Below are 120,850 nucleotides of genomic sequence, written 5' to 3' on the forward strand. Positions count from 1 at the left end.
AAAAGTGCAATCGAGATTAATCATTCTCACAGTAGCGTCAAATGGTTCATGCGTTGGGCATAATTTTTGGCATCTAAAATTCTAAATAATTCATTTATTCATTTTTGGAGGGAGAAATCAACAACATGCTTGCTTCTGGCACTTACGCAATTCGAGTACTCAGCTACTGTAGCGTTTGGGTTTCTTTAAATACTCCAGACTGGTATATCTTATCCGTATGGCTGAGTAGCCTGTTGTATAATCCTAATGTATAAAAGCCCATGTGCGCACGTCTCTCCCTCTCCCCCCCCCCCCATCTCTCTCTCTCTCTCTGTTTTAAAACAATGAGATCAGTATCTCCAACAAAATATGGAGAACTTAATGATACGGACTTTTGTTCAAAATAATGTGTTGGATGTATCAAATGTATAAGCTAATTGTATTCAAAGACGGAAAATAAAAATAAAGACGTATTCAAATGTACAAACACAACTTTAATTATGCAACCTGAGAAGTGTTCATGGTTGTGGCAAGAACGCTGTTGAGAAACTGCGAAAAGTACACAACACTAAAGGCGTCATTGATTGTAGGATAAAAATATAATTTAAAAAATAGAATGTCGAAAATTATACACAATACTGATGATGTCAATTTGATTAGATTCGCTTAGCACATCCTCCAATTTTAAGAATATGAAGAAGTGAACTATTCCATTCAAATTTTATTTAAATCTAAACATCTGCTTTTCAAGAAGTACGCTATGAAAATACTGTATACAAAATTTCTCAGCCAAAAATAATAAAAATAAATGAGTTTAAAAATCAACAAAAAATACTTTTAAATAGCTGGGTTTTTTAACGGAATCATTTAAGTAACTTAATCAGTGTGGGCATTTAGTGTAGTGTTGTGTTGACTAATAATATATATATACATATATATATATATATATATATATATATATATATATATATATATATATATATATATATATTATATATATATATATATAATTTTTTTAATTTGGTGTTGGTAGCCTATGTTATATTAAAAGAGTAGGATTATTAGCTACTTGGTTATTTCTTTGTTTTTTCACTAATATCTTTCAACGTGTAAGTTTCTTATAAATACTATTGGTACAGGAATAACAAGACGAATTACGTAAAGCTTGTTTTTTCAACCAGCAAGAAAGACATATAGACCAATAATATGCAGTTTGCTTCTGTAATTAGCTTCTGTTAGCCTATACCACCTGCATACCCTATTTTGTCGGAATGTTGCAGAGTTCGTCAACATGTGACTTCTGAGTCACATGTGGCTTTTAATGGAGTATGGGTGTAAGAATTTCTAATTGAGAAACCAGTTACAAAAATGCAAATTTTGTAATATATTGTAATGTAGGTTCCAATATTTAAATAATTTAATGCTGCTCCCGAATGCATGATTTGTGTATAAGCGGGAACCATACAAGTTAGTATTGAGTAGAGGCGTAGCGACCCATTCCGGCGCCCGAGGTGAACGATCAACTTTGCGCCCCCCCCCCATTTATTTTCTTACACATTAGCACCCCCCCTAAATGTATAGTTGTTTATATTGGCAGAACCTCTCCCCCAGTCACTGTACCTTAACGTTTTTTTATGTTGGTGTCAAACAACTGATGAAGACAACAGTTAATTAAGTCCGTACTGTAAAGCTAATAACAGTCTATTAAAAAAATGTCTTACCACGTTCGGCGCCCCCTTAAGGTCGGCGCCGGGAGAGGCCGCCCTACCCTCCCTCCCCGGCCTTGCTATGCCCTCTGGTCTTGAGAAGGAGCCATCTATACATGTCTTAAATGACACAACACCCCTAAGCAGTTTCTTTCACGCATCTCAAGAGGTGAGAAAGTGTGACACCAAACTTTCGAAAAGAAGAAAGTCACTTTTTAAAAAATTTAAATTTAACAATTATTTTGCATAATAAAGTTTTTTTTTTTTTAATTTTGTTAATTTTAGTAAACGTTGATCAATATACGGTTTAATACCCAACCTTTTACAAGACGAAGAAGGTATGATGAGTATGACAAACAGCGGCGTAGCCAGGATCGTCTCAAGGGGGGGGGGTTCCAATTTTTACCCGGGGACAAACTGTCGATTTGCACCACCCCCCCCTCAGACTTTTGATTTGCACCCCCCGCCCTCAAACTTTCGATTTGCACCCCCCCTCAAACTTTCGATTTGCACCCCCCCTCATACTTTATATATATACCGAGGGGTCTATGGGGGGTCATAACCCCCCTACCCCCCCCCCCCCCCCCCCCCTGCCTACGCCACTGTGACAATAAGTGTTTTGGGAATAAGTGATAAATTATATTATCTTATAGATCTAATAAAAAATACAATTAGGTCTAGGGTTAGAAAAGCAGCTGTATGGTTTTTACTTTTTAGATTCTAGGCATAGAAAGATCTATATATCTAGATCTACATACATTTTAAGTAGCCTACGTTTGTTTAGGATATAAACCTCATAAATCGTATTGTTTCGCTAAAATCATTTTACAAGAGAAAAAGTTTTAAAATATTTCTCAGACTGACAAGTTTATACTTCCGTTTCAGGCCCAGCAACCAGGTTAGACCCATAAGGCAAAAAAAATTGCAAGTTCGAACTTCGTTTTGAAAAAGTTGAAATTTTCACCAAATGGCGCCGGTAATCGAAGGTTACTGGGGTAAACAAACATCTACCCTTGACTGGTGTGAAGAAAATTATGTGGTCAACTATTATGTGGCGGAATTCTGTAAGAATATTTCATTTTTAAATTTGATTATTTTGAATTTGTGGTAATCTATGATAGGTAATCTATCGTTTTAGGTACGTAAAATCGCCCGCGACTAGTAATGTGAAAAACAGGTGACTCCTTACATTTTAATAATTATTTCACATTTTGAGGAGGATTTATGTTTGAAAAATACAAAAATGTTTCCTTGTTTCATTTATGTACCTGTTTCTAAACGATTGAATTAAAACTTTTCATTAATAAATGAACACCAGCGATGTTTCCAACAGATGCAACCATGCTCATTTACTATAGCAGCCATCTTGTTAAAGTTTTATTTTTATAGACTTATAGCGCAAGATTCAGGCGGAAGTCACTCTATTTTACAAATGGCTGCTGTTTATATAGCAAATCTTGCTTGCAGACACTGCTGTTTAAAGTTAATTTCGGGCCTATATTGATATATTTAGCCATTGATTTAGGTTTATTATTCATTTATCTATAATATTTGACACAAACATATCACAATATACTTCTATTACAGCCTTGACAATGAGGTAACGTTTTCGTACATTAATAGCCGCGGGCGATTTTACGTACCCAAAACGATAGATTACCCTATGATAATCTATCGTTTTGGGTACGTAAAATTAGAGATACTCACTAATTTTAAATTTCGTTATTTTTCGATTTAAACATTACCAATGGAAACTAGAGATCTATCTCTAATCAATCAAATACTTAATTTGTTGAAAATAAACTCATTTGGAGCTTAATTACTGATTTTTATTAATTGGCCACTCCAAGCATTGCAAGCCAAATAATCCGTGACAACCAGATCGCCATTACTTTTCTGAAGAGACGAACTCTGCAGGGTTGACCTTGCAGCTGATTTGATTTTAGCAGAATATGCACAGTACATTTGATTTTATTACCACATTTCTATTCGTATGGACACTGTCTTCGTCAGAATAAAAAATCACATAATGGAATTAGATCTAGAATTTTTAAATATTTTTGTTTAATTTTTTTTTAAATGGAAGGGTGTTTAAAAAGGAAAACTAAATTCAAATTAATGAACAACATGTTCAAGAATATATAGTATAGATCTAATCTTTTTAAAGATATTCAATCCCATGCATGTTTTATTAACTAGTGTAAGTGTTTTAGCAATGCTTAATTAGGGCAATTCATAAAATATAGCGATGTCATTGTAAAATTAATCTAACCCTCTTCTCTCACTTCACTTGGGACAGGTGTGTTATTTACAAAGTTTTGTCTATGCTCAGTTTAAAATGTAAAGATTTGTAAGTATTTGATTTATTTTAAAAAACACTGCAATAGCATTCAAATTCATCAAGTTAGCGAGAAATACATTCTAAACAGCGTCACGGGCAGTGCGCGTGACAGACATCTCGCTCGCTTAGTTTTGTCAACCAGAAAAGTTAGCCTATCAAATACAATTAATTAGGCCTATAAAATAAAAAGAGGCCAATCGCATTAAAATGATCGCCTGTAAGCGAAGATATATGCAAATTACAAACATCGCTAGCCCGCCTGCGTTATTTTGTCAACCAGCGAGAGAAAACTCACAGCACAGTGTGCGCATGCGCTAAATCTAGTCCAAGTACTTTGTTATCCCAAGTTATAGGCCCTAATTAGTATTATAGGTCTAGATTAATATAAAGTTCAAATTAAATGTATTTAATTAAGATGTGTGTCTATTTGATTTTTCAAATGTCAGCGCATAAAAATTAATCACCCGAGAGCGAGAATTAGGCCTATGCCTATGCATTCCAAACATCGACACAGGCCAAGTGTGACACACGACTCGCTCGCTCGCGCTGGTTTGTCAGCGCGAGAGGCATCGCCCGCCACAACGCCGCCGGCACAGCACACACATGTCCTAGTCCATGCGTACTTGGTTTACTAAGTACTAATTAGTAATGTAAACCTAGACGCTAAAATCATTTAATTTATCAGGCCTCTAAAATCTTAATAATATATAATAAAATATATAAATATCAGTGGCGTAGCGAGGTCGGGTGTCACCCGGTGCCGCACTTAATGGTGTCACCCCCCCCCCCCAGAGGCGTAGCGACCCTTCCCGGGGAAAAAATTTCGATTAGCACCCCCCCCTCAAACTTTCGATTTGCATCCCCCCTCAAGTTTTTCTCTATATATTTTGTTTTTTTTTGCCTTGGTGTCACCCCCCCCCCCCCCCCTAAATGGTGTCACCCGGTTCGGTCCGCACCCCCGCCCCCTCGCTACGCCCCTGATAAATATATTTATATAATATAAACATTACTAAGCCTAATAAATGTATCAACGAAGACCAGTGAAAATAATATTATAATTAACCTAATTAAAATTTATGAAATCAATAAGAATTAAGACAAATTAATTAAGCTATAACAAATTTGAAAACAAATAATTAGGCCTAAATAAGCACACAAAGACCAACGCTCACTACAAATTCCAGGGATCAACACAAAATTAAAAAAAAAAACAGATCGTTGTGGTTTAAGGCTAAGGGCTTTTAGAGTCTTAGTATAATCCAAAAGCCAGGTGAAATATCCATAATTAGGCTTAATTAGTATAATTACGCTAGCAAAATAAGCTGAAAAAGAGTGTCAAGTGAAAAGAATACAATTATATAATATATAAGCAGCGAGAGGATACTACTGTACAGCTTCCGTAACAATAGCGATGACGTCACAATAAAAAATTACGTGCTTTCAGTGACCTTTTTTGGCTGCCGATTTCTAAAATGGATTCAAAATAATTACAATATTTTTTCACTAAACGATCAATCTAATAATACTCTACCTTACAGTGCCATTTAGACACGTAACAGTCCTTTATTTAAAGTTTTTAAACAACTCAAACTATACCCATGTTTCCGCTTGACCTCCATGGTCGGAAGCAAATTTAAAAAAAAAAAATCTGCCAAAAATAGCTTTGTCATCTTCAGATAGCTTAAAATACGCGAAAAAAACGCCATTTTTCGCGTGATAATTATTTTTAAACTTAATGTTAAGGTGGTCTCTCGAACAAAGCAGTAAAAATTGCCCAATCGTAGGCCCAGGTGAGGTAGCCATGTTCTGGTTAGCAACCAAGGACGCTTTAAAGTTAGTGAGCCTCGCTAGTAAAATCGCCCGCGGCTATTAATGTACGAAAACGTTACCTCATTGTCAAGGCTGTAATAGAAGTATATTGTGATATGTTTGTGTCAAATATTATAGATAAATGAATAATAAACCTAAATCAATGGCTAAATATATCAATATAGGCCAGAAATTAACTTTAACTTTAAACAGCTGTGTCTGCAAGCAAGATTTGCTATATAAACAGCAGCCATTTGTAAAATAGAGTGACTTCCGCCTGAATCTCGCGCTATGTCTATAAAAATAAAACTTAAACAAGATGGCTGCTATAGTAAATGAGCGTGGTTGCATCTGTTGGAAACATCACTGGTGTTCATTTATTACTGAAAAGTTTTAATTCAATTGTTTAAAAACAGGTACATAAATGAAACAAGGAAACATTTTTGTATTTTTCAAAACATAAATCTTCATCAAAATGTGAAATAATTATTAAAATGTAAGGAGTCACCTGTTTTTCACATTACTAGTTGCGGCCGATTTTACGTACCTAAAACGATAGATTACCGAATTTGTTGCCTGTTTCAAATGACTGTCTAAGGTCTTAGTAATTTAATTTATTTTTAACGAGCCGACCCGCGGCATATCATACGCCGCTATTTAGTTGTTTTATTTTCTACTTTTCAGTCATTCATAATTTGTGAATTCGACAGTACCAATGCTGCCACTGAAAATATATTTGCTTTAAAACACCATCAGTGTATCAGTAGGTCATTAAGGAGATACTACCCCCCACTCTCCTTTCCCCCTACCCTACACCCCCCCCCCTTGAAAGCAGCCTCCTCTTAGTTACCCTTCCCTAAGTTTAAAATCGTTTCAAACTAAATTATCTGCCCCTAGAGGGTGTGGGGAAATTGCGAGACGCGAAAAGCGAAATGGCGAGGCGGGAAAATGCGAGAAGGGCGCGAAAACGGTCGGTCACGTGACTTTTTTGTCTCGCATTTTACCACAAGCCGATACGTACGCTGGATGGTGTTGAAATGCGAAGATTTCTGCAAAAAATTTACCGCACCCGATTTTCCGTGGTATTTGGTCCAGACTTCAAAGACGTTTCGTTTACATTGTTAAAACTTCCGATTTTTCCGCCGCTAGACATACTGATGATTTGTCAACTCCCCCCATCTTTTGTGTCGACTTAGAATACCACCTTGTTCGAAACCGACGGAAATACCGCCGACAATAGATCAACTTCTGTCTTTTGTGTGGAACGCCGAGGCCGCCTGATTTACCGTCTTTGAAGATTGCCGTGCCCGGATCCGCTGCCGCCGCAAACATATTTTCTATTGTTGCATAGAAATTTTGTATTATAGCCGCCGCCTACGATTTTTTTTTCTAGCTTTTTTTACCATATAAATCTAAGCACAAGGAAATGCCTAAATCATTTGGATACAACAAAATAAAGTGACGTCACCGATATTATCAGTTGCTCGTGCTATATCGTAAGCTATGGGCCTACTTCAAATATTTTTAAAACCAAGTTGAACTTATCTGAATTTTTTGGTTTTTGTGGTGGTGTTATTTGGGGTTTTCCATAAATGACGTCACACTCGTATGACGATGTGTGATGAGGCGGAGTAGGGGAGGGTTAGATGTGAAGTCACACTATAAAAAAGCAATGTTAGAAAAAGAATTTTAGACGTTTTTTCGCGTTTTAGAAAACTGTTTTAATACATTGTAATAGGAATTGATTAAAATACTCTATTTTGACCAAAATTAGACAAGATTTTGGGAAAATATCGATGTTTTAAAAAAACTCAACTGCTGGTGACAACAATGAGCAAGACATTGCCAAAATTACAGAAATGATAAAAAATACAAATTATAAAAAACGGAAAACAGATGTTGAGCGTGCGGATGATGATGATGAGAACATGGGTGCCAGTGTTGTTTGTGGGATGAACGAGGAGGTCAACTGTGATGAGAATGTGAAATGTTGTGAATGTGGATTGGAAGAAGTAGCAAAAGAAAAATGTATAAATGGGAGTCTAATGAACTGGGTTGGGTGTACTATGTGTGAAAGATGGTGTCACGAGGTGTGTTTGAGGACTGTTTCAGAAGATTTTGTTTGTAAATTTAAATAAAAAAAGATGGAAAAAAAAAAGAAAAAAACTTTTTTCGCAAAAAGTGTCTCGCTATTTACCCTTAATTCCGCAGGTATGTCTCGCATTACCTTCTTGCATTTTCCCGCCTCGCCATTTCGCTTTTCGCGTCTCGCAGTTTCCCCACACCCGCCCCTAGAAGCCGTCACTAAACCCGGCTCTACGATTGTAAACATTTAGCGTGAACCAAAGCTCACCAGACCATGTAGGGGTGGGGTGGTAGGGAGCGCGCTTACAGCTTGTTTTCTAGCGTCTCCAAGAAGAGAATTATATATATAGATAATAGGTATCTATACTTCTATGCTTATATATTATATATCATATAGTATTATATATAGGCCTAATATATAACACCACATACAATTCTTAAAATCCTTTTTTTACACCATTTGAAAAAATTCAAGACTATTCATAGTGTTCAATGTTTATGTTTATATGTTAGGCTACTCTTGGCTAAAGAATTCGGTTGTATGTATGACAATAACTTTCGTGTAGGCTATACTATACCAGTGTTTCTTCTAGACTTTTTTCGGGGGGGGGGACGGACACTGTTAAAAGTAGGCCTATATATTTTCTATATAAATTTCATTTTGTTCGGGGGGGGGGGGGGGGCAGAACTCCTCCCCCCCTGAATAGATGCCTGGAAGAAACTGTTCTATACTAATCTATAGGCCTACTCTTTATATATTAATATTTAATATATATGCCTAAGTTAATATGCAAGGTGCGTGTTAAATTAGTGTCGGATAATGCCAAAACAATATATACTCTACTTTTAAAAAAATGACTTTTAAATTACTGACTTAATACTGAAGTCAATACTATTATGATCTGCGATTGTCAATGCTAATTCTCTCTGTAACTGAGCCCTACCATCGCCATAACCCTAATTTCTGACCATAAATTAAAACAAACCTGAGATTACAATACTATTTTCAACCTAAAACCTTTTTTGGACATCTGTAATAACATTTCACCAGTTATACTTTATGGCCTATGAACTATTCCATAATTTTCAGGGAATACACTCTCAAACTGTGTTATGATATTTGCTCCATTGTTGATGGTGTTAGTTGGATACAAGGAAAAACATGAAAAGCGTTTTATTTACAGCTTTTTGGCTTTAACTGGTGAGTGATATGGGTAGGTTTTGTTTAAATTGACTAATGTTTACTAAAGATTAGTGTAAGCATAAAACTGGTACTTTGAACAGCTGTATATAGTCTAAAGTCTTTAAGCTGTTCCTGAATTAGGGAACTTGTAGATAGATGTCTTTAGTGTGATGTACTATTCTAATTGAATTCTAATTTAAATCATTCAACCCTTATAGTGGATTTAAATCTTATAATCAGCTTGTAGCATATTAGGATAAAAGATTACTAATTTGTTTGTTTACATCATTGATCAATATGTTGTTTGATATCTACAGTGGTGGGCATCGGCTCTTGGTTGTTTCACATGACATTAAAGTACAGCATGCAGGTATGTGAACCAGCTATTGTCTGATATGGATGAGTTTCCTCTTTTAGTAGTTGTTCTGATATCAAAGGAAAGATTGTATTAACTTAACACATTGCGAGTTTCTATGTACAGAATCTGGCAGATCGTTTGCTTAATGATGTTGATATTTCTATTTATGTTAACAGCTGATGGATGAAGTACCTATGATATGGGGGAGCAGTTTTCTTATTTACTCATCGTTAGTATAATTTCTGTATACTTTTAAATATAAAAAATACCAACACTCAATTTATAATGTGTATGTATGTGAGTAAAAGTATATGCATTCATACTTTTTTCCTCAGATTGATGTTTGTATTTCAGGTATATGATGGATAGCAAGCCCAATAAAGAAAACTTCATGTTGAGCTGTGTTCTGGTTTTGTATTGTGTAATTGTTACCTTAGTAAGTACCTTCACTTGTTTCATGAAGAGTAATTTATTTCTTAATAAGGTCAACATTTGTTCTTGATTTGGAAGCCACCAACAGTAAAGCTTTAATTTTTTAAAGACTTTAAATTATTTGTATTAATCCATTTAAAAAAATTCTTTAATTTGATTTTTTATTGGAACTTTTAGAACTCCATATACAAACTTCTACTAATGTATCATAAGGGGTCATCCATTTATGACGTCCACACACGGAGGGGGGGGGGGGTCCGAAAAAAACTGACTTTTGTGGACGTATATGGTCTTGTATATGGAAAAAAGGTGGATTTTTTTTGTGGGGGGGGGGGGGGGGGTCCAAAATAAAAAAAAATTGTGGACGTCATAAATGGATGACCCCTAAGCTTTATTGAAATGATAAACTTTATTGTACATAATGGATTGATGTAGTTAAACAAGTGTAGCACTTTGTTACACCTCTAGGTCAAGTAGTTCACAGTGTAATATCACTAGATGTAGGGCCTGGTTTTTGTGTGTGCTCAATACTGAGTATTATAACTTTATCTCTAAAAATACAAACTTGAGATAAGCTACTTATCAGGCTAAAAATCAGTTCTAAATTTATTTTCCTCTAATGTTTTTGGTTTAATATTTCCAGGTCTACATCTTGATAAATGCACCAATATTCCACCAAGTGTCCTATGGTATCATGGTGTTTTGTATTGTTATACTGTCCACAAAAACTGCCTTGTAAGTGCAACTGGCAAAAATGATGATTGAATAAACCTTGAGATTGGTTAACATAACATTGACAACAGTTAAAGCAAACTGTAATGTGATCTTAGCTTATTAACTTGATCAGATCCTTATACACTGACATAAACAGACCAATGTATGTTGACTTAGACCCTTGTCTTCAGATAAACTGAAGTAAACATATGGCATAATGTTCAAACATGTCAAACTAAAAGTACCCTCCATACAAAGCATTGGAAAAATATCTAGACTGACTTAATATAGATTTTTTTATTTTAAAAATTAATTTGTGCCTAATGTAATTCCCTTAACTTGATTCAACTGGATAAAATTACAGTAAATCCATTTTACATTAAATTTTTACGTTTTCCTTAAATAAACTCATCACCTATCTCTTTGCTGTTCTTTAACTAAAAGCATCAGATTTTTAAAATTTTGTTATATTATGGCGGTTTTTTATTTCAGTACCATGAAATGTAAGAGGAAAATGCATTTGCTTGGAATAGGTTTTTATGCTCTCGGCTTTTTTCTATGGAATGTAGACAATATTTACTGCTCCCACTTAAGGTGAGTCGAGCAGAAGACATTTTTTCCTTTTATCTGTTAAATAGATTAGCAGTTTTTATTTAACTGTATTATTATTTAACTGTACCAATGTAAGTTAGTAGCTGTTTTCTATCTGTCAGAACATAGTTTAACAATCCTGAATGTGTAACTGAAGTCTTTAATTTGTTGCGTTGTCGTAGTATTTTGATTTGATGGTTTGCTAAAACATGAGTTGTACTGTCTACAGGTCTATACGAGAACACCCAGTAGGAAAAGTGTCAGGCATGCTGTTTGAATGTCACGCATGGTGGCATGTGTTTGCAGGTCTGGGCACTTACACTGGCCTGCTGTTTGGGTGAGTCTGCTAGAATTTGTGAACCCTTAAGTTTGGGTTGGGTTTGTCAAACTACCGCATTACACTTAGCTCTCATGGATACATGACTGCCACATCCTCAATATCAAATGGGTACCTGACTGTTCCAATCCACTTAGCTCTGGGTACCTCACTGTCCCAATCCATTTAGCTCTGGGTACCTCACTGTCCCAATCCTTTTAGCTCTGGGTACCTCACTGTCCCAATCCACTTAACTCTGGGTACCTCACTGTCCCAATCCATTTAGCTCTGGGTACCTGACTGTTCCAATCCACTTAGCTCTGGGTACCCCACTGTTCCAATCCACTTAACTCTGGGTACCTCACTGTCCCAATCCATTTAGCTCTGGGTACCTCACTGTCCCAATCCATATAGCTCTGATGGTTACCTGACAACTAATCAAGCAAAACACAGCTTGAATTTTTAAAATTTAGTCAGCTTATTAATGAGTGTATTGTGATCTAATTGTTTAGATTGAATTTCTACAGCATGAGGCAAATGTTGATGTGTTTCAACATTGTGACAAAACATCCTTAATTTTTTTTTATAGCAGCTGGTTGTTTTAAACTGCGAATTGTTTGAACCAAATATTGAGTTACAAACCTAATATCATGAACTTCTACTGTACCCACTTCCACCTAGTAAAACTTTTTCTTCAACTTTTCAGTGTTCACACACGATTACTTTTTCTAAAACAGAATCCAAAGATTAAGGTACAGTGTACTTTTTAAGTTTTTTGTGTGTGTATACATTTGTTTAAATTAAGTACCATTGTAGTTTTCCTAATTTTAGATTGAATTTTATTTCACTAAATAATTTGGCATGAGCTAAACTCCTGTTGAATGTTTAATTATCTGTCAGTTAGGTAATGATAATTATTTAGCTAAAAAGGTTCATTTGAATAGGGATTCAGAAGTTGTGGTTTAGTGGGGTCTTGGATAAATGTGGTATTGAGGACATAATTGTGTATGCATATATTTTTAGTAACTGATCCCTAAACAGCATTCATGACCCTGTTTTATTTTTAGTGAGATATCATTTTAGTTTTATTTTACTGAAGATGTTTCACTTTAGTAACTTACCAGGGGCTGAGACTGTATAATCATTCAAACACCTTTGACAATTACATACTGTGGCTATAATTTTTGGGTCACTGGCCATTTTATCACTCAGCCACTGACCTCATGTAACTGAATCTCTAAAATGTTGTGCAAAGATTTTAAACTGTCCTTTGTTTTCATTGCAGTATATTCTATGCTTTTGGCCATATGTTTCTGCGGACACCAAATCTAAGTAGAAAAACATCTTCAACATAACAACGTATTTCAGAAATAAATTGCTACTTAAGGTCAACCGTGGTGCCTTTTGAAATATGAATTCATTAACTGTGCATCGTAAAGAAGGCCATTAATTTATTCTCTTGTATTCTGGTGTGCTTCTCTATCTTAATTTTAAAAGATTATTTTATTATTTTCTAATATCCCAGTCTGTTTGGGTATGTAATGTTAAAATAGTATTTTTTTTTATAACAAAAACTATAAAAACGTTTTCTGGCTTTAAGCTTCTTTTTTTATACATATTGTTAATTGTTTACTCTGCAATTTATTTTTGCTATAATACTTCTGTGATTGCTCAAGATTAATTCTAAAAAAATAAAATGCAACTGTTGTAAGATAAGCTAAACACATTGCCACACCTCCAGATATTTTTAAGCTTGATATTTAAAGTTTTGGCTATAATCAGTAGAACATTTTTTGCTTATTCTAATGTTGTACTAGAACTGAGTCAAGTAGTTAGTCATATGTTATTTCTAATAGTTTTGTGCCTTATTCTGTGGCCGATAAGATAGTTTATTTAAAAAAAAAAAAAAATTTCCCAGCGTACTCAAATTACTTTTACTTGTCTAAAATGAATGTCAATGTAACCTCCCAGGATTATCCCCCTTCTGTTTAGCCTTAGTTACATAAGCTAGTTGCAAACTAAACTACATACATTCCTAGTTTTGCAACCTAAAAAATAATTTTTTGAAGACAGTTTGTTTTGTTGCCAGTGTACTTAAAAATGTCTTCTAAGCATAATATTTACATTTTAAAAACATGTAGTTATAATTTTAAAATGCCCTACCATTTACTTGTCATTGATAATTCCTTTAGTGAAATTAATTCCATGTTACTAATTAACTTTAAGAAACAATCGGTGTTACTTTCTTATTTTTTTAATTGAGTTTTTTAATACTTTTCAATCCAGTTTCATTTAGGTTATTTTTCCAAACATTTAATGTCTGATTGTTACATTTAGTAAATTAGTTAGACATGTAAAAAGAATCAAAATGGAGGATTTCATTGTTAAAACATATAATGGAATGTTGTTCAAAGTGAGCTCAATTTATTACAAAAACTGCCATTCATAATGTGATTTATATATTTTTTTAAATATTATTTTTTAATTAAAAAAAATACCAGTGTCTTAATTGTGAAACATCAGTAACAAATTTCATTGTTTTTTTGTGTTGTAATTATTGATTTTTAACCCAAAATAAATGTCCAATTAGGTGTTACAATATTGAACACACAATCAGTATCAGATATTAGTTTATCACATTTCTCATAACAATAAAAACTTAACTTCTGATTTCTGGTTGTGAATAAATCTACTAGTAGCCATAATAACTTTATGACATTCAAATTTATTATTTTTGCCTCATCTGTTATGGTAACTCAGGGACCTAAACAATGTTTACTTGTATCAAACAGAATTTTTTTACACTGCACAGCTGCTTGTCAAAAAATTTAATTACTTTCATTCCTTCTGTCAATGTTTACTCTTGTTGGACACATCCTTCCAAATCCAATTATATCTTATTATATTTAGAAATACAGCTAGGCAAAGATGTCTTCTAATAATCCTGGTGAACTATTATTGTTTTCTTAATTCTATAGATGTGTGCTTTTCTAGATTTGGTATATTATACATATTGATGTAAAGTGTATACACTTGCTGAAACCAGTTTTTATATAAATTTGCATTAATAACTGTAACTTTGAAAGTTAATTGTGTGAAGTATTCATTAAAAAGATTTGCATTATTAAAAAAAATTTCTGGTTAATTTTTTTAGATTCAATAATTTTACGGTAATTGGCTAAAAGTAAGGGGACGGCGTGGTCGAGTCGGTAAAGCTCATGGTTGCTAAACCGAAAAGTCTTGAGTTCGAACCCTCGGGAAGATGAGGCTCGTTAGCTGGGGACAGCCACTCTTCTAGGATAGACAACTCCAAAATCAAACAACTGCTGCCTTGTAGTTTGTTCTTGGTTGGACAAAGGCTATGGAAGCAAATCCAAAAAGATAAGCAGGCTGAAATCGGAGTCAATGGTCTCAATGGCGCATAACCAGTTGACACGTAATCCTTAATAATTGTAATGGAAGCATAGTCGAGTCGGCAAAGCTCATGGTTGATAAATTTGAAAAAAGGCTCGAGTTCAAACCTTCTGGCAGATAAGGCTCGATCCCTCCCAACACTAAAAATTAAGAACGAAGAAGAAGGCTAAAAGTACCACTTTGTTCCTAGAATGGTGTTTTTTGTAACAACACACAACCTGCTATTTATAGACAGCAAATGTGGTCAGTAGATTAGTCCTAAAACAGTAAACTTGACAACCCTATCAACATAAATATATTTTACAGCAGATGATTTTTTTCTAAAAAAAAAAACTGTATGTAACTTGCAAAAAATATTCTTTATTACTTATGCAAGTATTTAACAGCTGTGCAAATTTGTAAGTCCCAGAAAACATTTTAACATTCAAAACAAATGGTCCACACAGTCAACAGCCCACACATAGTGAGTAAAAAAATACTGAATACAAAAATGAAAGCACATATTGTGTATCGAACATTGAGCTAGAGTATTAAAAACCATATACAAATACTTCAACTAGTGATTTGCATCCTTGTTAATATTTACTTTTTATACAGATTTACACATAGTTAACTTACAGTGTCAAAACATCAATTATAACTTAAAGTTAAAAAAAAACAACATAAATTTAGTGTTAAACCCTATATCCATCTATCATCTATACCAACATTCATTGCAATACACATTTATGAACATGATTAACATTTTCACACTGACATTCATCCTATTTTAAATATTAACATAAAAAAACTATTACTGTTTAAGAAAACTTGGCATATAGGGTTAAACACTGTAATACCGGCCATCAATACAAATTATTAGCACCAATAGCTATTTCCCTTGTATCAAGAGAAATACAGCTAATAGTTTAAATGTATTGTTTGTCATCTCCTTTGCTACAAGGGAAATAATTAACTTTGGGGAAAAAACAGGATACATATAAAAACGTTAAACATTTCTCCAAGAAAATTTAAAAATTTTGATTAAATAGCCCTGAGAACGGACATACCAAAAAAAGAGATCCATCCAAAAGATTATCAACATATTACCATCTATTTCTCTCTCCCATACATTTTAAGCACACTGAAAGACAATATCTGGCCATTTAAGGTGGAGATATATAAAACATTTGTTTTAGAGAAATTTTACCTAAACCCCTTAAGAAATTTATTTTCTAATCTATTTTTAAAAAGCATATTTTTTTCTGCAAAATTGCCAATACATGAGATATTTTTATCAATATTGTAATACTATTTTGGGTGCGGAACACATGTAACATAAGTGCAGCACAACATTTGGACGGCTATTTTGAGAGAATCACATTATAGTCTGAGAGTTGTTAATCTACGTTGTTCCTTGCTTGGACAGCAATGTCTGAATTTGCAGTAATTTACTGAAGGTCTGGTTGGGCATTTTTCCTTTGTTGTTGTCCTTCCATTTTTTTAAGAGCTCCAGACATCTTTCAGGGTTTTGAGGTGTTATCTCAAGCAAAGTGTCTATGTATGAAGTTTCAACATTCATCAGTGCTACAAAGAAAAAGTTAAACATCATTACAAATACTACACTTTTTAAAAATATTCTAGAAGACAAATTGCCAGGGTGATACCACATTCGCTCTGGTCATTTTTCATTTGTTAGTGAGACTTCCCGCCCTATGTAGTGTACACCTTCACACATGCTGACGTCTGTAGCATCTATACCAATTTAAGACCAAAGGGACCAAGGAATAAAGGAAGGAATACCACAATACCAGGTGTCTAGATCTCCCAGTTTTGTTTATGTTGCATTGCTCTGATGAACACCCGCAGTTTTTCTAAACTTTTTTTTTAGGAATCAAAGAGTAAGTTTCCCTTAAGTGTTTAGACCAAGAGACTACCCTCCTGGTGGAATTCCTGCTTTTACAAATGCAGATACTGCCAAGGAGCTTATAACAATGAGTGAATGACTACCAATGGAGTAGTCCCACACAGCCTCCATCATAACCAATCTCAACTATTTCTCAACACACAAAAAATGGTGCATTGCTTTACTCCAATTAATATCTATACTCATTTTCCTGGGACTGGATTATGAATCACTTAATGTGTTTCCATGGGTCTCTGAGTATAGAGCCTCTAATTAAATTCAGCACAAATTATCAACCAGCTATAACAAAAAAGTCTGGACGTCTATAATAATGTCCGTATATTACTGAGGCATGAAGAAAAACACCAAATACCAACTCAAAAGCCCACACAATTGACCATTGTAGAATGTGGTGTGACAGTGACAAAATAAGTGAGTCATCATATTAAAACTCAGCAGAACTACAACGGCAAATTTATATTAAGTTAAAATAATGACAAGAGTCAAATGGTTTTAAAAGCGTTTAAATGTCATTATTTAAATCTTCATTTAGTTAATAGAAAAGTGCTTTCGTAAGTTATTGATAGATATAAAAAATAATTCTCTGTTAGGTTTAAATAGAATAAATAAAATAAGTGTTGGTTAAAACAACAACATTGAAAAAATTCAAATACCTGAGTTTCTGGTTATGAATTTGGCAAAAACCTGGCTTAAAACCACTCCCAGTCCATTACTTGTAAGTGGATGTATTGCCACCACGGATCCTGCAAATGCAAATTTATTCTTTCAGTCTAACATATTTGAAATTAGCTAATTAAAGTATGCTTAGTTCTAACAATAATCATTTTTGTATATTTGACTTCATAGTGTGCTGAAAAAACATTATAGACACATAGCAATCTTTTAAATGATTTTATCATGGAAATGATGCTAGGTGACCCAACTTATACACACAAGTGCTTTCATACTGAGTGAGAACAAAACTTACGGAACAATCTAAACAAACAAATGACTAATTGAGGGGTGGGTCCATTGTCTTCCCCTCCTCTGTGGAGCCACTTGCTGGCTACAGAAACAAGCAAGCGCTTGCAGAAGTGTTCCTCTGTCCAGGCTGCTCCCTGGTGTGCCAACAGCAGTTCCATTGCTTTCATCAGTTCAAATGATAAATCTGGGGAAAAAAATATGGCAAATTTATATCAAGCTGCAGAAAAAAGGAAACATTTCACACACACAAATATTTATTTTTGACTTCCATTATTAAGCTGCATAGCTTATACAACAAACAGAAGCACCTCTTATTAGGTAGTTGTGAATAAATCTTTTTGTTATTTCTTTAGTTAAATACATGCACTTTTTAAAATTTTAATCAGAAACTATGGCATTTAATCTATGATATGACATTTATAAAAATAATAAGTTATTTTTAAAAAGTTGCAGTTTAAAAAACTCTTGAATTACTCAATTGGTAGGATAGTCAACTTCTTAGGTAACATCATATTTAGCTTACCATCTTTTCTCTTGGATGAGCTTTTAAGAAGTTCATCCAATTGTTTGTGTAAATACTTCAGAAGTTCTTCAGGTGTATACTTCTTTTTTTGAATATCCCAGTGACAAATCCTTTGAAGTACATGACTGACCTATTGAAAGAAATATATCATACATCAGCTAATAGTTGTATAACAGTGTGTAGTGAAATGTGTCTCCTTCAGGGTGTGAGTGCTAAACAGAGTGGGTATTTAAGAATGTTTTCTTTTGTTTTGCCACTGAGATGGAATTCTCCTGGAAAGACAAAAGAGGGGAAGCCATTGGGAATGTGGAGGAGCGAGATGGAAGAAGAAGAGCTGACCACAGGCATAACCTATTTGTTGCTGCCTTTTTCTCCACAGCGAGTCAAGAGGATTAAGTTAATTCAAGAATTTAAATTAAATATGTGTGGCCATAATTTAACTACCTTTAGATATGTTTCATTATCATCTTTGTATACCACACTCAGCAAATATTCAAACACAAAGATGACAGAGGACTTTTTTTTGTGGCCAGTTGTAGACATGACATCAGGCCAAACCCCCACAATGGCCAGCAGCAGGGTAGGGGTGTCAAGGTAGCCACACCAGGCAATGTTGTACATAAGTACACGCACCTGCTCTATATCACCTGAAAACATCAGACAAATTTATGACAACATTCAGGGACGCTTTCATAGAAGTAACTTCCTTCGTTTTAAGTATTTTATAAGAAAGATAGTTACTTTTACTTGATTATTTTTTATTTATTAAAACCCAGTTGGTTTTTTGCCAATATAATTGGCGAACAAAGAAAAAGCCATATGGTACCAAATAAAAGGTAAAATAAATATTGGATTATGTGTTTAGATTAAATGTCTCTACTTAAAAAAAACCTTGTTATTTTGCTAAATTCAAGGAAACATATTTTTATCCAACTAATAAAACTTAAGCAAATCATTCTTACCTTGTGTTTTACAGAGACTAGTAAAAAGACGACTGAAAAAGACCATATGAAATTATTAATTTAAAAAATATATGAAGAAAAATCAATTAATTTAAATAATATATGAAGATAAATCAATTAATTTAAATAATAGAAGAAGAAAAATCAATTTTAGAGTGACCAAATACCACAAACTTACTGAGTTAATTTCAATAACACAAAACATTGGAATTTTTACACCATTAATCAAATCAAACATGAACAGTTGTGTAAGTATACAACACTGCCTACCTGAGAGACTGTTTGGCTGCCTGGCTTGTTAATTCTTTGTTGAATATGGCCGTCCACACAACCCCCATGAGTCCACTCTTGTCTGTATCCTAGGATATAATGGTGACATCAATTCAATGATACAATCTAGATGGCACACCCAGTTCTTGCTTTTATCATGGTTATACCAACATTTAAGCTTATAATAACTATGTAGACTAAAGCCCCTTCTGTATTTTTAAAAAAAAATACTTCTGATAAAAGGTCAGCTATGAGGAAATAGTGAGAGACATCTAACACACAGAACTGTTTGATATACATTACGTCAAAATTTTAGAAGATAAACCAACAATCGTTTACAAAAAAAAAACAACGAATTCATCATAAGATGACCTACCTGATACAATTTGATAAACTCTGAGAGAAAGTCTAAAAGCTTAGACTCAGCCTGACTGATAAAAACTGTCTTAATAATTCCTTTCTTCTGGCAGGCTGCAAACAGTTCTTCTAGGACATTCTCTTCTTTTGTTGACAGATACTGAAAGTTAATGATAGCAACGTTAATTATATTAAATTGGCCTATAAGATGATCCTTCAACTTTGGTCACACTAAGTGTGTAGTGAAAGCCCCCCCCCCCCCCCCCCTTCTCAACAGGCTTTTAACACACCTAAAGAAACCTAAAGTTTAGTCAACAGTGTCCAGTTATATTGGCTGGAGATTGTGCTGGTCACACATCATGGCCACAGAAAAAGAAAAAATTATTTCACCTACTCCACCGACACTTATGTCCAAAACTTTAAGTTAATGCAGTCAGAGTTTCTTCTATGCTAATCCTAATGCTATCAGAATTTTTTTCTTTTTATAAGCCACATAACACAATGAAAGAATTATCTTCGACCTACCCTGACCACAGTATGGGGCAAGACCTTCCACATAGCCTTGCTGTCACTGCCATCAACCCTACTGAGCATGGTCTCAATGGTCAGCTTGACATCCACTTGGTCTGTGTCCAGGAAAACTTGCAGGTCATGGTAGATAGCATCAGAAGGTGAGGGGAAGCTACTCAGGTTGGCTAATTTCTGTCACCATGGGAACAAAAGTAACAATAATTATTTGTCGAGCGAAGATTGTCTAACTTATGTTACTGTGAGGACAAAGTTAAATTAAAATTAGTAGAATAAAAAGAAAAAAAAATTAAATGCTAACAGATAGTTTAAGTTGCTACAAATTATGTTTAAGTTTATACTACAATAGAATCTTCAGTACAAATAAAGGCTTGTTACCTGTCTTTTGGTGGCAGGCTGTGCATGGCTCCTACTTTGTTGGACTGTGGCTCCACCTGTACTTGGAGAAGCCTGACCGACTATTTCTGCTTTTCTCTTTCTGTCAAGTGCTGCCTGGATTTTACTGTGAAGGTTTTAAATATTTTTATGAAGTTTGAACACTAGGCAGAAATGTATGAAAATACAAGATAATCGTGTCTAACTATTAGTTAAATGTTGTAATGATTTTTTATTTATCACATCAAAAATTTTCTTTTTTTTTTGAAAATTTAAAAAGTTAATTTAATTTGCAACTAAAACTGTCTTCGATGTTTCTGTTTATCATTTTAAATAGCCAAGTCAGCATTACATCCTATAATACCCAAGTGTAGACTAAATCTTAAGCTGTCATGTAAAATATGAAAAGATTACAGTACTACAGTGACCTACTTCATAGAAATTGCAGATTTTTTGGCCAGCAACAGCCTGGCCTCAGCCATGTGATGAGAGAGACTTTTATTAGCCTTGGTGGGTTTGCCCAATGGATGAACTTTAATGATATCAGCAGATGACGTAGAGGAGCCAAAGTTGACCGGTGCACCATCAGGACATTCAACAAATACAGGTGAAGGTGGCAGTGGTGACAGCAGACGTGGAATTTTGAAAAAGTGGAAAATTTCTGAGAGTAATGTTTCATTTGAGTTTCTTGAAGATGGGCTGGATGAAGCTGAGGTATTTAATTTCCTTTTCCTTACTACTGGATTAAATTGGGGTTGTGCTGGTTTTGTTGCTGATTGGTTGATCAGTGACCTCACTTGAGGGTGGGTCAGCGGTATAACTGGAGGGTCAGTCGATGGTAACACTGGAGGGTTGGTCAATGTTGTGACTGGGGGGTTGGTCAATGATACCACTGGGGGGTTAGTCAATGTTGTGGCTGGGGGGTTGGTCAATGATACCACTGGGGGGTTAGTCATTGATGTGACTAAGGGGTTAGTCAATGACACAACTGGAGTGTTGGTAAATGTGATTGGAGGGTTGCTCCATGTTGTGACAGGGGGTTTGGTCAGTGACACCACTGGGGGATTGGTCAATGTGGTAACTGGAGGGTTGGTTAATGTTGTGACTGGGGGGTTAGTCAAGGATACCACTGGGGGGTTGGACAATGACACAACTGGAGGGTTGGTCAATGTTGTGACAGGGGGTTTAGTCAATGACACCATTGGTGTGTTGGTCAATGACACCACTGAAGGGTTGGTCAAAGACAACACTGGTGAGTTGGCTGATAATGTAACTGGAGGATTGGCCAAAGACACCACTGAAGGGTTGGTCAAAGACAACACTGGTGAGTTGGATGATAATGTAACTGGAGGATTGGCCAAAGACACCACTGAAGGGTTGGTCAAAGACAACACTGGTGAGTTGGATGATAATGTAACTGGAGGATTGGCCAAAGACACCACTGAAGGGTTGGTCAAAGACATCACTGGAGGGTTGGTCAAAGACATCACTGGAGGGTTGGTTGATGATGTAACTGGAGGAATGATTGATGGCACCAAAATAGAGTTGGTCAAAGGCGTGACTGGAGGGTTGCTCAATGTCACTGGAGGGTTGCTCAATGTCACTGGAGGGTTGCTCAATGTCACTGCCGGGTTGCTCAATGTCACTGGAGGGTTGCTCAATGTCACTGTAGGGTTGCTCAATGTCACTGCAGGGTTGCTCAATGTTACTGAAGTGTTGCTCAATGTCACTGCAGGGTTGTTCAATGTCACTGCAGGGTTGTTCAAAGTTACTGGAGGGTTGCTCAATGTCACTGCAGGGTTGTTCAATGTCACTGCAGGGTTGTTCAAAGTTACTGGAGGGTTGCTCAATGTCACTGCAGGGTTGTTCAATGTCACTGCAGGGTTGTTCAATGTCACTGCAGGGTTGCTCAATGTCACTGCAGGGTTGTTCAATGTCACTGCAGGGTTGTTCAATGTCACTGCAGGGTTGCTCAATGTCACTGCAGGGTTGTTCAATGTCACTGCAGGGTTGCTCAATGTCACTGCAGGGTTATTCAATGTCACTGCAGGGTTGTTCAATGTCACTGCAGGGTTGCTCAATGTCACTGCCGGGTTGCTCAATGTCACTGGAGGGTTGCTCAATGTCACTGCAGGGTTGTTCAATGTCACTGGAGGGTTGCTCAATGTCACTGCAGGGTTGTTCAATGTCACTGGAGGGTTGCTCAATGTCACTGCCGGGTTGCTCAATGTCACTGGAGGGTTGCTCAATGTCACTGCAGGGTTGTTCAATGTTACTGGAGGGTTGCTCAATGTTGTTACTGAGTGGTTCAAAAATGAAGTGACCGGAGGGTTAATTGGTTGGAAGTTGGAAGTATCAAACTTTGACTGACTGTCTAATTGAGCCAAACTGGGAACAGAGCTTCTCCTAGGTTCAGAGCTTACAAAAGAAATACATTTGGCAGCTTTTGAATTTTTGATGGCATGAAACTTAGCAGGGGGTGGCTGCTCTTCATCAGCATGTGCAATGTCTTTGTTAACACAAGCTACAGATGGCTGAAGAAGATGGGATACTTCTTTGGCTGGTTGACTGGATTGATGGGCTGGAGGCAATAAAGAAACAGGTTTGGTCTGTGTGAGGGTGGTGTCTGGACCCGGAGCAACTCTTGTAGCAAGGTGCTGGGCTGGGTGAGCTAGGGCTGGACCTTTGGGGCCCTTGACAGCTTTGAATGCTGAATCTGGAGACATTATGAAAGCTGAGGAAAACCTGGGAACAACGGTGCTGTCAGCATTGGCTGGCCTAGGAGGTTCATTTGATGGAGGCGCTAAGCTGTCAGGCAGTGTTGTATCTGAGGCATTGTTAAAGGTTACTTTGTTAGATACAGTGTTGTCTGACAAATAATGGATGGATGCAGTGGTGTCTGACAAAGAGTTGGATGCTGTAGTGTCCGATGATGTATTGCCTGATATTTCGTTGTTGGTCACCACATTGACCGATACTTCGTTGTCAGTATCATCACTGCCTGCTGCTTCGCTGTCAGTTATCACACTGCCTGATGTTTTATTGTTAGACACATTTTCTGATGCTGTGTTGTCTGATGCTGTGTTGTCTGATGCTGCTTTGTCAGTTGAAGTATGGCCTGATGTTGGGTTGTGAGACATCACATTGCCTGAGGTTGGGTTGTGAGACATCACATTGCCTGAGGTTGGGTTGTGAGACATCACATTGCCTGATGTTGGGTTGTGCAATACTTTATGTTTGGGATGTCTATTGTGAGATTCTGGGAAGGAAAGAAATGATTTCTGCGTTGAGATTTTTTTTTCTTGAGCAAACATACAGAATTTAACAAGCTTAATTAAGTAAGTGAAAATTACAAATATAATGAAAGTTACAATAACTTTCACAATATAAATCAAGCTTTTTTTAACTTTCTTTAAAATTAAAATTAATTTACTTGAGCTGTTGTACAAAAAACATCAGTGGCTATCAAAAAGATTATTTGAGGCATATGAAAGGAGACCTAAGCAGTTATATAGACACTAGGCTATTTCACATAGCTGAGGCATTAGTGCCATGGTATCAACTACTACAATGCTCAATGGTAACGGATTTAAACTTTAAAAAACAATTAAATGAATAAAAACAAGCTCACAACCCCAACTCATCAATGTTAGGATTGTAAATCGAATACTCTTTATAATGCATTTTATTTTAGTGCTACATTCATTTATTCATCACTTAAAACAAACACCCCGGGTACCCAATTATCCATCTTTAGTTTACAGCACAAAGACTGAAAAAAAAACCCACTTAACCACAACATCTTACGACTCACCATAAGTCTTGTGATTCCTCAACTTTGCAGGTAACACCCGCTTGTTTCTTGTCACCACTTTGTCTGGTTCCTCATCAGAATCAAATGACAAACTGCTGGTGTCAAGGTCACTGGTGTTTACATCGTCAGATTTCTCAGCCTCTTCAACTTGCTTAGCCCCTATCTGACATGGTTTTTTGTTGGGGGCTGTCTTAGGCTGAGACTTGTCCCTGCCTTTGTTTCTTGTTGCTCCACTTTTACCCTTGTACCTGCTTGTGTTCCCTGCCTCCATCCCTGAATGGTTCAAAGACGGCTCACAATCTGAATCACTGCTCAAGCACTCCTCACTCAATTTAGCTTTTCCACTTCTAGATTTGCTTACAGATTCTTTCTTAGTTGTGGATGCTTTCTTAGTTGTGGGTGGTTTCTTAGTTGTGTTCTCCTTTCTTACAAGCTTTGATGCGTCTTGTGTCCTCTTATTTGATTTAGCTCTGCTCAGCATCTGGGAGATTTTGAATGCAGCATACTCCATCTGGGTTCTCTTCTTCAGGGGCAAGTCTGTGTTTTGTGGTAAAGTGCTTGCTTTACTGTGAGGCAGGTCTGTGTTTTGTGGTAAGGTGCTTGCTTTATTGTGAGGCAAGACTGTGTTTTGTGGTAAAGTGCTTGCTTTACTGTGAGGCAAGACTGTGTTTTGTGGTAAAGTGCTTGCTTTACTGTGAGGCAAGTCTGTGTTTTGTGGTAAGGTGCTTGCTTTATTGTGAGGCAAGATTGTGTTTTGTGGTAAAGTGCTTGCTTTATTGTAAGGCAAGACTGTGTTTTGTGGTAAAGTGCTTGCTTTATTGTAAGGCAAGACTGTGTTTTGTGATAAAGTGCTTGCTTTACTGCGAGGCAGGTCTGTGTTTTGTGGTAAAGTGCTTGCTTTATTGTGAGGCAAGACTGTGTTTTGTGGCAAAGTGTTTGCTTTACTTTCATCCTCTGATGATAAGCCAGGTTTGATATCATCTGTTTTGTTACTGGCTGTTACAGAGTTTTTCTTGCTTGGTCTACCTCTGGGTGTTGTAACCTTACAGGTGATGTCATCATGGCCCAAAGAGCCCCCCTTGTCTGAAGCTTTGGGAGATTTGTCAAATATTTGATTGGCAGGTCTTTGATGGGTTGAGACAGGACTAGCACCCTCAGTGTTAGGTGGGAGAGGTGTCTTTGATGGAAGTTGCTCACTGTCACTCTCATCACTGCTGAGGTCACTCATGTCTCCCATGATGTCCTGAATGTAGTCTGTGAGAGAGATGGAGGCAGCTGTTGGAGCTGGGGGACTGGATAGGGGACTGACTGGGGCGGAGGGACTAGCAAGCAGAACAGAGGAACTGGATAGTACCGCTGTCAGAGCTGGGGAACTGACTGGCACTACAGGAGGACTGACTGGGAAAACAGGGGGACAAGATTGTACAGCTGCCTGAGCTGGGGAAGTGGTTTGGACAGCTGTCAGAACTGACTGAGTAAATGGAACAGCAGGGCTGGATTGGAGAGTTTTGACAGCAGGACTAGTTGGTGCAGCTAAAGGACTAGCGGGAACAGCTGGTAGACTAAAGGGAACAGCTGGTAGATCAGAGGGAACAGCTGGTAGATCAGAGGGAACAGCTGGGAGATCAGAGGGAACAGCTGGGAGACTAGAGGGAACAGCTGGGATATCAGAGGGAACAGCTGGGATATCAGATGGAACAGTTGGGAGATCAGAGGGAACAGCTGGGAGATCAGAGGGAACAGCTGGTAGACTAGAGGGAACAGCTGGTAGACTAGAGGGAACAGCTGGTAGACTAGAGGGAACAGCTGGGAGACTTGTGGGAACAGCTGGTAGACTAGAGGGAACAGCTGGGAGATCAGAGGGAACAGCTGGTAGACTAGAGGGAACAGCTGGGAGACTTGTGGGAACAGCTGGGAGATCAGAGGGAACAGCTGGTAGACTAGAGGGAACAGCTGGGAGACTTGTGGGAACAGCTGGGAGACTAGGGGGAACAGCTGGGAGTTCAGGTGGAGCTGTGTGTGAAACATCCTTGTCAGACATGCTCAACTTTTTCTTTCCACGTGATGGTGTCTGTGGTATAGAAATACTTTCAATTCCTCGTTTCTCTTCTGACAATGATGATCTCCTTGTCTGGCTCCTAGTTTTACGCCTGGGTGGTGTCTGAGGAGGTTCCTCCGAAGTTGAAAGCGACAACGATTCTCTCCTCCTACCTCTCTGGCTGGGTGGTGTCGGAAGAGGTAACTCCGAAGCCGAAGGTGACAAAGATTCTCTCCTCCTACCTCTCTGGCTGGGTGGTGTCGGAAGAGGTAACTCCGAAGCCGAAGGTGACAAAGATTCTCTCCTCCTACCTCTCTGGCTGGGTGGTGTCTGAGGAGGTACCTCTGAAGCCGAAGGTGATGGTGTCTGTAATATAGAAATACTTTCAGTTCCTTGTTTCTCTTCTGACAATGATGATCTCCTTGTCTGGCTCCTAGTTTTACGCCTGGGTGGTGTCTGAGGAGGTTCCTCTGAAGTTGAAAGCGATTCTCTCCTCCTACCTCTCTGGCTGGGTGGTGTATGAAGAGGTACCTCCGAAGCCGAAGGTGACAAAGATTCTCTCCTCCTACCTCTCTGCCTGGGTGGTGTCTGAAGAGGTATCTCAGACGCTGAAAATGATTCTCTTCTGGTGCCCCTAGTTCCAGTTCTAGACAGTGAGGGAGAAACTAAAGCCGTTCTTGTGTCGGTCATCTTTGAAGGTGTCACCTGATCACAGGGCTGGCTCCTAGTTTTGGATGGTGAGGGAGCAGGTAATGGTGTCAAAGATTCACTGGTATGGCTACTGGTTCTAACTCTAGATCGAGGGATTGTCTCTAAAGCTAAAAATGGTGAGCTCTCACTATTCTGGCTCCTGGTCCTTATTCTTCTCAGTTTAGGAGAAACTGCATCATTAGTTACATTACTATTATCATTCCCTGCAGTTGTTGCCACATTTTGTTCTTGCATAATGTCATTATCACTGTTACCTGAGCATAAATTAACACTGGATTCATCCACACATTTTAAATTAATTGAAGAGTTATTAGGCATATCACCTACAACAGAGGCACTCTCAGTGCATAGATTCGAATGTAGAACAGGTTCAACAATACTGTCAGTATCTGACACTAGTATCCCTGAGTTATCTCCCATCACAGTTGCAATTGTACAGTAGTCTCCCTTGTCACCAGGAAAGCTCATATGGTCAGCATATAGATTTTGCTTTGGACTAGGTTTACAGTTTATATCTGTTGTTGGGGTATCAACAGGGTCACTTGCCTGCAGGATTTTAATCCCTACTGGCAAGAAGTCTCCAGCGTCCCCATATTCACAGACATTGTTGGCAGACAGGGCTGCTAGTCTAGAGAATACATCTGGCACTTCTTGCAGTAAGTCTTCAGTCAATGAGGTGTCTGGAGGTGTTTGGGTGTCTAACTCAGGAACTCTATCTGAAAAATCACCCAGATCAGTTGCCGAGTCCACAGGTGTAAAACCAGGTGAAGTTATAGTTTCACTTGGTGTTGCGGTGTTTGCAGGTGTGCTGATGGGTGATGCTGCCTTCTTGGGTGATGTTGCAGGAACTAGTGGTGTGGTGTTGGATGGTATCACATTTTCACCTGATGTTCCCCAGTCAACAGGTGTGATTGGGAATGTATTTTCACATGTTTTACAGTCAACAGATGGATTGATGTTATCATCCGAAGTCACAGAATTTAAAAACTGGCACAACAGACTGACGTCAGCACTTTCATCACAGGACATCCCTATGTTACTGTCTTCCAAACCCAGGACAGATGAATCTACAACACCACTTGCTGCAGGCACAGTTTCTCTGTCAGAACACTGTAGGGTGGACTTAACAGGTGTGGAGGGCCTGTCATCCTCTTCACTGTCAGAGTTGAGGTAAAATTTTACGGTCCTCTCTCTTGGAGACAAGTCTTCGTTGTCTGAAAATTTTAACATAAACATATTATTAAGCAATATTATATTTTTTCCTAGTAGGGTTGCATAACTGGCTAGCTGGGAATATGACTGGCTAGGTGGGTGTTACTTCCAGCAATATTAAGTCGATACAGAATTAACAACACAACTCATGTCTCCTTTCTACCTAAACTAACAATTCCTATCACTTTTACCTCATGGAAATTATGAAATGGATTTGTACTGTCAACTTTTATAGCAAGTTAATAAGAATGAACATTTTAATGTTAATTTTCATATAAGCTTTGATATTAGTCATTTAAAAAAAAAAGTGTACAGAGTAAAGTAAAAAGAAAAAAATTAAATGAGACAGTAAAAGGTCATGCAGTGAGCTCACCAGCCAAGTCATCCATTAGATTATCACAGTCTGGGGTGTTTATGTCTTCTATACAATGTGGCTGAAACAAAAAAAACAAGGTTTAAGCAACAATACCAGCAAAGTCTAACTTAGATACAATGCTACAGTAGTTTTGATCCAGTATTTTTGTAAACATAATCATGTGACTTACCGGGCTGGGGGTAGGTGGTAGTGGAGAGAGAAGTTTCTGTATTCTGGCAAACAAAAATATTTCTTCAAGGCTTGGTGTTTGGCTTTTGGCTGCCTTCTTTTCGTTGAAGCCATTGCACTTTGATAAGGAATTAATACTGCTATCACTGTCCTCGTCTGAAGAGGAGGAGGAGGATGATGAAGACAGAGAGGACAGAGATGAGTTCTCTTCATCTTCAGATAAATGTTTTTTAGAATCACCAACGGTGTGAGAAGTTTTAGGTTGTGCTGTACGCTGAGATGGTGCATCTCTTTGGTTGGAAGGTTTAAAGTTTGGCTGAGAGTCCTCTTCATCTTCAGATGCTAACTGCCTCTTAGAAAAACTTGGGTTGGCTGAAGGCTTAACTTGTGGCTTAAACTTTGATGGTGTATTTTTTTGTTGGATAGATTTAGAATTGTGGTGTGTGGCTGATTCATGTTTGTATGGGGAACAGTTTTTACTTGCTTTAACAAAAGCTGTTTTGTTAAACGATTGTAGACAAGTCTTGTCAGCCTCTAGCGCTGAAGTTCTATTTTCCACACTCTCCTTATCACATTCTATAGACTTTAGTAAAGATTTGTTTCCAGTTAATTTCCTCCCACTTGCTAAACGTTTAATGTCAGTATCAAGGTTCCTCTGGTGGCCTACAGCTCTCTGAGGTTCTATAGGACTTCTCTGAGGACTGGAGCGTCCAGCATTATTGCAGCTTGGAGGTGACTTGACAAAATCTGCAGTAGTAGTGATCTCCCCCTCACTCATATCTTCAGAGTCACTGCTGTAGCCGTTTTCAACTTTATTTTCATCCACGTTTTCATCATTTTCATCATCATTTTCATCATAGTCAGCATCATTTTCGTCAGAACTTTCTTCACGTTGTAGCTCAAAACCTATTAGACAGTTTTAATAAAAACTATATATATATATATATATATATATATATATATATATATATATATATATATATATATATATATATATATATTTATATATATATATATATAAAAGCACAAACTCCGTACTTAAGAAGTATAGAAATTAAAAAAAAAACATACTCAGGTAACTTTTCATCACTGACTTGTAACAGTCTGGTATTATCTTTGGCTTTTTCTTCGCTGTCAAACCTACAAATCAATGTTAGGTTTTACCAGTAAGAAACAATGCAAAACAAATTCTACTGTACTCATCACAAAATACAAAAGCAATTACTTCAAATAAAAAATCAAATGAATATAGAAAAAAAAGTAAGATAAAAGAATGTAAATATTTCTGGTCTATAGTCAGTACAAATATATGTTAAAGTTCCTTTAAGGTTGGTCTAGGCCATTCTGCTATCAAGTTTGTCTAGGCCAGCCTGCTAGCAAGTTGGTCTAGGCCAGCCTGCTATAAAGTTGGTCTAGGCCAGCCTGCCAGCAAGTTGGTCTAGGCCAGCCTGCCATCAAGTTGGTCTAGGCCAGCCTGCTATCAAGTTGGTCTAGGCCAGCCTGCTATCAAGTTGGTCTAGGCCAGCCTGCTAGCAAGTTGGTCTAGGCCAGCCTGCTAGCAAGTTGGTCTAGGCCAGCCTGCTATCAAGTTGGTCTAGGCCAGCCTGCTAGCAAGTTGGTCTAGGCCAGCCTGCTAGCAAGTTGGTCTAGTCCATTCTGTTATCAAGTTGGTCTAGGCCAGCCTGCTATCAAGTTGGTCTAGGCCAGCCTGCTATCAAATTGGTTTAGGCCAGCCTGCTAGCAAGTTGGTCTAGGCCAGCCTGCTAGCAAGTTGGTCTAGGCCAGCCTGCTATAAAGTTGGTCTAGGCCAGCCTGCCAGCAAGTTGGTCTAGGCCAGCCTGCTATCAAGTTGGTCTAGGCCAGCCTGCTATCAAGTTGGTCTAGGCCAGCCTGCTATCAAGTTGGTCTAGGCCAGCCTGCTAGCAAGTTGGTCTAGGCCAGCCTGCTATCAAGTTGGTCTAGGCCAGCCTGCTAGCAAGTTGGTCTAGGCCAGCCTGCTAGCAAGTTGGTCTAGTCCATTCTGTTATCAAGTTGGTCTTGGCCAGCCTGCTATCAAGTTGGTCTAGGCCAGCCTGCTATCAAATTGGTTTAGGCCAGCCTGCTAGCAAGTTGGTCTAGGCCAGCCTGCTAGCAAGTTGGTCTAGGCCAGCCTGCTATCAAGTTGGTCTTGGCCAGCCTGCTATCAAGTTGGTCTAGGCCAGCCTGCTATTAAGTTGGTCTAGGCCAGCCTGCTATCAAGTTGGTCTAGGCCAGCCTGCTATCAAGTTGGCCTAGGCCAGCCTGCTAGCAAGTTGGTCTAGGCCAGCCTGCTATAAAGTTGGTCTAGGCCAGCCTGTTATCAAGTTGGTCTAGGCCAGCCTGTTATCAAGTTGGTCTAGGCCAGCCTGCTAGCAAGTTGGTCTAGGCCAGCCTGCTATCAAGTTGGTCTAGGCCAGCCTGCTAGCAAGTTGGTCTAGGCCAGCCTGTTATCAAGTTGGTCTAGGCCAGCCTGCTAGCAAGTTGGTCTAGTCCATTCTGCTATCAAGTTGGTCTAGGCCAGCCTGCTATCAAGTTGGCCTAGGCCAGCCTGCTAGCAAGTTGGTCTAGGCCAGCCTGCTAGCAAGTTGGTCTAGGCCAGCCTGCTAGCAAGTTGGTCTAGGCCAGCCTGCTAGCAAGTTGGTCTAGGCCAGCCTGCTAGCAAGTTGGTCTAGGCCAGCCTGCTAGCAAGTTGGTCTAGGCCAGCCTGCTATCAAGTTGGTCTAGGCCAGCCTGCTATCAAGTTGGCCTAGGCCAGCCTGCTAGCAAGTTGGTCTAGGCCAGCCTGCTATTAGCTTTGACTCACCTGCTGAAACAAACCTGCGCCAGTAAGAATTGAACACAAGCTGCAACACAAAAAAAGTTAAAGTCAAAAAATTATTTTTAAAATTTGTTTTCAAAAGTTTCACACATTAAATTAATAAGCAGTTAATAAATGCAAAAAAAAATTTCAATATATATTGTGAATTATTAGTTTTAAAATCTATGGCAAAGAAGAAATTCAATGTCTTTCTTTAGAAAAAAGTATCTATTTCAACTATTAAAAACTCTATGGTAGAATGATTTCAAAATATCAAATTGATCTGTGATTTCACTAACAAATTGTGTGCTGGAATAGAACATGTAAGAACAGTCACCTGCGCTTTTTTCAAAGCATTAGCAAAATTGCTCAGTCTTTTGTCTAAGACATTCTTGTTGCTTGTCAAGGCCTTGTTTTCTCCTAAAACAAAACAAAAACATGTTTTAATGATGGGGTTAATTCTCAAGTTTTTGTTTGTTTCTTAAATCATAATGATGATTACTGTTCTAAACCACAGATAGCATCCTCAATAATAAAGGGATACAGATGCTATAAACAATTTTTTGAAATAGTTAACATATATAATAGGTAGGTAACTGTGTTAGTGGGTTTAAGTTTTCACAAGAACTATTTACAATCACCTGCGCATTTAGATAAAATCATAAAACAGACAGATTTATTGTTCATACTGTCATGAACTATTTCTAAATGGGTTTTTTATTGCATCGACAAACATGACATGGTTTATGAATGGCAATGTGTACATGTATTAGATCTAGAAGTTTATAGGGTGGGTCTAGCTTTGATCAGATTGGCTAGATCAGCAACTAGCTATGGAAAAATCAGCAACTAGCTATGGAAAGAATATGGAAAGATCAGCAACTAGCTATGGAAAGATCAGCAACTAGCTATGGAAAGATCAGCAACTAGCTATGGAAAGATCAGCAAGTAACTACGGAAAGATCAGCAAGTAACTACGGAAAGATCAGCAACCAGCTATGGAAAGATCAGCAACTAGCTATGGAAAGATCAGCAAGTAACTACGGAAAGATCAGCAAGTAACTACGGAAAGATCAGCTACTAGCTATGGAAAGATCAGCAAGTAACTACGGAAAGATCAGCAAGTAACTACGGAAAGATCAGCAACCAGCTATGGAAAGATCAGCAACTAGCTATGGAAAGATCATCAAGTAACTACGGAAAGATCAGCAAGTAACTACGGAAAGATCAGCTACTAGCTATGGAAAGATCAGCAACTAGCTATGGAAAGATCAGCAACTAGCTATGGAAAGATCAGCTACTAACTATCGAAAGATCAGCAACTAGCTATGGAAAGATCAGCTACAAACTATGGAAAGATCAGCTACTAACTATGGAAAGATCAGCAACTAGCTATGGAAAGATCAGCAACTAGCTATGGAAAGATCAGCAACTAGCTATGGAAAGATCAGCAACTAGCTATGGAAAGATCAGCAACTAGCTATGGAAAGATCAGCAACTAGCTATGGAAAGATCAGCAACTAGCTATGGAAAGATTAGATCATCAACTAGCTATGGAAAGATCAGCAACTAGCTATGGAAAGATCAGCAACTAGCTATGGAATCAGCAACTAGCTATGGAAAGATTAGATCATCAACTAGCTATGGAAAGATCAGCAACTAGCTATGGAAAGATCAGCAACTAGCTATGGAATCAGCAACTAGCTATGGAAAGATCAGCAACTAGCTATGGAAAGATTAGATCATCAACTAGCTATGGAAAGATCAGCAACTAGCTATGGAAAGATCAGCAACTAGCTATGGAATCAGCAACTAACTATGGAAAGATCAGCAAGTAACTATGAAAAGATCAGCAACTAGCTATGGAAAGATCAGCTAGACCAGTGTCCTCCAGCTGTGGTGTGCACTGTCAAGAAATGGTGTCAATGCCAGAGTGATAAGGTCTCTACCAGAAATGTGCTGGGCTCCGTGTGTGACTTTTTTTTTTTTTTTTCTAGTCTACATATTTATTTACATTTTACATTAATATAAAGTTACATCAAATATGGATTGCAATTATTTACATAGACAGCCAATGTTAAGTTTGATACAATAAACTTTACTTCCATTAGCTGAATTTCACAACAATAAACCAATGCAATGAATGAAATCTAATGTTGCAAGATAGAATTTTAAAATTCACTTATTCATTGAATAAAATATTTATGCTACAATACACAATTGGAAAGTTTGTCAAATGTGATATTTTCAAATTTTACAGCTCTGGAAATTTTCATTATAAACATTATTAGCATCTTTAGACAGTTAAATTTAGTACAGATTTTTAAAATTGGATTTTTTTATATCTTAATTAAAAAAGATTACTTCTGTCAATTACATACAATTGTTTTAATAATGTGGCAAAATGTTAAGATGCCGATATTGTTGTTTTTTGTTTTACAAAGCCTTAATTTTTTATAATGGACAGGTAATTTTAAAATCTGGAGGTTTCTATTCTGTATTAAAAATCAGTCTTCTTTCTGTTTGACAGGTAAGTTTTTACATTGGGATTACTTTCAACTTTCTTAACTAACCCATCCACTAATGGATGTTTGGATGTGCTGAGGACTCCTCTGTCTATCGTCACAGAGATTATATCATAGATGAAGAAGTCTGCAAGTGTTAACGTTGTACCAACAAAATATCCTGTTCCAGATTCTTTCAAAAGTTTTTCAAAAAAGTCTAAGTACTTGGGCACCTCTACTGGGCTCCGTGTGTGACGATGACAAATTATCCCCCTGATAAGTGAGGGGTGCTGTAAATCCTCAGACCAAACCAGACCTTGGTACTTTATACAGTCCATTAATTATGTAACAGATAAGACTACAGGCACAACTCAAACACACTAGTAGAATAATCTAACATACACTGTTTGAACAGCCTGCACATACCTCAATGGTTAAGAATAATTTAATCAATCGTGATAAAATACAGTGACAGGATTTAAAACGCAATATAAAGGGATTTAATCCTATCAAACTAATAGGTGCATATTTTAGGCATTATTTCCCTTTAATTTTGATTACCCATAAAATATATTTCCCATATATTTTGCTACCTACGCCACGAATTCGTCCTATTAAACCAAAAGAAAAAGTATGTAGATTTTCGTATTTTAATGCATCTAATCTAAAGGTTTTTCATTATTAAGTTTTGGATGCGTGTTTTATTTGACTATGAAAACATTTTTCAACCATTGTTTTTTTTATATCTCCCCTTCATATGAAATACAGTAATCATTTTTTGGGGGCGGCATAATGATTACAGGGGTGCGTTCATTGGGCGGCATAATGATTACAGGTCTGTGTACAAGAAGCGGCATTATTACAGGGGTACGTACATTGGGCGGTATTATTACAGGGGTACGTACATTGGGCGGCTGTATTACAGGTTTGCGTACAGGGGGTGGCATAATTACAGGTTTGCGTACATGGGGTGGCATAATTAAAGGGGTGCGTACATGGGGCGGCATAATTACAGGGGTACGTACATTGGGCGGCATTATTACAGGGGTGGGTACATTGGACGGCATTATTACAGGGGTACGCACATTGGGCGGCATAATTACAGGGGTGCGTACATTGGGCGACATTATTACAGGGGTACGTACATTGGACGGCATTATTACAGGGGTACGTACATTGGGCGGCATTATTACAGGGGTACGTACATTGGGCGGCATTATTACAGGGGTACTTTCATTGAGCGGCATTATTACAGGGGTGCGTAAATTGGGCGGCATTATTACAGGGGTACGTACATTGGGCGGGATTATTACAGGGGTGCGTAAATTGGGCGGCATTATTACAGGGGTACGTACATTGGGCGGCATTATTACAGGGTTACGTAAATTGGGCGGCATTATTACAGGGGTACGTACATTGGGCGGCATTATTACAGGGGTACGTACATGAGTCGGCATAATTAAAGGAGTGCGTACATGGGGCGGCATAATTAAAGGAGTGCGTACATGTTGCGGCATAATTAAAGGAGTGCGTACATGGGGCGGCATAATTAAAGGGGTGCGTACATTGGGGCGGCATAATTACAGTTCTGTGTACATGGGGGCGGCATTATAACAGCTGTCTACATATACAGCATTGAACACCTTTGCCCACAACGAGCTCTGATCAAACTGTATATAACACAAGCTACCGTACACTACACATCTACAGCAACACATTCAATAGGAACCGAGCTAACGAGAGCGGTATTTGGTCTAGAATCTCATCGTGTTACCCACATTGTGTCACCTTGTATTGCTTGGTGTATCCAAGTTTCGTCATATGTGCTGGAGTTATTGGTTTGTCAGGTGTAAGAAGTGCTGAAAGTAGGAGGGGTGGCTGAGAGGGGGGGGGGAGAAAAGTCAGGAATAGTACGAAGGAAGAGAGAAGTGGAATATATATATATATATATATATATATATATATATATATATATATATATATATATATATATATATATATATATAATTAAGGGACAAAGATAGGGAGGAGAGGGAGGGAGTGTCAGTGAGTGTCAGCAACGAAAACTTTACAAACGTAAATACTAATGTAATGTGAGAAAAAAAAACAGAGCGGTGTGTGTATGTACCACAGAGTCCAACTACGGCCTTGATCAGCAAGGAGGGGAGGGAGGGTATGTGTTTTAACACGTAGATAGAGATGACAGAAGAGAAACTTGGCTAAACAGATCTGCACGACACGTAGGTAACACCAGTCTTTACAGGAGGCACGGGACTCCCATGTTGTGTTGTTCTAGGACAAACGCGTGGCCCCCGGCATGTGACTAGCGTGTAAACAAGAGTCCACAGCAACAGTTCTCAAACCAGCATGTAAACAAGGGTCCATAGCAACAGTTCTCACACCAGCATGTAAACAAGGGTCCATAGCAACAGTTCTCACACCAGCATTTAAACAAGGGTCTATAGCAACAGTTCTCACACCAGCATGTAAACAAGGGTCCACAGCAACAGTTCTCAAACCAGCATGTAAACAAGGGTCCATAGCAACAGTTCTCACACCAGCATTTAAACAAGGGTCTATAGCAACAGTTCTCACACCAGCATGTAAACAAGGGTACATAGCAAGTTCTCACACCAGCATGTAAATAAGGATCCATAGCAACAGTTCTCACACCAGTATGTAAACAAGAGTCCACAGCAACAGTTCTCAAACCAGCATGTAAACAAGGGTCCATAGCAACAGTTCTCACACCAGCATTTAAACAAGGGTCTATAGCAACAGTTCTCACACCAGCATGTAAACAAGGGTACATAGCAAGTTCTCACACCAGCATGTAAATAAGGATCCATAGCAACAGTTCTCACACCAGTATGTAAACAAGGGTCCATAGCAACAGTTCTCAAACCAGCATGTAAACAAGGGTCCATAGCAACAGTTCTCAAACCAGCATTTAAACAAGGGTCCATAGCAACAGTTCTCACACCAGTATGTAAACAAGGGTCCATAGCAACAGTTCTCAAACCAGCATTTAAACAAGGGTCTATAGCAACAGTTCTCACACCTGCATGTAAACAAGGGTCCATAGCAACAGTTCTCACACCAGCATGTAAACAAGGGTCCATAGCAACAGTTCTCACACCAGCATGTAAACAAGGGTCCATAGCAACAGTTCTCACACCAGCATGTAAACAAGGGTCCATAGCCCATTTGCCGTGAGCCCTTGTGTTGGGAGCCCATATGTCGATAGCCTATTTATTGGGAGCCTATGTGTCGCGATTTGACGGGGTCGTTTTGACGGGGTCGTTTTGACGGTGCACCAAAGAAAAATGCACCTACTGTTCCCACGATTGGAATCGGACTTCTAAAAATAAATGACTGCGATAAATAAACTTGTTTACATGCTGTGCCTACTGTAGGTAAGCTGAAAATAACCCGATACATCCCATGCAGTCAACCAAGACTGAAGATATAGACATAGATGCAATGCTGTGATCGGCCATCCATGATGGTGGCGATAACTGGGTCTAGTCTTCTAGAACAAAACATGACGTTTTTGTGACATAGGTCTATGTTCTTTTCGTTATTGTGAAGGTGATGGTTGTATCTTGTTGGAAGTGAAGGTTTTATCCTATCGTAAGGGGGGGGGGGGGGTGTTTTTTGTATTCTAAGGAATATGTTGGGGATGTATTCTGTGGGAGGTGGAGGTTGTATTCTATCATACTAATTGGAAGTAGTTTTTGTATTCTATGGAAAGTCGCGGTTGTGTTCTATTGGGGCGGGTGTATGCTGTGGGAGGTGGATGTACTGATTGTAATAATTACTTAAATTGGGGGGGGGGGTGTATTCTATAGTGGGTGGTGGTTGTATTATGTGGATGGTGGACGAGGTCGTATTCCGGGGAAGAGGAATTGTACTCTATGAGAAGTGTGTGCAAGCCGGACTGTCGAAGACTCTATGTTGCTGGCAAGGGCGCTGGCCAATTAGGCTGTAGCTGTATAGCTTTCTTTTGATAAACGTTACCCGAACCAGCCACAGTGCAGAACAAACGGGGACAGGACACTTGTGGTTGCAACTGTAGCTGTATAGCTTTCTTTTGATAAACGTTACCCGAACCAGCCACAGTGCAGAACAAACGGGGACAGGACACTTGTGGTTGCAACTGTAGCTGTATAGCTTTCTTTTGATAAACGTTACCCGAACCAGCCACAGTGCAGAACAAACGGGGACAGGACACTTGTGGTTGCAACTGTAGCTGTATAGCTTTCTTTTGATAAACGTTACCCGAACCAGCCACAGTGCAGAACAAACGGGGACAGGACACTTGTGGTTGCAACTGTAGCTGTATAACTTTCTTTTGATAAACGTTACCCGAACCAGCCACAGTGCAGAACAAACGGGGACAGGACACTTGTGGTTGCAACTGTTTATTGATGAATCCAATAGAAGTTATGCTGAGCGAGGCTATTTCCTAACCGCTAGTGTATGTAGGTCGAGAGAGAACGAATCTTTGACTGCTCTGTATTTATATTTATACCTATATCCCCCCCCCCCCCCAGCTACTCCAACAAGACAATGGGCCCAAAACTTGTGAATTAGGCTAAAAAATTATTCCATGCAGAGCAGTGGTTTATATTACACGTGCAAGAAGGGTTTGAATTTCATGTATTCCATGCGGAGAATATAGAGTTTAAGAATATTAGAATAGCTTCCTCAAGATAAAAACCAGCGACTACTTTGTTTTAAATGACTAGGTTTAAATGGGATTGCCAAAGCGTTTAGGCTAAATGTAAAGAAAAAAAAGCAGTAACGTTGCTACTTTAGATGTGTTACTTATACTGTCTCAACACGTGTCCATAGTTACACAATATCTGCTGAAACAAGGCTGTCAAAGTCGACAGAGCACAATTTTAGCTCAACTCTTAACAAAGGGTATTCTATAAGCTTTAGAAAATGTTGATTTAAATTTTTCTCAAAAAAAAAAAAAAAAAAAAAAAAAAAAACTGAGAATGTTGAAGTTTAGACAATTGCAAGTTAAACGAAGAAGGCTTGACTAGATGGCGTCTTTGGTTGTCATTGCTTTCGTTAACTCATAGCTTTAAAATTTTAAACAGGTGAGAAAGCGGGCAGCTTAGAACAATGGCCTCATCTGACACGAATACATAATGTATTGTTGCTTCTAAGTTACGTGTAGTCCAGGTCAGTTAACTGTGTACACAGTGGTCCTGTTAGTCTAGCCGAGAGGTCCCTAGTCATTATGTACACAGGTCCTGTTAGTCTAGCCGAGAGGTCCTATCAGAAGGTACACAGGTCCTGTTAGTCTAGCCGAGAGGTCCCTTGTCATTAGGTACACAGGTCCTGTTAGTCTAGCCGAGAGGTCCCATCAGAATGTACACAGGTCCTGTTAGTCTAGCCGAGAGGTCCTGGTCAGTGTGTACACGAGAGGTCCTGGTCAGTATGTACACAGGTCATGTTAGTCTAGCCGAGAGGTTCTGGTCAGTATGTACCTTGTGTTAGTTTTCAGTAACTGTATGTCATTTCTTCTCTTGTAACAATGACCTATCTTCACCTCATCCTTTATTCATCAAGACATTTTTTGTATAGGTTTTGTTATTAAACATGTAATTTTACGTTTTTATTCATACAGTCAGTAATAAGTGAGTACTAAACAGTTTACTAATACGACAAAGTGAATATACCGACTGTACCTGTATGACACGGACCAAGTCTAAATGGCACATGGACCATGTCGTTATGTGACGGACCGTGGCCGCATTATTTGAACTAGCGATCGGGCAATTCTGATGACTTTTAGCTCTCTTCTCTTTACAAAAGGCTACCCGGTTTTTCTTTTAGATATTTATCTCAGGGGAGATTCTAGATCTAGATAGGGTCTAGATCTAGATCTGTCTAAGTCTAGATCTAGAATCTCTAGATCTAGAATATCTACTAATATCTAGATCTAGAATCCAAATAAAGTAAATTTTATAAGTTTAGGCCGAGAAAATTGCATTGTATATATTTCATAGCGTACGTAGATCTAAATCAAATTTGAATGAAATAGTTCCTTTCTTTATATTCTAAAATCGGAAGATGACGCCATTAGTTTTGTGTTCTTTCCTTAGTGTAAACATTAGTGACATCATTGTTAATAGCGTTCTTGTCACAACTATAAACACTTTTCCGGTTGCATAATTAAAATTGTTTTTCTACATTCGAATATGCCTTTATTTTATTTTTTTTTCTTCTGTAAATAAAATTGTGTTTATACATTTAAAACATGTAACATATTATTTTCAACTAAAGTCCGTATCAAGTTCTCCATATATCGCTGAAGATACTGATATGATAGCTTGTGAAAATATTTTGCGGACAGAGGGAGAGAGAGAGAAGTGCGTACGTGGGCTTTTATATAATTAGGATACACCCAAACACCTGACCCAAGGACAAGACGCCAACCGGCCAACAACCCGCTGAATAACAGCGGTGTGCGGGGGAAGGGGTGTCAGCCGACAACTCGAGAACCACTGGGTGAAACTTGTTCTCAGCCAATTAAACACGGTCCGCTAGATGGAGGCGGTACGTTTCGTGATGGGGTGTAGGGGGGGGGGAGGTTCGTGATGGTGGGAGTGAAAGACTAAATTAAGGGAACACGGGGTTTTAAATTAGGCTGTCATAGGAAATAAGTCTTTGGACCAAACACTTAGACCGAGACACCAAAAATACTTTCCAACAATACGATACGTATCGTATAATGTAAAACGACTCGCCGCTACCTCAAATTTAAAAAAAAATGTAACTAATTTTTTTCTCGTATTTTATTTGACGGCCAAAACTTCATGGAGCAAATGAGATAAGTTCACTATAAATGTATAGGCCTATACACTTTCATCAAACGAAAAAAAAAAGAGGCGATGTTTACATGAGGGGTTGGTTCATACAGGTGACGGTCTCCTCCAACCCCAACCTCTGACAGACGACCGAATCTACACGACCCACGGCGGCGCACCGCCAGCCTAGCCAAGGTCTCAGAAATGTACCCCGGTACTAGCAGCACATAGCTTTCTGTGACTCGCTGACCAATCGACGCCTTCGTTACATAACACATCACCGATTTCTTCCAAGGTAAACTTCTCTTAGTGGTACCTAGTACATACCTATCTTCAAGCTATTTTTAAGTATTTTAACACGCCTTTGACATAGAAAATTCGTGTCTTTAACGTGTCATGTGGATTTATATTCAAAATATTCTACATTTACGTCTTCCGTTGTGGTATTCAATGGTTTTTACCGTAAAGTTTAAGTAAGTGCTATTTTTAGTTTCATAAACAGGCGAGTATCAATATCACATTTAGTTTGTGTCATAACATGGCTTTTAAGTTAAAATTATTTAAGTACTGTGGGGTTTTTTTTAAGTCAAAATAAGCTTCTACTGTAGATACTATCTACCATCTAATCACGGACTATAAGTAGTTCTATTTGCGTTTCTTTTTTTTACTTTCTCGTATATACGTAGTATAGAGAAAGTATTGTAATCGTGCAAAAAAAAATCGAGATTTTTACAAATCTCGACGTTTTACACCTCACTGATACGGAAAAACATAATTTTGCAATCTTGTCCGTATGTCTGTGTGTGTGTCTGTCTGTCTGTGTGTCCGAGTGTAAACACGATAACTTGAGTACCGTTACAGCTAGGTTGATGAAATTTCATATATAAGTATTTTATCAAAATCGTAGATCCGTATCAACTTTTGAGCGATTTCCGATAACCGGAAGTGGTACTTTTTCTACTTTGAATTTTTCAAAAGCCTATAACTTGAGTACTATTTCAGATAGATAAATGAAATTTCACATGTAAGTAAAAGATCTAATTCTCTACCTTCTGTTAAATTGTGAGTAATTTCCGTTGACCGGAAGTAGTAATTTACGCTACTTCCGATTTCTCAAAAAACTAATGTAAATTTTAAAAGTACTAATAATATTGCGCACTATTATGCGCTTTTTTATTTCGCGTTCACTTGGTGTGCAATTAATTTGTCTACGAGATTTTATTCTATTTTTAAAACTTTAAGTATTTAAAATGGATTAAAAATCATGTCTATAGCCCGAGTTCCCATCCCCTGTTATTTTATATAAAAATATTCGAGAAAGTTTAGGGGAGATCACTCCCGGTTTATTTGTATCTATCATTGTTAGAATATTCGCTTAAAGCTTGGTTAGAGTATCGAACCAAGGCGGGGCGCTATGAGCTGCGGCACACAGGTGGGGCGCTATGGGCTGCGGCACACAGGTGGGGCGCTATGGGCTGCGGCACACAGGTGGGGCGCTATGGACTGCGGCACACAGGTGGGGCGCTATGGGCTGCGGCACACAGGTGGGGCGCTATGGACTGCGGCACACAGGTGGGGCGCTATGGGCTGCGGCACACGGGTGGGGCGCTATGGGCTGCGGCACACAGGTGGGGCGCTATGGGCTGCGGCACACAGGTGGGGCGCTATGGGCTGCGGCACACAGGTGGGGCGCTATGGGCTGCGGCACACAGGTGGGGCGCTATGGACCGGGGCCGTTAGGTGTCAGAGTTTATTATTTAAAAAATACATTATTTTAAGAAACTTGATGGGGAAATGTAAACCATTCTATTCTTGTTTTGTAAGAACGTAAAGAAAGTTCGCTATCATAATGCAAATCACGCTATATACAAATTATTATTAAATACCCTTATTATTATTTAATTTTTTTATCTTGCCTGCGCTAAATAATAAAGTGAGTAGTGTCTTTGTCAGCTGATTTAGTGGTATAAAAGCCCAAGAGTTGCGTTATGGAAGTAGTTAAAAATACGCAAAACATGTTATCGCTAAATTTAAATGTTATAACCTTGATTGCACTGCGCCACAACATGCGTGTGACTAATATATCAGGATCTGCAAATCTGTGTATCCGCGGATTTGTGTTAGTGTAGGTGTCAGGATTTATAAGTTTGTTCATTGGTGTTAGTATATGTTGTGTACTTGTTGATTTGTGTTAGTGTAGGTATTGGATCTGGAAGTTTGTAGATTCGTGCTAGTATAAGTACTAGTCTGTGTACCTATTGTTTTGTGCTAGTGTAGGTATTGGATCTAAAAGCCAGTGTACCTATTGTTTTGTGCTAGTGTAGGTATTGGATCTAAAAGCCAGTGTACCTACTGTTTTGTGCTAGTGTAGGTATTGGATCTAAAAGTCCGTGTACCTACTGTTTTGTGCTAGTGTAGGTATTGGATCTAAAAGCCAATGTACCTACTGTTTTGTGCTAGTGTAGGTATTGGATCTAAAAGTCCGTGTACCTAATGATCTGTGCTAGTGTAGGTATTGGATCTAAAAGCCCGTGTACCTAATGATCTGTGCTAGTGTAGGTATTGGATCTAAAAGCCCGTGTACCTAATGATCTGTGCTAGTGTAGGTATTGGATCTAAAAGCCCGTGTACCTAATGATCTGTGCTAGTGTAGGTATTGGATCTAAAAGCCAGTGTACCTAATGATCTGTGCTAGTGTAGGTATTGGATCTAAAAGCCCGTGTACCTAATGATCTGTGCTAGTGTAGGTATTGGATCTAAAAGCCCGTGTACCTAATGATCTGTGCTAGTGTAGGTATTGGATCTAAAAGCCCGTGTACCTAATGATCTGTGCTAGTGTAGGTATTGGATCTAAAAGCCCGTGTACCTAATGATCTGTGCTAGTGTAGGTATTGGATCTCAAAGTCCGTGTACCTATTGTTTTGTGCTAGTGTAGGTATTGAATCTAAAAGCCCGTGTACCCAATGATATGTGCTGGTGCTCACGTTTTGATTTAGCTAGGCGGTGGGTGAACAAATCGAGCGCCATCCTATTGTAGAAGCAGAAACAAGAAAAACGTATGAAGGGGGAATAATTTCGGCTGTAAACAAACTGTTTTACATAACAAAGATGGCACGACCTACTTGAGACAGAGTTTTAGAAAGGATCTCAAACTAAATTACTTGCACATTCCTGATCTATATCCATGTATTATCTAAACAGTTTAAAAAAAAAGATGAGTGGATTAGAAAGAAAATTGATGACCAAATTTGTAAATATGTGTTAAGATATGTCAGCATTAGTTTGCTTTAACATAGTATATAACCCGTGTGTCAAGGGCCCACTTTTCTACAAGTTAAGAACCCTTTCTTCCCAGTGTTTATGTTAGTAAGCTGGGGTTAATTTGTCAAGCCGTGTTGTAAGAATACAACGAGCTTCTGTCCTGGTGGAAAAAAATGTCAACTCGTCACTAATGACAGGACCTTGGTAAGTTCATCTACACATACCGGTTGTTTGTGTTTCTTATACCAATCTTGTGTTGGTGGTGTCCAGCGCAGGTCTGTTCTACACGGTGACAACATCAAACAGTCACCAAACTTATACCAATCTTGTGTTGGTGGTGTCCAGCGCTGGTCTGTTCTACACGGTGACAACATCAAACAGTCACCAAACTTATACCAATCGTGTGTTGGTGGTGTCCAGCGCAGGTCTGTTCTACACGGTGACAACATCAAACAGTCGCCAAACTTATACCAATCTTGTGTTGGTGGTGTCCAGCGCTGGTCTGTTCTACACGGTGACAACATCAATAAGTCGTCAAACAGTTTTGTTGAGACTAACCATTACCTACTGGCTTACGATATAAGTGCTACTGCTAACTGTAACCAGAAGAGCGACAACTTGATCAAAAGCAAGCTAATGCAAACTATAACCAGAACGACAACTAGATTCTATATCAAAAGCAAAAATGGAGCTATTTCAAAATGAAGGAATTAGTTTTTGGGATCGCCGCTGTTAAATAAACTATGTCTATTGGTTGTCTTGCTTTCTGCAGCACAAGCGGCCATACAGTAAACATATGTGGCAAAAATTGCACGGCTAGTTACTGATGTGAACCTTTGCAAAGAAACGTTTCATGCCTAGGTAGTGAAGTGACCGTGGCGATAAACAGCTAACCAACTTATACACGACACGGTTTAAAACCATAAGGATTGGTTACGATACAGAGCCAGTGTTGGTTTCCTGCCTCTATGTACACGTCGGCTAGGAAAACTATAGCTCGCACTGTGATCTGTTTAAGTTGAGGCGACATTAAGAGAAGTCCCAGATCGAAACAGCCAGACGACCATTGTGGGGGAGTTTCAGCTCAAATCTAGAGATCGAAAACACATTGAAAGACACATACGAAACTGGTCGACACGGTGGATCTTTTGTGTGCTATGTTAATAGTTCGCGGACCCGAAAACGGGGACGAAAACAACAAAAAGGCCCGGTAGATTTCCATGGCTAAAATCCTGGTTCAGACATACGTCATCATACGATGTCTGCTGTGTATTTCTAAAAACAATAGTACTCTTAGATTACACACATGCAATCATGTTACTTGTCGGTTACACACGGACTCATGTGACTGCTCAGCTACACAGTGAGAAATGTGAATGGGCAGCTACCCAGGGAGACATGTTGATGGGAAGCTACCCAGGGAGAAATGTGGATTGGCAGCTACACAGGGAGAAATGTGGATTGGCAGCTACACAGGGAGAAATGTGGATTGGCAGCTACACAGGGAGAAATGTGGATTGGCAGCTACACAGGGAGAAATGTGGATTGGCAGCTACACAGGGAGAAATGTGGATTGGCAGCTACACAGGGAGAAATGTGGATTGGCAGCTACACAGGGAGAAATGTGGATTGGCAGCTACACAGGGAGAAATGTGGATTGGCAGCTACACAGGGAGAAATGTGGATTGGCAGCTACACAGGGAGAAATGTGGATTGGAAGCTACCCAGGGAGAAATGTGGATTGGCAGCTACACAGGGAGAAATGTGGATTGGCAGCTACACAGGGAGACATGTTGATGGGAAGCTACCCAGGGAGACATGTGGATTGGCAGCTACACAGGACTCGTGTAACACACCCGAGTGAGGGGGTCGTATGACTAAGTAACATCAAATGAATACAGGGAAATCAATCAAGAATAACTTGCTAGAGTTCCAGTCAACCGTAACGTAAAGCTGTTAAGAATGCAGTCAAGTGTGAACATTTAGACTGGATGGCCCAACAACTTTTTATGTTTTCATTTCAGTATTCTTTGTAAGACATTGAGAAAAAAAAATGCAACCATTCCTTAACTTATGACAACTGTGCTTAATGCCACAGCAGGGGGAAAATGTGTTTACGGCCACCATAGTATTAATAGAGATCTACATTTAAAAACTTTAATAACTTGAATAAGCTGGTAAAACGTTCTGATAGAAAGAATCGGGATTTCCCTGAGACAACTCAATAGTTCCCCCTCAGTGAACGTAAACAAGATCTAAAACAACTCAGCCAAACGCTAGCGTTGGTGGGGAAGTTAGGCGCAGGGTTTCTTTTAAACATTTTTGCAGAGAAGGGGCGCAATTAGGGTGGTATACATTTTACGTGTTTGTTTGGTGGTTCTTATTGCCGAATAGTGAAATATGTCGTAGTTTATGTAACAGTATCCCAAGGCATTGCTGTACGGACCACGCCTACTCCGCTGTGATATATTAAACAAATTTTCTGTCCCTTGTTGTCCTAGTGAAAAGGTTTATCTTTTTACAGCGCCCATGTTGTCCATTTGCAATTGTATTTGTCTGTTCACAGCGCCCCTGTTGTTCTAATGTTATTCTATTTGTTTACAGCGCCCCCTATTGTCCTAATGTTATTGTATTTGTTCACAGCGCCCCCTGTTGTCCTAATGTTATTGTATGTGTTCACAGCGCCCCTATTGCCCTAATGTTATTGTGTGTGTTCACAGCGCCCCCTATTGGTCTAATGTTATTTTATTTGTTCACAGCGCCCCCTATTGTCCTAATGTTTTTGTATTTGTTTACAGCGCCCCCTATTGTCCTGTTATTGTATTTGTTCACAGCGCCCCTATTTGCCCTAATGTTATTGTATTTGTTCACAGCGCCCCCCATTGTCCTAATGTTAAATTGTATTTGTTCACAGCGCCCCCTGTTGTCCTAATGAAACAGCCTAAACTGAGGGTAATGCCGAGGCCTGTGCCAACCAATCGACCATCCAGCAAGCTGACCTCACACACCAGCCCACACTGCAGCTAGCGCAGGAACCAGCCCCCACCCGCCCAGCAACTAGATCTTGATGTATGGTTGTGAAAAAATGACCCGCGTCCACCTCACTGTCCTCGTGGTGGCCATCTTGGCAAGGGCCGGCTACTCCGTGCTGGACGAGACGCCCCTGAATGTCGTTCCTTTCGAGGTGGCCGTTCAGGCAGGAGAGAACGTGACGTTCGTCTGTGTGCCCAAGGAGGGCGCGGTCAACCATAGCGAGCCGGTCATCTACCACTGGGCCAGGGTCAACCTGAGCAACCCCAACATCACGCACAATCTGACCTCGGGTGACAAGTTCAGTGTGGTTAACGAAACCCTTTCCATCCTGCTCCCCACCAAGTCTGAAGAGGGCGCATACAGATGCACTCTGGGAAATTTGACATCCGACGGGATTCTGATCATCTACCACATGCCTGACTACCTGGTAGAGGGCGCTGTTATCGGGGCAATATGTCTGCTCTTGTTCGTACTACTGACGGCTGGCATTGTCATAGCTTTCATGAGACAGTACAGAGCAAGAAAGGCGAGACAAAACAAGAGAAGAGAGAAGGATATTAAAAACGGCTTTGTACCACACTAGCTCCATCTGACAGAACAGCTAATTTATTTGTATTAATTTAACCATTCATTCCAGCAAAGTTCTGAGTTATGAGGGATGATAGTTAGATGTAGATTGGCTACGGTTTACAACCAAGCTGTAACTCAAGAAACATCACTCTCCTGTCTATTGGCTATCGTTTATGGTCCCTGTATTTACTAGCTCAAACACTTATGTCTTTCTCCAGCTAAAGGCCTATACAATTTACCCCTTGAGCAAACTGCATGTTTTAGTAAATCACACTGTCATACAGACAATATTTTGTCACACACCTGTTTCGGTATAACATAAGGGAAATGCCAGATCTATGCTGCTAAATCAGCCATCAAGAATACTATGCTGTTGGTTTTTTTTTTTAATTTATTATGGTGATCAAAGTTAATCCCAAAAATCGTATAGAAAGGAGGGGGCTGTAGGACAATGGTATATCTGAAACCAGGCCTAATGTTTATAATCCTAATTGTATCTGTATAATTTTATTTTTGTTTTATGAACATTTTATCTACTAACAAATATTTTAATGAGTTTAACTTATAAACTCATAATGGGGTTCAAATGTCTTATAATCATTAAATGTAACTGTTTTTAAAGCTATTTTTTAAATAATCACTTTTAAAGCCTGGAGCAATGTCTCAGGTAAAGAGATTTTACCATATAAAATGTCCAGGATATATCTTCAGATCTTACATAAATAAAAAGTTTTAACATGTATTTGCTGGCAAAGAAAACCTTCAATAGTTCAGGCTTGAGCTCAACTGTGAAACTATGATTGTAATCATCTTGAAAACTGCCTTTTAAAACTGTAATTATCATCATGTTGAAAACTGACTTTTAAAACAATTGTCATGGGAAAACTGCCTTTAAAACATTAATTAAAAAACATTAATTTAAAACATTAATTATCATCATGTTAAAAACTGATTTTTTAACTATGATTGTCATTGTGTTGAAAACTGACTTTTTAAACTATGATTGTCATCATGTTGAAAACTGACTTTTTAAACCATGATTATCGTGTTGAAAAATTGTTTAGTCAACTTCTGGTTTTTAAGATTTTTTAAACAAATAATTTAAATAAGAATGTATTCCATCTTTGTTATTATAAAAATGCGTTGAATGATTTTAAACAAATTAAAATATGAATTTTTACATCATTATTATTTATAAAATGTGTTATACATTAATGGCTTAAGCATAGCAGATGATCCCACAACTAGCCTGATAATCAAAATAGCTTTGCTATAAATATTTTGATTAACATGAGTGGTCTATTCTTTGGGTTATAATTAACCAGTCCAAGGTGAAGGTTAAGCACACTTTAAACTGGCCAGTTAAGTCCACATGCATGTCTGTGTGTAAACACCTCTATTTACCTAACCCTGACCTCAGATTTTTTTCTCATGTTTTTTTAATAAACCTCAAACGTGTGGCTCTAGAGAGGGGATCAGATGATAGTCCATACAGATCAGTGTATGTACACAAACCAGAAGATACAGGTAGGACAGACAGGTAGATACAGATAGGACAGACCAGCAGATACTGGTAGGACAGACTAGCAGATACTAGTGCCACAGACTAGCAGTAATGATAACTTTACAGCTGACTTAAATTTTGTGCATCTTTTCCCCCACAATGACCACCATCCATTAAGTCTGGTCTTGGTAAAAAAAAAAAAAAAAAAAACCCTTCTAATGGTCAGGTTTGTATCAGTTACTACACAGTAAAGTAAGTTGAACATAATCTTAAGTTACGGAGTGTCACTGAACGTTTTTTACACAAGCATGATGGTATTGTCAAATAAGGCCAAGGTTTGGTGTTTATTTACAAGCCCATTCTTACAAAACTAATTTTCACCAACACATAAATAATAGAACCCACCGAAATTTTTACCCCGGAAAATACTAACTTGAGTGTGAACGGAAGCCCCTCCCACTTTGCCCACAATGGGATTAAACTGTAGAACTACAGCAGATGACATTTTTGTGCAAGCTACAGCTGAACTCACTGAACAACAGGGGAAATAAGCCAGCACAGCATTACAAGGAACAGACGTTTAAGCATGGAACTAATCTAACAAATGCCTTTTTTAATTAAGCTTTGTTTGAGAGTTAAAGGTAAACTAATTGTTGCTGTTAAAGACTTCTTTAACAAAAATGAATTTTAAAAAACCTTTGCAACCAACTTCACAGTTCTTATAACATACTTTTTTAAGTACATGGTAAAGTAGTAATACACAAAAATAAAAATGGAGTACTTTAAAAAATACAGAGGTAGGAAATGATAAATAAGACTAAACACACTGGAAACAGGACAAGGTAGAACTAATCAACCACTGAATAATAAGTCAAGCTTCAGTTTAACTATACTTCTATAATCTTTTTTTAAGTATAAGATTTCCATGATTTATATAAATTCATCCCATTTGATAATACAATATATCAAATATTTTATCTAACCAAGATCTTAAAATAGGTTGTCGCTCAACCTACTTTTTGAAGCTGTTGCCTTGGTAACAATACTGATTAGATTATAACAATGAATGTTTAGTGTTTGTTATGCACTTTCCGTGTACTGTATATTCCTTCAATACAGGAAGAATTAGGAAGATAGTGTAGCTATTTACATCTTGTATGATAAATAATGTATTTTATATTCTAAAAATTTGGTCGGAAATAATAAAAATATTCCTGACCCAGAAGACAATTTTGAGATCGAGACAACAGCCAACTAAACCTGCCCATTTTGTCCCCCATATATGTGTATGGAAACAACTCTAGAAGATGACACATTTTTGCTCTATGGTCAATTGTCACAACAACATTCCTTAAAATGAATCCACTGTAGGCCTAATCATTATAACCATTTAATAACATGCATTTTTATAAATAAAAAAGAGCATTTTCTAGTCTACCTATTTATTTTGATAGTGAAAACCGGTATCAAGTTAAAGGTAAGCAAACAGTAAGCAAACAAATTGTTAAAAATCTTCTTAAACAAAAATGAAGTTTAAAATCCTAGGCTTTACTTTAGAAAAATATCTCAAAAGGCAGAAGGGGGGATAAGCCAGTAAACACAGTCTGTGGTGGAAATTTAGAGGAGTAGCTGGTACTGACACCATCAAGCATATCCTTAGCAATACATTAATTAATATTGTAGGGGAAATGAGGTGTGAAAAAAATTAATATAATTAACTTGTTAACTTATTGGGAATATGAACGTATATTTCTCTTCTGTAAATCAAATGATGGCAAACATTAAACTGTTTATTTAGAGCTCATGCAAACTTATTTGTTCTGTGTTAATAATTTCCAGTGTTTACTTTTATAGAGTGCAAACAATGCTAAATTACAGACAATACCAAAATGATTGCAGAAAATAGCAGACCCATACACAAACTTTAAGAAAACCATAAATAATACCAACTTTATGTGATAGTAAATTGTTTACAATAAAGCTACTTACGTTTAAGGTCCCTCAGTTGAGACTCCATGCTACGAGTCCTAGCAAATAGAGAAATGTAGTACATTACAGCATGCAAAACAAATTATTAATACTGGGAGGAATTCTATGCAAATTAAATATCTATTTTAAAGATTCTTAAAGCAGTTGCATAACTTTTAAATTCAGATATGAGAGATAAAAAAACAGCAACAACTGAAAGAGATCATTGGGAAAATTATAAATATATCTTAATCTGATGGACGTTCTTTTTTAAGAGATGCCAGACAGGCATAAATACACAGCTGTCCTAATTCATAGGCCTTGAGAGTACCTGCCCATTTGATAGCTACATGGGTTATAAGAGTCAAACTCTGAGCTGACAAATTTTAAAATCAATTTTTTTTTAAAAAAAGCTTAAAAGACTTTTGAAAATACAATTCAAAAATAATATTCAATCAAACAGTTCATTTCTGTTAACCACCTTGTATATAAATATAATCAGCTTCTAGTCTTAAGGTCAAATTAACTTCAGGAAATTAATTTAGTGGACGCTTATTGAATAAACACTTCTTAGATGAGTAAAGTGCTGCATGAGGTCAGACAGCTAATTTTTTTGTTGCTGACTGCCTTCAGGGGAAAGGCCTAACAATCATGTAAACAGACCTCTTTTTTCTTATTTAAAAGAGAAAACAACATTAACCTTGACATTTTCTGTGAGCTATATATATCTGAAAGCTTCTTTAACGTAAACTTAACTAATGATTAGTTCAAGTTTTGTCACTATTACAAAACTTGGTCATGGCATCTAGGGTTAGTGTAAGAGGAGAAAATTGTGTACAGCGTAACTTTAAAAATTTAGAATTAAATTTCATGAAAATTGAAAGGAAGCGTTCATAAATGAACATATAAAGTGCAAAGAACTGTTGTTTCTAATAAAACATCCAAATGAAGTACCTACTGGCCAAAAACGGACAAGTTATCACAGCATAAATACTATCGCACTCAAGCTGTTTACTCAAGGTTTAAATCCACACTGAATTATTTCCAAATTTTTCTGATTTAGTTTATATTTACTAACATAAAACATTTACGTACTTGGTAGTTAAACTTGCATTTTGTCTTTTGAGGTTAGCTATAGTGATCTCAAGAGTCTTGTTGTGCTCATCCAATGCACTCCTTTGACTTCTAATTGCCTAATTAAAGGAAAAAAAAACATGCAAAATTTATTAGAATCAGACAATTTTTTCTAAAAATGTAGTTAAAGATCTCTAGATAGGAATGATTTATTAACTGGTCTAACCTCTTCTGCTTCCAACTTGTCATGCAACAATCTAACTTCATTTGTTTTTTCTTTTAACTCTCTTTCAAAGCGTTCTTTTTCCTACAAAAAGAAATACAGCATAATAAATAATGGCTTGAAAAAATGTAAATAACAATCTATATATATAAAATTCTCTATGTGGACACCACTTTGCATGTAAGCAGATTCTCTAACCCTGCTCCCTCGCTCTCCAGGTCACCCCTACACCAACCAGTGGTTCAGGCCGAATGTTTACAATCGTAGAGCCGGGTCAAATTAGTGATGGTTATTAGGGGCTGATTATTTTGTTTTTAAATTATTTGAAACTAAGGGGAGGTAACAAGTTCTGCTTGATCTTTTCTTTGACGTCTGTAAACTGTCACAACAGACTGCTGCTTTCACAGGGACAAGGAAAGGGAGGGCGAGGATAATCTACCTTCACTAAATAGCGGGTCGGCTCATTGTTTTACAAAATATAACTTCAACAAAGAAATAAATTAAATAAATCACTCACCTCTTTAAGAGGTTTAATATTCTGCATTGCAGATTGAAGCTGTTCAGACAGAAGATTCGAGTCTCTGAAATTATACGGATGACTTTAAAAATGTCTAAATTAAGTTTTTTTAAAGAAACGTGGAATATGAAAATAAAAGGAAAATATGCAACAACGTATAACACAGCTAATTAAAGTGCCCAACAAAACAAAATAGAGATTTTTTCAAATACCTGGTGGTTCTATCCAATTCTTTATTGAGATGTTCAACATTCCTCTGCAGCAATTCACACTGTTAGTTAAGTTAAGGAATATATATTTCACAATTTTGGGTAATGAACATTAAAGGAATGTAGCTTGCTAAATGGAAAAGACATTTATTTTAAATGGTTTTTTTTTAAAAAGCAACCTCTCTTTTTAATTTAAATTTACATATTTTATTCAATTTCTATCTTATCCGTTTAATAGCTATTTACTATCATGGAATTAGGATGAAAAATATTATTTAAATAAGAGAATATATTATCTGAAATGTAATGTATTACAAAATATGTTTCATTTAAAGAATGAACCGTTTCATTTTAATTATATTTATAATAATATATTTTTATCTATATATATAATTCTCTTCTGGGAGACGTTAGAAAACAAGCTGCAAGTGCACCTTGCAGTCCCCTCTTTTCCTCTCTATCACTACCACCCCCCACATGGTCTGGTGAGCTGTAGTTCACTCTAAATGTTTACAATCATACAGCCGGGTTTAGTGACGGCTATTAGGGGCAGATAATTTAGTTTGAAACCATTTTAAACTTAGAGGAGGTAACTAAGAGGAGGCTGCTTTCAAGGGGGGGGGGGGGGTGTATAGGGTAGGGGTTGGGGGAATATTTAAAGCAAATATTTTCAGTGGCAACATTGGTATGTCGAATTCACAAATTATGAATTACTGAAAAGTAGTAAATAAAACAACTAAATAGCGGCTTATGATACGCCGTGGGTCGGCTCGTAATAGAATAAAATAAAAAGGATATCATCTTGTTTGGCTTTAGATCTTCTAATCAATAGGCTGGGGAAGAGAAATATAGTATATTACGCCAAGTACACAAAACACAAAAATTAAATCTTAAAAAATTACATTTTTTACAGCTTAAAATATTAATACGGGTTTGCATTAGGCAAACACAAAATTGTATGTTCAGATCAGAAAGTTTTCTAACTATTAATAACAAACTTACTCAGTAGAAATTACTTTCTTTTTCAAAATCATGAAGTTAAGGCTGTGCTCTTTACTCAGACGATCAATTTCCTATTAGAAAAAATATTAGAAAAATATAATCAAGGGAGAATAATTAAGATTATCTGACCATGTCTACTATATCATTACTATGTGGGCTATAATACTATAAAAATTAAAAAAGGTTACTGAATAGAATTGGCTGAAAGCAGTTCTGACTCGCACTATTTTTACCCTACCTACTTAGCACAATCATCCAGCAGTGAAATATAGCTGTTAAACTTATTAATATGAAAAATTTATGTTTGAGATGCAAGTATAACTGTAATCCACGAGTAAAACTAGTTATAACATTGCAGCAACCACTTTGTATATTCTATCTACCGCAACACTAACCTAGAGATGTAACTGACCACCTAAATTTCAATGATTTACAAGTGCTATGCATGTGAAAGTCTGTTAATAATTGTACATGTCTACTTATTCCAGCTGCCCAATGGGAATCTCCCAACCGATCACACCTATTTTTGCAATACAATTCATAGACATTGGCTTATCAATTATTCAATACTAGATTTAGTTGCTACTAGAACTAAAAGCTAACTAGATGTAGGATTTTTTATCAAATTTTGCTCACTACTAGATTAGATACTAATACCAGGGATAGATCTAGATCTTAATCTAGTATTAATAATAATGGTAATCTATTGTTTTAGGTACGTAAAATAGGTTATGGCTTGTAATGTGAAAGGTGACTCTTTAAATTTTGGTAATAATTTCACATTTTAAGGAGGATTTGTGTTTTAAAAGTTACAGATATTGTTTCATACCTGTTTTTAAACAATTTTATTAAAAAACCTTTTCTGTATTAAAAAAAAGATTAGCAATGTTTTTATCAGATGTATCCAAGCTCGTTTACTGAAGCCATCTTTTTTAGGACCATAGCTAAAAAAAATTTGTGAGGGGTGGAATCCCCTGAGCATGATTGCTTGCTTACGTTTACTAGCCCGTGGGTGAAAATTCCGCGGTTGACGGGGTCACTGTGAGTTCAGCAGACCTATAGTACATGTAATAGAATGAACACGCGTACACGAGATCGTCTGTGTCTTCACTCCCCCCCCCTTCATCAAGCAAATTGAAAAACAGACCTATTTCGCTAATTCTGGTCATTTTTTTTAAGTTCACATATCACACATGCTAGACAGCTAGCTGTATAAAAAAAAATTACTAAAGAGCTGTTTGATTTAGCTAGATCTAGGACTATCTTAGATAAAGATTTAGCGTAACAAGTAGCGAACTGTGCAAATGCGGCCTAAACTAATTATTACATTTTTTAAATTATAATAGAGTAGAGCCGAATGGATACAAAGCTAAGACTAATTTTAAAACTTGGCTTAATTTTTTTTTGTCTACACAAAAGGCACACGTTATTTTTAAACTCTTAAAAGATAAAGCAAATGTAGTTTAATGTAGTAAGGTAAAATAATTTAAATATTCAATTTCAACTTGAAGTCGATCTATTTTGATAAAATCTGTCATGAAAAAGAAACACGATAAAAGCTCTCCATCCTGTACTTATACCAATTGTAATTTTAACAGATGAAAATGATGCTAGCGTACTTTTTTTTTTAACTAGATCTACGACTAGCTTAAAAAAAAAAAATAAATGCTTAAAATGCCAGTAAACAGATTATTTAGCGCCAAAAAAAAAAGGCCGCTGAAAGAGCATTGTTTAAAATACGCAGCAATGAAAAAGGCTAACGGCCGATCAATTAAGTCTAAAAATCACCCGTAATTAGGCCTAGCTCTAAAAAAGGCCACTGAACGAGCATCATAAGAAATTATTGTATAACTTAATCTTAACAATTACATTGGCTGGTCGGAATAGTCGCAGAGGCTATTAGGACCCGGGGGTAAAACTCCATTTTAGCGTATTTTATTCTCCGTTGCTTGTTTACCTCCAGTTGAGCGTATTTCATTATAATAACCGAAACACACCAAAACATTAGGAAAACACGATGTATTTAAACTATTTATTTCTATTGTATTTTTGTTTTCACAAATTAATAAAATGAATGTTTAAAAAACACGACTTATTTATTTGTATTGTATTTTTGATTTAACAAATGAATAAAAACAACAAAGAGACTGACTGAAATGCTTTGTTTGTTGGTTACAAAAATAGAAATGCACACTTTGTACAAATGTTCCAATTTCAACTAAACTGAATAAAAGTATTAAAAGGCACAATAATGCTGCCAAAAGTGGGCCGGGGGGGGGGTGATGGAATTTGGTGAGGGATGGCTTGGAGTGTTAGAGAAAGTGAAACAACTCACGTTGTCATTTTAAAAAAATAATGTTAGAGGTCGTCCATAAATGACGCCACACTCGTAGGGGGGAGGGGGGTCCGTAATTTTGTGACGGTGTGTGATGAGGGGAGGGGGGGGGGGGGGTTATATGGTGCTATGTCATTTGGGGGAGGGGGTCTTGCTTTTTGTGACAACACGCTTTTTTTAACAATTTTTTACCCCCCCCCCCCCTCCGTTACACGTCGTCACAAAAAGTCAGACCCCCCCCCCCCCCCCTAAAATGACGGCACATCTCAACCTACAACCCCCCCCCCCCCAAAATTTCTGTTGAATTTTTCTTAATACATCGATATTTTTTCCAAAATCTTGTCAGAATTCCGTCAACATAGAGTATTTTGATCAATTCCTATTACAATTTATTAAAACCGTTTTCTAAAACGTGAAATAACAACTAAAACTCGTTTTTCTAACATTGCTTTTTTATAATGCAAAAAAAGTGACGTCACACCATCTGAAACCCCACCCCCTCCACCTCATAACACACCGTCACAAAATTGTGGACCCCCCCTCTCCCTTACGAGTGTAACGTCATTTATGGACGACCCCACATCAATTTTTTTTTTAAAAGTCAGAAATTTACTCATACAAAAAATCATACTTGATACATATATCAAAATATTGGGAAGGATGGTAGATTTACTATGAATTTAAATAACATACAACTCTATAGTAAAATTATTTTTTTTTCAGTTTTGGCAAAATTGTCAAATTAAAAAACACAGAGTTTGTACATTTATTGCATAAATACAAAAATATAATACAGAATAATTAACAGTGTATCAGTTTCACCATGAGACAAATGCCTTTTAAAAAAAATACAATAGGGGCCTACAAATAAACAAGTCGTGTTTTTTAAATATTCATTTTTATTCATTTGCTAAAACAAAAATACAATACAAAAAATAAATCGTGTTTTCCTAATGTTTTGGTGTGTTTCGGTTGTTATAATAAAATACGCTCAACTGGAGGTAAACAAGCAATGGAGAATAAAATAACCTAAAATGGAGTTTTACCGGACCCGGGTCCCAATAGCAGCCGTGGCTATTGTTGAGACCTGGGTCCAAATAGATGCATCCATTAAAATTTAAGGAGTCACCTGTTTTTCACATTACTAGTCGCGGGCAATTTTACGTACCTAAAAAATCGATAGATAATAGTTTTTCTTACTAAATCTAGAATTTACCCAAATTTCAAATTAAACATGACTACTGAATGATAGACATCCATATTTAATCCATTAGGCACTAATTTTGACGTTTTAGTTCGTTTTAAACGAAATTACTTAATTTAATATTTATTGACACTCACAAAAATGCACAACACACCTCTCCATGACAACTCTTCTTACGCTTGAAGCTAAAGAAAACCACAAATAGGTTAGACTTTTTAAGTGGCCATGTACCGGAAGTTCCCCACTAGTGATCATCAAATAGCGGTCACGTGGTTTAAAAAAATAAATAAATTTGGTTGTCATTCAAAAGTCGTGTCTTATTTTAAAAAGCGCATGCAATATTTGATTTATTTCTTCATATAATGATAAACCTAATAGTTCTACAACCTCCAAATCATTTTTGTGACCTCCGGGCTGATATTTTAGAAGTTCTATTAATTTTAATGAGACCGACTTTTAAATTTAGCCTTCACTCTCCAAAGCAAATTTTAAAATGCTTTTCTGGCATATTTAGCCTTGCCACCTATAGCATGTTTTTATAGCGTGAAAACCCGCCATTTTACTCGTGATAAACATTTTTAAAAGTAATTCTAAGAAGGTCTCTGGGGAACTAAGACGAAAAATCGTCGGAAGTCGTGCATCCGGTCCGTACGCCATATTGTTGTTAGCAACCGGCCACGCCTCTGGGTTAGCGAGAAATACTAATAGATAACCAACTTGTTTAATGTTTACTACTGACACTGAGTGATCATGTCATTCCTTCTTTAGTAGCGAGGCTCACTAACTCGAAAGCGTCCTTGGTTGCTAACCAGAACATGGCTACCACACCTTGGCCTACGATTGGGCAATTTTTTCAGCTTTGTTCGAGAGACCACCTTAACATTAACATTAAAAATAATTATCACGCGAAAAATGGCGTTTTTTTTTGCGTATTTTAAGCTATCTGAAGATGACAAAGCTATTTTTGCCAGAAAAAAAAATTAAAATTTGCTTCCGACAATGTAGGTCAAACGTAAACATGGGTATAGTTTGAGTTGTTTTAAAACTTTAAATAATGGTCTGTTAGGTGTCCAAATGGCAATGTACGGTAGGCTATTATTAGACTGATCGTTTAGTGAAAAAATATTGTAATTATTTTATAACCATTTTAAGAAATCGGCGCCTAAAAAAGGTCACTGAAAGCACGTAATTTTTAATTGTGACGTCATCGCTATTGTGATGAATGCTGTACGGAAGTATGCGCAATAGACGCTAAAAGGGTTGTATATTATTTCAAATGGGCTCACAATTTGGCCTTGATTTCCTGCGTAATTAGGCTAATTGAGAATCATTAGTGATCTTTTACCTGGCCATGTGATGATAGGTATCTTACAAGGCTATAAAAGCCCGCGAAACACATCGATCTACCCTTCAGATTGGTATTGGTGAGAGTATTTGATGCATACTTATTATAGCAAGGATAACTAACTTGAAAGCGTCTCTGGTTGCTAACAACACAGTAGCGTAGCGAGGGGGGGGGGGGGCACGTCCCCGGGCGCCGAGCTTAGGGGGCGCCAAAATGGGTTGGAAAAATAAATTGAAAGGTTGAGGGGGGCGCAAATTGAAAGTTTGAGGGGGGTGCAAATCAAAATCTCGAGAGGGGGGGGGGGGTGCAAATCGAAAGTTTGAGGGGGGGCGCCGGGAAGGGTCGCTACGCCTCTGTAACAACAACATGGCGTCCTAAACCGGACGCTTAGTTTCGGACATTTTTCTTGTCTGCCCAAGTGACTTTATAGGAATTCGTTTTTAAAATGTTTACCTCGTGAAAAATTGCGGTTTTTTCACATAATGTAAACAAACTATAGTTGGCAGTGCTAAATATGCCAGAGAAACGCTATAAATTGTTTTGGATAATGAAGACCGAAGCTCAAAAAGTGGTGCCGACAAACATTCGTAGATCTTTTTAAATATTAGCAACTACGATGTAGATCGGAAACCGAAAGTACATCAATAATAGATTTAACAGTCTGTGTAAAAATAAATCGAATATTACATGCGCTAATTTTTTAAAAAATTCTCCAAAACGGTCACCACCAGAAGTAAAAATTCCATAACCCACGTGACCGCTATTGGGCGGCAGACGTTCGCCTAGGTGGCTCTATCGACTCTTTACTACGTTTGTGTTGACGAGCGTTAAGTGAATATTTTCCAATTTTGATTTTTACATTGCTGGACAAATTAATTAAGTATTTCGATCTGAACACGGGAAGATAGGAATTAGTTGGTATTTCTGTAAAAGCCCGTAAACCTGTGATCTCGTGGTGAAACGCGATCTTGAAAAAGTCTAGGTGCTAAATTATTTACTTGATTTTATTATTACTAATTACTACTAGATCGAATTATAGTTAATATTATTTTCATTTGCTTTCATTTTTATATAATTGATTATTATGATTTAGATCCAGAAGGGCTAGGCTAATAAATTATAATAATCATATTAGAGGACAGCCTGCATAAACAAAAGTTTGCATTCTTAGATCTAGATCTAGTTGACACAGTACAGGGACTTGCGCACACGCTCGCGTGACGAAAGAACGCAAGCGGGCTCGTGACGAATTTGCATAATTTTTCACTCACAAGTGATCAACGTTAATGTGATAGGCGTAGCCTAACAATCTTTAAATAGATCTATCTAGATCTACACACCAGCTCTAGATACAAATTTATGTATTAAAACTCCACCTGGATCTAGCTTCGGACGGGCGATGTTTCTCTCGTTGACAAAACAACGCGAGCGAGCCGTCACTACGCACAGACTATGAGTGGCGATGTTTGGAATGCATTTCTCGCTCACATGTGATGAAATTTAATGCAACGACAGTTTTAAAAATAAAAACAGATATTTTATTATGCCTATATACTTTTTTTTAATATTTAAAACTCAGCCTAGACAAAGCTTCCATGCTGGATAAGGGAGGAGGGTTAGATTCCGCCGTTAACTCAATCTATGTATTATTATGCATAATTGTCCTAATTAAACATTCCTATTTACACTGATTAATCAAGACTGAATAAAACGTGAAAATGAATACCTTTAAAAAGTTTAGATCTATATATTTTTAAACATTTATACGTGATTATTTTTGGTTCATTCATTTGGCGTTTGCTAAAAATATAGTAAATAGATTACATAACCAAGTTACGAGTATCCTTTCGATTTCGTTTTATTGCAGCATACCTCCACTTCCCCCTCCCCACACATGATCCTTACGAACCTCCTAGGTAGTTTTCAGGTCAACTTTAGGAATCAGATCTCAGACTGGTTGTCATGGAAAAATCTTTCACAGCTAAGCTGTATGGCACCAATAATTAAAATCATGTATTTTAGTTCATAATGAGCTAAAATCATCAAATGTAGTGCCTAGTTAGTTAGAAAAATATCTCTAGCTTTTATTGGTATTGGTTAAAAAAATAAAAAATTAAAATTAAGATTTAGTGAGCCTCGCTATTCTTTAGTAAACTTTAGTACTTTTCTTTAGTTAGTAACTTTTTAGGCCCTACATGATTTAGAATTTAGGCCTAGATCTAGTTACCTCTTTGTATCGTGTACACCCCTGACATTGTGATCCTGCTAAAGTCATGGAACTTTGACGTCCATTCTGTTGGGATGATGATCTAGTGCCAACAGACGAAGGTGCACTTCGTTGTTCCAGCGTAGTTCCTGCATTTCGACTCGCCGGTAAAATTCCACCAAGAAAAGTATTAAAATCAGAATCAAATGTCAAGCTGGAAAACTCATTATCATCAAATCCATCCATCTCTAGCTTCCATGACGCAATCCAAATTCTTATAGCGTAAATCTCAGTGTATGTAAAGCGACAGTAATCAATAACAATCCATCGCTTTTTCCATTACCCTTCTGTATCTATCATTTCGTATACACAACGTGAAAGGAAGTGACGTATGTTTTGAGGTTATAATAAAAATCAAGATTAACGAGGGAACTAACTACATTCAAAGTTATTAGTAATATTAGGCCCCTAACTGAAATATAAAAGTCTAGATCTAGATCCTAGATCTAAATCTAAAAATGCATACGTATTAATGAGAAATATTTAATTTAAAAACCAAATCAAATAAACGGTGGTGAAAAATTCTTTATACAACGCATTCGGTTTTATTTTACGTCTACTGAGCATTTTTTTTATTACTAGCATTTTTATTACCTCGGCGACCGCAAAGGTGTAATTTGCGTAGCTTATCGCTCTCGGGAGCCACCGATTCCACTACAGCAGGGTCGTCGGCTAATGCCCCTGGTTCGGTTTAATCAACGAATGTCGTGTGCCACCTAGTCCCTGCTCTTCAAAACGAACGTAGGCGCCATAATGCTCATCATGGGAGCTCGAAGCGCCGAATTACAACCTGCCAGGGCGCCGGAGGACGCGCCTGGTTTGATTTAGTGAACGATCAGGCTATTATAGCCCATTTTATCCTTAGTGAATCGCACTCTTTAAAACGAATGTAGGCGCCGTAGAGCTTACGAGTGAGCTCTGAGATAATGGATGTGGAAGGGGGTGGGTGCTCTATGATAACGTACACGTATTTTGCATTTTTAAGTTTTCTTTTTAAAACGATCTATCTAGTAATTTTAGTAGTTTCTAATATAGCCCCAGATTTGTGCTAAATAGTGATAAACGATGTTTTAACATTTTCGCAAAATCCCAATTCGAACGTTCAATAAGTAGGCTATTTTTAAAATAGGAGTTGCAGTGTCAAAAAAAAAAAAAAAAAAAAGATAAATTTAAATTTGGTTGGTGGTGGTATATAAATTACGCCTCACTCATAGGGTAGGGATTCATACTTTTCTGACAATGGGGGTTCAATAGTGTGAGGTCGCACTTTTGCATTTTAAAAATAATTAATTTTTGAAAGTTGACTTATTTTTAAGTTATTTCCTATTTTAGGGACTTTAAAATAAATAGGGGAGGGGAGGTAATTTTTTTTTTTTGTGTAAAGCGTGAATTTTGTTTTATTTGGAAGACCCAATAGAACTACTCGTATTATTTTTAAAAGACTCTTAATAGTTGTATTTGCAATCACATTCAATTTAGGCACTGATCATCTCATAATCTCATAATCTTTGAACCAATGTGAAGTCGCTTTAATAAGGGGTAACCCGAAGAGCAACAGATAAAAGTAAGCATCAGGGCTACATAAGCAAATTATTAAGACAAGTCTTGAAAATATATTGGTCAGACAACGTTTAATTTCTATGGCAAAACCTCAGAAAGACTGGTAGTAAGACAACTTACATGGGATTTCAAATCGTCGTCTTTTGAAAGGAGAAGAGAAATCAGATTGGGGTGACTGGAGGTAAAAAGAAAATCTAGTTTGAAGAGTCGCATATATTATATTGTGATCCTTAATGAGCCGAAAAATTACAATAAAGGGATACATTCAATTCATTTTGCCACAAAATTCAAAGGAGTTCGGATACTGCTCTAAAGTCTAATTTAACACGAGCCTTTTGTCGTCTACGGGTTTTCACGCACCCACCACTAATACGCACTGCTCTGATAAAAATCATATCGACAAAGGCTGTTTATTTATTTTTATTTTTTTATTTCATTTTTTTTTAAATGAAATTCGGTATGAGCGAGTGGCTTTTGTGGCAAATGGTAGCCTATGTCATGTTATACTTTGAAAATGCTTCAGGTCATGGCGCCTCATCACATTATAATAGTATGCAGTCATGTGTTCAATAAGCTTGCATTACTCGAGCCAATGTCCACGCAAATCATAAGAAACACATTTATTATGTCTGGTTTTCAACGGTTCTCAAATCTCTGACTGGTCGTCCAAATTACCAAAAAATTACAAAGTTGCAACATGGTGTTCCAACTTTGCCGTGGCTTGGCAGCGTGTGTAACCTGACGACCCTCAGAGTTTTATTAGCGGGAGCAGTGTTTCTTTCGGGCCTCTCTTCGGGGGGGGGGGTAGTTAAAGCAGCAGAAATGGAAACAACTTCGGTGTCCAATACACGGGAAAATATGATAATGATGAATTTCATTAAAAATTGTATAGGCCCTATCTATCTGTAGGCCTAATGAAGACCCGTGGCAAATCACAAGACAACAGCCAATTCATAGGACATAAAAGTCCGAAAATGGGTGTGGATTAACATACCCCGAGAGGGGAAAAGGATAACATCGCGTGACAAGCTTAAAACTGGAATCCCTAGGGGAAAAGGAAAATATAGGCCAGCCAAGGAAAACCTGAAGGAGGACGATGGAAGGAGAGGCAAGGGTGCAAATAGAGATGCCCGAAACCAAGTCAGGTGGAGAGGTGTGGCTACAGCCAGAGCCGGCGTTAGGGGTACGCGGGGCCTATGGCCAACCATCCGCGCGGGGCCTTATATTTTTTTCATTGGTGTATAATTAAAACATGTACAGTGAGGCGTTTTTTTCTTCTTCTCAAAGCGAATTAATATTTATAACGATATATATGGTATTTTTAAGCTGTTTATCAATGTCGTATTAACATTAAGACACTGATTAACAAATAATTTGTTTACTTAAAAGTGCTTTTATAATTTTGAGACACGCATTAAAGAGACGATGAACGTCAGCTTCAAACCTGATTTTTTTACATTAATGTTTATTTATGAAAATCTTACCAGTACGTTCACAAACGAAGATCAACTTTTCTTGCCTTTCGTGAGGAAAATTACATGATTATATCATCATAGTCCAAACTGGAGGCTATGTCTGTTTCTATTGACAGAATCGACAGGCCGCAGAGCCTGTCTTGGGACATCGTTGATCTCAAATAGTTCTTGATCAACTTCAGTTTGGAGAAACTTCTTTCGGCGCTTGCCACTGTGACTCGAACTGTTTGAAAGATTCTGTAGGCGATCGCCGTATTGGGAAAGGAATCCCGAATGCTCCAAATGTACTGAAGGCTCTGTTTGGCTGACTTAATACCTTCGGGCACTTTGAAGCAACGTTAAATCGGTCCACAGTGGCAGGTGATAGTATCGATATTTTCTCAATTTATCGAGGGTTAACAGTGGCATTCAAAGTGTGTGGATGCCGGGGAAAATAGCAAAACATTGATAGATTTCGGAATAAGCTCGAATCGTGAAAAAAACTGTTTACAGCTATAGATATCCAAATGAAATGACTCTCAAATGTAATCACGGACGCTCAGTAAGGTGGAACACTGGGGGGGGGGGGGGGGGGGGTGACAGTTGGTGGGGTGAGGTGAAGCCCGTGAAGGATAACTGTACATTTAAATCTATGGGACGCCAAACCCTAAAAAAAATCAGTTCGGGTACTACGTTACTGGATCTCTGACCGCAGCCATTCAAGAGAAGGTGCGTGTGTATAGAGCGTCCACGTATTACATTACAGGTTAAGACCGCGTTCTAACAAGAGAAGGTCCGTGTCTATAATTAGAAAGTGAACCATGTTATTTATGAGTTTCGCGATGGCATGCTCGGACTGCCGGTAATTTAGACGTTTTAGAAATCAGGAGAACTTTACTATAAAACAGTCTCGGCCCGATGTATCAAACAGTATAGACTTTATAATTTGTTTAGTGTGCCCACACTATTTTAAAACAAGAATCACTATGGCCTTAACTATTATACTGAATATCCCTACACAGAGGCGTAGCGAGGGGGGTGCGGATCGCACCGGGTGACACCATTAAGGGGGGTGACACCAAGGCAAAAAATAGCAAAATATATAGAGAAAAACTTGAGGGGGTGCACATCGAAAGTTTGAGGTGGGGGGTGCAAATCGAAAGTTTGAGGGGGGAGGGGTGCAAATTGAAAATTTGAAAGTTTTTTCCCGGGAAGGGTCGCTACGCCTCTGGGGGAGGGGGGTGTCACCATTAAGTGCCGCACCGGGTGACACCCGACCTCGCTACGCCACTGTCCCTACAATTAATTAAAATAAACATGTGCTTAATCACTTTACGAATACCGTTAAAGTTTACCAAAATGAAAATGGACATAATTACTGTATAAATGCCCTTCAAAAATATAAAAATAAATACAAGTATAATGTATTTAAAGATGACCTGACAATATATAAAATAAATATGAACATAATTACTGTATGGATGCCTATCAAGCGTATCGTGGTGAATATGCATAATTATAAAAAAGATGCTCATACAGTGTATAAATTATGATTTTAGGGATAAATACTCTGGAATTCCGGGGCATGTCCCCATCCGCTCACCCCCCCCCCCTCCTCCTCTGCAAGACATCATCAGGTCACTGACTGTTTACTACAGGCACCCCCGCCTGCTCACTAAAAAACGTCTTCAACGGTCCGCAAACAATAGGGTATCTTTTTACATTTTTTCCCGATTTTACCTCCCATGTCAGGTCGGGGGCTAATTCGCGACCGCCATCTCCAGTCACCTCAGGAGAATAGCAAGTCGACCGTGTCAGCGATGTGTGACACTAATGTCTTTCTTTAGAATAACGGTCTGTCCCAGCCCATGTAAAGGAAAACTCACTAACATCAGCCTTGGCCTCAGTTTTAACATCCAACAATTTCGGCCATTTAGTTGGGTTTTTTTTTTAAATTTAATTCAGCAAAGGTTATTTAAGTTTACAAACTAATTCAGGCAACAATGGCCTTGCTGAAGCGCGGGGCCCCTTCAAGCGCGGGGCCTGGGGCGGCCGCCCCGTTTGCCACCCCCTAACGCCGGCTCTGGCTACAGCCCATGGGTCACACAGGAGAGGTGTGGCTACAGCCCATGGGTCACACAGGAGAGGTGTGGCTACAGCCCATGGGTCACACAGGAGAGGTGTGACTACAGCCCATGGGTCACACAGGAGAGGTGTGGCTACAGCCCATGGGTCACACAGGAGAGGTGTGGCTACAGCCCATGGGTCACACAGGAGAGGTGTGGCTACAGCCCATGGGTCACACAGGAGAGGTGTGGCTACAGCCCATGGGTCACACAGGAGAGGTGTGACTACAGCCCATGGGTCACACAGGAGAGGTGTGGCTACAGCCCATGGGTCACACAGGAGAGGTGTGGCTACAGCCCATGGGTCACACAGGAGAGGTGTGGCTACAGCCCATGGGTCACACAGGAGAGGTGTGACTACAGCCCATGGGTCACACAGGAGAGGTGTGGCTACAGCCCATGGGTCACACAGGAGAGGTGTGGCTACAGCCCATGGGTCACACAGGAGAGGTGTGGCTACAGCCCATGGGTCACACAGGAGAGGTGTGGCTACAGCCCATGGGTCACACAGGAGAGGTGTGACTACAGCCCATGGGTCACACAGGAGAGGTGTGGCTACAGCCCATGGGTCACACAGGAGAGGTGTGGCTACAGCCCATGGGTCACACAGGAGAGGTGTGACTACAGCCCATGGGTCACACAGGAGAGGTGTGGCTACAGCCCATGGGTCACACAGGAGAGGTGTGGCTACAGCCCATGGGTCACACAGGAGAGGTGTGGCTACAGCCCATGGGTCACACAGGAGAGGTGTGGCTACAGCCCATGGGTCACACAGGAGAGGTGTGGCTACAGCCCATGGGTCACAAAGGAGAGGTGTGACTACAGCCCATGGGTCACACAGGAGAGGTGTGGCTACAGCCCATGGGTCACACAGGAGAGGTGTGGCTACAGCCCATGGGTCACAAAGGAATAAGTCAGGTAAGTCAAGCTATATAGGCCTAGGGGTCATCCATAACTGACGTCACGCTTTTTTGGACGATTTTTTACCTCCCCTCCGTCACACATCGTCACAAAAAGTCAGACCACCCCTGAAATGACGTCACACCTCAGCCTACAACCCCCCCCCCCCCCCCTCAAAATGCTATTGAATTTTTCTTAAACCATCGATATTTTTTCCAAAATCTTGTCTGAACTCTCTCAACATAGAGTATTTTAATCAATTCCTATTATAATGTATTAAATCAGTTTTCTGAATCGCGCTAAAATTTGTTTTCTAACAACATTGCTTTTTTATAATACAAAAGTGTGACGTCCCACCATCTGAACCCCCCCCCCTCCTCCCTCATCACACTCCGTCACAAAATTACGGACCCCCCCCCCCTCCCCTTACGAGTGTGACGTCATTTATGGAGACCCTCCCCCTACCATAATTTCGCTTGAGTAGGTAAAGCTTGCCCTACTATTGGAATCTATGGATCATTTAAAAATGAATCACACTCTCTAGATGGGAGGGAGGGGGCGAGCTAAGAAAGAGTGACATCATAGTTTGGGACTTGGTAAGGTAATTTTTTTAAAAAATTTAGTTATAACTTTTTCCATTTAAAAAAATATATTTTTCTTTTTGTAAAAAAAAAAAAAACATTGAAAATATATACAAGACCAATGCAACAAGCCTATATTGTTAGAACCCCTGAACTATGACTGTATATTGGATAAATTAAAGATGTGCTTTATTCAAATCGCACGCCTATATTAAACAACCGAAAACATCGACACTTGGATGTTAGAAATTGTTAAGGGGACATAATCGGTGAGTGTGCACAATAGAAAGAACGCTTATATAAAAATCACACTGATTTATTGTGCTTTATTAAAAAATATGTATCTTTTATGACAGATAATTACAAATAGGCCATAGTCAATTCTTTTAACCTAACTTTTTAAAAAGGTATAGGCTCGTCTTTTCGGGTATAAAATTAGTATGTGTTTTTTTTAAATTATTGCCCTTTAAACAGCAGGCTCGTATTTAAGAAGACTGCAATGAATCTCAAAGTGCACCAGTTGTTGCTCTCTGTGGTTTTTGTGTTGGCCGTGCGTTTTGCCACATCTTACGAGATTCCAGATATTATACCCAAGTCTGGCGTCTATGATGAGGATTGGATTAAAAACATGTTGTATCAGCTAGAGCAGTCGAAGGTATGTTTTCGTTTTTTTTTTTTTTGATAAAGTAAATAACATTTTTTTTTGTTTTTGTTTTTTTGTAAAAGAATATTTATTGTGTAGGATTTCAAAAGAACATTAGTGTCTTTTTATTAGTTGTTCTGTATTCTAGGAAGGTCTGTTTGGCGGAGGGGCTAAAACTAGTTCTATCTATACTGAACAAAATCTTTCCCCCCTCCCCCACACCTGACAATACTTGACAACTGTGTTATATCGCTAGGGCACCATTGATTTTTTTAAAGACATTTTTATTCCCTTTACAAATGTGGATCGCATCAATATGTAGTCTAAGCTCTTCAATCAGTCTATACCGTCGCTCCCCCCCCCCCTCTTCCCAATTATACAATGTACCTATCTTCTTCTTCTACTTCGTTCTTAATTTTTAGTGTTGGAAGGGATCGAGCCTTATTTGCCAGAGGGTTTGAACTCGAGACTTTTTTCGAATTTATCAACCATGAGCTTTTGCCGACTCGACCACGCCTCCGTCACAATTAAGGATACGTGTCAACTGGTTATGCGCCATTGAGGCCATTGACGCTGATTTCAGCCTGCTTTTCTTATGTACCTATCAATATATGAAAAGCTAGTTTGTCGAAAACGGTTCAATTGAGTGCCCATCATTATTTAAAACATTATTTGAGTAGTTTGAGACGGATTAATGTGCTATAGTTTAATAGAAAAATGTAAGAGCCCAGACCCACACAAAAAAATACGTCCCGTTGTGCTATGACAGAGGCGTAGCAATATATATATATATATATATATATATATATATATATATATATATATATATATATATATATATACTTTGTTTCTGGGAGGGGGGTGACACCACGAAGTGCCGAACCGGGTGCAGAGGCGTAGCGACCCTTCCGGCGACAAACTTTTCGATTTGCACACCCCCCCCCCTCAAGATTTCGATTTGCCCCCCCCCCCCCTCAACCTTTCAATTTATTTTTCAAACCCATTTTGGCGCCCCCCTAAGGTCGGCGCCCGGGGACATATGTCCCCCCCCCCCGCCCCTCCCCCCCCCCCCCCTCGCTACGCTACTGACCGGGTGACACCCGACCTAGCGACGCCACTAAGCAGAGATTACATCATTGACGCATGTTTGTCTTCTAAACGTAGTGGTCTATATACTACTTGTTAAATTGGGTGAACTCGCACACAAATCTGCATGCCAGAACATTATAGCTTGTGCAATGTTAAAAATCAAAATCCATGTCAACACAACAATTTTTTTTCCTACCCACAGAAAACTAAACATTTACAAAAGGCAACGAGAAAAGTCTCTAACGGAATTCAGCTAGAAAACTGCGGGGGTGCGATGGCCCCCATCGTCGTGGACGAGCTGACTGTGAGCCCGTACCCGATCCCGTACAAGGGCGAGGTCACGGTGACCGTTAAGGCGACCTTGAAGCAGGATCTCACTAACAACATTCGGGTAATTCAATGCTGCTTTTAGAATACATTCACTGCTTTGAGAAGTATTATTTTTTATATAGAGGCCTACATGCGTAGTGGAAATTAATTGACAGCGCTTATACATTACCATCTGTTAGAATGGAGCAGGTTTATTTTAATCGAAACGGCCATCCTGTCAATTAGCGTATTTTTAAGTAAATAAATGTTATATACCTATTATATTTACATAACGCCACTTTTGATGGATACCTAACTCACGTTAGGGAGAGTAAAGGCGGCTGGCCATAGTGCTGACCACACCATCTCTTCAAATGCCGAGGTCACAGAAACAAGTGAACTCTACTTCACTTGCCCCATAGACCGTCAGGTTTGAAAGGGAAACTTTTACTTCTTAAAGTAACTATGCATACGCATGCTGCTTGTCTTTTCAACATTTGAAAAGCATCTGATTATGTCATTTATCGTAGGCCCTTGCATAATTGTACAAAAATAGAATAATTTCCATAATTGGGGGGGGGGGGGTAATAAGAACTGAAATACAAGTCCCGTAGAAACTCACTGAGCTGATAATGCCCCTTACATACCACCGAGATGCCCATGCGTTTATTAAAACTTAAACATATTTTCGCTGTATTTAAATAAATTGAACACTGAATAAATATTTCCCTTATACAGATTGAGATGGTGACCGAAAAACGTCAATTCGGCACGTGGATGAAAATCGATTGCAAGGGTTACCTGGGCTCATGCACCTTTGACGACGTGTGCCCGATGTTGAGCAAGTTGGCCACCTGCCCAGCCGAGCTGCAGGACCAGGCTGGGTGCAAATGTCCGTTTGCAAAGGTAATAAGGGGTCATCCATAAATGACGTCACACTCGTAAGGGGGAGGGGTTCGTAATTTTGTGACGATGTGTGATGAGGGGGGGGGGGGGGGTTCAGATGTTGCGACGTCACATTTTTGCATTATAGAAAAGCAATGTAAGAAAACGAATTTTAGACGTTATTTCGCGTTTTAGATAACTGTTTTAATAAATTGTAATATTTTAGACAAGATTTTGGAAAAATATCGATGGTTAAAAAAAAATTCAACTGCAATTTTGAGGGGGGGTTGTAGGTTGAGGTGTGACGTCATTTATGGGGGGGGGGTCTGGCTTTTTGTGACGACGTGTGACGGAGGGGAGGGGGGGGGGGGGGTAAAAATCGTCAAAAAAAGCGTGACGTCATTTATGGATGACCCATAAGACGTGTTCAGGTAGGACTACTTCCGCGTTATCCCGTGGCAAAATCAGGCGTAGGAGAAAAAGGTCGACATCCATTCGACCGACATATATAAAAAGCCGACATAAAAAGACCGATTGGCCATTAGTTGGCAAAATTAGTCAAAGTAACAGTGTGTCGTGCATAACTGATGAACGGGTAGGGGGGGGGGGGGGGCTGAAGCTTTGTGACGTCTGCTGGTGTGTATGTATGTATGTGTGTGTGTGGGGGGGGGGGTTAAAAATTGTTAAATCATTCAATGACCCTGTTGCATTTCAATATTGATTTACATCGAATGGTCAAAAGCAACCTTTTTTAGTTAAAGTTATTAAATTTATTAAAAAAATAATCAGAGCTTCTGAATGATTCTTTTTTTTTTTTTAAATAAGGGAGTATATGAAGTCAACCGCAGCAAAGTGAAGATGAACCTGCAGCGCTACGCCATCGGGAATTACCGCAGTACAGTGAGGATCATCGAGAACGGCAACCAGCTGGCCTGCTTCAAGGTGCTTTTTTGTGTGGGCTCATCCTAGGGTCAGCACTTAGACTTAGAGTCTAGATGAGATTTCTGTCCAGGAGGCCTGCTTCAAGGTGCTTTTTTGTGTGGGCTCATCCTAGGGTCAGCACTCAAAGAGTCTAGATGAGATCTCTGTCTTTGATTAAAATCTGGTTACATATTTTCTAAAACGTTTGCGTTTTAAAAATCGTTTTATAATGCCCGTTTATATGTATACTCAGGAGATAGTATTAAGACAATTAAATATTGGGTTTAAGTTTGGTTTAACAAACCTCTTAAGTATAAGGTAAAGGAATCACAAATGTAAGAAAACTAAACATTGACCTTTGGACATAAGATTTTCATTAGCATTAACAGAAGCAAAGCTGCATACTATTGAAAGTTTTATTTGTAATTTGTTTTTAAAAAAATCTCTAGTAATTCTTCTATAAGTTGTATACTAGATCTTTGCTTTGGAGACTGAAAATGAAATAGTTTGATGATGGCCTTACACAAAAACGTTTATGGCAGATTCTTACTAATTACGCTACATTTCAATATTGGTATTCAGCGTGGTGTAGTGAGCCCCTAGTGATAGTGTGGCAGTGTCAGGACATGTTTGCCCCCTAACAGTTTGACCAACAAGACTTTAAAGATCACATGGTCAGTATGTCAGAGATTTGTGTGACCACAACATTAGGATGGCCATAGAGGTTCAGACGTTTTCACATTCCTTAATGGTCAGCAGGTCATAGGTTTGTGTGGCCACAACATTAGGATGGTCATAGAGGTTCAGACGTTTTCACATTCCTTAATGGTCAGAGGTTGGAGTGGCCACAGCATTAGGATGGCCATAGAGGTTTGTGTGGCCACAGCATTAGGATGGCCATAGAGGTTTGTGTGGCCACAGCATTAGGATGGCCATAGAGGTTCAGACGTTTTCACATTCCTTAATGGTCAGAGGTTGGAGTGGCCACAGCATTAGGATGGCCATAGAGGTTTGTGTGGCCACAACATTAGGATGACCATAGAGGTTCAGACGTTTTCACATTTTCTAATGGTCAGAGGTTTGTGTGGCCACAGCATTAGGATGGCCATAGAGGTTTGTGTGACCTCAGCATTAGGATGGCCATAGAGGATTAGACGTTTTCACATTCCCTAATGGTCAGTAGGTCATAGGTTTGTGTGGCCACAGCATTAGGATGGCCATAGAGGTTCAGACGTTTTCACATTCCCTAATGGTCAGCAGATCATAGGTTTGTGTGACCACAACATTAGGATGGCCATAGAGGTTCAGACGTTTTCACATTCCCTAATGGTCAGCAGGTCATAGGTTTGTGTGGCCACAGCATTAGGATGGCCATAGAGGTTCAGACGTTTTCACATTCCTTAATGGTCAGAGGTTTGTGTGGCCACAGCATTAGGATGGCCATAGAGGTTCAGACGTTTTCACATTCCCTAATGGTCAGCAGATCATAGGTTTGTGTGACCACAACATTAGGATGGCCATAGAGGTTCAGACGTTTTCACATTCCTTAATGGTCAGAGGTTTGTGTGGCCACAGCATTAGGATGGCCATAGAGGTTCAGACGTTTTCACATTCCTTAATGGTCAGAGGTTTGTGTGGCCACAGCATTAGGATGGCCATAGAGGTTCAGACGTTTTCACATTCCCTAATGGTCAGCAGATCATAGGTTTGTGTGACCACAACATTAGGATGGCCATAGAGGTTCAGACGTTTTCACATTCCCTAATGGTCAGCAGGTCATAGGTTTGTGTGGCCACAGCATTAGGATGGCCATAGAGGTTCAGACGTTTTCACATTCCCTAAATCTCACACAGCAATCAATGTGTAGGTAACATCACACTACAGTATTTACAGGCTCAAGTCCATTGGACGTCACTCGGCTCTGATTGATTAGTAATTGAAATCAATTGGGGAAAGACTTAAGTATAAAAACCTCAACATCCCATTAGATGCAGTTTTAAAAGATCATATAAGACTGGTGTATGACTATGAATGACAATTACAGCTGAAAGGGTGTATATATTTTAAGTAAGTAAACGTTGAGTTCCCTATTGGACTTTGTGACCTAAAGAGCAAGTGACCTCAGCATATGAAGGGAGAGTGTGTCAGCACGATGCCAAGCCGCCTTTACTTTCCTTAACATAGTCAGGTAGCATCAGAATAGGGTGGAATCAGGGATGTACTACAACTCCAGCCAGGCACCCCAATTCAAAACTATCAGGTTAGCAGGCAAATGCTTTACCATTCAACATGCGATCGAAATGTCAACGTAATGTTAGTGAAGTATATACATTAAATACAGACAAAATTTAACTGTTTTTTAAAGTGAAGTAAAGGAATGACATAAAATATGACAAATGCATACTAAGCTAACAAAACAACAATAACAAAAAATAAACACTACTAATAAAGTTGCATGATCAATCATTTATTAAATGATTATTTTTACACAAAAAAAAGACAAGTTTCAAAAAGTATAAGCAAACAATGAAAACAGGCTTTCTTCATTCACCACCACCTACACTTTTAAGGTCAAAATTGTTTTTTTTTGTTCTCTTAGTTTTATAACATTAATGAACTCACTGCACTATAAAGTTGGAAATTACAGAAATAACTTCATTCTGTTTCTTAAACTACTATGGATAAAGATATAATTAGTAATGCAGTGGAGCTTACTAAAGAAAAAAACAACTTTTCAGCTTTATTATCTTAATCCACCTAAAGATCAGTTTGATCATCCATAGTTTTATGTTAATTTAAACAATACCAGTTCTAATATATCAGCTAAAAAACTTCACTCTCACATTATACAAAAACCTAAAATATACATTGCATAAATTATGCACATCAGTTTTGCTAAGTCTTATCTAAAAAAATCTATTCATCTAATCATCTATACTTATTCTAATCATCTGCTTTAAAATGGGACACAGAAGTAAGTTTAGTATGTGGAGCTGCTAGTCCCAAAAGCACAAGTTAAGTGTGCATTACCAGCAATCTAATAGGGGTTTACAGTTTATGGAATGTGAAGTCATAATGACATTCAATGGGGCAAAGGATGGGAATTGGATGAAAATTTTCAAACTTTATTAGAAATACATCTTAGTTTGTGGAAACTGAAATGGAATCAACAAGATATTATACTTTATTAAAAACATTTTTGACTTAATAAACTGTTTGCATAACCTGAAAAGGAAACCGATTTAAAATGTTTCACATTAAGAGATAAAATCTATAACCAATGTGAGCTTAAGTTAAGTTACTGCTATTAATACATGTTGCATGTAACTTACAAAGGGTTGAAGTTTTTAACTGTGCAAACATTAGCATAAAATTGTGCAACATTAAAATGTATATACTTTTAAAATAACTGGATGGACAAGCGAAAAAAAAAGAGAAAAAAATTATTTTTCACCTACATTTATCAAAAACGAATTTTTACTTTCTGATGCTCCACACCAATGTATGTTATCTGTTTTATGAAAAAATCAAGTTTTCTTGTACACACTACAATCTGATTAATCAAATTTTAATTATGGCTCATACTTATATAACCCAAAAATACAATGTAAATTAAACAAGCCCTAACCTAAATCCTGTGAAAAAAACATTTCAACCAAGGCACAAATTTGATGCCTTTCTCTATTGTTTAAAAAAAAACCCTCCTTAACTGACACCCTCAATGATGAACTCTACAGAAGCAATTCACCTTTTATAACTTTTTAGACATTTGATGACTAAAATATGTGTACACAATTCAAAGCTCAGTGCTTTATTAGGTGCCTATTAGGTTAATCTACTGCAATTAAAACAAGATTTACATGAATGATAGTAACTAATTAGCTTAGTTGAGCATCTAATCTTAAACTAGCCCACTCTACTTGGAATGCCTTACTACAAGCAGATCTAGCTAGCTCAAATACACAAGTCATCTTTAGTTTAACCAGGGTAAGTACTTTCCAAAAAAAAAAATGCTGTTAGGATCACAATAAATTAGACAAGCAATAAATAATAATGTGTTTTATCTATCACATTACACAGCAACACACTTGCAAAAAGCTGAAATTGGTCTGTGTTACGAACATTCAAATCACCATCACAACAGTGACATACGATACCATAAGCCCTGGATCAAATTCCAAATTTCGTTCAGATTATAATCAGTCACAAATTACAATCAGAATTAAGTAATACAATCAAATGTTGCATAAACCTTTACGTTTAGGAAGTCAGATTAGATTAAAATATATACATTTAAAATAGATTTAAATAAATCAATAATAACAATTCAGAACAATATTTTCTCTGTTGACCTTAAAAACCCAAAGGTCTCCAATAAGTTTCCTGGCTTTTGTATCTGAGTCTACCCAATTTGTAAATGTACCCAGCAGCATAAGTTGTAGTTTGTAGAAGCTGACTGCTCCTGAAAATGATGCTGATCACCACAGCTATCACACAAACTCAAATGCATCTTCCCATTTGGTCTGAAAGAGTTTACTAACAACACAAAGTTAAATCAGGTATACATGGCTAGTACTATGGGAGAGTGGATGCTCTATATGGGGGAGACTTGGTTATGTACCAGTACCAGTTATGTTCCCTTCTACAGTTAGAGTATTGTTATACATTTATTTATATAGTTAATTAGTTTTAAAACCCTACATTTCTGGAAAAATATTTGTAGACTTGGAAAAGAGAAAAATATGGAAATAACTGTTCATAGGAGTGAATGGAAAGTGGTTTAAAACAATCACAAAAACAATGAATACAATAAATAAAAAAAAAATTTATTTAAAAAAATAATGTCATGAAAATGTTTTCTTATATAAATTAGGAGTGGTAGTATGGCTTACTCAGTAAGGCTTACTGAGATATCACAAGAAAAATGTAACTTGATAAATAAGTGCAAACAACTAGGTAATTGTACTTAAAAATAAAAAATGCATGCACTTTTTATGCATGAATTGTGTTATCTACACTGAAAAGCTAAAAGCCTGCAACCTTGTGTCTACATAATATAAAGTGCACAATTCATTTTTAATTTTCAGATAATTGACAAAAAAAAGAGGGTTTCAGGTGGCTGAAGATAATGATACAAAGATACGAGTTTTAATTTGTTTTATTACAAATTAAAACAACAGGTGCAAGTTATAATGTGTGATCTAATCATTGTTAGAACATTGTTATAAGTCTTAAATTAGCTATGTGCAAGTTAAATGTTACTGTTGAAATCTTGTTTTACCTTAGAGAAGAAAACATTTTAAAATATTGCACTACTAAATAGTGTTGGAAGATCTTGTACAGTGGGCTGTAGTAATATAGCCTGATTTCTGGCTTATTGGAAAGTTGAGTCTGCTGTAAAAGCCCCTGCAAGCCTGTTGTCCCCATCTACAAGATAACAGTACATTCTCTGAGGCAGGACTTTAGAGTAGGGGGCAGGCCTAGGGACCATAGCTCTTAGAATATACTCTCTCAGGGCTGCAGAGGGAAAGTCAGAGCATGAAGCGGACGAGCGCACCTCTGAGGCTGTGGTTAGGTGGCCTCTGTGGTTGCTTGATTTATCCAGGTTCAAGGCTTCGTCGTTGTCCTCGTCATCCAAAATCATATTATTAGCTCTCTGAGCTGCAATAAACATTTTATGTATGATGGCTCCAGCTGGACCACAAGCTCCCCCTGTGACAGCAACTTCTGACTGTGTTAACAAAGCGGTGACGAACCTTTCAATTTCTTCCTCCTTACCCTCCTGTTCCGGACATGACAGGTGATCACTTGTAAACTTTGATCGCAGGGATGTGGTACGAGCAGATACAATCTCTGCAAGTTCAATTAACCGAAGGATCTCTGAATATTTTTTCTTATCAAGAGAAAAATTTCTGGTCACTTTGGCGGCCTTTGATATGATTGGATCAATAATAGATTTAACGTTGGGGACACTAGTCTGGATAGACTCTTCAACCAGTTTTACAATGGCAGCATGCACAACACACGGCATTAAATGGAGAACTACTTCGGCAGGTTTCATAGAAGCCAAGTAATGAAGCACTTTTTCAGCTTCTTTAGTGTCATCAAACAATCGCTTCTGGCGCCGAGCTGGAACTGGCTTAGCGCTCTGCCATGCCTCAACCCACATATTACCAGGGATCTGCATTCGTTGGCTCAGGTGTCCTCGTTTTGGAACCAGGGGTTTGTTTATTTCTCCTTCACTAGTTTCTTCTTCTTGCTCTCCCCCATTTTCAGTTTCTTCCCCCTCAACCACATAATCCCTAGGAGAGTACCACCTGACAAAATCTTCCAGGATACAGCCAGGGTTTGCAGCTTTGAAAGATTCCATATCAGAAACAAGACAGGCACTCTGCATGCGAGCTCGGATCTGTGAACCCTCTGCGGACGTCCCTAATTTGGCTAAAACCTCTGCATGTTCTTCCAACATGTCCTCAGTCATTGGTGAGGGCTCTTGTGTTATAGGGATATACAGCTGCTCTCCATTTGTTAGTAAAAATACATTTTTCATAGGCACCAACCTGCCTTCTGGGCGATGGGTTAGTGAGTCTTTGAATAAGCTTGAGTCTTCACTAGTTTTCATGCGCCCGCTTGCTAATTTATCCCCAGTGTCTTGGCTCTCAGACCCAGCCACATCCGCAGAGTTGGAATGTTTTTCTTCCCCATTGTTTGTTTCATCTGCTTCACTTCTGGCTGACAATCCTCCCCCCTCTTTGCCATCATCGCCTTCTTCGTGGCATTCAAAAAACTCTTCATCGTCATCACTTGAGTTTAGGAGGCTGGCTGTCTTGCTCAATCGCTTCATTGCAGCAGCACTTAAGCCATCAGTAGATATGTTTTTAATGTCTGTGTAAGAGTCAAAACCTGCATCATGGATGTTTAGAGAATCTGCACCATAGCCGTAACCAGCAGACTCTCTCTTAATCTTACACTCTATGCAGCAGTTTAACATTTGAAGTTTTTGGTGTAAAATACAAGAGCCCATATTTGGTGTTCCTTTGTCAACATTGCATAATAGATGCTTGTTTTCCCAACGAAATCGCATTTCCAGAATGAATTCCTGCCACAAATGTGCCACACCAAGCAAGCCACCAAAGTTATGATTAACGTTACATAGAGCCAAACTTAGCTTATGGGTCAAGCTGTCTATTGGTGCAGCTTTCAGTTGTTTATTAACTTCTGCCAAAATTTCAGCTACTCTTTCAGTTTCTGATTTTCTGTCTCTCTCTTCATCTCCAACCTGCTCAGACATGGATGATGTCAATGATGTTGGTGTGGAAGAAACATTGGATTCTTTGCGTTTGGTTGAAGACAGAGATTTGGTACTACTCTGGCTTCTGGGAATTTTGGCATCAGGGAAGAGGAAGTAAATAATTTTATCTAGAAGGACATCTGGGATAGGGGCCTCGTCTGGTTTAAATTTTATCCTTGAGGTTGCTGTTGACATGACATTGCCCAGTGATGGCAGAGATGAGAGAGCAGGTACAGGCTCTGTAAGTCTTTGCAATGCATGGGTGATGTCTGCCCCATGTTTATCACCATCACTTTCAACAACCACTCTTTTCAGAACATCTTCTGTGCTCTCTATCCTATCGCACAGCTTGATAAAGTCTCTGAGGAACTCGCCCAGCAAACATTGAGGGTCTTCCGTCATCTGGAGCTTCACAGTCCACTGTGGAGCTTGCAAAGGGTCCAAATCCGAATAAAGGCTGTTTTCAACTATCATATCCTCAGATAGACATGGCCAGGTACAGGATAACTGGAGCTCATTTATTGGATCAGAGCATGCTCCAAAAGGAAGAAAATCAATATCGCCATACCCAACTTCTCCATCGCATATAGAAGTAAAATCTGGAGGCATCTGTGGCCAGTCAGAATGAAACCAGTCCTTGAGAATATATGTGAACCTGACAGATACAGACACGGGAGGCATGGATATGTATACACAACCTAACTTAGATTTAAACACGTCTAAAAGGCCAGCAAGGTGGCAGTATTGGGGAGGCAATCTTCGTAGGTGAGACATTTCAAATTCAATAGTTGCCCCGCGCACCAGCGATGTGCCTGTAAACAGCTTTCTCCACTTGTGATGAAGCTGTATAAAAAATGGGATGCTACAGTTTGTGTTTCCCAGTGCTATGGAGGCAGAGCTGAGAAGAAGTTTTGCTTTGCCCTCTGTCTCAATCAACTGTTTTTCACTGATTGGCATGAGGGTGAAGAATTCTTGAAGTCCATACCATCTACATAGATAGTGACCATGTGATGGGAAATCATTTTCAAAGTTCATTAGATCCAGAAAAACTGTTGGAGTTTTATGATCCTCATCAACTTCCTCCACATCCTCACGTTTAGCATTTACATTTGTAGTAGTAAACTCTTCATTTGTTTTCAAATAAAAATAACTGCAAGTAAATCTGAAATCTGCAAAAGACACTTCCTCAGATTTTTCTCCCCAAGCCCCAGAATTATACTGATCCTTCATAGCTGGTGGCCTAGGTTCGTGGTTCACAAGTTTCCATTCATGAATAATCTCTTCCAAACGGGCAATAAATCTCTCCCATTCTGAGGCTGTTGTAAAATCTGTAATTTCAAACACGTCTGCCTCATCATCAACAGCTGAAATTTTTTTGGATGACATTTTTCTCCGCTCTCTCTCCTGACCAGAAAGTGCATTCATGCTAGCATGTTAAAACTCAGCAATCTGCAATAGGCATTTAAAAAAAGTACTTTAGACTTTAAGAACAAGCCTACTTTTAAGTACTTTAGTGTTTAGTACTGTGAGTGTTTAGTACTTTACCTAAGTTTAACTAACTTACTAAGTTACTAACTTCCTAAGTAAAATAGACTACTAAACTGAACTGGGCATATCAACCACATCTATCTTATCTAGCCTAGATATAGTAATTTAGTTAGAAGGTTAAGGTAACACTAAGGAAGTGTAGTGTGTAGACTGTACTGTTTGTTGAGTAAGAATTTAAGAAGCAGCCAAAAACCACTTGTCAAGAAAATGAAGAAATAGAGTGTAAAAAGAGGCGCCTAGTTTTAAAACGTAGGTCTATGACCAAATTCTTGATTTATCAAATATTTGATGTAGATTAGAAATGTTAAATAGATCTAGAATATAGCCTAATAATAATATTGCAACAGTAAATTAAAAAACAAAAAAGACTTGTTATTCCACGTTTTGAGTTTTGATAAGTGTAAGCAATTCATTATAGATCTAAATACCGAAACGGTGGGCTAGAATTTAGACGTAAAGCCACTCAAATAACAGGAAACATTTATCAGTTTATTCTGAAGCAGTATTACTAATTATATATTAGTTAGGCCAGCTTTCGTTTCAATGCAGATAATATGTAAGTTTTATTTTATAAAAGATGTGGAACGTTAATCTCCGTTCTTATTTTTAAAAAGACATGACGATCAAAGAAGTTATACTTGAAAGAACAAATTGCCCCTAATGCCATATTATATATTAGCTTTAAAAATGCGTATGCCTAATATTACACTATTATACTATTATACTATACTAATATAATAGTAATAAAATTACAGTAGGCAAAATGCTATCTGCATAAACACTAGGGGGTCATCAACACTTTTTTTGACGATTTTTACCTTCCCCATCCCCTCCGACACACGTGGCACAAAAAGCCAGCCCCCCCCCCGCTAAAATGACGTCACACCTCAGCCTACAACCCCCCTCAAAATTGCAGTTGAATTTTTTTTTACAACATCGATATTTTTCTAAAATCTTGTCTGAACAATTTATTAAAACAGTTTTATAATGCAAATGTGTGACGTCGCACCATCTTAACCCCCCTCCCCCTCATCACACACCTTCACAAAATTACGGACCCCCCTCCCCCTACGAGTGTGACGTCATTTATGGACGACCCCTAGATTAGAGCAATGTATTAAATAACTTATACTCGTCTCTCTTGGACATAGCTGCAGGGGGTGACTGTTTTTCATTAAGATATTTTACTCCACGGGGGAGGGTTGGCAACAATAAGATTGGTTTACGTATCTATATATATAATTCTCTTCTGGGAGCCGTTAGAAAACAAGCTGCAAACGCGCCTTACAATCCCCTCTCTTCCTCTCTGTCCCCACCCCACCCCCACATTGTCTGGTGAGCTGTGGTCAAGTTAATGTTTACAAATCGTAGACGGGTTTAGTGACGGCTATCAGGGGCAGATAATTTAGTTTGAAACGATTTTAAACCTACAGGAGGTTACTAAGAGGAGGCTGCTTTCACGGGGGGGGGGGGGGGGGGGGGGGGGTAGGGGTTGGGGTTGGGGGAAAGGGAGGGGGGGGTAGTGCTTTAAAGCAAATATTTTCAATGGCAGCATTGGTACTGTCGAATTCACAAATTATGAATTACTGAAAAGTAGAAAATATAACAACTAAATAGCGGCGTATGATACGCCGCGGGGCGGCTCGTATATTTTAAAATTAAAATTTAAAATATTTTAAAAATTTCGTTTGGGTGCTAATTACTATTACAGTGGTACCCGAGATACAAATTTTATTGTTAATTGGCTATATCAAATTTTTCGTATCTTTAAGCGATTTTTTTCCGTTTGAAAATAGATTCTATATTAGATGTTTCTTCATCCCTTTGAAAAATTTCAATGATTGTTTCAAATAGAGATCGAATTCCATCATTCAAGTGCAAAAGTAAAGTCGCTATATTTAATATTTAATTACTTTTTTTAGCCGATGGTATTGATAATAACGTGTAGACTGTAGAGTGTACTAGAGTGTAAATCTAGTCTAAATAAAATAAGCGGTAGCAGTTTATTTAATGTGCAAGTCATATTGTAAATATGATATAATAATTAATAGGCCTATACATTTGATATGTTTAACAATAATTAACTAAAATAAATACATTTACAATTTTTAAAACGAGTAGGCCTAGAAATCTAAGCTATATAAAAATCTAGTCTAAATATTCAAGCGCTAATTTGTTTGTAAGATTTAGTAATTTAGGCTAACTGAAAGGTCGATAAATATCGGCACTATGGTTGACAAAAAGTAGAATCTAGATCTAGTTCTTGATTTCTAGATAAATCTATATACTATCTACTAGATCTATCTAGGTACTGAAACCTTGATTAAATTAATAGTTAAACTACTTAGTATAGTTAGTAGATCTAGATCTAGTAGTTAGACTAGTTAGTTAATAGTTTGGTAATCCTTTTTTTGGTAAATTGATATGTTTACAAGTTTTAAGTTAGTTTTAACTTAGTTTTAACTTAAATTTTAAGGCAGGGAGGTAATCTATCGTTGGTAATCTATCGTTTTGGGTACGTAAAATCGCGACTTTTTAATATTAAAAAACTGTATAACAAAATCTGCAATTCAACTAGATCTAGATCTAATCTAGATCCGACATCGACCAATGAATATTGAATAAGCATAACACTGGGTTAGGGAGAAAACAGGTTTTTTGCACCTGACATATAGAATCTAGACTCGAGATCTAATCTAGACTAGATCTAGACCCAATGCATTTAATAAAAATAGTAGGCCTAAATATTAAATAATAGTAATCTATATATACTAATATAGGCCTAACATCTGACCCCAAAACATAAAAAAATGGCTTGGGGATTTTGCAAATCTTGTTAAATCTCATTATAATTTGTTTGCGAGTCTTTAAATAAATGGGTCCATTTTGTGTTATCTTATAATTACTATATTTTGCAATGAAATAGGTTAAATTAGGAAATATGATTTAGTGAAATAGGCTACTATAACTTTATAAGCGACTGTTTTTTAGTTTGTTTTCCTAATTACCAAATTTTAAAATAACTCTATTAAGAGTTAGTTCCTGCTTGACAGGAAATTTTGTAATTAATGTGAAAATGTAATTAAATCACTACAAAATATTTTTTAAAGTAACATATCCTGTTCTGTTTTTTTTTTAGTAAACACTGAAGTAAAAGAAAATCTGTTTTTGCTGAACCAGTAAATATTTCCCACGATGATTGCCTTAGCTGGGCCAGCAGGGTTTTGTAAGTAAATTCTTTAATAATATGATAATCTAGGCCTAATTATCATGTTGTTTTTTTCCAGATATGTCAAAACAATTATATCTTTGTTTCAGATGGAACACCTGTGACCAAGATTCTTTTGTGCCATGGTATAATCAGTTACTTTTTGTTTACCTTCCCACTGCAGCATTTTCATTACTTGTTTCATTACAACCAAGATGTCTTTGCAAAGCAACAGGTATCTATCTAGATATTTATATATATTTAAAACTCAGCTTTGTTTACAAAGTTGTATTCATATATTTGTCTTTGTACGTAATCGAATGGGAAAAAGCACATTAACTTATACCAAACTAACAACAAAGACCAAACTGTGCATCATATATGGAAGAGCTTCGCTTCAAAATAAATGTGTAAAGATAGACCTTTTATTCCAAAGTTTTGATAGTGGTTTACTTTTGTCACTTCAGGATATGTTTGCATTGTGAGTTCAGCTCCATGACCTATCACCTATATTTTCCTCAACTTGAAACTAAAACAAATTCCCATCTGTGTTCAGTGGATTCAGGGTCACCCAAATAGGAGTTCAACAATTATGCTCTACCTCATGAATATGTCATCCTTAAGCTCATTACTATTATATAATTGTTTATTACAGTTGAAGAAAATGTTTATGTCCAAACTTGTTTTCTTGGATTTACCTGATTTAATCTTCACATCGCTGCTTATCTACAACTTCAGAATCTTTGAAAGGCGATTTGGTTCAAGAAAATTTGTGGTATGATTACAGCCTTACTAAAATGCTTTGCACATATTTTTTCAAAAAACCATATGCTTTTGTGTCTTGTTTTTAAAGTATAAAAGAAATTTTAAAACATACTATTTCTTTTTGTATCTTATTTATTGAAAACTTTAAGATTTGAGAACATTTTCTTTCTTTCAGTCTCACCTATTGGCTACTCTGATTTTGAGCAGTTTGTTGGAGCTGGTGGTTTTTTCAGTTCTCAATAAGCTGGACATCAGATTAGGAGATATGCCAACTGGCCTGTAAGCTTTACACACTACATTACCTTAGCACTCATTCACCTTACTATTAAGTATGATTTATGAGTGATTGGAAAAACACTGGGCATTACCAAAAACTTTTAAAAATTTTAAGCTTTGATACAAAAGTATCTTCTACCTTGTGGGGGAAGGGTGCATTAGAAAACATAAAGGACATCTTTGAAGGTTCACATAGAGGCCACTGACTGAGCTATGGTTGGCTCAGTTGGTGTTGTCACTGAATCTCCTGAAGCAGGTTGGGAAAGTTCCTTGGTTTTCTAATCTCAGAACTCTTTTGATCCCATTGATCATAAAAAACAACCCTCAAGATGTTAAGTTAATTTTTTTCTTAAAAGTTTGAATCCAATATTTAAAAAAAAATCTGAATTAAAAATGTTTAAAATATTATCACATAAAATATTTGACTTTTGCTGTTATGATTTATTAAAATTGTGAATTAAAAAATAGCAAAGTGTTTCTTAATTTTGATTCCATTAACGTTTTAAAAGTATATTCAAACCAATTTTTAAAGAGCTTTACTAAATTCTATTTACAGATTCAGCCTGGCTTTCCCGCTGTATGTCCCTTTTTATTGTACAGTACCCAGAGTGGCACTGATCAGTTTAATGGGTGTGCCAGTTACTGGTAAAACACTTAACTACATCCTCGGACTGCAAATGGCCAGCTCTAAAGTGGAGAACATGCTAGTAGTTTCCTGCGCAATTGTAAGAACTTAATCTTTACCAGTACATTATGCATGCTTGCATTGGTAGCTGTTTAGTTAGAATTAAATGAATGGTCAACATGTTTTATTTGTTGAAAATTTTAACTACTTAAAAATAAAAATTTAGTTTCTTGTCCTATGTTTATGCTTTTTTTAAATACAATATTTCTCTCTAGTTAGTTTAAGTTTAAGAATTATTATCAATTTCATTTTTAGGTAGCTGGGATGCTATGGAGAATCAACTTTTTGAAAATTCAAAATTTCCTTCAAGTACCAAAACTTGTGGGTAATCAGTTTGACTACTGCTTGGGTCGGTATTTAGAATCACCTGACTCACAAACCACATCATTGCCCATGGGAGCAACTTTAGAACTTCAGCAGAGGGAGAGGCTGGACAGACTGGAGCAGCAGATGATGTTCTCAGCCATACAGTCAAGCAGAAGAATGGATATTGGTAGACCACAACCCTTGGTAAGGGCTATACAAAGTTTAAAATGACCAGGGCATTCAATGTTACTTAAACTCTTAAACTACTACTTTGCTAGAATCACTACCTTAACCTTGGCTCCCAGTCTAATCCTGATCTTACACTTTCAATAAAAGTAAGACCAGTTAAAACTCAATTTCATATTATATATTTCAACAGAATTTGGGCAATAGCATATTTGGTAACTTAAATGTTAACAGAAACCCAGGACCAAATTTACAGCCAACAACCAGTAAGCTATTTTCATTACCTTGCATCATGTTAAAAAATAATTTAAACAATTTTATTCTTTAAGTTCTAAAATCGTACACATAACTTACACTTAGTACTATTTTTTAGATGATGCAAGCTTGGTAGACACTACTGAGAGTGTTGTTTCTGAAGATCAGGTTAGTTCTTTTTAGTATTGAGTATATTGAAAATCAATAGAATAACTTTAACAAAAGTTCTAAATTTTATTTCTTGAGAAATAGTTTTAAAATTACAAAAACGATACTGGTATCTGCCTGAATAATATGAATCTTATATTGTATCGTTATTTATTTAGGTACAATTAACTGATATATTAATTGTTTATTTATATTATTGATGTATTTGATTTTCCACATAATTCTATAGTTAAAAAAAAAGATAAAATATTGAGGAAAAGTTTAATTAATTTTTTTGTTAAAAAAAAATGTTCAGGTAAAACAGTTTGTTGAAATGGGATTCAGTGATGCAAGGGCTAGACAGGCACTTCGGTCAGCAAATAACAATCCAAGGCTGGCCACCAATTTTTTGCTGCAGGATATGTGATGGAAAATTATGTCTAAAATGATTACCCAAGCTTGCATGCTGTGAAGTGTATTTAAATATTTTCATTGTTACATAATGAAAATTGTGTTCTTGATCGACAAGTGGTCATTAATGCATGATGTGAGATTCATTGTCGCTATAGTTTAGGATAAACAAACATAGCGATTCAGAATGTTTTAAGTTAAGTTGGTTTTATCGAAATTTAATTAAGTTTTTTAAAAACATTTTCTTTTCCAAAATAAATTTGGATCTTGTGTTATGAACTTAGTTAGTAGACACTATTCATCATCTTGGAATCTTTTTCTTTATAAGTTCCCATTATAATTTAATTATCACTCTGTTTCAAATCTAAAATAAATTTGTAGTAAAAAAAATTAAAATATTTTCTTAGCCTTTAACTCACAGGTCCAACCAAACTTTAACTTTCATGCAGTTGTTTAATCTTAGCAGGATAGACTTAATAAAACTGACCAGGGTAAATTGAGGAAGATATATGCTGCTACATAACACATCTTTATAAACACAAAAGTAAGATGTTCTGTTTACAAGCAGTTGAAGCTCTAATTTTTTCAGTCATTTTAAAATTAGGCAGCCTTGTGTGAATGTGTGGGTAGTTGTGTCATGTCTTGGCCATATGTTTGTTGGATAATTTGTAATCCCTGACCTCACTATTCTAATACTTTAACATACTTACTGATGTTAAGCAGGGCAACAATGACTCAATGTTATGTCTTAGCTGAAAAGCTTGTATTGTACAGTCATGTCTATTTTTAAAGTTTATTATTTATTTCATGAAACTGCTCACCTTAGATGGAACATGAGTCTTTTTGCAAAGATTTTTCAAAGAGTTTTCTATTAAACTCAATCTTTAGCCTTTTGTTTTGAGTTTGGGTGTAACTGCAATATTTAAAAAAAAGCTATTAATGTTTTTTAGTTTCTGAAACCTTCATGACTTCTTCATTAGCTATTTAATAGACTGTGAAAACATCCCAAATTTAAAATACTTTAACTCTGAGGTGGCTGTTTTTTTACATGATTATTTTAAGACCCTGAAACACATTTGGATTTATCACTTCCCTTAATTTAATGTATTTTAAAAGCAGAAACATTGAACATACTATAACCATGTTAAAATAATACAATCAAATTAACCAAAGAATAGCTTTAAAACTGGGGGGAAAACTGTAAATTCCACCAATATTGAACAAATCTAGTCTTAAACAGGGCTAAAGAAAGAGTACATTTAATAATGGTAACCGAAATAGAATGCAAAGAAAATAGATCCACTGTCAAGATGAGTCAGTTTTGAGTGGCCACTGGTCAACAAATTCTGATTGGAATGCTTTGTTAAATAAATATTTTAGTTATATGCTTAATCAATTGAAGTATTTTCATAATTATGTTTTGAAAATGTTATATATTTATATATTGTTAAAATAGCTGCCTTGTTAAACTATATTAAAAATAGTTTTTTTTGCTTTTCGTTGCCTGAAAGCTTTGGCATATCATGTGTATATATAAAAAAATCTACTGACATTCCTTAATAAGAATTAAGAATAATTTTGATTAACTATTTAGTTGTAATCTACATCTTGACAAGATGTTTTGTTAAAAATAAGACCAATAATTTTTAAATCAATAATTATGTTCAAATGGCATAATACAGAAATAAGCTCTTGCATAATGGGAATATTATATAATATAGCCTGAACTTAAAAAAAATGTAATGTGGAAATGCATTTTATTAGATAAAGTGGCCAGACTTTTTGATTGATTATTGAGGTTCACATGAATTTAAAGCATTGTTTTGTTAATAGTGAGACTTGAGTAATTTTAAATTCAGCTGTGTGCCAAAGTATTTAACTTTCCTTAAAAGATCACTATAAATATCAATGTTTTCTTTTCTGCTGTGTCAATTTTAATTAAATTAATTATTGATTCTATGTTCTAGTTTGTCACTTGGTTTATTATTTAAGAAAAACAGAAACTTTTGAAATATGTATAAATAGTTAAGCTTAAAATAAGTTCTTTTATTTATATCTAAAGCTATCTAAATGTAATGGTGCTTCATGCAGTGTCCCTTGTTATTTACAGTCTAATCCTAAGTTAGAAAATGTTTACCTGTTTTTTTGTGTTAAGATCATATTCTGATAAAAATCACAGTATTTTAACTTTAACAATAATAAAAAAAAATATTCCTAACATTATTAAAGTCACTGAATAATAACATCTATAAGAAATTATGTTAGGAAATATTGTTCTTTTTTTGGATGCAAATTTTACATAATTTTAATCTTTTCAGCAGCTGAGCTTAAGTATATGTTTATGTACAAAGCAACAGCATAATAAATAAGTGTTAAATTGTTGCTGAACTAGAAACTCCACACAATTATCTAAAAGATGTGTTTGTTTTGAGATTTTTAAAAATTCACCTGATTACAACTGTGTGAATATAAATATTTACAAACATGCCAGGTGGATGCTGGTGTTTTTTTTACACTGCTTGTATGAAACTCTGGGTTGCCAGATGTTGATAACTCTGCGACATGTGTCATCAAGAAATATTATCTTTAAATGATATTTTTCTTCTCTAATTTAACATGACACTTCTTCTTGTTTATTAAATATGCAGAATATTAAGAAAAAATGTGTTACTTATTTATACAAGTATGAAACGTTGATTGTGATTGTAAATTGTGCTTTTAGAAATTGAAGTACAAAGAAAATATAAATACTTGTATATTCTAGTTCCACAGCAAAGTCTAAAGAACACATGAGTAAAATCACAATTTAAAAAGATTAGTTGGTCCTCTATTTGAAGCTTTAAAAGTTGAAATAAAAATGCTACAATTTTCTGCTGGTCAAAATCTACTTAAAAAAAGGCCTTGAAGAGTACCAAAAATGCATCAATTATAAATTTTTTACCAATGATAGAATCATATTAAGTACTGGTTGGCCTAGGATATCACATTGATCAACCAAATCCATGCATCTAACCAGCATGCCACTGTAAGTACTTGACAACTTGTTGCACCAGTCAGTGGAAAAAGTGACGGCTGCTTACCCTGAACAAGCAAACAATGAAGTAGTGGACTTAAAAGTGTCCTACTACAGCAGCTGGCACTCAAGAGGTCAAACTTCAAAATCGGGCATAGGCTGCATTATTGAGTATCGCTCAGGACTTGTCAGCTTTGAATGCCTATCCAAGCAGGCAGTTGTCACAATGTGGTCATTGAGTCATGTGCCCATGGTCTCAGCTACCGTTCTGTAGTGTCAGACAGTAACACAAACACCATCAAGGCCATTCACAAGGCAGACCCATGTCCTGGCTTATTCAGGCAAACTAAGGAATGAATAAAGGATGTTGCTAAGTGGTTGATCACTGTTTTGCCCAACAAAGTGAACAGGAACAAAACACAAAATAATCCTAGGTGGTCGAGGCTTGGGTCCCCTAACGCAGGACAACTTTAAAAAACATACTACACAAAGGGTGTCAGATCTAACTATAATGTGCCAGACATGCAGCAAGCAATCTGGCAGGTTTTTGGCATTATATAGAAAATATATACTTTTGATAGTGTCAACCCCCCCCCCCCCCCCGGGGAAAAAAGTCTGGAAGAAACACTGTGGCCAAAGGTGTTGGTTGCTTTTCCTAAACACACAGGTTCAGCACACCTGAATCCTGTTGTGGCAGGTTATGTTCAGAAAGTTAACAAAAACTAATATTCAAGGAACTTTTACAGCAACTCAAAATGTGAATGAAAGCATTTACTCATTTGTCTGTTCCAAGGCCACACCTAGTGGCAACTGTTACTGTGGTGGTTGGAGAATTTAACATGGGGTCCAGGTCCTCATGGGAATATTTGTTGCTTTTAGGGTTATCTTTAGGACATGAGACTGAAGAACTGGGGCGGCAATTTGACAACATTAGGGTTGTGAAAGCAGAGATTGCTGTTAGGGTGTTAAAAGAAGGAGAGGATAATTAGGAATGTTGAAAGAAGGAAAATAGATTTGTTTTGATAGAACATGGGGGTTAGCAGAGGGTTCTACTAAGTTTAAAAAAATTTACTGTAGGAGCAGCATATTTCATTTCATCTGTTATGTTGGGGATTTTAAAAAGTATTTTTTTTTTAGCAGTAAAATATTAAGTTTTGTAGCTAGTCTTGAAATGTGGCGTCCTGTCTACTAAATTGCATGTCTAAGTTTGAATGCCATTCAATTATACGTTTTTACAAAAAAAAATTCTACTCCAAGACACCTATGTCAAAATAAGAGAGCGCACTTATGTTTTTGTCAAGTATTTTTTTCCTAACCACAGCTTAAATTATTTAATATACATACTGCTAAATGTGTGTGCAAAGTTTAATTAATAGTCTCCAAGTACATTCAACTTTTTTTTTTTTTTGTGAATTTTAATATTTGTATCAAATGAATTTATTTTCTTCAATAAAAGTATAATATATATTTATATTTTTAACAATGATGCATTATAAAAATCTTATTGTTGGTTTGTTGTTACTATAGATATAGTTTTTTAAGATGAAATTCAGAAAAAAAATCCACACCATCCTCTGGGAGTTAAAAATACTTGAATGGCGATACGCGAACTCGGTTTTGACCATAATTATGTAGATTTTTATCGAGATCTAGTGTTTTATTTTCGAAGGCGAAATTTTGAGCTATTCACCGCCTTTAAAAATATTGGTTTTATGCATGACTGCCCTTACACCGGTGGGTCTGACCGGATATCCGAAAATCTTGTTTATCATGTGATAAATTATATTTTAGAAAAATGGCATCAACTCTTCCGATCATCGTTTTATTTGTTTTAAATGTACTAGGTAATGTGAACTTATATCTATATATTTTAGCAATTTATTGAACTTAAATAACTTGAAAGGTTTAATAAATTTGACCTGTTAGCTATGCAAACCTAATTAGATTTATTCTTGGGTAAACTGCTGTGGTTTTCATAGCTTTCTTCTTCGACTTTTTCTCAGCTGATCCTTTTGTTTGTTTTTGTCACTAGTGACTTGAGTTCGTTGCACTGTAACTTGGTGGTGCGTGACATTCTCTTGCCCTTGTGAATATTACTAACTGTGTAGTAGTAAACAATGGGCTTTTACAATTTTATTTTTAAAATGACGTTCTTGATAGGCCCCTAAGTAAGGTCTAGTCTAAAAACTCTAGTTAAAAAGTAAAGTATGAGTAGTTGAGTTAGATCTAGTTCAGTAGTTAAATCAATATTCAATAGGCCTAATCATCCTAATGCATTCAATTTAGTTAGGCCATAGGACTAGTCACAAGTTTAAACATTTAAAAAAAATTGTTCTGCAATCATACTATTACTATTTTAGCATTTTTTGGGATGGGGGGGGGGGGGTCCTCCCAATAAGTATAATAATGATCATAATGTACTTAATGTAGGCCTATAACTATAAAAACAAGCAAAACGAATTTCAGACTTTAAATGTCAGGAAAAACAACAATTTTAGAGCTGGTATTTAGAAAAGTCCTATTTTGCAATGAACTTGAGTGGTTTATTTGAAGCCTTAACTCAAAGAATTAGAATAGCTTTAGCTTTGGCACTCTTGCTGCATAATTCATTGCATAGGGCCTAAAAATTGTAATTTTTTTTAGCTGTTCATCTTGTCTATTTGTCCTATCACATAGGACTATGAGTTGTTTCTTTATTACATTATCTGTAGCACTTGCTATGTCAGACATATGGTCATCAGAATCAGTTTCCAATTCAGATTGACAGTAATCTTCACCTGACTCCACAAACCAAAGCCATTGCTTGTCCCAATGACAATTGTTTAGAATGCAGATTTTTGTCACTCTCAACCCATATTTTCATCATAAATTTTAAATGAAAAATAAAAAAATTAATTTGTTGGCCCCACTATGACATGAACTCACCAGTAAGCAAATAGTACTTCTTACATATGTTTTGACAACATTTTCCTTATCTTGTTGTCTGTCCTGCAACTAATCAAATACTTTTTTTATTCATTGTTTACAGTAGTTCATACAGATGGTCAGCAGTTTCATGTGAAGCATGCTCCACCATATGTTGTTTTCCAGCAGCAGTCACCAGACTCTCCTGTCAGTTCAAGCAATCTTCACAATGTTTTGTCAGGACCCCTAGGCTTAAGCAGAGTAAGTACTGAAATGTATTGTTAGAGAGAAAAATATTTCGAAATGTTCAACAGATATTGCCAAACTTTTTTTTTTGAAAAAGCACATTTTCTTACTGGTTCTCCTATATTTTGATAATTAAATCTGTTTTCTTCTTTTTTAGAATGGCGCACTTCTACATTCCAAATCAGTTTTGAAAAGACCTAAGGCCAATGTTCTAATCACCATTGTCACTCACGACAATCAGAACCTACCAGTAGACAGCCTAGCAAGTTATAAATTAGACTGGGTATGTCTTTGTTCATAATCATGGTGTATCACATAAAAAATACCAGCAGTCTAGAGTGATCAATCTAAAAATAACATCAATTGTTGAAAGTTTATACATTTTCATCTATGCACAGGATGTTCCATTTGTTGATGTGGAGTATATGATGAACAACCTGCAGAGCAAATTTATTGACAAAGATCCACTTATGTTGGATATAGTATCTGCTAACAAGGTGCAGTGGGTTTTTTTTACTACTGTAGACTACAATGTTGTCCAGCAGCAAATTTATTGGAGAAATTGACTACTAGTTCTTCTATTACTTACATTTTTATTAACAACATAAACTGATGTAGTCGTACTATAATTGTTTTAGTTGTTTTTAACTTTACTGGCAATCCAGAGCTTTCCTTTGTTAAAATCTGTATAAAAGATGGATAGATTGTCTATCCAACCTTTCTTTTTTATAGCAATACATGGTAGCTGTTTTAAAATCTATATGACATCTATTTTTGACTCTCTACCCAGTTCTTTGATGTGAAGACTAGCTCCTCCCTGTTTGAAAGCCTCCCTACCACTCTGGATTCTGCACGAGAAAGATTGCTTGACACCGACTCCATCCTAAAGAACCAACTGGGGTCTTTGAACTACACCCTAAACTCAGATGGGAAATTATTGGGAGAAATTCAAGTTCTCTATGATGCTGTTAAAATTGTAAGTATACTAATTTCTTGCTATATTTTATATGTTTATTTATGGATAGTTCCCTGATTAACCATTAATGTCCCATTCATTCTACCAAAACTCCACCAATGACGGCCCAATGTAAGGAGCATAACTCTGTATGATCAAATGAATAGTTTCACAAAATATTTGTTTTTGTCTAAATGAAATTGAAAATTAAGATAAAAAGTACTGCTTAATGTTGGGAATAAACCTGGCTTTCCAACAGTATTAAATAGAATATATAATATTCGGTACAAGTACAGTATAAAAATAAAAAAATGTCGGAGAAAATTCAAAACAGGTCATTTTCGGTAGTCAACTTTATTTTTGTCTAAACAACTATGAATCGAATTTAACAGTTTAATATCAATTTGGTTATGTTTAACCATTAATGTCCCATTCATTCTACCAAAACTCCACCCATGACGGCCCAATGTAAGGAGCATAACTCTGTATGATCAAGTGAATAGTTTCACAAAATATTTGTTTTTGTCTAAATGAAATTGAAAATTAAGATAAAAAGTACTGCTTAATGTTGGGAATAAACCTGGCTTTCCAACAGTATTAAATAGAATATATTATATTCGGTAAAAGTACAGTATAAAAATAAAAAATGTCTGAGAAAATTCAAAACAGGTCATTTTCGGTAGTCAACTTTATTTATTTTTGTCTTAACAACTATGCATCGAATTTAACAGTTAAATATCAATTTGGTTATGTTTAACATATATAATTCATAAAATACATGCCTAGATACGTTTAGAGGCATTAATTTTTTTTATTTTTAATATTAAATCTACTAAAAATACGACAGATGAGTCGAAAATTTCGAGATAGAAAGAAACTATTATTTTTTATCTTTCAAAAGCGCCATTGAAATTACAAGACCGGAAAAGGATGCTGAAACCATCCGACTTCCTGTTTAGTTAAAAATTAGGATTTGTAGGCCAAATTTTAATGAAACAAATTTAATTTTTCTATGCGTATTGTAAGCGGATGGCAGCGGGCGTTACGGGACATTAACTGTGTCGGGCGGCAGCGGGCGTTACGGGACATTAATTGTTAATGAAAATATTAAACATTTTTATTATTGATGTTGAGCTGCTTTTTTCAAACTTTTGTTTGTTTTTTTTGCTTCGCAGCTAAAGGGAAGTGCAGATAACCTGAAATCAAAAACCCCAGATCTGCTGTCCTTCACCTTTACAGGTTTGAAAGACATTGGGGAGGAGTATGGTGTAAATTCAGATCAAGTTAAGGATGCAACAAAATTCCTTACAAAACACTTGGATGCAGTAAGATTTTTTCTGATTGAGTATGATAAGAAAGAAATATTTAGGAAGTTCAACATACTTCTTTTTTATAAAATAATTAATCATCTTGTCCCTTCTGTGCCCACTGCCCAGGACACATGGGTCTGCCAATGTTTTAAATATTTTGTGATATTATTTTATAGGTGACAGATGATCTGAAGTCATATTATAAGGGGAATGTGATGATTGAGTTTATTGTAGTCCCAACAGTGGAGAAACCTTTTGTCCGCAAGACAAGAAGTCTCATGGCAGATGTACCAAAGGATGGGGTATGCTCAAACCTATTTTAACAACTATTTTAAAATGAAAGTTGAATTTAGTGTTGAATTGCCATGTTTTTTCCATTGTAAACTAACATTCACTTTACAAAATGTTTAAGGTATTGTTGTATTTGTTTTTTATTTGTGAATTTTTTATATACTGACTGTTTATGCATCAGATTTTTACCCCAAACCATTGTCTGATTTCCAGGGCAACCCACTAAATCTGGAGATAGACTGGGATCAAGATTTCCCAGCCAGCTTCAACATAGTTCTCTGGCTCATGATCGTGTTGTCTATCACAGTTTTCTTTGTTGCTTATGGTATCTGGAACATGAATCCCAACCTCGAGTCCATCCTCTACAGAGTTCCACAGGATGAGCTAGCAAAGAAGATCAATTAATTTCTTGAAGTAGACTAGCAGTTTCATTTTAGGCTTTAAAACATGGACCGTTTCTTTTTGTAGAACCTAATATCCTTTTATTTTTATGTTAAAAAATTGGGTTGCATGTTGATCAGTTCTCAAACTTATTCTTGAGTCAAATTGTTTAAAATTGCAGAAATTAATATTTTAGACTGCTAATGCTGCAATCTCATTTTTTAAAACTGTCTTTGTGAAATCTGGAGTGTTATGTATCAAGTAAAGGGTATGTAAATTAATGTTATAAATAGTCAAGTCCTTCCTAAATCTTTTCATTCAGCAAACACTGTAGATGAATTTTGTGAATAGAGCACAATTTTTTTTTTTAAACGGGGTAACTGTCAAGTAAGGTTCCAAAGTTATTTTTAAAAAAAAGGTCTGTGATTGCGGTTGAAAATATTTTGAGTTAAAAATGTGTGTGTATAGAAATTACACCAGCTGTATATTAAATATGTAATTTAAAACATTATTTCCCGTTCATTAAATTTTTTCTTTTGTCATTGTTTAATTGAAGCGTTTAAAATGTGTGGTAAGAATACAGATGTAGTATATCATCACCTTTTTTTTTGTTTGGAGTATGCATGAATGACTGACAAGAATTGGTTGTAAATCACCCATTCAAGGAACTTTTTTTTTTTACATTCCAGTGACAACTGTAATATTTTGTTCATGGTTGCAATTCTTGTAAGGTTGACAGAATGTGTGTTAATGTATACATTAAATGTAGAAATATTAACCAAGGTATTTAGCAATTTTTTTTTATTTGTTTGATTAGCCACATCTATGTAAACTGTGATTTTTTTTTTATATTTTAAATGTTAAATTGGCTAAAGTGTAGAGTTCCAGTGGTGTTTAAGAGAATGATTACTGAATCTATAAAATGGAATTTTTGTAGATTGTCCATGACTTTCATGCTCCATTAGTAAAGGATAAGATTTATTTATATTGATGTTTTGTATATTAGTCGGATATTTATTTGTACATGTATCAAAAAAGCTAATAAATTTTCATTGATTTATTGATAATTAGTGCTTTTATTTTCTGTCTCAAGATAATGAGTTGGATGGTATGAAGGAATAAAGTTTTTATTTGGTTGTAATGTCTCAGCTGTGTTAAATATCCCTTATATCAGATACTGATCTAAAGGACCTTGGTGCCTATATAAAAGTAGATGCACAGACAAATTTATAAGGAAGGTAAAGCTAAATAATTTGATTTTATTACAGGTAGATTTATTGCATTGCTGTTGCGAAATTTACACCATGAGTACCATGTTTTGATGTTAAATATTTTGGTAAATGATGTTCATCTTAGAAGACCATTCATTCACTAAGCAATCAATATAACTTCACAATTTTGTTTAAAAAATAACTTGCAAATATAAAGCCAAAGTCATGTAGAAACTTATTCAACTAATTATTACACGATTGTAGTTCTATTTTCAGTTAGATGGTTCTGTTTAAATTAACAAAGGTAAAAAAAAATATACTCAAGCTGAGGCTTTGAACTTTTTTATACCTCAAATACATTACAACAGGAACTTAAATTTTACATTAATTTATATATAACTTTTTTTGGTATGGTTGTCTTAATATTTTATAAATTGTCAAAAGAATCTACTACCAAGTTTAAAATCTATTCAGATTATTTTTAAAAGTGAGTACTTCAATAAATTATTGTTGAAAGAAAATGGCAGGAAAAAAGCCTGCAAGGTAAGTAAATCTCAAATTCCGTGTTACTTTCAGACATTTCCTTGGGGGGGGGGGGGGGAAGGGTGACACAAGTAAAAGTAGCATATATAATATATTTTCTATATAAATTCCATTTTGTCCGGGATTTGGCTGTATTAATGCTTCGCTTCATCCGAAGACATTGCCTTAAATTAATTACTGATTACATTGACACAACAAAAGCATGAAAAAGGCTGTTTTAAACAATTTTCGCAGAGCGATAGGTTACAATCTTCATCACTCTTTCAAGTAGCAGTACATAGTAAGTACATACATAGCTTAACTTGAAACTTGGATAACTAATAAATAAGAACTAGATCTAGTAGCCTATATGACTATATGGACACAATCTCACATCTTTTTATACAATATATTTTAGTTTTACTTACATTAACAGAAAGATAACTATATTTTGTTATATAGCCTTACATAATTAATTTTGTTGACTTTAAAATAATGTAATTATGAGTTTTCTCCCTTAACCTATTTAAACAATGATCAGCTGCAGGAAGCTGATTCCGGAAGTGTGTTACCTACCTTACCATCTATGGATTTGAAAGAAAGTTACAGCACATAGACGAATTTCATGCGGGATATAGATCTAATAATTTTTAAAACTGAACTTTAACAGACGTTTTGCTCGTTTACAGACGTTAAAAATAAATCTAATTGTAACCATGGAGACTGTTCAATATACGTGGTGTTTACGTTAGCAGTGGTGTTGCAATTATTTCGTGTTGTATTTGTAGTTTCAGTTTTGTTCTACATAAGATCACAAATGCATAGTTTCTTTCAGACATTTTTCAGGCACTCGAGGAGGGGGACTGACAGTAGTTAAAGTAGGCCTATATATTTTCTATAGGGTTATAAATGATATACTTTGTCAATGCCCCCCCCCCCCCCCCGACAGATAGGCCTACCCGAAAAAGCTCTGAGCAAGGCCACAATAGTATTAATACTTTTTACAACCAACATAATGCATCATATTCAAACACTATAGCTTGTAACAGGTCCTAACTTTCAAGATAACAACATTTCGGCTCACATGGTATCGCCCCGGCTTTCATCAGGCAAACGTGTAACATAAAGACCGAAAGGTTCTAACCAGTGTTTCTTTCCGAGTTTTTTCTCCGGGAGAGGGGGTGGGGGCGCACAACAATTTCCAGGGGGAGGGGTGGCACTGGAAAATTACACGTTTTCTATATAATTTCCATTTCGTTCGGGGTGGGGGGGGGGGGGGAGGAGCGGTATACTTTCTAACGAAAAGAAAGAATTGATCACACTACCATCACTTAGAGAAAACTTTCCTAAACTAACTCACAGTACGTACATGTTCTGATCCAACATTCCGTCCTCACATCATCCACCGTCTCAAAACTCTCGCCCATAAATCAGCCACCATGTCCACGTGTTTGAAGCCTGGTCCTGTAAGTCACGTACCTACCCCGACACCAGACATTCTGAATCTAACCCCCCCCCCCCCTTCTCAGTACGGTATTGTCACCCCCCCCCCCCCGTAAGTCTCATTTATAATGTAGTCCTACAATTACCCTACACGCTTACTGCTTACACTTACATCCTATTGACCGAGATAATATAATTTTTGGGATTGGGGGTTTCAGTTCACACAACTTTTAAAGGGGGGGGGGGGGGGGGGGGCTATTGGTGGGTGAGGGGGGGGTGGAGAAAGGTAAAGTCTCAATCACCCCGCCCCTCTAAAAATAAATCTAATGATTTTTAAAAAAATTGAACATAATAAATAAAAATAAATTTTACGTCACATTTAACTAACCACTCCCATCTTTGACGGAATACATACTCTGAAATTTTAAAATAAAAATGTCATCTCTTTTATTGAAGATGCTACAAGACCAAAAAAAAAAAAAAAAAAACTTAAGTTGCTTCATTACCTCAATGCACACAGGTGATTTTTAAATTGTTAGATTAAAAAAATAACGACACCAAAAATCCGAAAAAAAAAACCGATTGGAGGCTATATATGAGTCTTACCAGATTTTTGTGCGAATTCATCCACAGAACTGTCACGGTGTATAAAGGAACACAAATAAACATACGTGTGAATTCCATTTGTTTGTTGAGTTGCGAATCCATCCTTCCTTTGCCACAAGTAAAATCATGCCGATTTACAGAAGGACCTACACATGTTGAGTAGGCTCGTTCAATGATTAGTGAGGATTTGCATAAGGTAATTAAATACTCCCACACACTTAATTGAACTGTTTAAAAGGAGATAGAGTTCATTACGAAGTTATACATTGCTAATTACTGCCACATCAACTAAATAGGCCTACAATTTAAAATTCAAATTAACTAAACAATACATCAATTTTACACACGTAATAAAAAAGTGAAACATTAATGTAAACATTAGATTAAAAAAAGGAAAAAAAGCTTCAACAAAACTTCTAAGGCTACTTGTTACACTTAAAATATAAAATGTTCATTTTCTACACTTAGGCTGAGTGATATTTTTAGAATGCGTCACTTCCATCATTGATCGCGATTGGCCTTTACGATCCCCATCGATTGTTGCTGCTCTCTGTCGACTGTCGACCGTATACGTCGTCTTCCCGCTGTATCGAGTGCTAGAAAAGTTTGGTTGTGCCAGTTGTAGTTCGTAGTTCACACGTAGTTTAACAGTCCTATGTGTCTTAGGAAAAAAATCAATTCATACTCATGTTCGTGAGGTTTTTTTTCCCCGTTGTAAAAAATGTAAGTCGATTAGAGGTGGACGGAAAAAGGAAGCACTCGAGTAAAGCGTTAGTCTTTTCGGTAAAAACAAAATTTAGAAGTAGACTCCGATTTTGTGTGTGAGTCTATAGAACTTCCGGCGAACGCAGTATCCGGTAGAGGGCGGTGCTTCTTGTTGAAAGAAAACTCGAACATTTTCTTTTCGGTAATCCACGCCTGCTGCTCACGTTTGACCGAGTAAAGGACTAGATCACCAACTAAATGACGTTTGGCCGAGTGAAGGACTTCATAACGAAGTTGGGACGAATAATGGACTTCATCACCAACTGAATGACGTTTGGTCGAGTGAGGGACTTCATAACGACGTTTGGCCGAGTGTGGGTTTTCATCACCAACTGAATGACGTTTGACTTCATAACCAAATGAAGGACGTTTGGCCGAGTGAAGGACTTCATCACGACGTTTGGCCGAGTGAAGGACTTCATAACCAAATGAACGACGTTTGGCCGAGTGAAGGACTTCATAACCAAATGAACGACGTTTGGCGGAGTGAAGGACTTCATCACGACGTTTGGCCGAGTGAAAGACTTCATCACGACGTTTGGCCGAGTGAAGGACTTCATAACCAAAAGAATGACGTTTGACTTCATCACCAACTGAATGACGTTTGACTTCATCACCAACTGAATGACGTTTGGCGGAGTGAAGGATTTCATCACGACGTTTGGCCGAGTGAAGGACTTCATAACCAAATGAACGACGTTTGGCCGAGTGAAGGACTTCATAACCAAATGAACGACGTTTGGCCGAGTAAAGGACTTCATCACCAACTAAATGACGTTTGGCCGAGTGAAGGACTTCATAACCAAATGAATGACGTTTGGCCGAGTGAAGGACTTCATATCCAAATGAATGACGTTTGTCCGAGTGAAGGACTTCATCACGACGTTTGGCCGAGTGAAGGACTTCATCACCAACTGAATGACGTTTGACTTCATCACCAACTGAATGACGTTTGGCGGAGTGAAGGACTTCATCACCAACTAAATGACGTTTGACTTCATCACCAACTGAATGACGTTTGATATCATCACCAACCAAATGACGTTTGACTTCATCACCAACTGAATGACGTTTGATATCATCACCAACTGAATGACGTTTGACTTCATCACCAACTGAATGACGTTTGATATCATCACCAACTGAATGACGTTTGACTTCATCATTAACTGAATGACGCTTAACTTCATCACCAACTGAATGAGGTTGGACTTCATCACCAACTGAATGAGGTTTGATATCATCACCAACTGAATGACGTTTGACTTCATCATTAACTGAATGACGCTTGACTTCATCACCAACTGAAAGACGTTTGACTTCAACAACTGAATGACGTTTGACTTCATCACCAACTGAATGACGTTTGGCCGAGTGAAGGACTTCATCACCAACTGAATGACGTTTGACTTCATCACCAACTGAACGACGTTTGATTTCATCACCAACTGAATGACGTTTGACTTCATCACCAACTGAATGACGTTTGACTTCATCACCAACTGAATGACTTTTGACTTCATCACCAACTGAATGACGTTTGGCAGAGTGAAGGACTTTATCACCAACTGAATGACGTTTGACTTCATCACCAACTGAATAACGTTTGACTTCATCACCAACTGAATGACGTTTGATTTCATCACCAACCGAATGACGTTTGACTTCATCACGACGTTTGGCCGAGTGAAGAACTTCATCACCAACTGAATGACGTTTGACTTCATCACCAACTGAATGACGTTTGACTTCATCACCAACTGAATGACGTTTGACTTCATCACTACGTTTGGCCGAGTGAAGGACTTCATCACCAACTGAATGACGTTTGACTTCATCACCAACTGAATGACGTTTCACTTCATCACCAACTGAATGACATTTGACTTCATCACCAACTGAATGACGTTTGACTTCATCACCAACTGAATGACGTTTGGCCGAGTGAAGGACTTCATCACCAACTGAATGACGTTTGACTTCATCACCAACTGAACTAGATTTGGCCAAGTGAGAGACTTTATCACCAACTAAATGATGTTTGGTCGAGTGAAGGACTTCATCACCAACTGAATGACTTTTGGCCGTGTGAAGGACTTCATCACCAACTGAATGACGTTTGGCCGTGTGAAGGACTTCATCACCAATTGAACGAGATTTGGCCAAATGAGAGACTTCATCACCAACTAAATGATGTTTGACTTCATCACCAACTGAATGACGTTTGATATCATCACCAACCAAATGACGTTTGACTTCATCACCAACTGAATGACGTTTGACTTCATCACCAACTGAATGACTTTTGACTTCATCACCAACTGAATGATGTTTGGCAGAGTGTAGGACTTCATCACCAACTGAATGACGTTTGACTTCATCACCAACTGAATGACGTTTGACTTCATCACCAACTGAATGACGTTTGATTTCATCACCAACCGAATGACGTTTGACTTCATCACGACGTTTGGCCGAGTGAAGAACTTCATCACCAACTGAATGACGTTTGACTTCATCACCAACTGAATGACGTTTGACTTCATCACCAACTGAATGACGTTTGACTTCATCACTACGTTTGGCCGAGTGAAGGACTTCATCACCAACTGAATGACGTTTGACTTCATCACCAACTGAATGACGTTTGACTTCATCACCAACTGAATGACATTTGACTTCATCACCAACTGAATGACGTTTGACTTCATCACCAACTGAATGACGTTTGACTTCATCACCAACTGAATGACGTTTGGCCGAGTGAAGGACTTCATCACCAACTGAATGACGTTTGACTTCATCACCAACTGAACTAGATTTGGCCAAGTGAGAGACTTCATCACCAACTAAATGATGTTTGGTCGAGTGAAGGACTTCATCACCAACTGAATGACTTTTGGCCGTGTGAAGGACTTCATCACCAACTGAATGACGTTTGGCCGTGTGAAGGACTTCATCACCAATTGAACGAGATTTGGCCAAATGAGAGACTTCATCACCAACTGAATGACGTTTGATTTCATCACCAACCGAATGACGTTTGACTTCATTACCAACTGAATAACGTTTGACTTTATCACCAACTGAATGACGTTTGACTTCATCACCAACTGAATGACGTTTGGCCGAGTGAAGAACTTCATCACCAACTGAATGACGTTTGACTTTATCACCAACCGAATGACGTTTGACTTCATCACCAACTGAATGACGTTTGACTTTATCACCAACTGAATGACGTTTGACTTCATCACCAACTGAATGACGTTTGATTTCATGACCAACCGAATGACGTTTGACTTCATCACCAAGTGAATGACGTTTGGCTGAGTGAGAGACTTCATCACCAACTGAATGACGTTTGATTTCATCACCAACCAAATGACGTTTGACTTCATAACGACGTTTGGCCGAGTGAAGAACTTCATCACCAACTGAATGACGTTTGACTTCATCACCAACTGAATGACGTTTGACTTTATCACCAACTGAATGACGTTTGACTTCATCACCAACTGAATGACGTTTGATTTCATCACCAACCGAATGACGTTTGACTTCATCACCAACTGAATGACGTTTGGCCGAGTGATGAACTTCATCACCAACTGAATGACGTTTGACTTCATCACCAACCGAATGACATTTGACTTCATCACCAATTGAATGACGTTTGACTTCATTACGACGTTTGGCTGAGTGAAGGACTTCATCACCAACCAAATGACGTTTGACTTCATAACGACGTTTGGCCGAGTGAAGAACTTCATCACCAACTGAATGACGTTTGACTTCATCACCAACTGAATGACGTTTGACTTTATCACCAACTGAATGACGTTTGACTTCATCACCAACTGAATGACGTTTGACTTCATCACCAACCGAATGACGTTTGACTTCATCACCAACTGAATGACGTTTGGCCGAGTGATGAACTTCATCACCAACTGAATGACGTTTGACTTCATCACCAACCGAATGACATTTGACTTCATCACCAATTGAATGACGTTTGACTTCATTACGACGTTTGGCCGAGTGCAGGACTTCATCACCAACTGAATGACGTTTGACTTCATCACCAACTGAATGACGTTTGACTTCATCACCAACTGAATGACGTTTGACTTCATTACGACGTTTGGCCGAGTGAAGGACTTCATCACCAACTGAATGACGTTTGACTTCATCACCAACTGAATGACGTTTGACTTCATCACCAACTGAATGACGTTTGACTTCATCACCAACTGAATGACGTTTGGCCGAGTGAAGAATTTCATCACCAACTGAATGACGTTTGACTTCATCACCAACTGAATGACGTTTGACTTCATCACCAACTGAATGACGTTTGATTTCATCACCAACTGAATGACGTTTGACTTCATTACGACGTTTGGCCGAGTGAAGGACTTCATCACCAACTGAATGACGTTTGACTTCATCATCAACTGAATGACGTTTGACTTCATCACCAACTGAATGACGTTTGACTTCATCACCAACTGAATGACGTTTGACTTCATCACGACGTTTGGCCGAGTGAAGGACTTCATCACCAACTGAATGACGTTTGACTTCATCACCAACTGAATGACGTTTTGTCGAGTGAAGGACTTCATCACCAACTGAACGAGATTTGGCCGAGTGAAGGACTTCATCACCAACTGAATGACGTTTGACTTCATCACCAACTGAATGACGTTTGACTTCATCGCCAACTGAATGACGTTTGATTTCATCACCAACCAAATGACGTTTGACTTCATCACGACGTTTGGCCGAGTGAAGAATTTCATCACCAACTGAATGACGTTTGACTTCATCACCAACTGAATGACGTTTGACTTCATCACCAACTGAATGACGTTTGATTTCATCACCAACTGAATGACGTTTGACTTCATTACGACGTTTGGCAGAGTGAAGGACTTCATCATCAACTGAATGACGTTTGATTTCATCACCAACTGAATGACGTTTGACTTCATTACGACGTTTGGCCGAGTGAAGGACTTCATCACCAACTGAATGACGTTTAACTTCATCACCAACTGAATGACGTTTGACTTCATCACCAACTGAATGACGTTTGACTTCATCACAAACTGAATGACGTTTGACTTCATCACCAACTGAATGACGTTTGACTTCATCACCAACTGAATGACGTTTGACTTCATGACGACGTTTGGCCGAGTGAAGGACTTCATCACCAACTGAATGACGTTTGACTTCATCACCAACTGAATGACGTTTGACTTCATCTCCAACTGAACGAGATTTGACCGAGTGAAGGACTTCATCACCAACTGAACGAGATTTGGCCGAGTGAAGGACTTTATCACCAACTGAATGACGTTTGACCGTGTGAAGGACGTCATCACCAACTGAATGACGTTTGGCGGAGTGAAGGACTTCATCACCAACTGAATGACGTTTGACTTCATCACCAACTGAACGCTCAATGTTCTTAATCCTCAGCCCATCAATCTTCTGCCGCGCTAAAGTTTTGTACAAGAATCTCGCTGTGCCGTACCGGTAACTGGCACCGTCCACGTGATTACCCACGCAGTAATCGTTCTCTTTCGTCGGCCTAAATCCTACTTTCTTGCCCATCTTCGCCATAATCTTCGCCTTATTCCTCTTATGCATGCGAATATACCCAGTGATAAAAGGTGCGTTGTATCCGTGGTAATATCTATTATACACACAATACGCCGGTTTTTTCTCCACACAAAAAGCGTTGATATTATCTTCATCTTGCTGGGTAAATTTTGTGATCTGGAATTTCCAGCACTTGCTCGCCACTATACGCTGCATCACCGCCGGGTGCCACAGATCAAATGCCGTCGTCACAAGTGCTGGGACCTACCTGATCACCGCCGAGTGCCACAGATCAAGTGCCGTCATCACCCGTGCTGGGACCTACCTGTCCAGGCCAACACCGGGGGGTAATGTCACGTCAATTAGTTTATGAATTATTTGATTTCCAGTCAAACTGTCGCTTCCGTCCTGTGAATGAAAAAGGTTACTAGACAACGCCTACTCACGGTGGCGTAGCTACGTCTTTTGGCGCTTGGGGAGGGTTATCGATTTTACCCGAATCAATTATATAGGCATACGAGTATATATATATATATATATATATATATATATATATATATATATATATATATATATATATATATATATATATATATATATATATATATATATATATATATATATTCACACACCTCAGTTTTATTTCGATTGATTTTGATTCCTATTTGAAATAATTGGTTCAATTAAGTTTGGGTATGTTGTCCAGCTTTTTGGTGAAGTTCCACTTGTTTCCTATGTCGTTGTTTGCAGTCTTCTGTATGATCCAGTCGATTACCATCAAACATGCATCCCTACCTGCCTTACTCTTGTCTTCAGAATTGAAGGTGTTTGTTAGTTTTCCCTTGTGACTTATCTGACAATTACAGTCTTATATTGTTTCTACGTTATGGACAAACACTTTAGGGTAGTCCTATAATAACCTATACTATAACGGCTCATTAGCTTCCAGATGTCTCTACTCGTACAATCAAATGCCTTTTCGAGGTCTTCAAAGTGACGGTTCAGTTATGAATGATACGTAGCTTAGCACTGTAGTCGATGCTCTACCTGCCTGTTCTTGTCTCAGTTCCTCTTGGATGATTCTTGTCCGAACCTTGCTTGGGACAGACAGAAGCATTATCTCTCTCTATTATCTCTCTAAATTTAATGCATAGGGGCCGGTCCTCTTTTAAAAGGTCTCTACCTATTTTGTTTTACAGCGCAGTATAAGCCCCCCCCCCTCTCCGCCCCTTTGGTGTAGTACTCTTGAAATAAGAGTGTTGAACTTAACGATTGGTTTACCAACTTGATTCCTCGAGTAATTTACGTTTGTTTTTAATGTTTTCACCATAAGTTGGTGGTCTACGGCTGCGTCGTAGCCACGTCTCACACTAACATCCAGTAAATATCTTTTGGAAACTGTGATCGGATCTATTTAGCTCTTTGTTTTACCATCTGGTGATATCCAGGTAATCTTGTGTATACCCTTAACAGAGAACAATTATCCCCCCTCCACCATTATTAAATGCACAACAATAAGCAAAGAGTTCCTAATTTCCATTTAAGACGCTATTCCATTTTCCCCGATATTTATTTTCTGTTTCCACTTTGGCGTTCTGTCTCCCATTTCTAACTTTATATTGCTTTTTAGAAATTAGTCAATGAAAGCACTGTTGTCCTCTTTTTCTTCTACAGTAACATCATTGGTGGGTGCATAGCACTGAATTTAAAAAAAATTATTCCTCTTTTGGCATTGACGAGAGCTGTTATAGGTATACAATTCCCATGCAATCAGGGCATTTATCGTGTTCATGGTCTGTGCCTTTACAACCCAAGTAGAGGTGATAGTGTTGACTAGACTAATCCACCGTTATACATTGGATAACTATGGGTTCAGGTGTCATCCATAAATGAAGTCAGAGGCGTAGCGAGGGGGGAGGGGGCGGGGGCGGTGGCGGGGGGGGGGGGGGGGTGCGGACTGCACCGGGTGACACCATTTAGGGGCTTGACACCAAGGCAAAAAAATAGCAAAATATATAGAGAAAAATGATAATTCCACTTAATTAAGTGATTAATTCGAGTGTTAAATAGTCTTTTAAGAAGTGCAAATCAAAAGTTTGAGGGTGGGGGGGTGGGGGGTGCAAATCGAAAGTTTGAGCGGGGTGTGGGGGGTGGGGGTGCAAATCGAAAATTGAAAGTTTGTCCCTCGGGGGGGGGGGGGGGGTGACACCATTAAGTGCCGCACCGGATGACACCCGACCTCGCTACGTCACTGGATGAAGTCACCTCAGCCAACACGTTTTTGTGCTTTAAAAACATCGAAGTATTCTGTGAGCTCTGTCAACAATGAGTATATTAATCAATTTCTGTTACATTTTATAAAAATATAATAAAAACAGCAATAATAAAAAAAAACAGCCGTTGAAAACTGCAAATTTATTTTATTCTGTTACATCTTAAAAAGACAATATATGTTCAAGTGTTGTTTTAGTGCGTTTAAAAAACCAACAAAATAAATTTAATGAAAAAATTAAAGACAATTTAAAACTATACAATTACAGATTTTATTTCATAATTAAAGAGTTTGTAAAAAAAATTGAAAGCAAGCAGTCCTAAGCCATTTTACAATGTTTTCAAATAAAAATAAAACATAGATTTTCATTATTACCAATTTGGAATAGTAACAAAAAAGGTGTAATATAAGATTTTGCTGGCCTAACAATAGTAATTACATTCACAATTATATACTTTATGATGAAATAACTATTATTTTGAACCACCATTTTAAAAAATAAATTAATTGAGATGTTTTGAATTTTATTCACACTGTGTCCGAGATAATGAAACATTGGAAATGTACTTTAGAAACTTTCAAAAGTTGTTTAATTTCTACCTCTTAAATCCTATTTACATTCATAAGAAAATATCTGTGTTGATTGATGAATATAGAGGATATAAACGTCCAACATAAAATGTCCCAATGTAAACAAATTACTTTTCTTATAGAAAATCAATGAAGAATGCTGTTTTTAAACTGATATTAGTACTGAAAAACTGCACTCTAACAGTTTTAACTAAACACTGTTGTTATAGAAAGTTATGTAGTATGTTTTTATTTAATTGATATTTCTATAAAACTGCACATTGTAATAATTTACACCGAATACAGTCTTTAAGGAACGTCCATGTTCAATGCTGCTATCCAATGCAAAATAAAATTTATTATTGATTACCTAGCCTTTCTTTTATACTTGTTTACTGTAAATAAAACGTCAATTCAATAGTTTTAAACAAGCCTCCTTTATTGAACAATTTTTCTTTAAGCAGGTTTCATTTAATAAATTAAAGTAATGATGGCTGCCAATTCCAAACAAAAAAGCAATGCTTATAGTTTTATTGATTGTCTTCTGTTTATCTTCCAATGTTCAAAGGATTATCAACTCTGTTGCATTAGTGTAAAATTGAATTGATTTCAATATTGACTTCAGCGTTGCTTTTCACAGCACGTCTCCAAAAAAAAAAAAAAACTTTTTACAAATATTATTTAATGTTTGAAGCTTGACACTTCCGTACATGATGCAAACTTTATTTATGGTTTTTAGTTTACATATTTATTGAAAGTATGTTTTAAGTTTTTGGAAAAAAAAAAGAACATTTTTCTGTACACAAATACGTATTTTAAACTTCTACACATATAAAGCAGTACCGACAAACAAAAATAAATAATAATAATAATAAACTCAAAAATTCTAGTTATAAAGATAGTCTCTCGCATAGCAAGATTGGATTGGCCATACCCATTCAACCGTGTGTCACGTAATCCCCAAACTTTGACGCTATAATCTCATTTCCTGTGCGAAATAAAAAAAACTTGGCCCTATAGTGAAATTCAATGAATATGTGCTGTAATGCTGGATCTGGTACTGGTAGCCCCGGGTTCGTGTGTTATTTTATTTCTTAAATGTGTCGCCCGTTTCATTTGCAGGATGTGATATTTTTGGAATGTCGCTTCTGAGATGGTTGAACTATTTCACAGTGTAGGCAATTTTTCTGTTTGTGGCGATTTTCCTTTCTGTTCTCGTTTAAAGTTTACTTCAGTGGATTATAAAATTATTACTTGGTGAAGGTATTTGTCTGATTTATATTAAATTTTATTAAGTGGCCCCCGTACATTTTATTTGATCTCTTGTTTCACTATCTAATAATCCAACCAAATTATTTAACTATTTTCTTCGTATGCCGAGGTCACATACATGTGAAATCTATCTGCCCCAAGGATCAACCAGTCCGAAGGGGCAACTTGACTTTTTTTTCCAATATATTAAAATTGTCCACTGTCATAACACATGTTAAATACAAAATAAACACAAAAACATATTTTAAAATCAAGTATATTAGAATAAACGAAAGCAACAATTTGAAACTTTAAAATGTTTTTATTGAATCAATCAAAATGTATACACATTTCCTTTCTACCTCGTTGAAACTTCTTTTCTCTTGATTTTGGTGATTTAAATCTTCAACGATCAACATAATATAATATTTTTATATAATCCGTTAATTCTCTTTTAAATAAATAGACTGGGCCTAATGAAAGCATGAATTTCTTTTCTCTTGATTTTGGTGATTTCAATCTTCAACAATCAACATAATATATATATTTTTTTATATAATCCATTAATTCTCTGATAAATAAATAGACTGGGCCTAATGATTTTAGCGATTTCGCTCGTTAAAAAGACACATTTATTTCTACTGTTGATTCTCAGATAAATCGACTGGGCCTAATGAACATATTATTTTTCATCCGTTAATTTAATTACCAAATTCTTGAACTGTTTCCTCATGGTAAAATCGCTCACCGTTCTATAATTCATAATTCAATTGATATGCTCCTATAATCTTAGGGCGGTAGGGCATAGTTATAGCCCAGTGGCCTTGTGTGGTCCGTACCCTCGCACGTAACGTTACTAGTTTTACAAAATCATTGTATGCTGCATGATTTAACCAATCATTAAACTGGGGATCTCTTTCTCCCCAGTAAGATAGCTCGAATTTTGAAATTCGCTCGTTATCTTGGTACCGTAGCGCCAATGTCCCTTTGCGCAGCCTAGGATTACCGTGTTTGTGTATTGTTCTGTCGGGGGTATCTCTGTATCGATAATCGTTTTCCATTATGGGCATTAGCTCGATATTTGGGCTAATTTCCGATAACAAACTCTTTTTATGTCGCTTATACAAGCGAATATAGCCTTCAATATCTCCACGATCGTTATAATTAATTATACAATAAGACGGGTTTTTCTCTATGCAAAATAATTTAATATTTTCGATGTCATCTGGCGTTGCAGGTTTTATTTTCAATTCCCAGCATTTGCTAGACCTCTCAGTTGTTAAGGGCATCGTTGCGCAGCCTCAAATGAGCTGCTCAGGGTGCTGCAGGGCTCTTATATAACACGTTGTGGTAAACGCTGATTGGTTAATCTATAATTTGGACCACCAATGATAAGCTGCTTCCGGATAACGTAAGTTCTAGATTAGGGTAGAAGATTCTAGAATAAGCTAAGCTTGGCTATTTTTAGCTAGATTATCTAATATATCCGGTTATAAAAAAAGCAAATTTTAAGTTTAAATTATTGTTATTATTAGTTGCTAGTTTAGCACAAGATAGGTAGACCTAAATACTACATAGGTCAGATGTTGTTATTCAGACTTCAAGTTCATGTTTGAATGCTTATCTTATGTGGGTTTTTTTCTATCTTCATGAAGAAACACTAACACTTTTCCAACCTATTTCTTGGTTTACAACCAGAGACATGTAAATAAAGTAAAGAATGTTACATGAATTATACTTATAAAGATCAGACTAGGCTGTAGAGGGTGTTTAAAATAAAGCTGTTGAGTCGTCTAAACGTAACGGTACGCTTTTTTGGACAGTTTTTACCCCCCTTCACGCCATTACACTTCGTCACAAAATCCTCCTCCCCTTAAAATGACGACACACCTAACTCTACAACCCCCTTCAGAATTAGTTTTTTCTTTAAATATCGATTTTTTTTTCTAAAATATTATCTGAACCTGATCACCATATTGTATTGTAATCAATTTCTAACAAAATTTACTTAAACGGCTTTTTAAAAAACGCGAAATAATGGCTAAAATCACAATTAAAAATGCAGCAATGTTCTATGTCATTGTTATGACTTATCACTCGGCTTATGCTACTCTCACGTTGTATATTGTTACATATTTAGAAGAAAAACAAGTTATTTTTTTACATATGGTGGGAAAATTTACGAACTAAATTAGTTTGTGATTTCGCAAAAAAATATCCAGCCTAATATAAAACGACATCCAAGCGTTCCATATGTATAGCCGCATTATAGGCTGTTGTGAATAGACTAACACATCACTTAAGTGCAGTCAAGCGCGGCACATGGCTTATAAACACAACCACAAACTGGTTCTAGGGCTAAAGAAAGACTCGGTATAGTGAAGCAATAATATAATTATAGATTTGAATGAACGTTGGACAAGAAACTACACACCGCTTATTCAATAAAATTCTATCTGGCTTAAAACGCGACAAAGAAGAACACACAAACATTTGAATACAGTAGCAGAAGCATCTACTAATAACCTACTACTAAGTAATATCCTATTCAAAACTAAGTTGGACTAGTCCAGGGGTCGTTAACTTTTTGATACGCAAGAGCCAAAAGTTACAATTTACAAAATTTCCCAGTTTTTAAAAAGCCACAACATTTTTAGTTCAATATTTGGTATTTGATTAGGCTTGTGTAAATAAGTTTGATTTCTTATTTAAACTAAATAGCTTTAAATATGAAATAATATTTATTCATATAAAAACATAGACATGTTTCGCCAGAATAGTAAAATTTTGTAATCAAATAATATTATTCTAGGACTATCTCAATCCACTTTAGAAGCTGTTAATTTTTATTTTATTTTTGTCTTTACGGATATCACCGGCTCAGGAGGTGTCCCCCATTAGCCACTCTAGCCTCAACACGGCAAACGCCGACTAACTGGCTTGGATATCGGTTTGAATAACTTGCATCGTTCGCTTCTACCCTTCGGTTCTCACCAGGATTATTTTCCATCCCACTGAACGCAGGGTAAACTCTTACCCCACCGTCCAGTAAAAATGAAATTATATAACTATTAATATTTGTGCAAGGAGCTGGAGAGCCGCATATGGAGGTCAAAAGAGCCGCATGCGGCTCGCGAGCCGCAGGTTGCCGACCCCTGGACTAGCCTAACAGAAAACAAATTAATACCGATTGTTTAACCCGAGAATAATCGAGTCGGATGATAAAGTTGATTACTAAAGTAACATTCTGGTTTATGAATTAACATTTAAACTTAGCACAGCATCACTCTCTTCTTTATAGTTATTTAAATAATGATACATTAGTATGCATTTTAAGAAAATCATTCATTCTCTTCTTTTCAGTGCATACATATATCAGTTATTAAATTAATTTTTAATATGATATTTTAATTTTTTTTAAAATCCTGATTTTTTTCAAAATACTTTTTAAAACTTTCCCACTAATAATTCATGGGGGATAACAAAACATTCTTAAACAATCCTATTATTCTGAATTGTCTTTCTTGCAATCTACTCGCTAAATAAATTACATAAAATTTTAAAATAAATAGATTCTAGGCCTACTTACACAATATAATATGCTTTTTTACGTATATTTTTCTTGGGCCCGTCGGTCTGTGGATTCAATGCCAATGAAACCTAAAGCTCATTTGAGCCAGTTACATACGAATGCAGCCCGAATTCTATTTGTTTTTGTCCCAACCGTCCTTTATAATAACCGTATTATAAGTTTTGGTATTATATGAGTTAAGCATTAAAACAATACTTTGAGAAAAGTACCACTGCTTCCTAATGTATTCAACCATTCATTTACATTTCGTGTTAGCCCTACATTTGTAGGGCGTGAAAAATTGTCTTTTAGACTCATTAGAATGCTCCTCTCAACGGAAATCTTTAGTTGTTTTTTTTTTGTGTAAAAGTTTATTTCTGAAATTATTTACATCAACATAACATTGCACACATATTTGTTACACAAGAACATCAGTTGCATACATTTCTACAAAACGTGGGATTCAACATTCAGACATATTGTTTATACTCTCACAAAAAATTGTCGTTAGTATTTTGTTGGTAAATCTTTTCTTGTCATACTTCGCCTCGTTTCTTGCTTGCCAGATAGTCTGTCTGTATGTCGCTAAGTCATAGATCTAAATGTTTTTGTCTCTCTCTGTGTAGCCACGGGCTTTTTTGGGTTTTTGGGTACTTTGTTTAGAGTTATCGCCTCGTCGATAGTCAGGGCTTTATTGTCTACCTTGATTTCTTCTTTTAGCGCCCGTTTCGCCATCTGTATTGTGGGGCATGTTAGGAATAAATGGGTTTCTGTCTCTCTGATATCTTGTCCACACAGTACACAACCTGTGTTTCTCTTCTTGTTAGCTGGCATAATTTGGTAGATGGGTGTCAAATTGAAGATTAGTCTGTATGTGATCTCCCTAGCTTTAGGTGTGATGGATTTCCTATGTAGATTTCTAAAGGTCTCTGTTGTGTCTATATCGCTGTATATTTTGCACCATTGGATTCTGTTATGTAGTGGAGTGGCTAGTTTCTTTACTAGATGTGAGTAGGTCTTCCGTGTGTTTTCGTGTATGAATGTTTCATTCCCTTTCAGGCTGGATAGACATTCATTATAGAAAGCGCTTAATTTCTCTCCTCCAAAGTGCGGTGTGCTATTATTATGTTTGAGTATTTTGTTCAGTCTTAGTCCTAAATAGTAATGTGCTAGCGGATGATTTGGGGGGGGGGGGGTCGCTGACTATTCTGCCGACGTGTTTTATTCTAAGAGAGTTGATTTTGGTTTGAATATCATGCAGGTTTATCCCTTCTTGTAATTTATTTTGAATTAACGTGCACTGGTTAATGGTTCTGACTGTGTTCTTAAAAATGAATTCTCTAATTTTTTGATTGATTCCTTGAATGGTGCCTTTAGAGACGGTTGATGTTGTGGCTACATATATCAACTTGGGTGTTATATATATGTTAACGATGGCCGCTCGTCCAAAGATGGTAGTTGCGCTATTTTTATATTTGTTTAGTTTGCTACTGATTTTGTGCGTCATATTTTCCCAAGTTTCCTCGTATTTTCTATGGGGATCGTTCTCAAAAATTATTCCGTAAATTTTCAGCCTGTCAGTCGCTTTCAAGTTCAAAGGGTAATTTTGCTTCTCCTTCTATCGTCCTAAGCCCATGATTTGTGTCTTGTCTAAATTTATTTATTTATTTTTCTTTCTTTGTTATACACAATTTAAAGGGCTAAGCAGTAAAAGGGGAGTAAAATGAAACTGTTGGAATCCGGAAGGGGAGGGATTGACAAAACTCGTTTAAGGGGTGAGTATAGCGTGTTCTATTTGAAGAGTTGTCTTTTTCATTTTTTTAAAATGTAGTTGTCTCACTGTTTATGTTCTGTCGTCTGCATATATGTAAGAAATGAATCTGTCTGGGTTGAGGATGAAGAATATTTTATTGTGGCAGAGGTCGTTGTCGGGGTGCTGGTCGCTGAGGTGTTTTTCTATGTCGTATTTGGTGTATAGACTTGTTAGGCAGTATCCACACTGGAAGACAGCGGTGTCTGGGTGTTTTAGTACGTGGTGCTTTATTGCTCCTCTGCTTTTGGTCAGATTGTTACAATGCGGGCATTTACTCGTATCAGGATGGGAAGTTTTTGTATGTGTTTTACACTCGCTGGCAGTACTGAAATTGTGAAAGCTGTATCTACAGCTCTTGTCTTGTCCAGGAGTTAAAGGTTTGGAGATTTGAATTGGTTCGGTGGTAGTTTCTAGTTGTTGCTGGGTTTCTATAGTGCTTGATAGACATGTTGCAGTCGTTTCTAAAGTTATTTTGGCCGATTTCGTTTTTCTTTCTTGCAGTGTGGCTGGACTGTCTTCGTTCTTCTTTTTTACTTTTGTTTCTGTTTCCATAGGGGTTACCTTCCTTGTTGCTTGTGTTGTTGATTGTTCTGTTGGGTCTTCTTGCAGTGGTGTGTCTGAAGGCGTTTGTTGGCAATGGTTCGTCCAGTGAAGGGTGGAGGAACAGATTTGACAAGCTCCCGGCGATTGTGATTAGGATAGTGAGTGATTTGTTTTTGTAGTTTATTTTAATGTAATGTGACATAGTTGTTGGATTATCAGTGTAGATAGAGAAGCTGCGGTTATTAGTGTGTGGGATTGTGTTTATGGATGGCTCTTTGTTACTGAATAGGCGTAGTGCTTGTATGAGGGTAGCATTGGTAGGTGGTATCCATCTGAGGGTCCCATTGATCTTGTCATTTTCGTGAAGTGAGAATTGCAATGCATATGGACCGTGTGTTTTGCATATGTTGTGCATTGTGATGACGTCGTAGGCTTGTGAGGAGAAGTACCAGGTGTCAGCTCTGCCATAGTTGAGTAGAAGAATTTGATGATTGCTGATAAGCTGTCTTATTATATGACCTCGCAGGTTTGGTTGACCTCTTGAAGTGATGAGTGCTTGCATAGTAGGTGTTTCAGCTGGATAAAGGTCTGGACATTCTTCCTGTGGTAGATCAAGGATTGCTGTTGTTGACTTGGCTGCAAAGGATGGGGCCCAAGTTTTCATTAAGCCTCCCGAACCGTAGTCCGGGTGGCTCCTCTCCGGATCTCTCGACATAGAGGGAACAAAAATGGGCGCAACCCCATTGTTGACTTTCGTGATAGTACATAGTACATTTCTAGTACATAGAGATGAGAACTCGGTGCATTTAGCTCAACGTGCCGGCAAGACCAACTTTAGGAGTAATCCCTATAAGTATGATCTTGGGAGGACCGCCTCGCTGATTATGATGCCAGGTAAATATTTGTAAAATACACATATTTTAGCTATCAATTTGATATCTATAATAATAGTTTCGCTGTCTGTCTATCTATCTATCTATCTATCTGTCTATCTATCTGTCTGACAAGAACGCTCTAGAGAAAAGACAAGCAATTTAAAAACATGCATAGTAATTCGAAAAACGAAGTATGACGTCGACACATTTAGCATAGAGTTGAAAATAATCTCACAGTAATATAATGACGTCATTGATTCTGGCGTAAACATTGAATAAAGAGGAAATGTTGTCTAATCTAAGTGGTTTGCGTGAAGAGTTTCTTGCATACAATTCTTCGGGTAGGGGCGAAGCCCCACCCCCCGCGTAAGAACGTCTGAGCCCCTCCCCGTCCCCAACTCAAAAGAAATTTCTTCATCGATACTCTATAATACAATTACCGCCTAATTAATGTGTCTAATCTCAAAAGTGGTTTTCTTGCAATTTCTTTAATGCAATTCTTCGGGTAGTGGCTAAGCGCGACACCAGTGTTTCTTTCAGACTTTTTCCTCACCCGAGAGGGGTGGGGGTACTTGAAATTTTCGGGGGCGGGGGGTAGAATTTTCTGGGAGGGGGGCGGACACTGGAAAAAGTATATAATTATATTTCGTTGAATGGGACGGTAGACATGTTTTTTTTGGGAGTGGGGGGTGGGGGGTGGGGGGGGGGGGTGGGGTGGGGGGGGGGTGGTGGGGTGGTTTCCTCATCGATACTCTATAATAAAATTACCGCCTAATTAATGTGTCTAATCTAAAAAGTGGTTTTCTCGCAATTTCTTTAATGCAATTCTTCGCGTAGTGGCTAAGCGCGACACCAGTGTTTCTTTCAGACTTTTTCCTCCCCGGAGAGGGGTGGGGTACTTGAAATTTTCGGGGGCGGGGGTAGAATTTTCGGGGAGGGGGCGGACACTGGAAAAAGTATATAATTATATTTCGCTGAATGGGACGGTAGACATGTTTTTTTGGGGGGTGGGGGTGGGGGGTGGGGGTGGGTGGGGGGGTGGGGGTGGGGGTGGTGTGTGTGTGTGTGGGGGGGGGGTGGGTTGGTTTTAGTTTAGAGAAAAGAGACAGCACTATCAACCTAGCGCCCGGTGTATCCTTCCTCAACGGGCCATTTTTCTCGTCTATAATAATAGTTTCGCTGTCTGTCTATCTGACAAGAACGCTCTGTCTGACAAGAACGCTTTGTCTGACAAGAACGCTCTAGAGAAAACACAAGCAAAATAAAAACATGCACAGTAATTCGAAAAACGAAATATGACGTCGACACATTTAGCGTAGAGTAGAACATAATCTCAAACCAGCGAGTGCACACAGTAAAATGACGTCATTGATTATCGCGTAAACATTGAAAAAAAGGAAATGTTGTCTAATCTAAATGGTTTGCGTGAAGAGTTTCTTGCATACAATTCTTCGGGTAGGGGCGAAGCCCCACCCCCCGCGTAAGAACGTCTGAGCCCCCCCCCCCCCTCCACAACTCAAAAGAAATTTCCTCATCGATACTCTATAATAAAATTACCGCCTAATTAATGTGTCTAATCTAAAAAGTGGTTTTCTTGCAATGGGACGGTAGACATGTTTTTTTTTGGGGGGGGGGGGGGGGGGGTGGAGGGGTGGGTGTGGGGGGGGGGGTGTGGGGGGGGGGGGTTGGGGGTGGTGTGTGGGGGTGGGGGGGGGTGGGGGTGTGTGTGGTGTGTGGGTTGGTTTCAGTGTTTCTTTCAGACTTTTTCCTCCCCGGAGAGGGGTGGGGGTACTTGAAATTTTCGGGGGCGGGGGGTAGAATTTTCTGGGAGGGGGCGGGACACTGGAAAAAGTATATAATTATATTTCGTTGAATGGGACGGTAGACATGTTTTTTTTGGGGGTGGGGGGTGGTGGAGGGGTGGGGGGGTGGTGTGTGTGGGGGGTGGGGGTGGGGGGTGGTGTGTGTGGGGGGGGGTGGTGTGTGTGGGGGGGGTGGTGTGTGTGGGGGGGGGGGTGGGGGGTGGTGTGTGGGGGGGTGGGTTGGTTTCAGTGTTTCTTTCAGACTTTTTCCTCCCCGGAGAGGGGTGGGGGTACTTGAAATTTTCGGGGGCGGGGGGTAGAATTTTCTGGGAGGGGGCGGACACTGGAAAAAGTATATAATTATATTTCGTTGAATGGGACGGTAGACATGTTTTTTTTGGGGGGGGGTGGGGGGTGGGGGGGGGCGGTGTGTGGAGGGGGTGGTGTGTGGGGGTGAGGGGTGGGGGTGGGGGTGGTGTGTGGTGGGGGGGTGGGGGTGGGTGTGTGGGGTTGAGGGGTTGGGTTGGGGGTGGTGTGTGGTGGGGGGTGGGGGTGGGGGTGGTGTGGGGGTGGGGGGGGTGGGGTGGGGGGTGGTGTGTGGGGGGGGGTGGGTTGGTTTTAGTTTAGAGAAAAGAGACAGCACTATCAGCCTAGCGCCCGTTGTACCCTTCCTCAACGGGCCATTTTTCTCGTCTATAATAATAGTTTCGCTGTCTCTCTATGTATCTATCTGTCTGACAAGAACGCTCTAGAGAAAACACAAGGAATTTAAAAACATGCATAGTATTTCGAAAAACGAAGTATGACGTCGACACATTTAGCACAGAGTAGAAAATAATCTCAAACCCAGAGAGTGCTCACAGTTATATGACGTCATTGATTATCGCGTAAACATTGAATAAAAAGGAAATGTTGTCTAATCTTAATGGTTTGCGTGAAGAGTTTCTTGCATACAGTTCTTCGGGTAGGGGCGAAGCCCCACCCCCCGCGTAAGAACGTCTGAGCCCCCCCCCCCCCCCCCCCCCCCCTCCCCAACTCAAAAGAAATTTCTTCATCGATACTCTATAATAAAATTACCGCCTAATTAATGTGTCTAATCTAAAAAGTGGTTTTCTTGCAATTTCTTTAATGCAATTCTTCGGGTAGTGGCTAAGCGCGACACCAGTGTTTCTTTCAGACTTTTTCCTCCCCGGAGAGGGGTGGGGGTAATTGAAATTTTCGGGGCGGGGTTAGAATTTTCGGGGAGGGGGCGGACACTGGAAAAAGTATATAATTATATTTCGTTGAATGGGACGGTAGACATGTTTTTTTGGGGGGGTGGGGGGTGGGTGGGGGTGTGGGTGTGTGTGGGGTGGGTGTGGGGGTGGGGGGGTGGGGGTGGGAGGGGGTGGTGTGTGTGTGTGTGGGCGGGTGGGTTGGTTTTAGTTTAGAGAAAAGAGACAGCACTATCAACCTAGCGCCCGGTGTATCCTTCCTCAACGGGCCATTTTTCTCGTTGTTTATAATTTGTCGACATAAATTTTCGTGCTGCTTGCTTGTCAGAAGACTACCCCGAT

The 120,850-nt window shown here is 37.6% G+C and overlaps 9 protein-coding genes across 14 annotated transcripts; 5 read left to right on the forward strand and 4 right to left on the reverse strand.

Annotated features, from left to right (window-relative positions):
• Nucleotides 1–2,566: 2,566 nt before the first annotated feature.
• On the forward strand, nt 2,567–14,413 carry LOC131953531 (alkaline ceramidase 3). Its single transcript, XM_059316749.1, has 10 exons — nt 2,567–2,749; nt 9,011–9,121; nt 9,421–9,473; nt 9,638–9,690; nt 9,816–9,897; nt 10,537–10,628; nt 11,100–11,201; nt 11,428–11,535; nt 12,221–12,266; nt 12,800–14,413. The coding sequence occupies exons 1-10, from the start codon at nt 2,653–2,655 to the stop codon at nt 12,848–12,850; spliced, it is 795 nt and encodes a 264-aa protein (XP_059172732.1). The 5' UTR covers nt 2,567–2,652; the 3' UTR covers nt 12,851–14,413.
• Nucleotides 14,414–15,306: 893 nt separating this feature from the next.
• LOC131953548 (uncharacterized) lies at nt 15,307–19,042 on the reverse strand. The gene is made up of 5 exons (XM_059316770.1): nt 18,765–19,042; nt 18,321–18,450; nt 17,802–17,981; nt 17,488–17,577; nt 15,307–16,494 (listed from the first exon to the last, which is right to left on the reverse strand). The coding sequence occupies exons 1-5, from the start codon at nt 18,975–18,977 to the stop codon at nt 16,313–16,315; spliced, it is 795 nt and encodes a 264-aa protein (XP_059172753.1). The 5' UTR covers nt 18,978–19,042; the 3' UTR covers nt 15,307–16,312.
• A 506-nt stretch (nt 19,043–19,548) lies between these two features.
• Nucleotides 19,549–28,611, reverse strand: LOC131953544 (mucin-2-like). The gene is made up of 6 exons (XM_059316765.1): nt 24,627–28,611; nt 21,245–24,071; nt 20,816–20,939; nt 20,435–20,611; nt 19,929–20,069; nt 19,549–19,641 (listed from the first exon to the last, which is right to left on the reverse strand). Exons 1-6 carry the CDS (start codon nt 28,609–28,611, stop codon nt 19,549–19,551), a joined length of 7,347 nt encoding a protein of 2,448 aa, XP_059172748.1.
• A 332-nt stretch (nt 28,612–28,943) lies between these two features.
• On the reverse strand, nt 28,944–62,089 carry LOC131953545 (uncharacterized). Its single transcript, XM_059316766.1, has 13 exons — nt 61,750–62,089; nt 54,639–54,709; nt 54,434–54,469; nt 53,640–53,699; nt 53,428–53,491; nt 52,914–52,994; nt 52,709–52,806; nt 51,635–51,672; nt 32,284–32,366; nt 31,953–31,992; nt 30,203–30,271; nt 29,133–30,037; nt 28,944–29,021 (listed from the first exon to the last, which is right to left on the reverse strand). Exons 1-13 carry the CDS (start codon nt 61,972–61,974, stop codon nt 28,944–28,946), a joined length of 1,848 nt encoding a protein of 615 aa, XP_059172749.1. The 5' UTR covers nt 61,975–62,089.
• Nucleotides 41,143–49,320, forward strand: LOC131953529 (uncharacterized). 5 transcript variants are annotated; one of them, XM_059316744.1, is made up of 2 exons: nt 41,143–41,572; nt 47,453–49,320. In XM_059316744.1, the coding sequence occupies exon 2, from the start codon at nt 47,606–47,608 to the stop codon at nt 48,152–48,154; it is 549 nt and encodes a 182-aa protein (XP_059172727.1). In that variant the 5' UTR covers nt 41,143–41,572; nt 47,453–47,605; the 3' UTR covers nt 48,155–49,320. The 5 variants fall into 5 exon arrangements, with proteins under 5 accessions (XP_059172727.1, XP_059172725.1, XP_059172728.1 ...); XM_059316742.1 differs by lacking the exon at nt 41,143–41,572 and adding an exon at nt 41,584–41,750; XM_059316745.1 differs by lacking the exon at nt 41,143–41,572 and adding an exon at nt 44,541–44,742.
• A 6,526-nt stretch (nt 62,090–68,615) lies between the features above and the next one.
• On the forward strand, nt 68,616–72,331 carry LOC131953546 (ganglioside GM2 activator). Its single transcript, XM_059316767.1, has 5 exons — nt 68,616–68,678; nt 68,884–69,064; nt 70,344–70,532; nt 71,189–71,356; nt 72,161–72,331. Exons 2-5 carry the CDS (start codon nt 68,909–68,911, stop codon nt 72,302–72,304), a joined length of 657 nt encoding a protein of 218 aa, XP_059172750.1. The 5' UTR covers nt 68,616–68,678; nt 68,884–68,908; the 3' UTR covers nt 72,305–72,331.
• Nucleotides 72,332–74,714: 2,383 nt separating this feature from the next.
• Nucleotides 74,715–80,990, reverse strand: LOC131953535 (rab3 GTPase-activating protein catalytic subunit-like). The gene has a single exon (XM_059316756.1). It carries the CDS (start codon nt 80,970–80,972, stop codon nt 77,631–77,633), a length of 3,342 nt encoding a protein of 1,113 aa, XP_059172739.1. The 5' UTR covers nt 80,973–80,990; the 3' UTR covers nt 74,715–77,630.
• A 2,307-nt stretch (nt 80,991–83,297) lies between these two features.
• LOC131953539 (ubiquitin-associated domain-containing protein 2) lies at nt 83,298–88,656 on the forward strand. Of its 2 annotated transcripts, none has more exons than XM_059316760.1 (10): nt 83,298–83,403; nt 84,235–84,321; nt 84,414–84,538; nt 84,959–85,078; nt 85,244–85,347; nt 85,901–86,069; nt 86,285–86,539; nt 86,715–86,787; nt 86,895–86,944; nt 87,240–88,656. In XM_059316760.1, exons 2-10 carry the CDS (start codon nt 84,291–84,293, stop codon nt 87,348–87,350), a joined length of 1,038 nt encoding a protein of 345 aa, XP_059172743.1. In that variant the 5' UTR covers nt 83,298–83,403; nt 84,235–84,290; the 3' UTR covers nt 87,351–88,656. The 2 variants fall into 2 exon arrangements, with proteins under 2 accessions (XP_059172743.1, XP_059172742.1); XM_059316759.1 differs by having other exon boundaries at nt 83,361–83,494.
• Nucleotides 88,657–92,091: 3,435 nt separating this feature from the next.
• On the forward strand, nt 92,092–97,501 carry LOC131953532 (renin receptor). The gene is made up of 8 exons (XM_059316750.1): nt 92,092–92,191; nt 93,376–93,512; nt 93,655–93,780; nt 93,896–93,994; nt 94,288–94,473; nt 95,628–95,777; nt 95,939–96,064; nt 96,267–97,501. Exons 1-8 carry the CDS (start codon nt 92,143–92,145, stop codon nt 96,456–96,458), a joined length of 1,065 nt encoding a protein of 354 aa, XP_059172733.1. The 5' UTR covers nt 92,092–92,142; the 3' UTR covers nt 96,459–97,501.
• Nucleotides 97,502–120,850: the final 23,349 nt, after the last annotated feature.

Source organism: Physella acuta, unplaced genomic scaffold (genome assembly GCF_028476545.2).
Source record: "Physella acuta isolate Inbredline_101_S28 unplaced genomic scaffold, ASM2847654v3 ptg000928l, whole genome shotgun sequence".
Taxonomy (NCBI): Eukaryota; Metazoa; Mollusca; class Gastropoda; family Physidae; genus Physella; species Physella acuta.

What these genes read in the sequence shown, in the direction of transcription:
- LOC131953531 (XM_059316749.1), top strand. Translation starts at nt 2,653, where the DNA reads ATGGCGCCGGTAATCGAAGGTTACTGGGGTAAACAAACATCTACCCTT. An exon ending in CTATTATGTGGCGGAATTCT is followed by an intron (nt 2,750 to 9,010) that starts GTAAGAATATTT and finishes CATAATTTTCAG; the next exon opens with GGAATACACTCTCAAACTGT. An exon ending in CATTAAAGTACAGCATGCAG is followed by an intron (nt 9,474 to 9,637) that starts GTATGTGAACCA and finishes TTATGTTAACAG; the next exon opens with CTGATGGATGAAGTACCTAT.
- LOC131953548 (XM_059316770.1), bottom strand. Translation starts at nt 18,977, where the DNA reads ATGTTTTCAGGTGATATAGAGCAGGTGCGTGTACTTATGTACAACATT. An exon ending in ATAATGAAACATATCTAAAG is followed by an intron (nt 18,451 to 18,764) that starts GTAGTTAAATTA and finishes TTCTTTCAATAG; the next exon opens with GTCAGTCATGTACTTCAAAG. An exon ending in TTGTTTGTTTAGATTGTTCC is followed by an intron (nt 17,578 to 17,801) that starts GTAAGTTTTGTT and finishes TTGCATTTGCAG; the next exon opens with GATCCGTGGTGGCAATACAT.
- LOC131953544 (XM_059316765.1), bottom strand. Translation starts at nt 28,611, where the DNA reads ATGTTTATGTTAAAATTTTCAGACAACGAAGACTTGTCTCCAAGAGAG. An exon ending in AGCCTGCCACCAAAAGACAG is followed by an intron (nt 20,612 to 20,815) that starts GTAACAAGCCTT and finishes CCATGGTGACAG; the next exon opens with AAATTAGCCAACCTGAGTAG. An exon ending in AGTTTATCAAATTGTATCAG is followed by an intron (nt 19,642 to 19,928) that starts GTAGGTCATCTT and finishes ATTATATCCTAG; the next exon opens with GATACAGACAAGAGTGGACT.
- LOC131953529 (XM_059316744.1), top strand. Translation starts at nt 47,606, where the DNA reads ATGTATGGTTGTGAAAAAATGACCCGCGTCCACCTCACTGTCCTCGTG.
- LOC131953545 (XM_059316766.1), bottom strand. Translation starts at nt 61,974, where the DNA reads ATGGATGGATTTGATGATAATGAGTTTTCCAGCTTGACATTTGATTCT. An exon ending in GAATTGGATAGAACCACCAG is followed by an intron (nt 53,492 to 53,639) that starts GTATTTGAAAAA and finishes GTATAATTTCAG; the next exon opens with AGACTCGAATCTTCTGTCTG. An exon ending in ACAAGTTGGAAGCAGAAGAG is followed by an intron (nt 52,807 to 52,913) that starts GTTAGACCAGTT and finishes TCCTTTAATTAG; the next exon opens with GCAATTAGAAGTCAAAGGAG.
- LOC131953546 (XM_059316767.1), top strand. Translation starts at nt 68,909, where the DNA reads ATGAATCTCAAAGTGCACCAGTTGTTGCTCTCTGTGGTTTTTGTGTTG. An exon ending in ATCAGCTAGAGCAGTCGAAG is followed by an intron (nt 69,065 to 70,343) that starts GTATGTTTTCGT and finishes TCCTACCCACAG; the next exon opens with AAAACTAAACATTTACAAAA. An exon ending in GCAAATGTCCGTTTGCAAAG is followed by an intron (nt 71,357 to 72,160) that starts GTAATAAGGGGT and finishes TTTTTAAATAAG; the next exon opens with GGAGTATATGAAGTCAACCG.
- LOC131953535 (XM_059316756.1), bottom strand. Translation starts at nt 80,972, where the DNA reads ATGAATGCACTTTCTGGTCAGGAGAGAGAGCGGAGAAAAATGTCATCC.
- LOC131953539 (XM_059316760.1), top strand. Translation starts at nt 84,291, where the DNA reads ATGATTGCCTTAGCTGGGCCAGCAGGGTTTT. An exon ending in ATGTCTTTGCAAAGCAACAG is followed by an intron (nt 84,539 to 84,958) that starts GTATCTATCTAG and finishes TGTTTATTACAG; the next exon opens with TTGAAGAAAATGTTTATGTC. An exon ending in TAGTAGTTTCCTGCGCAATT is followed by an intron (nt 86,070 to 86,284) that starts GTAAGAACTTAA and finishes TTTCATTTTTAG; the next exon opens with GTAGCTGGGATGCTATGGAG.
- LOC131953532 (XM_059316750.1), top strand. Translation starts at nt 92,143, where the DNA reads ATGGCATCAACTCTTCCGATCATCGTTTTATTTGTTTTAAATGTACTA. An exon ending in CAAGTTATAAATTAGACTGG is followed by an intron (nt 93,781 to 93,895) that starts GTATGTCTTTGT and finishes ATCTATGCACAG; the next exon opens with GATGTTCCATTTGTTGATGT. An exon ending in ATATAGTATCTGCTAACAAG is followed by an intron (nt 93,995 to 94,287) that starts GTGCAGTGGGTT and finishes CTCTCTACCCAG; the next exon opens with TTCTTTGATGTGAAGACTAG.